The 144,179-nt window shown below is 32.6% G+C and overlaps 10 protein-coding genes across 14 annotated transcripts in view; 7 read left to right on the forward strand and 3 right to left on the reverse strand.

Annotated features, from left to right (window-relative positions):
• Positions 1-774, reverse strand: part of LOC107991489 (uncharacterized) — an 8,688-nt gene extending 7,914 nt beyond the window's left edge. The window contains exon 1 of the mRNA XM_051079123.1: positions 655-774. The gene's annotated coding sequence lies outside the window, so the exon portion shown is untranslated. The remainder of the gene's footprint in view (positions 1-654) is intronic.
• A 32,293-nt stretch (positions 775-33,067) lies between these two features.
• Positions 33,068-33,967, forward strand: LOC103496364 (transcription factor TCP4-like). The gene has a single exon (XM_008458194.2). It carries the CDS (start codon positions 33,068-33,070, stop codon positions 33,965-33,967), a length of 900 nt encoding a protein of 299 aa, XP_008456416.2.
• Positions 33,968-44,383: 10,416 nt separating this feature from the next.
• LOC103496363 (uncharacterized) lies at positions 44,384-47,173 on the forward strand. Its single transcript, XM_008458193.3, has one exon. The coding sequence runs from the start codon at positions 44,500-44,502 to the stop codon at positions 46,945-46,947; it is 2,448 nt and encodes an 815-aa protein (XP_008456415.2). The 5' UTR covers positions 44,384-44,499; the 3' UTR covers positions 46,948-47,173.
• A 7,405-nt stretch (positions 47,174-54,578) lies between these two features.
• Positions 54,579-61,236, forward strand: LOC103496362 (probable plastidic glucose transporter 1). 3 transcript variants are annotated; one of them, XM_051079654.1, is made up of 13 exons: positions 54,579-55,096; positions 55,178-55,301; positions 55,520-55,720; positions 55,803-55,902; positions 56,328-56,440; positions 56,888-56,981; positions 57,056-57,212; positions 57,450-57,596; positions 57,690-57,763; positions 58,135-58,223; positions 59,054-59,168; positions 59,412-59,638; positions 60,304-61,236. In XM_051079654.1, the coding sequence occupies exons 1-12, from the start codon at positions 54,886-54,888 to the stop codon at positions 59,607-59,609; spliced, it is 1,623 nt and encodes a 540-aa protein (XP_050935611.1). In that variant the 5' UTR covers positions 54,579-54,885; the 3' UTR covers positions 59,610-59,638; positions 60,304-61,236. The 3 variants fall into 3 exon arrangements, with proteins under 3 accessions (XP_050935611.1, XP_050935610.1, XP_008456414.1); XM_051079653.1 differs by having other exon boundaries at positions 60,331-61,236; XM_008458192.3 differs by lacking the exon at positions 60,304-61,236 and having other exon boundaries at positions 54,580-55,096; positions 59,412-59,908.
• A 3,179-nt stretch (positions 61,237-64,415) lies between these two features.
• Positions 64,416-68,937, forward strand: LOC103496361 (nucleobase-ascorbate transporter 1). 2 transcript variants are annotated; one of them, XM_008458191.3, is made up of 14 exons: positions 64,416-64,732; positions 65,624-65,721; positions 65,887-66,063; positions 66,475-66,575; positions 66,658-66,733; positions 66,952-67,011; positions 67,094-67,281; positions 67,368-67,464; positions 67,557-67,643; positions 67,716-67,774; positions 67,875-67,966; positions 68,051-68,128; positions 68,219-68,379; positions 68,521-68,937. In XM_008458191.3, exons 1-14 carry the CDS (start codon positions 64,657-64,659, stop codon positions 68,530-68,532), a joined length of 1,362 nt encoding a protein of 453 aa, XP_008456413.1. In that variant the 5' UTR covers positions 64,416-64,656; the 3' UTR covers positions 68,533-68,937. The 2 variants fall into 2 exon arrangements, with proteins under 2 accessions (XP_008456413.1, XP_008456412.1); XM_008458190.3 differs by having other exon boundaries at positions 64,418-64,732; positions 68,478-68,937.
• Positions 68,938-75,735: 6,798 nt separating this feature from the next.
• On the forward strand, positions 75,736-81,615 carry LOC103496360 (AUGMIN subunit 2). Its single transcript, XM_008458189.2, has 7 exons — positions 75,736-76,007; positions 76,300-76,535; positions 77,929-78,054; positions 78,218-78,322; positions 80,245-80,313; positions 80,734-80,847; positions 81,014-81,615. Exons 2-7 carry the CDS (start codon positions 76,413-76,415, stop codon positions 81,380-81,382), a joined length of 906 nt encoding a protein of 301 aa, XP_008456411.1. The 5' UTR covers positions 75,736-76,007; positions 76,300-76,412; the 3' UTR covers positions 81,383-81,615.
• Positions 81,616-84,094: 2,479 nt separating this feature from the next.
• On the forward strand, positions 84,095-88,615 carry LOC103496359 (uncharacterized). 2 transcript variants are annotated; one of them, XM_008458186.3, is made up of 9 exons: positions 84,095-84,721; positions 84,987-85,128; positions 85,213-85,503; positions 85,585-85,732; positions 86,246-87,235; positions 87,323-87,561; positions 87,647-87,720; positions 87,925-88,039; positions 88,178-88,615. In XM_008458186.3, exons 1-9 carry the CDS (start codon positions 84,666-84,668, stop codon positions 88,208-88,210), a joined length of 2,088 nt encoding a protein of 695 aa, XP_008456408.1. In that variant the 5' UTR covers positions 84,095-84,665; the 3' UTR covers positions 88,211-88,615. The 2 variants fall into 2 exon arrangements, with proteins under 2 accessions (XP_008456408.1, XP_050935118.1); XM_051079161.1 differs by having other exon boundaries at positions 84,096-84,721; positions 84,883-85,128.
• A 423-nt stretch (positions 88,616-89,038) lies between these two features.
• On the reverse strand, positions 89,039-91,289 carry LOC103496358 (small ubiquitin-related modifier 1). Its single transcript, XM_008458185.3, has 3 exons — positions 91,028-91,289; positions 89,522-89,671; positions 89,039-89,438 (listed from the first exon to the last, which is right to left on the reverse strand). Exons 1-3 carry the CDS (start codon positions 91,112-91,114, stop codon positions 89,373-89,375), a joined length of 303 nt encoding a protein of 100 aa, XP_008456407.1. The 5' UTR covers positions 91,115-91,289; the 3' UTR covers positions 89,039-89,372.
• A 14,784-nt stretch (positions 91,290-106,073) lies between these two features.
• Positions 106,074-107,743, reverse strand: LOC127143944 (cyclase-associated protein 1-like). Its single transcript, XM_051079249.1, has 6 exons — positions 107,528-107,743; positions 107,176-107,344; positions 107,030-107,094; positions 106,532-106,607; positions 106,415-106,489; positions 106,074-106,174 (listed from the first exon to the last, which is right to left on the reverse strand). The coding sequence occupies exons 1-6, from the start codon at positions 107,741-107,743 to the stop codon at positions 106,074-106,076; spliced, it is 702 nt and encodes a 233-aa protein (XP_050935206.1).
• A 26,199-nt stretch (positions 107,744-133,942) lies between these two features.
• On the forward strand, positions 133,943-135,332 carry LOC103496355 (1-aminocyclopropane-1-carboxylate oxidase). Its single transcript, XM_008458183.3, has 2 exons — positions 133,943-134,088; positions 134,222-135,332. Exons 1-2 carry the CDS (start codon positions 133,987-133,989, stop codon positions 135,062-135,064), a joined length of 945 nt encoding a protein of 314 aa, XP_008456405.1. The 5' UTR covers positions 133,943-133,986; the 3' UTR covers positions 135,065-135,332.
• Positions 135,333-144,179: the final 8,847 nt, after the last annotated feature.

A 144,179-nucleotide genomic window follows, 5' to 3' on the forward strand; every position in this document is an offset into this window, starting at 1 on the left:
GCCACAAAAAATTCATCTAATGAATTTTGTTAGGAAAAAATAAATTATAAAAAATATATTTACAAAAATAAGTACACATTGTTGGTATATATAGTAACTTTTAGTTCTTTTAAATCTTTTTTAGTCTTACTTTCATGTCCTTAGGATCCCTCTGAATCATATGTGATATCGGTTCATTCATGTCTCCCTCCTAAACTCAAGGCATTACACCAACATACTATTTGAACTTAACAGTGAAAGAAGGTTTGGGAGTATTTTCTTTTTTACTTCACTTATTTCAATATCTTTGTGTTTTACAACGATGGTAAAGTTCATCAAAATTTAAAGTGTTTAGAAATGATAGTTAGAGCGGTGATTTTAACAAAAAAAAAAAAAAAAAACCATTAAAGAAAAGTGATTTGATAGGAGAAAAAAAATGATTTTTGACCATCTCAAAATCACTATCAACACACCCTTAATAATATTTCAAAAATTTAAAACTAAACAAAGAAAATATAGATAAAACTCTAGATTATTGGTAAACAAAACAAACTTGAGATTATAAATAGGTTAATTTTCATAAATATAACAAAACATCATAATATTTACGACCCGTGTAACAAAATCAAAAAGCTTAGGAAGCGAGTAAAATAATTTCATAAATTTCAGAATTACCTTTAATATTGCGGATGATTTGTCATTTCTCTTTTTTGCAATTTATTCATCTTCTCTTCCAGTTTCTTCAGCTCCTCTTCCAGATTTTTTTTCTTTCTTCATCTTCTCTTTGTTTCTTCCAGTTGTAAGAAATTGTTGGAGTTAATAATAAGAACAATGAGTTGTAGGCAATGATAGTTATTTGATCTTCTTAGATAGACGTAGATAGTGACATATCACTTTCATCTATTGTTTTATTATCTTGTTTTTCATCTTCAGCTGCTTCTTCATCTTGTCCATATTTATATTCATCTGTTTGAATGTAACAAAAAAAATGTTGTCAAAATGATTGTACAAGAAAATGTAAACGAATGTGCAAAAAAATGTACACGATTGCGTAAAAGTTTAAACGATCGTTTACCATTGTCAACACGATCGTTTAGTATGGTCAACACAATCATTTAGATTTGAAAACTTTTTTCATCGTTTAAAAAGAACTACACAATCATGAGGATATGATCTAAACGATCGCTTACGAAGTCAACATGATCGTTTAGATTTGAAACCCTTTTCCCATCTTTTCAAACGAGATTTGCGGAGAAATTTGGTTCGTGGAGTTGAACTTGTGTTGATGTTGTATTTATGTTGATTTGATGTGATGTGGTTCGATCTTTAGAATTTGATCCTCTGCTTCTCTTTCGACTAGATGTTTATGCTATGCTTGATTTAAGGAAGCGGAGGACACGATGTTCTTAAAGTTAGAGTCTTGGAAGAAAGCTTGTATCTTCAAAGGAACTTCAATCTTCGAGGGTGGTCAACTTTAGGAGTTGAGGAGTCTTCTAGCTCTTTGGAGAATTCTCTCTGGACCTTATGGAGTTAAAAATGTCCAACCCCACAAATGAAAAAGAATTCTCTATTTATAGAGTTCCTTGTGACTTTTATGGACTTGGGTCTGGTCTAGTCCATGAACCATACGCATGGACTCAATCACATGATTTGGGTCATATTTAATTTTTGGGCTAAATTAAGTTTATTTTTTTTTGGCTCAATTGAATTTTAGGCAAAGTAAATAATATTTAATTGAACCAAAATAATTAATTTGATAAAATTGTCATAATAAAGACATGTGTTGTCCAATTTGTCTTTAAATTTAATTTGGGATACATGTCAACTTTAGTTAATCCCAAATACAATTAATTTAGTAAATTACATAGAAATTTGTAATTTGTTCCAAAATTTCTTATTCAACACCATCATTTAAAAAGAATTACACGATTGTGTGGATATGATCTACACGATCGCTTATCATAATCAAAGCAATCGTTTAGCATGGTCAACATGATCATTTAGATTTGAGGCTCTTTTCCCATCATGTAAAAGGTACACGATCGTGTGGATATGATCTAAACGATCGCTTAGCATAATCAACACTATCATTTTAGATGTGAAACATTTTTCTCATCGTTAAAAAGAATTACACAATTGTGTTGATACTACCTACACGATTATGTATCTTTTCCTACATGAACGCATATCATGATCGTTTAGAAGAAGAGTTACACGTGCGCGTGTGACAAATTAATCACATGTTGATTGGAAAAAATATTTTTGGTATTTTTCATTGTGAGTGTGGGCTTTTTCTATTTTCTAAGTTATTGTATACAGTAAAAATATTTTTTCAGTTTGTTACATTTTAAAAAAAATCCTTATAAATATTCAAAAATAGAAACATTTAAACAAAACCAGTTGTCTAATAGAGACTTCTTTTTCTAGTTACATATTATGTTGTAAATGTGGTTGTTTTTAAATATAATAAAATGAACGAAAATGTTTATAAAAAATTTGAAATCTATCCATAATAGATGATAAATGATGGGTAGATTTTAAAATATTATTATATTTTTGTAAATACTTTCATCAATTTTAATTTGAAACGATTTTTACGAAAATATTTAAATTTTATTTATTCTAATATAGTATTTATTAGTGATAGCAATAATGATGATGATCAATAATTTTTGGCCTCTTCAATGCCACATTTTCTTTGAATTATTCACCCTTTTCTTTCTTTTTGATCTTTTTCTTTTTCAACCATAGTCAAAGGAAGAATTAAATAGTCAGGTTGAAAATGATAATTAGCATTTTATTTACATAGTTATATTTAATTTAGTTGTATTACATGTGAATTGTATTGATGCTAAAATTTAGACAGCTGCAACAAATTTGTACTCAGTGGAAGAATACAATCTACAAATAAAAAGATCATGCTAGTGTAGTATTAGCCATACGCACGTTCTGATCTTCAGAAACTCAAAAAGTCAATAGGTGAGGCTTAAAATAAAAACTTTTGTAGTGGAGAGTTAAGTTTCTTGATCTTCTAAAGCTACCATCCTACAGTTATAGACATCATTTGTGCTTGAAAAGATTATAAAACTCTAATTCATGATTATTCTAAAATAAGTCTACATAATAATTAACATGCAAGATTTAATCATGGATATGAAAAACTAAAATCTATAGAGCATTAAAATTATGTAGAACGTAAGTAGCTTATAACATGCAAAAAATATATATATGGTTTGTGATCTTCCTCAAATGAGATTTTGGGCAAATCTTTACTATCAGCTGGCCAGTGAAGAATAGGAGAGGTTGAAGAGGTATAGTATTTTATAGATCATGACCTTCTATTTACTAGTTGATGATTCCCATAATTCCCTTGGATTAATAATATGTTGATTTCCTACTCGGCATATATACCACACACTTAGATATGGAAAGTAAGGGGCTTATCATCAAGATCATACATACGCCCATTAATTGGTTACTTGGCTAATCCAAACCAACCTTAATCTATTCATTAAAACATTGCATTATTGAAAACTTTATGTAAAACTATTAAATTAAATATTGGGTCGGTAATTTCTTTCATTTCGAGTACTGTGATAGTAATTAATGTGAAACATGCATGTGATTGATATTTGCATATTCACAACTGTGATGCTGTTGCCTACCTTAGCTTCTTCAAAGTGCAAGAGTGAAATTAAAATAAATATAGAAAACATCGTCAATTTATCAACAAAAACTTTATTTTATAGGAAGGAAGTAGGAAACTATAAAACAAATTTATGTACTTTGGATTCTGTCTACTTTGGTCTAAACATAAAATTCATAACACAATTAGTTAAAGTTTATGAATATTATTCTATCCCATGCCATCCCTCATATAATAAAACATTTTTCAATCTTCTTTTCAAGAATGTGTCCATGTTTTGTAAATGAAAGATCACAAGTCTACTTTTAAAAAAATAACTACAAAATTTGTAGTTACTAGTACTACATATTTAGACTTTGTTGACACACAATTTTTTTTATTATTATTTTGTTCATGCTCATGGCTGAAAACAGTCAATAAAACTTCAATTTATAACTTAAAATATATTTTAAAATTCGAAATACACATACTGACGGTTATAAAACCCTAAGTTGACACATTCAACAAAAGAATATGTAAGCTTTTGATTTTGAACCTTTTTAAGGAGTAGTCTGTCATTAATATCATTACTTAAATGTGAATAGAACACACTTAGTTTTTTTATGACAATCTAATTAATTTACTTGGTTATGACACAAGAGTAAAGTTTGCATGATATAATAAGGGAGAGAGAAAACACTACATATTTATTATATTTTTCTTTCCAATTTAACCATTGTTGTGCGAAAGGTTGAACTATTCAACCTTTGACGACAATCACAATTATATTTTATCCACTCAAATATACTTGAATTCATAATTTATGCCTTGGTAAACAAATTGAGTATGTAATACATATAGGCATACTGTATATTAAGCGGCCTATATATGTATTATGCTCCTATATATTATTCATGTATACGTATTATGTTCCTATATATTATTCATGCTCCTTGCACCAAATTATCACTTCATCGTTTTGTTCAACTATTAGGAACATAATTGAAACGTTGAGTTAACAAACCCGCTGTATAACTACAGATATAAATTTGTAACTTTTAGCCTAGTTACACTCTCGTTAATAGTCAGCCAAGTTCTTAACTTTCTTCTCTACTTGTAGTTTGTTTTTGTGTATTCTCTTAGAAAGAACTTTATGAATGTGTGATAATTATATTTGTTTGTAAGTAGTTGTCAATATTATAAATATACATGCTTTAGGTCTTTGTCATGTGATGATGCGGTTGGAGTAAGAGTACACAATGATCACTACAATTTTTGAATACAAAATTTGAAAATTATGTCTCTCTCTCTCTCTCTCTCTCTCTCTCTAGCTTTAGCTTCGTACCACGCTCAATCCCTATCATCAACTTGCTTTGCTTCCCCATGCTATGCCTCATTATAATTTCAACAAACAACACATAACCCTCTTTTCTTTTTCCCTTCAGTTACATATGCATTCACTTCATTGTCCTTATTTCTTAATATCAACTTGTTTTTAGTTATTTCTTCCTATTTATCTTTTCATAATTTGAGAAAGTAGGAGTTGAGTCAACTCTTTCTACTCTTAGTTCGAGTTGAGTGAACTCTCTCTAATAGTGTGTTAGCTACGTCCACGGGACAATAAGAGAAAGTACTAAGTTATTGATCATAACGCTACATTCCAAATATTACAACTCTCTCAACTTCATAATTGTACAAAGTTCACAAGTTCATTAATTCTTCACTCTAAACACCAATATTGTAGAGCTTAATCATCGAAAGGGTAGTTGAATTCTAAGAAGGAATTCTCGAGTTTAGTGTATATGTGGAGATGTTCGTGAGTCAACATGAAATGGACATAATATAGAAGAGACGTAAGAGTACTCTAATTGTTTTGTTGATTTTTGAATCTTATTGTCATTGTCCTTTCCTAAATACTAATATCTTATGATTTTTCCCAATTACTGATTAATAAATAAAATGTCCTCTGAAATTAGTTATCCTATTTTATTTGGGTTGACAAATTGCAAAAACCATCCCCTACAAAATATGGAGGGTAGCTGCATAATTACATTCTCAAATTTCTAATAACAACAATGGGACCCTTAAACTTCTAAAAATGTTAAAATTGGACCCTCAATCTTACAATACATGTAAAAATTGGACTCACACATGATAAAAGTTAAATCCTCTACGATTATGTAAGTTATTTTAAAATTTGGATAAGTTTGAGGGCTCAATTTTTAATTTTGAAAGTTTAAAAGTATAATTACGAAGAACGTAGATATCAAGCACTAGAAGCAATTGGATCATATATTATCCTAATTACACTAATTTAGAGGATTAAACATAATTTCAAATATGAACAAAAATAGAATTTGAGAAATTATACCTTACGTAGCTCAAATCTTTATTTGTTATTGTTGTAGTTGATCATGAATCTAAGGACAAAAACCTAAGTTTTCTCTACTAATCTTTGGACTTAGAACTCAGTTGTACGTGGGACCGGTGATCAACTTTGCACAATTTTTGAGTAAAAAAGAAGCTATGAACACTTATGGTACTTTTCCTCCAACAAAACTCACTAAAGTTTCGTCATACTTCACAATCAAATTGTGTAATTATATTGGGAAAAGACATGCAAATCTGATTTGCAATTTAATTTTACACTTGACCATCACAAAGTCTTAACAATGACTAAGTAAGTGGATTTGGTGGAGAGATTGCTTAATAAACTACAGAACAAGCACGTAGCTAATTATTTATCACATTTGAATTATTGGGTAATTATCCACTAACTCAACATCAAAGTTAAGCTTTGACTTCCAATCATTAAAACTCTAACATTCTAACTACTTTTGACTTTTTCCCATGATGTGTTAATTTGAAAGTAAATAGTTAATTAATTAAATTCTAGTTAAACCTGATCACTCCCATTCACAATAATTCAAATCCTTATTCGACTAAGCAAGACCCCTCGTCCTCCTTTGTTTTCGCCCTTTCTTTTCCATTTCCAATCCTTATTCGACTTTCTCATACTTAAATATCATTTCTTTCTCATTTGAAAATCCTTAATTATATCGAATATTATTATAATTTTACCTTTAATCAATTTGAACTATTCAAATTTCTCGTCACTGCTTTCTAATTTTACTTTCACAATGAACCAAGCTAATCAACATTCGTTAATTAATTAGGATTGTCTACTATAGCTTGTAGTTTTCACTTTCCTCATTGTAGATAATATATTTATGTCCATTTGATATAACCATGATTAGTAAGTTAACCCTTCACAAGTTTCGTAATATCGATTTGGTCAATTTATCATTTTACCCTCAAATTATATCTTGTTCTTTAAGCCTCAGTTGATCCTTTGATAAACAATTGGTTTACTGTTCAACCTATGAATCGAATCCCTCTCAAGTCAATGAAAATGTGAGGTCCCTTCGTTCAAGATCTGAAGTTAGCACTTAAAGGAACAACCTATCTGCTAACCCTAAAGCGAGCATGAGTGAACTCTATTTTGCACCTTACGTCCCTAGCACCTATAGTTTTACCCTTGAAATGGAAGGTCTATGGTGCATGCGTTGATGAGTTTCTCTCACCTATATAGATCAAAGGATGATCTTGAGTAAATAGGAATGCATAGTTAGATTAAGATTAAGGTCGAGTTACCTAGATCATCAAAGTTGAAATAACCAGTTTTAATTAGTTAACAACATTATAAAGTAAAAGTGAATATTTCATGGTTCACTCTTACACAATCTTATTGCATAGGACGCGCCCCCACTCGTATATTTCTAGATGAGCATCTCGAGATCGCTTTGCTTGTACCAAAAGCAAAGTGGGCCACTATATCCCAGAATAAAGCATCCAACCTTATTCCTATACTATATTAATCCTATATTATAGACCATTTAGATTATTACTCGAACTTTGATCCACATTTATATCACTGCATGCATAAAGTTCAAATACTCATACTAGTCAAGGAACCTTAATTACTTATTGGATTCTGAATTTATAATAAACAAATCTTTTATATAATAACAACTTATTGAACACTACTTCAATAACTACTAGATCTATTAAATAATAGAATAGTTTAACATTCATAGATCATGAATTTTAAAACATAAAACTCAACAAACTACAAATACCATTCTACTTTAGGAGCGGTTTTAGCAATTTGCCTTTTTTCTTTTTTTTTTCTTTTCTTTTGGTAAAATTACATTCATGATTCGTTTTCAACTGCAAAAAATGAGTAGATGTTGTTCTTGTGTAGTCAAGCCACTTTTTCCATTGTTTTATGGATGATGTACTGTGGCAGCTGATTGGGATCACTTGTAGTTAGGTTTTAGAGTTCGTTAAACTACAATAGCAATGGAAAATAACTAACAAGTTTGTGTACATTTGATTTATATATATAAAGGATTCAATAAGTTTATGTATTACTAACAAATCTTTTAACTTTTTTATATTAAAAGTTGGATTATCCATAAAATTCAATGTTTATCTTTTTCAATTAACAATACATAACATCATGAAAAAGTAGAAGACAGAGAAAATTCAAGCTTGCAAGGCTACTGCGATTCATAAGGAGCATTGAAGTACTAATAATGTGTATAACCTCCCAAATCATACGTTCAAAGTCAAGCTCTTAATAATAAAAATAATAATTGAATTTAATATTAATACTAATAATTTCTAATATATATCCATAACACAATTGTATTGGTCTGTTCAAGGTACAAGTAACTTAATTAAGTTAAAATTTCTCACCTTTTTGCCTCTTGTCCTTTCGAGTTTTCAATTTAAATCGTATTGAATTTAATTAATTAATATTAACATAATTATCACCAGATCTTAATTATAATTGAATAAGTCGTATTCAAAATATATATATATTAACTGAACTCGCTATTTATTTTATATAATTTCTAAAGATATAAATGTTATATAGTATAGCATGATTTAATTGGGTAGGCTCAAAACGGTGCTGGTTGCAAAATCACCAAATAATAATAATAATGACAATAATAATAAAAGTTTGATTATGTTGTGTTACCAAAAATTGTTGGTCACCATCTCATATTTAATAAGCTAGAATTTAATCCCTAACTACCAAGCACATTGACAAAATAAAAGGTACATAATTCATCCACATATATATAAATCAAGACAATCCTAAATTTATAACATACACTACTCTATTTTATAATTTAATGCAGTCATAATTCCATCCTTTATTTATATTCACCTAATTAATAATTAAACAAAGTTTTACATTTTTTTATTTCTGTATATCTCAATTGTTATACAAAAAATAGGGGTGCAACAAAAAAAAAAAAAAAAACACATCTTTATCTTTGTTAAAATCTTTTTTTTTTTGTTAAAAAAACCAATCAAAATGAAGTTAAGTCCATTGTTACGATACATATATATTTGTTATCTAAAAGAAAAAAAAAATACTCATTATTATGGTGCATGTATAATTTTTTTATTTAAAAAAGTAGGAAAAAACAAAAACATCAAATCTACATCTAGAACATAGAAAGAAAGAGATGGATGGAGTTCAACTAAAAATGGTAAAAGGAATTACAAACCAAATAAGAAATAAAAACTTTTTCAAGTAAAAAGAAGGGAATGGGAGATAGCACAAATATATATATATATATATATATATATATATAAATAAATAAAAAACATTATAGAAAGTTGGATGAATTTTACTATATTTGTGAATAATTTCAACCTTTTCCTACTATAAAAATCCTGTAAAAAAAATACTAAAAAACAAGATGCAAACAAATGAAAAGTTGAACTAAAATATAGAAACAAATGATCTATTAATTTTGTTGTTTAATAAACATGGAATTTAGTTTTTATTAGACAAATGTAAGTTTAATACTTCGCTCATTTTATTAGAGTGGTATTTATAAGAGATAAGTACATTGGTGGTTCTAACGATAAAAGAAATTGTTTATAACATCTTTCTAACAGACAAACTAATGATCTAACTAATGATAACTTCTCTGATTTATTTATAATACTCCCCTCAATATGGGAAAAAGATATTTTTAACTTTCATCATGCAAAATTGGTAGGAAAGCGTTGTTGCTGTGAGTGGTTTTGTGTGTGTGTCTACTAGTTGATTTGAAGAGTGAATGGGTAGTAGTTTTATGGAGCCTTCAATGATTCTGTCTTGGACAAAATGATAGTCAAAGTTCAATGTGTTTGGTTATCTCATGGGACATGGGATTGTTGGCTATGTAAATGGTAGCTTGGTTGTCGCAAGATATGATTGTAGGGCCCTGATAGCATACCACCAACACGATAAAGGACTGCAGTAGAGATGTTGTACGAAGAGATTTCTGTTAGTAGAACGTGTTTTGGAAAAGGGTTATGCGATGGAAAGCCTCTACGCGAAGAGAGTACACGACGAAAAACTGGACAAGCTAGGGATACTTCACTACTTGATTCTCATTCGACATCTTCTCACTGATGTTATTGAGATCAACTATAATCTTCTGAAATTCATTCTAGATTCTCTTATAAACCTTTACTTTGGTCCATCTTATATTCAAAGAATGTCTCCTTTCGATATAATTTAATTGGTAAGGATTTTGTCAAGTAAAGGCTTTTTAGCTTTTTCCTAAACCCTAAACCCTAACTCCCTTGTAGTAGTAGCCTCATCCACTAGCCTAAGCACTCCATTATCTAAAAGATACAAAAGGATCGTTGAATAGGTTAATTCATTCATATCCTTTTTCTCATCTTTTGTAATAGATTCTGAAAGGTTCTTTTCATCTAAGATTTTTGCTACTTTTTGTTGAACCAAAATAGCTCTAATCTTTTTCCTCCAAAGAGCAAAATCACCCTTTCCATCAAACTAAGCCACAAACCATGTTGAGGCCATCTTTACAAAAGCGATTCAACCAAGTATATGCCAACTGCAAACTACTACACAAACACAACTCTTTTTTGGATCAAATAGAGCAGTGATAACACTTGTTAGAAATTTCTATCCAAGCTCTGATACCATTTGTTAAATTTCTGCACCAAAGCCAGAGAACACAATGCCAAACCAGAACATAATAGCCAGATAACCACAAAGACATATAGTGGTTCGACCAATTTGGTCTACATCAACTTTAAGAACGAGCTTTGAGGGATTTTATTAAGAGCAATCAAGTTACAATTACTTATATCAACCAGATAACAACAATCTATAATTTATTATGTAGAACCCGACTATACCTTCGATCAAACACCAAGAAATTGATAGACCCACATGTCGGTTGCTGCCTCTGATACTAAGACTCAAAACCCACTGGAAACCACCTCCTCTGACAGGAGCTCAATGTGTCAAGCAACCACTGCACACCCAAGAAGAACCCACGCACAGCTGATAGTCACAAAAACTACCCCTGATGAACTATTGGAAGCCGCTATCAAAGAACCACAGAAAACGTCGGAAGAACGCATCCATCAAACCCCATCAGACACCGTCAACCGCTCTGGAAAAAAGTCAAAAGCTAAAACCTGCTGCCAAATTCGCAGCAAAATCACTCAAAAAACGTCGAAATTGTCACACCCTACCCCCCACGCATCCCAACTTGCCATGCGAGACATGGTATGACTTTAAGTATCTTGACGGATTAAGTGCCAAAACACCAAGCTTGAGGTCCTTAAGCTTTGCTTAATCGTCTAGCATTTTACCTTAAACTTTAAAACACAAACATAAGGTGATAAACAACTTAACAGAAGTAACAAACTCTTAAACTTTTATTACTTAGATCATTCGTTTACAACACTTTACAACTCTTAACAAAATTACAAAAGCGATACTTAAATTTAAGCTAAACACCTTGGCAACCTCTTCTCGCCTAGTAAGTCTCTCCCCTTTCCTTGCTTTGGCCTTAACACCTAATAACCTGAGGACTAAAACTTAAAAACATAAGTCAAAGGACTTAGTGAGGTTTTAAGAACCCTTTTTCGCGAAATACCTTTTGTCAACATCCTTTTTCACATCAAATCACTTAAACATATCTTTTACATAAACATATCTTTTACATAAACATATCAAATCGTAATAACATACATTTCACATAAACACATATTAGTCTACAATCATTTCTTTCATCATGATCTTGAATCATTCTCTAAGCAAAGATTTATCATCTCGCGTTTAGACTACTGAGATGACCTTTCCATCACCAGCATCGGAGATATCCTTATTTGTTTCTTGTTGCTCAGGCTAAAGCGCAATACACATCTTTTATGCATTGTCCCGCCTTATGTCACCATGCACATCTTTTATATATAGTTGTCTTTACTCTTTATGTGTACATAATAGTTAGATCATGATAGGAAGAAGACTAATGGTTTGAACACTATTTCACAAACATTGAAATCATTCAACACGTAAAACAATCTTTAAACAAAACATAAGCTTACAATCAACATCTTTTTGGAAACAGTTGTATTGAAACCATCACTTCAAAATAGTATAACTTTTAAAGAAAACGTTTATCATAAAAACACTTTGAAAGAAAACACTTACAATAACTTAAGCCTTAAGACTGATTACTCACACTCCTTCTTCTCGCTTAGTCCTTTCCATAGCACTTCAACACTTAGTTTCTTCTTCAAACTTTCAAAATCACAATCCTTAATAATCTGACTGAAAACTTCTATTTATACTAGTCTTAAAATAGATTAGTCATGCTTAAACTATTGTTATCACACCAGCTCCTACTCATACTGGTACACGTGTAAACTTCATGTTTAACTTAATCATGCTTAGCTTCATCTTTTACACATGTCACATTAAACATCCTTAGGAAATTTTTCTTACTCCTTCTCATCTAGTCTTTCAACTCGCGAAAAAACCTTAATTGCATACTAACACTTAACCTTCAAAAGTCTTTTCACTTAACCCTTCTTGCAAACTAACTGAGTCGCCAACTTCTTATTGTGTAGTCTTGTTTCATCACCTAATGTTACTTTTATCAAACCTTTCACTCAAAACACCTACTTCTTATAGCCTAGCTCATGCCAAAACGCATTTTCTTTAATACTTAGTCAAATTTTAGCCCTTCATAGGTATGAGTCTCATAGAAACTCCGCTAACTTCAATACTCTCTGTCAACTAACGTCTTCTGTCCATCAACTACCACTACAAGAAAATGGCCCATTCCCGACGCCGAAAATCACGTCGGCATAAAAAACGTCGGGAATAAGGGCTTTCCCCGACGCCATCAACAACGCGTCGGGAGATGCGTCGGGAAAACAATCTTTCCCGACGCACCACGAAAGCGTCGGCAACAATACGTCGGGAAAAGGGGCTTTTCCCGACGCCGTGCACAGTGCGTCGGGAGAGGCGTCGGGAATAGGGGTTTTTCCCGACGCCGCGTGAAACGTCGGGAAAAGGGGTTTAATGAGCGTCGGGAATTCCCCTTTTCCCGACGCATTTTGGGGGATTTCCCGACGCCTCGGGACTGCGTCGGGAAATCCCCTTTAAATTCATTTCAATTCTGTATTCACAGAACTGAAGCCGAGAGGAGAGGAGAAAAAGAAAGGAGAAGAAGAAGAAGTCGCCGCAGCCGTTCTTTCCTTTTGTTCCGCCGCCGTCCGTCGCCGACCGCCCTCGCCGTTGTTCCTCGTCGCCGTCTGCCACTTTAGGTAAGTGAAATATGTAAATTTATTTAGTTTAAGTTTATGTTTTAGGGTTTTTTTTTGATAAAAATTAGTTTAGGGTTATTTTTTATGAAAATTAGTTTAGGATTTTCTTTTGGAATAGATTTTTGTTTGTTAAATGTATTTTTGTATAGAGTGTGTGTAATTTGTAGTTGAATTGAAATTTGAAATTTGAATGGTTTAGGATTTTTGTTTTAGAAAATTGAATAAAATTGAATGGGGGTTGAATTGGGGGAGGGGTTTATTGTTAAATTGAAAATTGAATTGGGAGGGGGGTTTATATTTGAATTGAAAATTGAAAATTGAAAATTGAGATTGGGGGGGGGGGGGGGGAGGGGAATTTATAGTTGAATGGAAAATTGAAATTGGAGGGGGGGGGAGTGGAGTTAATAGTTAAATTTAAAATTGAATTGGAGAGATGGGGTTTAAGTTAAATTGAAAATTGAGATTGGGGGGGGGGGGGGGGGGGGGGGGGGAGTTAATAGTTAAATTGAATTGGGAATGTAATATGTGTGTTAAAATTTGTTTTTGCTATCCTGCAGTTATGGTAGCCTTTTTTGTTTTGAATTTGCTGGTATCAAGGGGTGGTAGTTAGGATAGCTTGAAGTATTTTGTTGTTAATAATTAGGTTGTGTTGGCTATCCTGCAGTTATGGTAGCCTTTGTAGTTTGGAGGGGTTTGTAGGATGTGAAGATATTTTGAAGTATTGTGTTGTTAATAATTAGGTTGTGTTGGAAAAGCCTCTCGCGATGCATTTCCCCCGACGTTCTTCCCGACGTCGTTTTGTACGTCGGGATATCCTTTCCCGACATTCTTTGCATTTCCGCCGACGTATTTGTGCGTCGGGAGTACCCACGTCTCTTGTAGTGTACCTCTCTCTTTTTCTTTTGTGTGTTCTTAACGGCTACTGCCCTATCTCACCCTCTCTTTTCTTTTATTTTTGATTGACCCTCACTCCCTCTCCTTCTTTTCTTTTCCCTAATTAAAAGACCTAAAGAAGAAGATGAAAGATTTATAAAAATGTCATTAAGACAAAATTACAACTCTACCTTCAATAATAAACCCATTTTAAAAACCTCTTGAATACTTGTCATTTTCTACGAGAATGACTCATTGAGGTCATCCCTTTAGACCAAATACTTCAAGTTGTATTTTTATCCACGATCCTTTTCATTTTTACCCTTACATAGGTCTTTTATTTTTAATTTTGAAATTTTGTTAAAAGGAGAAATATCTCATATGCTTTCAGAAAGTATAAAACATATTTATGAAATAAAATTGATCAGATTTGAAAGTAAGTTAACTTTGGTGCTATGTTTTTTCTAAAAGATTTATTTCGAAAAAGTTATTCAATGGTTTAATTGGTAGATTAGGCTTAAACTTACAAAGAAAAGAAACTCTATATTATAAAAATTAAACTATTCAGTTCACTGAGATTTCTTTCTTTCTTTATTGGTAAAAAGTGAGTGAGTAAGTTAGAATTTTGTTGATAAATAAACCATAAGTTTCTTAATTTCTAATTTTTAAAATTAAATTTATAATCAATATTTTCACAAATAAATATTGGGTTGTTTACTCATGTGTATATATACTTTTCAACGATGTTCGTAGAATTAAAGCCAGGTTTTAGAAAGGGGTTTTTCGAAAATATAAAAAATTTGCAAAATTTTTGGACGGTATAGAACAACTTCGAAAATGAAAAATTTACAGGCCCATAATGGGAAATATAAAAAACGTTCCAGTCAACACTTGATTAATCGACCACAAAAAACGTGCGCGTGTAATTCTTCTTCTACATGATCGTTTAGGAAATGATACACGATCATTTAGTAAATGATACACGATCGTATAGGTAGTATCACCACAAGCCACACACGCGTTTGTAATTCTTCTTCTAAACAATCGTGAACCAAGATCGTTTGAATATTGGTACACGATCACGTACCAAGAGCCTAAACAATCATGTACAAAATCTAAACGATATTGGTTCACGATCGTGTACCACGATCATTTAAATTTAGTACAAGATCGTGTACCAATATCGTTTAGATTTTGTACATGATCGTGTACCAAGAGCTAAACGATCGTATTCAAAGTTCTAAACAATTTTTGTTCAAGATCGTGTACCAAAGATCTTTTATATTTGGTACACAATCTTGAACCAAAATCATTTAGCTTCGGTACACGATTGTTTAGATCTGGAAGATGAAATATATGAGAGATGATGAAGATTGTTTACCAAATGGTAATTTGAAGAAGTGAAAAAAAAAATATATAAAAGAAAGAATAATAATAATCGTAGAACAATAATCATGACTTCAAAAAAAATATAAAAGAAAAAGTGCAGAAGAAGAAGAGAAGGAAAAAGATGGAAAGGAGAAAGGAAGAAAACGAAGCCGCATGAAATTTAATAGTAGCAAGAGCAAATCTGGAATATTTAAAAAAAAAATTGTAGGGTTCATAAGTTTTTCAATTTTGTTACACGGATTTTAAATATTTGTGTATTTTGTTATATCTATGAAAATCAACCTTTTAAAAATTATAATCGAAAATAATTTCAAAATCTTTGTTTTTGTGTTTGTTCCATTGATTTATTTAGGCTAAATAATAAAATATGTTTTTCAACTTTGTGGTGTAGGTCAAAAATCTCCCTGAGCTTACAAAAGTCTAAAAAAGGAATTTGCATTTGATAGCAAAAATTTTTAATAAAATTAAGCCCTTATCACCTCTATTTAGTAGATATGATAAAAATTATTATTAATAATATTGGACAATAAAAAAATCAAGTTAATTTATTTTTATAAATACCAAATTTTACCCTTTTTCTTTTCGCACACTTTTCTCTTGAACCCTAATTAAATATTAAACTTGTTGCTTTAAAATACTCTAAACAAATTAAGAGAGATTTAAATATTGATATTTTTTGAAAAAATTGCAGTAATTATGAGCATCGGAGTGTTGTCGGAGGATTGTGTTTTGTTAATTCTATAACTCACAACTCCCTCCGATGTCGGGAAATTGGCCCTGGTTTTGTCGGAATTTCATCGGCAGCGTATTCTGACATTGTTTGGGGAAGATTTTTGTCAGAAAAATACAAGAAAATTGGGGCGACTTCGAAAATCTCTCAGGTGAGCCTCCGTTGAGTTCGAACTTAGGATTCTGTTGTCTGATCCTTGTGGATGAGGGTAAAAGCGTACATTTCGTTATTTTTTTTATTAATGATCTGATCTCAAATAATAATAAAATGAAAACTAATTTATGTTTTCATTTATTTATTTATTTTGTAGTGTTTTTGGATTGGAAAGATTATGGAGGAAGATTATATATACATTATTGTAAAGAGAACTGGGTACATGGCGTTTTGATCTACTTTTTTTGAAAAAATTGGTGAAAAATAAAAGGTAATTAGATGACAATTAGAAGATAATTAAACGATGGTCAGAAGGTAATTAGATGAAAATCAGAAGATAACCAAATCAAATGATTATTTTAAAAGGTTAACTAAAGTGAAAAAAAATAAAGAGTAGAATGTGACAATTAGAAGGTAATCAAATTAAAATAATAATAATAATAATCAAATCACAATTAGAAAGTAATTTAATGACTATCTCAGTATTTTATCATTGTGATTAAACTTCCAATGGTCATTTTTCATAATGATAATAAGATGATCAACAATGTTATATAGATTATAAAAATGAAGAGTAATCAGAAACAGAAAAGCTTTTCACAAAAAAAGACAATTTAGGGTATTAATTTCCCTTTGATTTTCTCACTTGCATTGATAATACCCATTAGCTCTCTTTATACGGAAAAAATCCCAATTTTGGGATAATAACAAATAAAAAATAATTATTGCAGTATACAAATGACAGAATTGAATAGGAGGATAAATAACAACCTATTTAACATATACATTTCTCACATACACCTACAAATTTTCATTACCCTGATGATTCGGCTCCAACAAGGCAGAGGATGTTAACTCGATTGCTTGGTCACAATGGTTGTCTCTAACATCCCCCCCTCAAAGGAGTGGGTGGACTAACAACTCCAAGTTTGGAACGGAGAAGATGAAACTGAGAGTGTGTGAGAGGTTTGGTTAGACAGTCTGCCAATTGATCTTCTGAAGGAACATACTGAACATCTAGAACACCTTTAAGAACTTAATCTCGAACGAAGTGGACATCGATCTCTATATGTTTTGTGTGAGCGTGAAAAACTGGATTTAGTGGCAAGCGCTCTAGGACTAAAATTATCACACCAAATGACAAGTTTAAGAAAGGGAGAGACATCCAATTCGGTCAGTAATTATTTTAACCAGATGACTTCAAAGGCAGCTAAAGCTAGAGCCCGATACTTAGATTCGGCACTGAAGCGAGCGACAGCTGTTTGTTTCTTAGAGGACCAGGAAACCAAGTTGTTGCCAATAAATACACAATAGGCAACGACGGACTTTCAATCATCAATATTCAATGCCCAATCGACATCAGAGAAGGCAGAAATAGATAGATCTGAGCTGCGTTGAAATAGTAACCTAAACGATTTTGTGCCACTGAGATAATGAAGAATTCGTTTAACTTGCCAATGAAGATCTGTTGGCCATTGAAGAAACTGGCTTAGATGATTGACCATATATGCAATATCCAGTCTTGTGTTTGTGAAATATTGGAGTGCTCCAATAGTGTTGCGATATGTAAAAGGGTCATCAAGTGGGGTACCTTCAAAAACCGATAATGTCTTCCCCACTACACTAGGTAAGGAAGCTGCTTTTAAATCAGTTAGTTGAAGTCTGTGTAGTAAGTCATCAACATACGTTTCTTGGGAGAATATAAAACCATAGTCTAAATACTTCACTTGGAAGCCCAAAAAATAACTTGAGTTTCCCAAATCCTTTAATGCAAACTATTTATCTAGGAAATTAATCAGAATTTGCATTAAGGAATGATCATTTCCAGTAATAATTACATCATCCACATATACAAGTAGGAGAATAGTAGATTGTTTACGCCAAAATATAAACAGAGAGGAATCAGACTTTGAATTGGTAAATCTCCAGTTAAGTAATGCATTTGATAATGTGTTGTTCCAAGCACGTGGAGCTTGCTTCAGACCATATATTGCTTTGTTATGCTTACAAACATAATGAGGGTGAGAAGAATTAACTTACTTAGGTGGTTGCGCCATGTACACACTTTCTTCCAGTCGTCCATTCAAAAAAGCATTATTAAAGTCTAATTGGTGTAGTGTCCATCCTCAAGCTACAACAATGCTTAAAACAACCCAAATTGTGGAAGCCTTGACAACAGGACTAAATGTCTCAAAGAAATCCACCCTTGGATGTTGGTGAAATCCTTTAGCTACTAGTCGGGCTTTGTGTCAATGAATTGAACCGTCAAAATTCCTTTTGAGTTTTAAAACCTATTTGCTTCCCACTATATTCTGAGATGAGCAAGGGAGTACCAAACTCTAAGTATTCATGGCAAGTAATGCACAATATTATTCATCCATGGCATTTTTTCATTAAGGGGTGATCAATGCTTCCTTTATCCTTATTGGCTCGGTGAGTGCCCAATCAGTAGTAGATTTTGATACCCTCGCTTTGGGTTTGAAAATGCCGGTTTTGGCTCGAGTAATCATGGGATGGGTGAGAATATGAGGATTAGGTGGTTGGATAGTGTTATCAATGGTAGTCAGAGCAAGGGATGAAGAAGATTGAGAAGAAGACGAAGAGTATGGATGAATTTTGGGCGGATTAATTGTGGCAGAAGGAGATAAAGAATTAGGTGGCATAGTAGGATTAGAAGTTGTTGGGTGTCCGGTGGAGTGGGCCGAAGATGGGTCATTTAATGTAGTGTTGATTGAGCTTGAAGGTATTGAAGGCAAAGACTGTGTTGCAGATGGACTAGGCTATGCTATTTGTTTGATAGGTGTTAATTGGGGATTTTGTGGCTAGGAGTAATATTGGATTGGGCTTGGTTGGGGGAAGGCCAACTTTTGAAAATGACAATGGAGGGAGAGGCCGATTGACTTGGAGAATTGGGTTGGGCCGGGTAAAATAGATCTGCAAATGGGAATTCATTTTCATTGAACGTGACATATTTAGAAATAAAAATTCTTCCAAATTTAGACAAGCATTTGAATCCCTTGTGGGTTGAGTTTGGGCTAAGCTAAATACACTTTTCAAAATGATAATTGAATTTTGTAGGTTGATACGGTCTTAGGCACGGAAAGCAGGCACACCCATAAATCTTCAATTCTAAAAATTTTAATTTTGGATGAAATAGAAGTTGAGTTGGGGATAGCCCTTGAAGTATAGGTATGTGCATTTCGTTTATCAAGATGACTGCGATTAAGAAGGCATCCTACCAATAATTCAGGGTCATGTTGACTTGTGCAAGAAGCGTAAGCCCAGTTTCAACAATGTGTCGATGTTTCCTTTCTGCTTTACCATTTTGAGCTCAGGTATAGGGACAAGAAAACTGACAGCTGATCCCCAGATTTAAACATAAGTGTTTTATTTTTTTGTATTATCCACCATTGTCAGATTGAAACACTTTAATTGTTTTATTAAACTGGTTTTTAACATATGTAACAAAGTGTTGAAATGCCTCAACTGTCGCACTTTTTTGTTTGAGCGGATAAATCCATGTATATCTAATGTAATCATCCATAAACAATATATAGTATCGAAAACCATCATTGAAGCACTAAGGAGCTAGACCCCATAAATCAGAATATATAATAGCAAAGGGTTCCTTAGAATGAGATTGAGAATTAGAAAATGGAAGATTATGAGATTTTCCAAACTGACAGTAGTCACAAAATTCAGTTTTACCATTGTTGTTATTAACTATCAAATTACAACCTTTCAGTATAGAATTCAAAATTTTGGATGATGGATGTCCAAGTTTCCTATGCCAAACAGCTTTGGATACAACAACATTAATTTTGACAGGATATGTTCCTTCGATCAAGACAAAGGTTTATAGATCCTTATTTTTGTTCATAAGCTGCTAATTCGTAATATTACTGTAAACTGGTGATACTCCTTTCTTCACACTAACACTTTCTAGTTGGTAAAGCTCATCCTTAAGAGTTCCTTTAACAAAATGTCCATTGTAGCATTGTCCTTAATAAAACAATAGTAACCATGAAATTCAAGATAAATATGATTATATGTGCAAGTTTAGAAACACTGACTAGATTCTTAGTAATATCAGGAACACAGGATATTTTCAAGGGTTAAATCCTTTTTTCCATCGGTTAAAACAAAATCACCAATATAATAAATATATAAGTTACTTCCATTTCCTACTGTAACCTTTTCCATACCTGAGTATTCAATGGAATTGGACAGATTAGAGGATTTTGCCATGACATGGTTGGTGGCATCACTGGATACATACCAGTTGGGATCAATGACAGTTTCAGAGGTTGCAAACGGATTAGGGTTCAGGGTTGATATACATGCAACCGAGCTTGGATTAGAGGAGGTATTTCAACTTTGACATCCTTTATCTTGAGTAAAGGGACTAGTGAACTCTTTGTTGAATCTGTTATAACAAACCAAGGCAGAATGACCATACTTACCACAGAATTGACACATTGGTTTATTACTACGTCCTCGACCATAGACTCTACCATTGTTCGATTGTTTCCATGGAACTGTTGATTGTCGTAATTTTTGGGTTCATTTGGATTGAACCTTTGAGTCATATTCACAGCAGGACTCTAAATTAGCCACCGTTTTAGTGTTGCCGCCGCTGCCACCGTCGATGCTCGGATCAGTGCTACCATGGATGAATGGTTCCACAACCTTCAAACAACGTTGGCCAATGCATTCCCGTCAAATTTGTCGCCGTCCACACCACCAAACACATCTCATGCGCTGCCACCTGAGCTACACGCATCGGTCCATCCTCCTCAGACAATGCCGACCATCCCATCTGTTCAACCCTCTTTTTCATCTGCGGCCTATATTGCTCTCCATGCCTTGATACATGTATTGCCACCTAATTTCGGCCAGCCATCACCGCTTATGCCGTCAAATTTGTATGCCCTACCATCGACTAACCTAAGTTATCATCCCAATGATAAGAATCCTCAAATTCACTCAACATTTGAGTTTGGTGAATCTTCGTTACATTCCAACCTTAACGTGCAAGCTTCCTCAAGAATAGCTCAACAACAACCAAAAGGGTTTCGACAATAAATTGTAGCAATTGAGGCTACCTTAAGGACAACATCCAACACTCCTATACCAATGTATTATAAGAATCTAATATAACTATTTCTCATGGTCCTAGTCAGTGAAACGATCCTTGATCGATTGTTTCCATGGAACTGTTGATTGTCGTAATTTTTTGGTTCATTTGGATTGAACCTTTGAGTCATATTCACAGCAGGACTCTGAATGATATTCCCAGTATTTCTTTGATTGTTTTATGCTCTAAACGCTTCTCAAAGATGAGTAACTCAGATTGCATATCGAGCCAAGAAATGTCAGATTTACCTTGAATCACAATTATAACTGGGTTGTAATCTTCATCCAGACCCAATAGCACTTGAGATATAAGACCTCGTCTAGGAACCAAACTTTCGGCCTAACCAAGGTTATCGGCGTGAATTTTCATTAATCGTAATATAATCCTCCATTTTAGAGTTACCTTTTCTTATAGTTTGAAACATTTGACGAAGAAAATCTGCTTGGGCTCTAGATTGAATTCCAAAGAAATCTTGAATCGCCTCCTACAAATCTTTGGCATTTATAAAGCCCATCAGTTGGATGACCACATCTGGTGTCATTGAGTTGTAGAGCCATCTGAGCAACAATAGATCAGTTGTGATCCACTATTCAAAAGTGGGATTGATGATGATTCATGCGGATAAAGACGACACTTCTGGGTTTGTCCCATCTCTATTTTCGATGGTACTTGTTTCTCTGCCATTCATCAGAAACTTCTCAAGACATGTCGTTTCATTGGTTAGATGACCTTCAAGCTTGTATCCTTTGAGGATGGGGAGGGTGAGATTTTTTCACAAGAGATAGTTATTCAGGTCAAGCTTCACAGTGGTAAGTTGATTAAGAACTTGGTTGAGGGGTGGGTTAGAAAAGAATGGGGTGGAAGAGGACGGAATGGTCACAAATAGAGTAGTGTTTAGAAAGGCAGTGGGTAAGTCTGTAATATAGGCGGCATTTACCGTAGGAGCTCTAATGCCAATAAAAGCTTTTCACATAAAAGATAATTTAGGTTATTAAATTTCCCTTTGATTTTCTCACTTGCATTGATAATAGTCATTGGCTCTTTTTATACATAATAAATCTCAATTATGGGATAATAACAAATAAAAAATAATTATTACAGTGTAAAAATGGCAGAATTTAATAGGAGGATAAATAACAACCTATTTAATAGATTACATTTCTCACGCACACCTACAAATTTTGATTACCCAAATGATTCAGCTCCAACAAGGACGAGGATACTGATTGGATTGCTTGGTCATGATTGTTGTCTCTAAAAGAAACTACATGGTAATTAAAAAAATGTAAGATAATTAAATGACAATCATAATGTAATAGAAAAAATCCTTAACAATTGATAAAAAAAAAATGGAAGGTAATCATGTGACAATATAAAAGTAATTAGAAACTATTTAATAATTAACAAAAGATCGAAGATAATGAGATAGTTATCAATAAACTATTTAGTAATTATGAAAAAAATAAAAATAAGTTCAGTAGATAATAACTGGTATCATATTAAATTTAATAATAATGAGATGGTAAATCAGTATCATTAACAATTAGATACCAATGTACATCAAATATCAATCAAACAACAATCAAATAACAATCGATATCATTGGTAATTAGTGGTAATAAGATGACAATAAGATAACAATCAAACAATAGTCAAATGTAGTTCCACATTTTTAACTATGAGGGCATTTTGGCTATCCAAAAATTTCAATTGGGTTAGGCTTGGTAATTTTCCATTCCTGCAAAATTTGAAATGTTCGGTCATGAACTCAATTTTCATTTTATATTTTGCCATAAGTGAAAGTGGCCCTTTCAAAAATGTCCTCAAATTTTTTTAAAGAGTTTAAAAATACCTTATCGTTAGTTTTGGATGGAAACCATTAAAGTTTTGTTTCAAAAATATATTTGAACTATTAAAATGTTTCCTAAACACCCTTAAACTTTTAAAAAAATAATCAAAATACTCTAATTGAACCAAATTTTACACCAAACTTCTTATCAACCGAAATAAAAACCAAAATTTTAGGAAAACTTTCGTAAATGTAACAAAACATCAAACTATTTACGACCCGTGTAACAAATTCCATGAAATTAGTCATTTTTTAAACATTCCAGGTTTGCCTTTTCGCCTTTCTTCTTTTCCTCACTGTGATTCTTTCATCTATCTTCCTTCTCGCTATGATTCATTGTCTTTCTTCTTTTCCTCTTCTTTCTTTCTCCTACAATTTCGTCTTTCTTCTTTTCTGATTCTTTTTTAGGTCGTTTAATATTTCCATCATCTTTCTTCTTTTCCTCTTCTTTTTTTTCCACTGCGATTTGTTTGCATCATCTTTCTTCTTTTCTGATTCTTTTTTTATGTCGTTTAAATTTGGGTAACCAAATCTAAACGATCGTGTACAAAAAATAAATCATCGGGTAGACAAATCTAAACGATCGTGTACCAAAAGAATTAAAAAAAACGTTTAGCCAAAACTAAACGATCGTGTAAACAAATCTAAACGATCGTGTAGAAAAGAATAAATGATCGTATAGCAAAGAATAAACGATCGTGTAGCAAAAGAATTAAAAAAATCGTTTAGCCAAACCTAAACGATCGTTTAACCAAATTTTGAAAAAAAATCGTTTAGATTTTGGTCCAAAATCTAAATGATCGTGTAACCAAATTTAAACATAACCAAATTAAACGATCGTGTACCAGACAATAGACAAATCTAATCGATCGTGTATCAAATATATTACGCACGCATTGTTAACGGCGTGGTTGACGGGGCAATTTTTGGTATTTTACACGGTAGGTCTCTAGGCATTTTTTCGTTTTTGGAATTGTTTATACGGTGTAAATACTTTGCCGCTTTGTTATATTTTTTAAAAAAACCCCAAAATTTTAAGTTAAAACTAAATTTTTAAATTTTCATCGAATTGTCGATATTTATATCTATATTTTCATATTTCCATGCAGTTCGATTTCGATAAAAGAGTGAATTGATATTTCCTATACATTCTAAGAAAATCCACGAGTCACAAAAAATTAACATAAAAATTATATTAATATAATATAATATAAATAGTAGACATGTTTACTAATTTTAAAATAATAAAGTATTTATTAATTGATAGTTTAAATTTGTTTTTTGAATTATTTTATAATTTTTTTAGAAATATTGATCGAAATTGAAATTACCATAAAATTAAGACTTTGATATATCTCTCGATATCGATATTTTAAACGTTGGTTAAAATATAAAATCTCACAAAATGTCAAAAATTTCAAAACAAAATTTCTCCTTAAAGCAATAGATAGTCAAACAAAAAAATCTCAAATTGATCGATCTATCATACTATCATACTATCATGTATGTTAATAGTCAGATACATTTTCTATTTAACAATTAATATGTTTATTGCATCAACTATAAAGATTGATTGTGTTCATGGTCTATCACTATGTGTTAATAGTTAAATAGAATTAAGACTATGATTTTAACTTAAAATTTATGATTTTATTTTGGTCAGAGTAAAAATTGGTATAAAATTTAGATCAATCATAACTCCTTTTAAGCTCATGGGTATTTATGAAACTTTTTCTTAATTGAGCAACAATTTTTAAAGAAAACTTTACCACTTCCATCCAAAATTAACTTTAAACATATTTTTGAAGCATTTTTAATATTTTAAGAGCATTTTAAAAACCTTTTAAAGTTTAGAAGTGTTTTAGGGCTGTGTTTTAGGGCATTTTAAGTCCACCATAGAGTTCTAACATTTCATTAAGAATTTAACAGAAAACAAATAAAATATAATTAAATTAATTTTGAAAACAAAAAGCTATCTAACCACAAAAGATCAAATAGAACCTTAATAAATTAAATTGAAGGTAGATAGAAATTGTGATATTTAATTAAGTAGCCTCCAATTTTGAAGAAACATGACAAATTTAGGGCACAAATTATAATAGTTACAACAAACAATGGAAAACAAACTTAGTTGAATTATACTACAGATTTGGTTTGGTTTCTATGATTTGGAGAAAAGTTTATAATTTATTCTTATAGTTTAAAACTTATAAGTCAGTGGTTTAATAGAACTTTGTAATCTTCTCTATGCTTTATAGAATTTTTATAAATATTTTTCATCCAATTTTATTAAATTATAGAACTAAATACTAATATTTTTTTGACCAAATTTACAATTAAACTTAATTCACTAACATATCGATTCGTAAAGTTATATGTTTGATTCTTCTACTTTTTAATTGTTTAAGTGAGCTAAGAATACAAAGTTACAATTACGTGAACAAAAAATCAAACATTTAACATTATAAGAAAAAAATACGTCATTTACCGTTGAACTAGGTTTCATTCAACAATATTTCATCATTTAATTCATACTTTTTAAGTAAATCATATTATGAAAATAATGTGAATGGTATGTAGAATTATTATCACTACGGGTTTACAAATTATACACAGATATTGGAGAGTGTTTTATATAGTTTGCATGGTAAGTATTTTAAATGACAAAATTGTTGAACATATCTATAAATATATCGAAATTTTGTAGTCCGCCAATGATAATAGTTATTAATCATGGTTGATAATAATCTATTGATGTCTATCAATATCTATTGATGATAGATATTAACAACTTTTTTATATTTGTAAATATTTTGGTTTGTTTCGATATATTTAAAAATAATGTTATAGATATATATAGTTTAAGTTTATAACTAATAAATCAATTAATCTTTTAAAAATTTTGAATTTCCCAAGGACAATTAACACAAAAGTGAAAGAAAATAAGGTGTATTTCAATTTTCAAGTATATGTTTGACAATATATTCAAAAATTAAATGTCAGTTTAAACAACTTTTCAAAATATGTTTATGCATATTTTTAGATCATGCAACTAGTTGTAGTTACTCACTAACTATTAGGCATCTCACAAAATATATCCATCTTTACATATAAGAAAAAATTATCATTATACATATAAGAACAAATTGTAAATTTTAAAAAAAGATTAAGAATAAATTACCATGTGACAAATTACGATTAAACAATTTGGTAGCATGCATGAAGATAGATGCTACATATAACGATGCACTGTCATGTCCCACCTAAAAAGTCACTTCATGCAACCAGATGGAAGCGTGCCGCCTAGACACTCAATGTCTGTCACACTGCATGGTAAACGTTGAATGCCTAGTAAGCGGAGCAATACTTCTCATACTTGTCTTTCCGTAGAGCTTCACCTTGGAACTCCAAAGACCTTCTCAACTTATCGCAGCAGAAATAAAATAACTTAGATAGCTTAGCAGTTCACTTAACTTTTGTTTATCCATAAATATAGAACAATGCAACAGAATTACAAGGGTACAACATCTTTTGTTACTTAGATCCACACTTTACAGTTTACACTTTCCTTAATACAAATGAAAATCTTAAGCTTGAACATTTATCCTATCCTTCACAAAACTCTTTTGCAGCCCTCAACGTTCAAGGTGTTTAGGAGTATAATCACTCTCTTACTACAAAGAAATACAAAAGGAACACGACTTGCTCGCTTAGCTTATACGTGTAGCAACTCAACGCCTAAATACCTAAGGAAGAGAAAACTCAATACGTAAGTCAAATACTTACTGAGTTAAGCCTAAGAAATACCTTTTTGGGGAATACAATACAATCACATAAACTCTTTTCATTTCGCAAGTACGGGTTCGCATCACCTTATTTCATGAATCATATAAATCACACATTAGCTATTTATTTCTTCCACCAAGAACATGAATCGCTCCCTGTGCCAAACCTGTTGGGATTCACCCTTGCCAGCATCTTGCATAGAGACTACTGCGATGTTCCCTCCATATCCACAGTGTTCGGGAGTTTTCCTGATTCACTTCTCGTTGCACCAGTCGTCCACACAACGTCATTACACATTAAGTACACACCACATAGCGGCTGCTCACTTGATAAAAACATGATCGATGATTTGCTTGCATACAAGCACCACAATCATCACACAGAAAATAACAGCTTTCTCTTTTTCAAACACAATATCAACAACAATACAACAATACATAAATATACATGACTCGTTATGCATAATCATAGACTTGGAAGGAGATGATGTCAAATACATTTTTTTAAGAAAATCTTTCACAAAATAGCTCTTTGCCTTTATAAAGGTCATTTACACAAGAATACTATTTTACAAAGATCATTCATGTAATACTCGGCTTTCTTCTTTCTAGGACATCTAGCTCACTTTCTCTTCTCTCCTAGCTTCTTCGGCAAACACAACTTACTCTTAACTCTTCCTCAACAACTTCTCAGAACAACCGCTCCTTCTTCTCAAAACAATCACTCTTTCTTCATAGGACAACCACTCTTTCTTTTATCCTTGGAGTTCTATTTATACTAATCTTTTTCTCTAGTTAAACACCACCAAACTTCTATTTACTCGCCAGTTGTGAATTATACTTTACATGTGTCATCTTGTAGCTTGTCAAGCCATGCAACCAATCTAAACTCAACGCGTAGCCAACTATCAACTCGAGATTAGACACTCCCTTGAAATGCTAACATTATCGTCTCGGGAAGCCAAACTTCTTTCATGCTTTCTTCTTCTCACAACAAACAATAAACTTTAAATCCTTTTTTCCTGACTTTTCTTTGCATTACCTGTAACGCCCCAAAATTTTAAGGTAATTTATTTTGATTGTCTTAAGTTCAAATTTTTGTAATTTAGGTGTTACTTTGTTGATTTATTTGATTTATGAAGTTTGAATTTTACTAGATATTAGGAAAATATCTAATTGTTGTAGTGTTTGGAGTTCATGATTTATTTGGTTCTAGTTGAGAAAATTAGATTAATTATTTATCTTATTGTATAATTAATTAAATTTTGAAGCTAAGATAATTATATTATGTGGATAATATAATTAAGTAGGGATATTTATTTTATTTAAAGATAAAGATGATTGGTTTGGAGAGAGGGGGAAATTTGAGTAAAAAGAGAGATTTAATGGGTTTTAAATGAAGAGAGAGAAGAGATTTGTTTTATTTGGATGAGTTTGAGGAGAGAGGAAAAGAAAAAAGAAAAATAATAATTAATATTATTACTTTTATTAATAGGGCATTGAATTGCGTGTGAGTCTATTCACCTTCTTCTTCCTCAGGAAAAAAAACCCTAAAAGAAATCCTAGCCCTAAAAACCCTTGCGCCGCCACCCGCGCCATCCCTTTTCATTCGTCAGCGTCTCCGACGTCGATCGCAACCGAGCTGTCTCTGCCTCTGTCCATCTCCGTCTCCATTTACTGCATCGTCTGCCAAGTGCCATTATGCGCCAGCCAGCCGTTTCGGTCTCGTCACCCGTCAGCATTCGTCTGAACCGCACAGGTTGTCAGAGCAGCCGCATCTCCGTGGAAGAGGAGTCGCGCACCGTTCTTGAACCATCCGACTCGAGCCACCCTCCTCGGTCTGATCCATTGCCATAAACCCGAACTCGAGTCACGCGTGTGCAAGCCCCCACTCATGCGAGCCGCGCGCCTACCTTACCCGAGTCGAGCCACGTGCGTGTCCTTTAGTCGAGCCACGCCTGGAGCCTACCCTTACTCGAGCCGATTTTCCTCCTTCAGCCGAGTTGTTTCCCTACCGAACTGAGCTGCCTGTCTTCCTTCAGTTGAGCCACCAAGCTTATTTTTGGTTTTTTACCTAATTTTTGGTAAGTTTGAGTTGGGTTTTGGTTAGTGCCTAACAAATGTTGATTTTTGGACCCTAAATAATTTAATTATTGTTTAATTGAATTATTTCCATGGTAGATCGATTGGAAGTTGAACTGTGGAACCTTGTCCTAAATTAAGGTTGAGTTGGACCCGATCTCAACTTTGGGTAAGTTGAATTAACTAGATTTTTGGATCCTAAATTAATTGTAAATTGAGTTATTTTCTTAGCATTTTACCCTTAATGTTTAGGATCTTTCTTGGGAAGCTTGACCTAGCTGTCAGGATTTTAATTCTTTGGATTAAGCTAATCTCCAGGTAAGAAATTCTACTACTAGACTTTCGACTAAAATTAAGAGATCACATGTGTGTATGGTTATGCATGGACGATACTTAAATTGCATAACTCGATGTTATTTACGATGACTGACATTGTAATAATGATTGATGCTGATGACTGATGTTATGTTATGACTAGTAGTATGTTGATGAAAACGACTGCGTTATGCTTATGATTACGATGTTTGGTTAGTATGCTAGTTTGTTACGTTGTGTCATGCTTACGGTAATGTTATGTCATGTTACATGTTATGGATAGGGTTACTGTTAGCTTATTCTATTAGAGTTGTACCCACATGGGTGTCCCTTGGGATCACCACCTTTTTATGACTGTATAGTCCGACGGGATTACCATTCTATTATGATATTGACATTGACATAGACATGATTACGAGTGATTCGACGAGGTCACTCATAGCCCGATTGTCTTAGTGTTTCCTTCGGGTACACTAAAGACCAGTTGTCCTAGGTGTTCCCTTGGGTTCATCGAAGACTAGATATGTTCCTACGGGACCACAGATTGCACTTATTCGGGAACATGCCAGTTTAGGGGTACCACTTTACAAGACTCTAATATGAAGTTAACAGGCACCTAGTGGGACTAGTAGTGGGTCCCTTACTGAGTATATTTTTATACTCACTCTTTCTTATTTAAATTTTACAGGCAGAGGTAGAGGTAAGAGTAGAAGGAAGTCGGCGACTGATAAGAAGTGACCGTGGCGAGCCATAGGGATCACTTTGCTTCCGCGTTATGTCATTTGAATTGATGTACTTTTTATTTTATTTTATTTTATTTATTTATCTTTAAAACTAGATAGGACCCGAGTTAGGATTTTGTTTAATTTTATCTTTAAAACATTTGTTCATGAATTTAATAAGTATTTGAGGTTTTGTTTCATTTTTCATATTTGTTTTAAGAAATTTTATTATCTTTTTAATTAGTAATGACTTCAGTTTAGTATAAGGAGTTGGATCTTTACATTACCTCGACAAAACGCCTAACTTCTATTTTCAACAAAATACCTACTTCACTACCACAAACTTTCATCTGCGTTGTCTTTCTTTAAAATGCAACATTATTCTTCTGCAAAATGCCTCGAATTTAACTAAAATAACCATTTTATCAAGTTCTTTTTTATTGGGATTTTCCTTTTTGAACTTGCATGCAATAGACGTTTTCCACTAAAACATTACTAAGTCAGTTACAAATTGAATTTCTTTTGTAGAGTTATTATTTTAAAATAACATGTAATATAATACATATTTTAAATAACAAAAATAATGTAGTTAATATTGTGAAATATTATAGTTATTTTTTTTATCTTCTCTAATATAGTTTTGCATTCTGAACTTTTGAATTTCAAATTCAAAATCTAGAATAAGAAAAATAAAAAATTTATTTTCAAAATTTGAATAGTTTGAATTACAAAATCTAGTTTGCGAAAACAAAATTCAACGTACCCATGAAACATATTTATTGGATTCAATGAATATGAAAATATAAACAAAATCTATTTATCAAATCGCTTCTTAAAAGTTGAAAAGCTAAAATTATGCTCGATAATTATTTTATTTTTTATTTTTTATTTTTTATTCTTAGAAATTAAGCATTCCTTTTATTTCTAAATTTGCTGGTTTGTTATTAAAAAAAAATGATTCTTGGTTGAAATTTGACAACTAGTTTAACTCTTATACCCAAAAGTCTGTTTTAAAAAAAAAAAACAGAGAGAGAGTAAACAGAGTTAGTTTTAAAAAATGAAATAGTTAGGAAAATAAATACCAAAATGTGGTTCTAAACAAATGCATATAGGACAATAGCACTTGTTGATACATTGATATTTATGTGTGAAAATTGTAATCTACAAACGTCAGTTGATGTCAAGAATTTGACCACTTTTTGTGGCCAACATCGTAGGAAAGGAAAGGCTAATAGCTTCATTTCCCCCTAAGAATGGAAAAACATTAAATAGTTGATATGATATGATGAAGATGGTATTAAATAGTGGTTATATACTTTATTATTTATTTATTTCCTTTTGAAATAATTGGTTACGTTTTACTATTTTTTTTTACTTGTACAAATAAATTTATATAATTTTTCTACCTTTTCAATAATAGTGTAGCTTCAAAATTCCCTTGTTTGGATTGGGGCAATACTATGGTTTTTCTTTTTCATTTTCCCTTGACTAATATTATTGCTTTAATAATTTTTTAAAGGAAAAAAAAAATCATTTTTCTTATCCAAACAAAAACACAACAACATGAATAACCTCTCATTCTTAATGAAAAAAAACTCTACCTTCTTTCATTTCACCATTTCTCTCTGATATACCCTCTTACTAATAAAATCGTATTAGTAATCATTTTAAAATGAAATTGATGTGCTCTAAATATAAGAACCACATGATATATTTCTTTCAAATGAATGTGAGTTGTTAATGAAAATGTTGAGAAGAAACAATTAAACTACATTTACTAAAGAAAGAACCGTTAGGTTGAACATCATTCTAAACCATTCCACATATATTTTTGTCCAATAAACTAGAAAAAAATACTTAACTTGAACGTAACTCAACTAATTTAAAATTATATCATTGATGACTTTAGACAGTAAGAATCCAAATCAACTAATTTCTAGTTGTAGAACTCAAAAGAAAAGTCATCTTGAAAAACGATAGACTTATCTTATGAATATTGTAGTAAAAAAAAAAAAGAGGTGATTATTCAATTTACAACCACTCACCATAAACAACAAGGGAGATGAAGCATAATTAATCCATTTGTTTGGATAAATGTTGCTAAATATTTAAGGACTATTTAGAAACTAAAATTCAAACTTTATCTAAAACAAATCATGGATCAATTGTAATTAGAAAAATGTTATGCATGTTTGACTGCAACTTAATTAGAATTAGATTAGTGTACAACAAAATTTTGTAGATGGTATTACCTTATTGTAAAAGGAAAAAGAAGTGTTGGTGATGGACAGTGTCCAACCACTGATGTATGTTCCTACTTTTTGCCAAATATCATTCATTCAAAGGCACATTTTTCCTCTTACTTTCATTGGCCGAAATGCTACTTTCTCTCTCTCTCTCTCTCTCTCTCTCTCTCTGTTCTTTATTCTTCCTTTTCCATTCCAATGATACTTCTTCTTCAACAGAATTACACTTCTCAATTTCAAACTTCACCCATTTTTCACTTCTGAATTCTTCGCTTTTCCTTTTCATTTTTGGGATCTTCAAAAAACCCTAAACCCCAGAAAATATTTTTTTTTCCATTTTATTTATTAATTTTTTTTTTTTTAAAAAAAAAAGTAAGTTCCTTATTTCCACTACAATTCAGTACCTGCAGAATCTCCACTTGAATTTCAACTGCCTTTCATGGAGAACAACCCATGGATTCCAACAAACCCTTTCTCAATTCAACCCTAGAACAACATTCAACACCAACTACCACAATGGGAATCAACACCATCGCCGGTCAGATCTTACACGTCCCCGGCGGCGGCCTTGTCGTCCGATCCACTGCCCGCAAAGACCGCCACAGCAAAGTCTACACCTCCAGAGGCCTCCGCGACCGCCGTGTTCGTTTATCCGCTCATACCGCCATTCAATTCTACGACGTTCAAGACCGATTGGGTTACGACCGCCCTAGCAAAGCTGTGGATTGGCTAATCAAAAAGGCTAAATCCGCCATTGATAAGCTATCCGCCAATCTCCCCCCTTGTAATACTACTGCTCCTTCCTCTGTTCCTGTAGAAACAGAGACAAATGGAATTGATGTTGTTGTAGACCGATCTGAGTGTTGTAAAAATCATGATTTCTTGTTTCAAAGCCAATTTAGTGAGAATTTGATTCCTCCGCCGCCGCCTCCACCGGTTGAATCTGGAGTTGGTTTTCGGAGCTGTCGGAATTTAGGGTTATCTCTTCAAACCCAAAATTCTCCCCATAATGTTCATCATCAGACGGTTTTTTACACCGCTAATTCGGGAAATTCTGGTCCTGGATTTGACGATGGATTTGAGAAAATTGTGGCCTGGAACACTAATGTCTTCGGTTCAATTCCGATTGTTAACCAAAGCTCCACCGCGTTCCCGCAGAGGGGGCCCCTTCAGTCCAGCCTTGAATCTACAGTGCCGCATTACACTTGGAATGATCTCTCCATCGTCTCCGCCGGAAAACGGCATCCAAATCCGATTCAGGAAAACCCCTCGCCGTCGATTCCCCGCTTCATCTCGAACGAGTTGCCGCATCTTGACGTCCATGGACGGTTTCAGAACGACGGCGACGGCGACGACGACGGAAACGGCAACGGTGGAAAAGCCTCGTCTCGTTCTTCTTCATATTCCCGCCGTTGATTCGCCGGATGTTCGAACTCTGGTTTTTTCTGTAAACGGAATATTCCGGTGGGAAAGAATTGTGTATTTTCAGGTTTTGCTTTATCTCTCTTTTTTTTTCTCCGTTTGTGTGTGTGTTCTGTTTGGTTTTTCTATGAATTTGCTTTTGAGTTTTATTATAGTTTAAATCTTTATGTGTTTGATTTGTGAAACAATTTGGTATTAGTGTTGTATCTTAACGTTAATTAAGGACCTAATTCTCATTTATTCTCACTATCACTGTTTTGATTGAGGTGATTTATTATTTATATTTTTAGTCCAACAACATGAGTTGGTTTGAGAATTCCAATTTATCAACTCTATTAAATCTTAGTCAAAGTTGATGCACAATATTATTAAGGGTTCTTTGGTTATAAACTTAACTTTTATAAAACCAAGGGTTGAATTATCTGTGAGATGTCTAAACATGTTCTTATTCAAGGGTTTTGATCTCTAAACATGTTCTTATTCAAAGGTTTTGAAATGAGTAATACTCCCAAAACTAATTTAATTGTATGACAAAATTTTTAAAGAAGTACAAATATAATAAAGTTTATCGTTGATAAACTCTTATTAGCGATATGGTCCTATCACGAAAAGACATCGAGAGCTAAATCTAAATTTTATTATATATACAAATTCATTTACATTGTGTTGTATTTACAAATATTTGAAGTCCGTATGTTGTAGTTCAAAATTTCTCTTTTTTCTTTTTTTAACTATATGAATACCTATTAAGTTCAACTACTTCACGGACCCATGCCCCTAGCCCCTCTTTGGTTCTGTCTTATTGTGGGTATGTAAAATTATCTTACCTCTAAATTTCAAATGTTTGATACTAAATATATTTGGCTCTCATGTAACATTAACGGTTAAACTTACAATTTATAGAATACTAAATAAGTCAAAGTCTAAGCTAAAAGAAGTTATTAAAAGTTTATTTTGTAAGAGATTTGAGCTAGTTTTTATCTTTGACAAACCAAAATTCCAAGATATGAGATAGAACTTGATTAGTTTTAAAATAAAAATTCACTTTTGACATCCAATCAACATTCATTCAGACAATTTTTAAGTCCAATCAAATTTATGTTAGTATTTAAGGGATCGTTGGTGTCGAGAGAGACCCGTTTAGTCCCTTTTTTAAAACTCAAGGACCAAACGCACTTAATGATGAAAACTCAGGGACTAAAAAAATATTTTTTCCTTTAAAAGTTTAAACCATTGATCAAAAGTAGGTAACAAAATGAAGAAAGTTGGAGATGTAAGTTGTGTCTATAGACTTTTTTCAAAAACAAAACACAAAACAATTAGCAAATAGAGCCTTAATTATTCATCTAAATCGTTTTTATATTTTTTTTAAACTTACAAAAGCACCATATTATTGATTAGACATTATTTCGGTTCCTGTACTTTACGATCTATTCAACTTTTGTCTTTGCATTTTTTAGATATTCAATTTTTATATATATACTCTCGATAAATTTTAAATTTGAAAACATGTTCATATTTATACTTATTCATAAAAAAAAATATTGTTATTTTTTAATGAATTTTGGTAAGAAAAAACTAATTTCGAAGAACATACTTGTTTGGTAGGTAATTTAGAAAACATAATTTTGAAAACAAATAATTCAAACAAAGCGAAATTGTATTTCATGTTTTGAGATATTTATTTAGCCGTTCATTTAGAAATTAAATTTCGATTGGTTTTTTTTTAAATGTGTTTGGAAATATATTTATAAACCAGTGGTAGTTACCCAATATAAATGGTTACTAATTAGTTTATGAACTTACTTTTTATTTTAGTTTTTTTTTCAATAATTAGTATTTTGTTATTATATTTTTAATTTAACCAAAATAACCAAGTTTATAACTTGAAATACTATATTTTGTTTTTTTATCATTTTTAATAGGATAATTTTTGTAAATATAACAAAACTAAAAAATATTTACGGAAACAAAATCTAAAAACCCATGAAGCCAATAAAATATTTTTATAATTTCCAAATTTGCATTTGAATATTATGGATGATTCATCGTTTTTCTTCTTCTTCTTTTTGATTTCTTCTCTTTCAGATTTTATTCATTATTCTATTTTTAAACAATTTATTCTTCTGTTTAAAATCTTCCATTTTATCTTCATCATTTTCGGCAAGATTTTCTGAAGTTACTTCACAATTGTTTTAATATTCTTTTTCATATTCCTCATATTCTAGAATATCAAGATCGTTTAAGTATCATTTTAAAAGATCAACACGATCATTTATCATTGTCTACACGATTATTTAAATTTGAAGCATTTTCTCATCGTTTAAAACGAACTACACGATCGTGTCAATCGTGTTAACATATCAACACGATCGTTTAAATTTGAAACTTTTTCTCATCGTATAAGACGAACTACACAATCGTGTTGACATAATTACCACAATCGTTTACCATTTTCAACTCAATTATTTACCATGGTCAACACGATCGTTTAAATTTGAAGTATTTTCCCATTGTTTAAAACGAACTATATGATCGTGTTGACATGATTTAAACGGTCGCTTACCATAGTTAACATATTCGTTTAACATGATCAACACGATCGTTTAGCATAGTCAACATGATCATTAGATTTAAAGTTTTTAAGGATCATTTACATTGGACTGCACAATCGCTTACCATAATCAGCATGATCGTTTTTCATGATTTACACGATCGTTTGTCATAGCCAACACGATCGTTTAACTTGGTCAACACGTTCATTTAAATTTAAAGCTTTTTTCCACATTGTTAAAAGAGAAATACAAGATCGTGTATCATAACCTAAACGATGTAGATCATTCTTTTATATTGTAGTACACAATCGTTTAAAATAAGATTCTTGCACGATTTTTGGTATTTATCATTTATGGGATTTTTTCGTTTTCGAAATTGTTCTATACAGTGTAAATATTTTACCGGTTTGTTATATTTTTTACAAAAACCAATTTATGATATAATTATGCATTAAAAAACCCACTGAAAAAATTTAAAATAAATATTTTTTAGAATTTACATAATTTAGATCACAAAATTTGGAGAACACGAGTAAACAACATCAAATATAATCAAATTAACCTTTATGAAAATTAACCCTATTTTTAATATATCGACTTGGATGTGAACCCATGTACAAATGGAGAACACAACTGGTAAACAACATCAAATGTAATCAAATCCCACTTTTAAGTTACTATTGATTTATTACCATGGAACATGGATATAATGTAAATTAATTACCATAAAAATAAAGTTAATTTTCATAAATGTAAAAACAAAAATATTTACGGCCCTTATAACAAAAAAAAAAGTCCACGAAATTGGTACAATATTTTCATAAATTCTAAATTTCTCTTTAATGTTGCGGACAATTCGTCACTTCTCTCTTCTTCTTCTTCTTTACAATTTATTTATTTTCTCTTTGAGATTTCTTCATCATATCTTCCAAATTTTCTCTATAGGTTCATTAGGTTCCCCTACTAGCTTATAAAAAATAAACTTAGAACACTATATTGGAATAATTCAAATTGCTTGAATTAGGTAAGGAGAGAGAAACCGACAAATATATGTGATATAACTGTCGGTTATCAATTTGAGATAGAACTTTATACTTAAGTATGATTTAATTGTTAAAAATATGAATGTGGATTCATATTCGGAAGCTCGAAATTGATAGAATAGGTCAAAGTTGTAAAAAGTCAAAATGTTGACTTTTGACTTTGAAAAGTCAAACTTTGACCGTTATAGATCCAAATGTGATTTTAATTTCATGAAAATGAATACAGATTCATGCTCGGGTGGTTGAATTTAGTCAAGATAGTCAAAATGGTAAAAAAACCAAAATGTTGACTTTTGACTTGGAAAAGTCAAAGTTTGACTTTGACTTAAATTGTCAAATGACCATTTTACCCCTTGACTAAAGTTTGTGAGAAAATCCAACAAAATCCAACATTTTGTTGAATAATCTCAGTAACTCTAAGTGGGTTAGATGGAGGCTCATGGTGATGACACCAAACCCATTAAAAGTAACTGTTTTTTGAGGTGTTGAGCCATGGTGAAGTAATTACATGCATTTTGCATGAAAATTATTTATAAAATAGTTTTGAAATTTTTGTTTAAAAAGCTTTTAGAAATTTTGCTAAATTTTTTTCCTAATTTCTCTTTTGCTGAAATTTCGATAAATATCTTCACTTTTCTCTCACACCGAAGAAAGACAAAACCTTTCAATTCCATCATTTTCTCCTTAAAATCATTCTCTCAAATTTTTCATCCATCAGGTCCCACAACCCGGTTCTGAGTCCGGAGGATAGTAGGTGACTACTAGTGGTTGTCCAGTCAAGTTCTTGTAAAGATTATCAAGTAATCGGGAACTACGAAGGTAATTTATAATAAAACTCTAAATCAATTTAATTTAGGGTTGCATATTTATTAGGTGCAATTAGGTTAAAATTTCAATTCTTTGTCCACTACGCATGTTTAAATTCCATCATAATGGGCTTTTTTCGTTTTTAAAATTGTTCTATACAGTGTAAATATTTTATTGGTTTGTTATATTTCAAAAAAACTCCAAAAAATATTTACATTGTATAGAACAATTCTAAAAACGGAAAAAGTCTACAGGTCCACAATGGAAAATACAAAAAATGCCCTAGTCAATATGCAATTAATCAACCACATGCGCGCATGAGTAATCTTCTTCTAAACGATCATGTATTACAGTTTAAACGAATAATCTACTATCGTTTAATTCATGATACACAATCATGTAGTTCTTTTTAACAAAGAGAAAAAAAACTTCAAATTTAAAGATCATATTGACCATGACAAATGATTATGTTGATTATGAAAAATAATCGTGTTGATTATGGTAAGCGTTTGTGTAGTCCAATGTAAATAATCATTAAAAACTTCAAATCTAAAGATCATGTTGACCATGCGAAACGATTGTGTTAACTATGGTAAGCGATTGTTTAGATAATGTCTATACGATCGTTTAGATCATTCTAAACTAAACGATATGGGGAAAATGCTTCAATTTTAAACGATCATATTGATCATAGTAAATAATTGTGTTGACAAAGATAGACGATCGTGTTGACAATGGTAAACGATCATTTATATCATCTCAAAATGATATTTCGACGATCTTGATATTCTCGAATATGAGGAAGATGGAATAGCTTAAAAGAATCTTACTGAAAATGGTGAAAACGAGATGAAATAGGAGATTTAAACAGAAAAATGAATCATTTAAAACTAGAAGAAAGAAAATTTGGAAGATATGATGAAAATATGTTTTATGATATACGATTATTGAAAGATATAAAGGCCCAAAAATTAAGGTAATTTTAAATTTAATTATCTTAAGTTTGATTTAATTATGTTGGAATTATTGAGGTGTTAATTTGAGATTTTAGTTGAGAATTATTTGATTTTGGTGGGAATTGAAATTAATTAAATACTTATTGGAAGAATATTTAATTAATTTGAAGATTTTGAATTAAACTTCTGAAGGGATGAAAACCCTTTACAGCGAAAAATATACAGAAACTCAATTTTAATTAGAACCTTAAAAATACCAATACATTGGCAAAAAATATTGGTTAAACATGCTTTAAAAAATTACAGAGAATAAAACTTACGCTCGTTGACGACTCTGAATCTGCCAATCACCAAATTTTGGGGCACCACCACTTGAAAACCTTCCTATTCTCTGATTGAGATGGTTTGTGGGAACCAAAATTGGAATAAGGGAATGGAGAGATTTTTTTTAGAGAGAATGGATAGACTTCTTCGCAGAACTCTCTCCCGTTCGAACAAAAATTTGTTACGCAAAAAATTCCCTCTTCTTCAGTCGGAAGAAGAGGGAAGTTAGAGAGAATAATTGGGAACGTGGGAAAACCACCCACGTTCCTTATTAATTTAATAAATTAATATTAAATTAATATTAATTAATTAATTAATTATATTAATTATATTAATTAAATAAATAATTAAATAATTAAATCATATTTAATTAATATTTCATTTAAATCATATTTAAATGAATATCTCTCACATAACCTATAGTTTTAATTTAATTAATTTAATTAAATCAAATTTAATTAAATCAAATTAAACAAAACTATTAATTAATTCTCCAATTAATTAATTTCTAAATTAAATATCTTATATTTAATTTAATCCATAATTTGAATCATATTCAAATATAAATTTCTCTCATAACTTATAGTTTTAATATGTATCATATACACATTAAATTTTAACTTATAGTTTTAATATGAATCTAATTCACATTAAACTGATATTTGAACTTATTCAAATATTTTATTCTCTCATAATTTAATTTTGAATCATATCCAAAATTAAATTTATATAATAAAGTCTAATTAAAATATAAACTTTATATTATAATGTATCAATATACATTATATTAATTCCCAAAGTAAATTTGAACATTTCAAATTACAACCAATATAAATAAATCTCATTACTCTTTATGAGCTAGGAAGGGGACCTAATGGACCTACAGATCAGAAGCTACAACGATATGAGATTAATTGGCTAAACTCATTAACCACATTAATCAATATTCGTTAACTGTGTGTACACTCCACTAAAGACTCACAGCTGAACTCTTCTCACTGTAGATATATTTCTGTGTCCACGGATATAGACCAATACCAGTAAGTTAGTCTTTCACAAGTGTTCGTAACTCCAGCTGGGTCAAATTACCGTTTTACCCCTGGGTTACCTCTAGTCCTTAAATACCAGTGCTCCTCTAATGAACAACCTGTTTATGGTCCAACCACTAAACAGAAACCCCTCTCGTGCCATTGAGAGGGTAGGGCCCTTTGTTCAAGTCTCGGAGACACCATTTAAGGGAACACTTATCTACTTACCCTAAAGGTGGGAAGGAGTGAATTCCATCTTGTGTGATTATGTTCCCAGCTCTCCACTCGGTATTGTCCCCAAAATGATAAGAATATTGAGTCGGCAATCTGGCCACTCTCACTCGTATAAATCAAAGGACAATCCCTCGCAAACAGGAGTTCATAATACACTCAGGATTAAGACTAAGTTACCTAGGTCATCCTAATGAAATAGCAATCCGACTAGTTAACGGAGTTACATCTAGTGATTACTATTTCGTGGTCCAGTCTTATGCAAACTCATTGCATAGGATACCCTCACTCGCATGTCACATACATGAACGCATTTGATCAATGTGTCTGTATCAAATACAAAGTGAGCCGTATCCATAGTGTTAACAGGATAAGGTACCCAACCTTAACCCTATACTATAGACTCTTTAAGCTGATCTTGAACATTAATCCCTGTATGTCTCTACATACTGTTCAAGACTCATCAAACAGCTTAGGATGTTAGTTTATTGGATTTGGGTTATTAAGACAAAACTAATAAAATAATCAATAACACTTATTGAAATTAAATAATAAAATACTTTATTAATGACGGTCAATTGATTATATTTACTATCTACGAGTTTTAGGACATAAAACCCAACAACTTCAACTTTGGGTAAGTTGAATTAAAATAATTTTTTGGTCATTAATCATCCATGAAATTTATTATTTTTAATTATTGGGTTCCCTTGCTGTTTAGAACCTATTCCTTGGAAAGCTTTGACCATGACTATTAGGAAAAAATTGTTAGCTAATCTCAAGGTAAGATATTCCACTACTGAACCTTCGAACTGAATTTAAAAGACTGTATGTATTTATGGTTATGCATTGATGGTAGCTAAAATGCATAACGCGATGTTGTAGATGATAATGATGATACATGATATTATGTTGTTGATGATGCATGATATATTAATCACATGATAAAGATGTTATGATTGATATTTATGATAACTTTGTCTATTATGATATGCTACTTGCTATGGACAAATGTTCTGTTAACTTTGTCTATTAGGGTTGTACCTATATGAGTGTTCCTCGGGATCACCATCTTTTCACATATTTATGACTGTGTGAATTCGACGGGACCACTAATCTGTCATGATATGTTTTATGAGTGGTTTGATAGGTCACTTATACAGCCTGATTGTCTTAGGAGCTCGCTTTCGGGTTCACCGACAGACCAGATGTGTTTCGACGGGATCACTAAATTGTGTGTGTTTGGGAGCACAATAGTTTTAGGATAATTCCTTACGAGACCTTAATGGGAAATCAACATATACCTTAGTGGGACTAGTAGTGAGTCCCTGACTGAGTATATGTTTATATTTACTCTTTCTCGATGTTTAATTTTCAGGCAGAGATAGAGGTAGAAGAAAGTTGGTGAATGACAAGAAGTGATCGGGACTTGCCATAGGGAAACTTTTTATTGCTTTCACTTTTATGTTTACAATATTTGGATTTTTTATTGAATTTATCAAACTCATGATTTAAGTCTAAGTTATTTTTCTTTTAAAATTAGATAGGGCCCAAACTAGGATTTTATCCTCTAGCTGTTACTATTTATTTTTAATTATGATTTATAAACGAATACTTTAAAATTTCATGAAAATTTTAGTGTTCTCTTTCATTTTAATTGTTAAAGTCTTTATTTATTATAGTAATAATGACCTCAACTTAATATAAAGAGTTATGTCGTTACAAATGATTTCTCAAACTATGCTATGTTTGAATGTTTTACTGATGAACTATGAAAGCGAAGAAAATGTTTCAATGTTTTTCTATATGTTTTATCCTAGTCTGAATATTCTTTGTGACTTATTGTATACATGTGGTTAACTCCACCATGATGGTAGGGTTGACGAGCTTATAGTTTATAAGCCATCAGAAAGGGTATATCTTTATGCCTTAAAGGAGGAGGATTACAGTGAAACTTGTTTCCTATCAATTGCCCCGTCTTGGGATAAAGAGGTTTAATATTGCTTGTGGTTGTAGATCATGTCTTCCAAAAGCTATGCGAAAGTTCAACGTTTCAAATATCATGTGTTATGAAATGATTGTTTATTGATAAATTTTATTTAAGCTTCAATTTTATGTTAAACAGTTTATAAAAACTTATTTTATAAAACTATTGCTCACTAAGTATTTTGACTAACTCTTCCAAAATGTTTTCCTTCTTTCCAGGTACAGATTGTGAGTCTCCGTATGCTGAACATACTTCTGCCTGGCCAAATCAATTTTCAGTCATGAAAGCAAATGAATTTATTAAAAGTATCATCATGTCTCATACATTTTATATAGTATTTATAAAAGTTTCCAAATGGGTTATACTATGGTTTTAAGCTATTCTAAGTTTAAAAGACTTTCCCTTGCAAATGTTTTGTGCTTTCAAGTTAAGGGTCAACTAGAATTGTTTCAGAGGTAGATGATTTTAGTTAACATCACACCGCCTTTCGGGTTTAAGCAGGTGATCCGAGAGAGAGTGTTACATTATGTCTCTACATAAAGTTCAAGTTTACTCAAAATAGCCTTGGTACCTTAGTTTATTAGATTTAAGATTATAATATTCAATTTCACTAACAATTTCTCAATAACGACTTTATTGAATATAATATAATTACAAACTAGAGTTTTAGGACATAAATTCCAACACACAGGTCCACAATGGAAAATAACAAAAATGCCTCAGTCAACATATGATTAATCTGTCATACGCTTGCGTGCAATTCTTCTTCTAAACGATCATGATATATGCTCGTGTAGGAAAATGATACACAATACACGATTGTGTAGTTGTTTTTAACGATGAAAAAATGCTGCAAATCTAAACGATCGTGTTGACCACACTAAACGATCATGTTGACTATGGTATGCGATCGTTTACATCATATCCACATGATTGTGTAGTTCTTTCTAAACGATGGTGTTGATAATGCTAAACGATCGTGTTGACTATGCTAAACGATCGTGTTGACTAGGTAAGTAATCGTTTAGATCATATTCACATGATTGTGCAAGTCTTTTTAAATGATAGGAAAATGGCTTCAAATCTAAACGACCGTCTTAACTAGGTAAGCGATCATTTGAAAGTAATATTTAAACGATCTTGATATTGTGGAAGAGGAGTTGGAAGAAAGAAAGAGAAGATGAAGAAAGAAACAAAGAAAAAAAAAAGATGAGTAAAAATAGAAGAAAAAAAATATGGAAGAGGAGTTAAAGAAATCTGGAAGAGAAAATGTATAAATGGGTACTTTTTGATTTTATTATAGGGATCGTAAATATTTGGTTATTTTGTTATATTTACGAAAATTAAAGAAGAATTTTAGACGGTGATAGTTTTGTTTATTTAGGAATTTATCAAATTGAAAAAAACGAGAAAAAGTGTGGCCGTGATGGAACCAAAACTGGTTCGTCATTTAGAGCGGTAATATATTTTAGTTTAAGCATTATAATCAATCACTTGGTTTGTGTATTAGACTCTTGAGTGTATTGACCTCGACTTTCGTGTTCATCCCAAATTTTAACCTCCCCCTTTTTTTTTGTTTGTCCCTCGAAATTCCTATGGCGATTCCCGCTCTTTCTCCTTCCCAATCTCATTCTGAAGATCAAGAAGAAGAAGATCCAATCTCCCCTTTTCAAAACCCTAATTCCATGGACCACCAACAACCCGGAGAAGCAGCGGAAGCACCAGTTGATGTACAGCAGAACCACTTCGATCCTCCTCAATCTTCTCAAACCCTAACCCTAGATTTACCCGATCCCCAACAAAATTCCCCTCAACCTGACCCCCAAGATTCAGAACTTCAACTCAATGAAAATTTCATCAATGATCATGATCCTAGTGACCAAGGTGAGCCTACTGCTCTCTCTCCTCGAATCGCCGATATCAATGCCCTTGTTTCTCCCTCCTCTGTTTCTCGACGGGGTCCGAAGCGGAAAAAGTCTTGGATGAAACTGAGATCCTTTCAGGAGAAATCTCAAAAGAAGCTTGAGATTCTGATTGCTACTTTCAAACCTATTCCTTTTGTGCCTGCTAAAAGTCTTGATTTCTCCAGTCACGAGAAGCTTTTGAATCGATTAGGGTTGTGGGATTTTGTTCATACTAAGTTTGATACGCCTTTGCGACAAGATCTTCTTATGCAATTGGTTGCGAATTTTAACAACACCCAGAGGTGTAGTTATGTTAATGGGAATAGAATTATGGTCAATCGGGCTGATTTGGCTCGCGCGCTGCGGTTGCCAGTGAGGAGAACGACGTCAGTGGACAATGGTAAGAAAGAGCCTGTTGCATCTGAGGAATCGATTGCTTTTATTGAAGATTTTGTGTCCAACTGGTTGCTCTTACATGAAGATACTTGGATGATGCCCAATGAGATAATGCATTGGACAAAAGTGATCAAGGATGGGAAATTTGAGCGAGTTGATTGGGCAGGTTTGATTTGGTTTATGGTGGAAAAGGAGTTGATGCAATCTCCGCAATTGGTGAATTGTTACTATGCTTCACATTTGCAGTGCCTGATCCGGTCACAACGGGAAGATATATTGAAGGAAGAAGCGCCTAAGGTAGAAGAGAATGAACACAAGGAGAAGGTCGAGCAGGAACCTGAGCAGGGGCAGAGGCAGGAGCAGGAGCAAGAGCAAGAGCAAGAGCAGGAACAGGAGAGAGAACAGGATGATGAAGATGGGGTTTGTAACGAGAGTCCAAAGATAGTTGGGAACGATGACTCTATGGTTAAGGAATTGGAGGAACACAATATTGAATTGTGCCTTGGGCAAGACAATGTCGAGAAAGTTGATGATCATAAGGAGAAAGATAGTCTTGGGGATATGATGGATTTAATGGAAAACAAAGTAGAAGAAGATGATGAACATGAACAAGAAGAACAAGAACAAGGTCAGTGGCTTTTGGATGGAAAAGGTAGAGCCCCAGAGCTTCTGTTCAGGAGGTGTAATACAAATGAATTCAAGGAATTTGATCTTGGGGATGAGAAAAAAGTTGAATTAGAAGAAGGGGATGGTCAAGGAAAAGAAGAAGATGAGGAGGAGGAAGAGGAGGAGGAGGAGGAAGAAGAAGAGGAAGAAGAGGAGGAGGAGGAGGAGGAGGAGGAGGAAGAAGAAGAAGAGTTCCGCCTGTTGCCAAGGAGCAACGCCATTGATGGGTTTCCTCCAAGCCAATTTATTCAAGAAATGGAGACAGAGCCAATTAACTTTAACTCAGAATTTGACTTACAAGGTCATTCATCTGTTGAATTTCTTCCACCACCCAGAGATGATAACAGAATGAGTTCTGGCGGCTGTATACCTTTTGTTAGTAACAACAAGAGAGTGATCGACCCTGATATTGACAACCCAGCTCAGTCTCTTAATGGCGGGAACAAGAGGTTAAGGAGCGAAGGCCCTCTTGACTATGATAAGTGTATGGATAACGTACAACAGTGGCTTGATAAAGCAAGGATGATGTACGCTGAGAAAGAACAGGTTCATCAGCAGGCCACTATGAATCAGCAATACTTGCTTCACGAGCTGCAGCAGAGGGAGACCTTTATTGAACATTTGAGAAAGACAAAGTTTGAGGAGCAACAGAAGATGCAATCTGATATTTACCGGCTTGAGCGCGAGCTCTATGTTATGGGAAATCTATTGGACGGCTACAGAAAGGCATTGAGGGAAACAAACAAAGCATTTGCAGACTATAGAACTCGATGCCCACAATCCGATGAACCACTCTACAAAGATGTTGCTGGTTCTGGTGGTCTTGTTCTGAGTACCATGGAACTGGAAAGGATACGTCTAAAACAGGCAGAGGAAGATAGACTAAGCCGCTTAGTTATTGAGAAGAAGTTCAAAGCCCTGGAAGACAAGTTTGTTGACATATTTCATGCTCATCTGCAGCAGGTTAGTTCGTTGGATAGTAGGCTGCTTGAATTTGGAAATGAAGTGAAAACTCTGAGGGAATCACTTGCAAACAAGAAAGCTTCAGAAACTTCAGAACCCATTTCAAATGAATGATGCAATCCCCAGGACTCACTATGTCACTATGTATAGTTTAACTTTGACTCATGACTAGCTTGCTTCCATGGTGTTTACTCTTTAAGTTTTGTGTCTCTGTTTGTGCAGATTCAAACTGGAAAGGTAGTCCATTTTTATCTTTTCGGTATATTACGGTTATTCTAGAAGTTTTCGACGTAATATTATTCTTATTACATATATGATGATCGTTGAAAGCTTTCCTGTTGATTCTTCTTTAGATCTTTGAAAATCTGACCGATACTTAAAATTCTAAAGAATCCCTGATCGCAGGTCAAACCATCTAACTTTTGGAATGTTAATTGTTGTCTTGTCAATGTTATATATTGAGTTATTGTTCTACTTATAATTACTTATCTCCTGTAATACGTGATTAAGTATCTGCAAAGGAAAAAGTACTAATCGAAATATATTTTAAACAGCAAAAACATAAAGAGAAGGACAAATTTTAAAAAATTAATATCCTTTTCACCTGCGAGTAAAGTTGGTTGCTCTGTTTTGATTTTGCAAAGGAAGCATTTCTTAAGTCATATGGGGTCTAATTTTCTTTTATGTAATATATATGCAACGATTCAAATAATCCTTTTCTTTTTCCTTAATATATAAGAATAAAATGAAATGGTTATGAGGCAACTTTTGTGGCCAAAGGTACAAAGTAAACATGAAACGATTGTCATTCAATCATTCAATTAAGGATTTTTTTATTAGGATAATATTGTGCTATAATATTGTGCTTTATAGGAGGGAAAGATAAAAGATCTTTAAAGTTGATTACAAATGGGGTAAAAACGAAATTAATCTATATTACTCAATTACCTTGTGTTTGCATCAGCTCTTCTTAATTGTTTTTAAATTTTTCGTTAAATTTTTCTTCATGAACGAAAATTTTTTCCTGTCGTTTCTGTTTGCCCAAACTGAAAACTCTGAGACAAACGAAAAAAAAGGGAAAAAGAACAAGAACTAGAATAAGAGTAAGGAAAGAAATTAGAAAATTGAAAAAAAAAAAAGATAAAATGCACTTTTGGTCTCGAAGGTTTAAAGTCGATGTCTATTTGGTTCACATGTACATTAGTTTTGCTTGATAATGTGTTAATTATATTGAAATAAATAAATTAAAATATTTTAAACCATGTAATGGGTGATTGGCAGGTGAAATCGTATACTTTCTTTGACAAAATCACCTGGATTTGACAATTTCACGTCGCCACAAGTTGAGTTCATAGCCTGATACAAAGCATGCAAATCTCACATCCCTAACACTACAATCCGACAAATCGTGGTTCAAAACACGATCGAACTGAAGCTGATCCAGGGAAAAATCAAGCATGCAGTACATACGGGGAACAAAGATGGAATCCGACCGGCAAGAAAACATCCGCTAAGAGTGCCAAGGAGGTTGAAATGCAATAAGGGAAAATGAACTTGTTCCGAAAGGAAACACAAGAAGGGGAAGAGGCAGAAGAAGTAGTGGTTTAAAGGTGGCACTACCTGCATGGTTCTAATCATAAACACATAATGTGCATCGCAAAATTCTTATTATAATATATTTTTTAATTTTTTATTTAATTTAATTTTTATTTTTTTACAAATTGGAATCGAATTTTATTGAATTCATTCAAATACTAAAAGCAATCAATGTAAAAATAATAAAATACCAAATGAAATTTATGTTAAAAATAATTAAAAATACACGTTTGTGGTTAGAAATTACATACATAATGAAAACTAAAAACTTAAAACTAAAACAAAAAACTAAACACATAATCTAAGTGTCGGTGTCCCATGAAAATTTCTCGTCTTCGAACCTACAATGGCATGAAATTAAGTTTAAATATATATCACCAATAATATTAAATTAAAGAAGGTAAAAGTTGAAAATTACATACCTCAATGAAATCAAGGTCCTCCTCTCGAAGCCCGGGAGAGATCTTCAATCATTTTCCTCATTTCTTCCATCCACAGAGCCTGTGCTTCTATCAAGCAAGCACTTTCTTCATGCTTCCTGTTACTCTCTTCTTCTACTACCTCAAAATGAGTTTTTAACTCGTTAACCTCCCTGGCGTGGGCCAGCTCTCACTCGACAAATGTAGATGAAGAACGACCAGAAACGTGTCGAGACTTTGGCTTGGGACCCTAACCAAGACCTTTTGAGTAACCTGATCGTCTGTCCAAAACGGTCTCGCATATCTCATTTCTTGAGTGGTTGAGAACCCTCTAGGGGCTAAGACTAGAGTTTCAGCATTTGATTCTGCAAATAAATTTTTGTTAATTAAGTAAAACGTGTAAATTAATTGTTGTGTGAAACAAGACAAATGACAGCTTATAAACTTACATGCGCATCTACAGCCGCCTGCGAAACGAACTGGTCATCCAGAGCGTGTGTTTTCCTGAATAACTCTACAAGGTTGATCGGATGACCCCGCTGTACAGTGAGCTTGTGTTGTCGTTGTAGAAACAACTTGACGCCGCTACTGTGGTTGTAGGGTTGCTTCGCTCTAGCAGCCCTATTCATCAATGATTGCTTCTACATGTAAACAATCAAAATGTTACATAAAAAAAACAAATGAAGTGCCATTTGAGAACATTAAAAGTTATAAATCACTTCAAATTGTCAAGTGAGGTAGTGGTCGCAGAGGAACTACCAATCTTGTACCTGATTGCTCAATCTGAGGGGTGAGTTGGCACGAGCTTGTTCAGGATCATCGAACTTCTTAAGATGGTGGTGGTTCTGGCCCCTGAACTCCTTCCACACGGTGAGCATTTGATGCTCAACAAACTGAGTAAGTGTCGGATCAATGAAATCCAGCACGAACTACTGCTATAAAAGAAAAATACACACGGATTAGGATTGAGTCTATGTATATATGAATAGGTAACATATATGTACGAGTGATTTAAAAACGTACCTATAAACCGCCCTTAATGAGCTCGATGTACTCCGTTGTCACATCAGTCCACTTAAGAAAGCGGATTTGAAAAGTGTCTCGTGTTAACACGCCGATGGTATTGCTAAAGCGAACGACGTGTGGCGAGATAGGCTTGTCCTGGCCTGGAGCGATAGATATGGGGGATCTTCCCATTTTCTGCAACATATCTATCCAACTTCAGGTTCCTGGAGTGTTGTCGTCTTCTAGGAGTAGGAGCAGCAAGTTGAGAGACACCTAGTAAAACAGAATAATTTCATAAACATAACAAAAAGACTTATGCATAAATAATTGTTTATGTAACGGTAACTAACTAGATGTGTTGCCAACCAATGGCGTGTCTGGAATGGTATTGAATTCCTCAACATTAAAATCAAATAGATCATCGCTCTCATAAAAACCGGTGGGAAAATTAGACATAGTACCTATGGACATATAAACCAAAATTAATTAAACATATGAGAGTATGTGAAACTAAATATATAAAAAAATGAAAAAAAAAACTATGAATACGTGATTCGTCAGTTATTGTTCTTGGTCATCATTTGATCCACTTTAAATGGATAATTGTTCATCATCATTGTTTATAAAGTTGTTAACGACATGACGCACAATCGGTCTTTCCACCACTGTAGGATCAACATCGACTCTGCACAGGGTGTCGTTCTTAACGTGATGAGTGACATGATGATCGGTAACAATTTCAGGTACATTTGAACAAATAATTATTTATCGTCATCGTCTATAAAGTCGTCAACAATATGATGCACAATCGATCTTTCTACCACTATAGGATCAACATCGACTCTGCACAAGGTGTCATTTTTAACGTGATTAGCAACATGATAACCGACAACAATTTCGGGTACATTTAGGTGTTGATCCTCAACATCATCCATTTTGGATACGTCCCATATATGTTCATTTTGGACAACCTAAAAAACCTTTCAAAAGGTACCATTTTTTGGGTTGTCAATGTAAAAAACTTCATGTGCCTAGATTTCGAGAATGACTGGTTATTCAAGAAACCAAAAACGGGATGTGTTGATAAATTTGTACCCCAATTCCACGTGTGTTCTATGATTTTTGTTCTTGTTCGTGTCAGACCATCTACACTTCAATAGCCAAACACGATGTTCCATCAAATATGCCACATAAAGAACCTCATTTAATACACCATAAAAATTATTATCGTCGCTTTCACTTGCACTACTTTTAACGACTACTATGACCCCCCTATTTCGTATTGTGCGTCAGAAATCACGATCTATCGTGTGAAATTGTATCCCACCCATGATGAATCTAGAGCATAATTAAACGTCAAGTGAATGTCTCATCCCAAGTGAGAAGAAATCATGTGAAAGGTTGTCCCTCTCACGTGTTGCGATGACTTGAAATTGTTTTATTAATAAATATATAAGTTTATGAAATAAGCTTAGGGAAATCCAAAAGGATAAGTCACCATACGCCAAAAAGTCATTAATAGTCCATAACAAAGCAGCATACAACTAAAAAAACTTAACGGTAAAAGAATCATATGTACGAACACCAAGACTCCATAACTGTTCCAGTTCCTCAATCAATGGTTGGAGGTAAACATCAATTTTTCTATCGGGAGATCTTAGATCGGGTATTAGCAATGACATGAAGAAGTTTGATTCTTTCATGTATTTTCAAGTGAAATTTGTAAGGAATTAACACCATAGACCACATACTGTAGGCAGTACTCATATGCCCAAAAGGATTAAACTCATCAGAAGTTAATCCAAAACGAACGTTTCTTGGACCTGAAGCGAACTCAGGAAATTCAGAATCAAAATGCTTCCATCCCTCTGTATATGCCTCAACACGTCATCCGTTTCAACTCATTTATCCTTATGTCATCTCATTTCAAGCCCTCTTGCAATACAAACAATCTCTATAATTGGTATCAATAGAAAGTGCTACAATACCTTGTGCGGGATTTTTTTTTCCTCTGATAGGACTAGCCTTGTACCAAGACTCACCACAAGTTGGACATGTGTCAAACCGGCGAACTTCTTCCAATACAACATACAATCATATACTTACATGCATGAATAGTCTCGTATCCCAAGCCCAAGTCATACAACTTTCGTTTTGCTTTATAGAAAGAACTAGAGATAGTAGTACTACATATTGAAAACGCATATTTTAACAGTTTTAATAACATGTCGAACGACTTGTTACTCTAAGCGTAAGAACCTTGACATGCATCAACATAACCAAAAAGTTTAGGGATGAAAATTTTGAATAGTTAGGGTATAGCTCATGACGAGCTTGGTTTAATAACTCTTGAAATATATTCGTTGTCTCCTCTTCTACACCACTATTGAACGATATGTCATTCTCCAAACCTTCCTCTGCTGTTTCTTCTTCGTGTTCAATCGGAGCTTGTAAATCATGTAGCATTCCCAACATTTCATTATCTTCAGAAAAGGATTACTAATGGTTCCTTTAATATGGAAGGGGTCACTGCTAGTTTCTTCATGGAAAGGGTCACTACTAGTTCCTTCATCAAATCTTTCTATACTTCTATACAAGTTCACTAGCTCTCCATGATATGCCCATTCTATGTAGGAGGGGCACATTCCAACGGTTAATAAATGTCTCTCCACATTCCAACGGTTAATAAATGTCTCTCCACACCCCCTAATGAGTCTCAATTCAAGTTCTTAAATCTCTTGCATAGACACCTTTTTCGTTCGTACTCATCGACGTGAACTTCGCAGCGTCTAAGAATTTGAAAACTCCATCTCTATACTCACTCGGTAACTTATTTATAATGTTCATCCAACTTTTGTCCATCGTTGAAGACCTATAACATAAATACGTGTAATTATCTTTCACTAAGGGCAACCATAATTCTAACTAAATAAATGCACCCTTATTTTTAACAAATAACTCGTGTTCACAAATAATAAACTACGTACTACCATATTGCAGGATAATCACAACACATCACTAAAAAGTTTCAAATTCTTCAATTTCATCAATATCATAAATTTAAAATTTTCATCAATATCACAATTTCAATAATAATTATTCCCTAACATATTACGATTGTTAAAATTTCATTCACACGTATAATTTGGTTCTTAAACAATTAAATATACGTTATAACTAAAGAAACTCTAACATTTTCAATTTACACTTTAAATTATAAAAATATTTACTTATTCAATCTACAAAATTTTATATAATCTACAATATACATTATTCCCTAACGTACACATACAAAATTTTTACATACAATATACAATATACAATTTATACATACAATCTAATATATATTTTTTAGAAACGAAAAAAGAATAAAATACATTATTATTACTGGTAGAGACGAAGAACCAAATAGACGACGACATGAGGATGGTGGGCAGCGGACGGCGATGGCAGCGATGGACGACAGCTTCCTCTCCTCTCTTTTCTTTCTTTCTCTTTTCTCTTTTCTTCGTGTGCTTTTGTGTTTTGTGAATCACAGAACAAAAATTAGAGAGGATCACCCGACGCTGCTAAAAGAACGTCGTGAGAATGTCCTACTCGCAACACCGTTAATTCTCCAAGAACTACCAACGTAGTCACTTATGGCGTCGTGAGAACTTTGTCAAAAGCAGTCAAAACGTCACAAATCTCGCGATGTTACCTACTCCACGTCAATAGAGGTTTGGCCTCTTACGACGCCATGTAATCTGGCGTCGTGATATGGTTATCAGAATTTTTTAAATGTTCAACCTTTTGTCGACATTACCTTTGTCGACGCGGTCAAAGTAACGTCGGCAAAAGGTCGACCTCTCATGATGCCTTACATGCAATGTCGGTCGTTATTGGGGCAATAACGACGTGTACATGCATGACGTCGCGAAAAGTCTATATTATTATTTAAATTAAACGTTTTCGCAATATCTCCTTGTTCGACGACAAGGAAGCCTTACCCTCTGCCAATGTTATTTGTTCGATGTCTCCAGAGATCTACATTGCCAACGCCTTCTTCACGGTGTCGCGAAAAGGTTCTTCTTACGATGTTTCTTTTTTCGACGCCTATTTCGGTGTCGGTTGACCTTCGATTTTTTGAAGTGTGGTGATTGATGAAAGAAGAGAAATCTTTACGGTCATGGGGCAAACCGACAACATCAAAAGAAGGGGAAATTTTGTAGAGATCCACCATGATTGAGGATCAAAAGGGGTTGAAAGTAAGGATGAAAAATGAAGGATTACGTTGAGTATGTTGGCTTTGTGTGCAGAAACGGTTTGGAGTAGAAGGAATTATCTATTTGTATGGTATTGCTATGTGTTTGTTTGTACTTTTTCTTTTAAATTTCGTCTTATCTTTTTAACGTTGTATGATTAGTTTTGTTGGGTAGAAAGCAAAAACAAGGATTAAGGACTATCATTTGGTGTTTTTCTGAAGTAACTAACTTTTGGTCTCCATTTTAAATCATATAATGATAAAGACCAAATAGACCTAAGTGTAACTATCTGTAAAAAAAATGAAAATTTGGAAAAAACCAACCATATTCCAAGGTCCAAAAAAAAACGAAACCGAAGTGTAGAGAAAAAAAAAAAAAAAAAAAAAAAAAAAAAAAAAAAAAAAAAAAAAAAAAAAAAAAAAAAAAAAAGAGGCAAAGATAGTTAGTTAGTAGAGCCACAAAGTGGGATATAACTCAGAATTGGAACATGAGCGACAAAAAATCAATTTTATGTTCATTCGTACAAAAATCCCGCTACTTTCCGTCGTGTCATTGGGTCGGTCGGTGGTCGTGGATTGAATCGGAGTCGAAATCTGTAATCATCATCATCCCTATCAACCACGTGCACATAAATGGAGTCTTCTTTCAGTGGGTCCTTTTCTGGATTGCTTCATCTCCAACAAATATCATGAAAATAGGTGAATCCATCATTTTGCTCAAGTCCCTGATGTGGGTCTTTCTGTACTTCTAAACCAGAACTCCCTCACTTTCTTGGCTTTTTTCGTTTCATGAGGGTCATTCCCCTTCTTCATTTCCCGGTTCCACCGGCGCCGGCGATCACCATCGCTCGTCGGCACTCAATACCTCCATCCTACGACCTTTCCCGACATGGGTCATTTCCGTTACGTTCCGGTTTCCGTTATATGTTTCGTTCTATTAGAAAGTTTGAGGTATTGGCTACGAATAAACAGTTGCCGGAGCTGAGGAACGGAAAATCAGGTTCTACTTTTGTTCCATGGAGTTTCCATTAAGCTATTTGGTATGTTGTTACCGAGTTTTCAGCACATTGAATCTTTGCAGAGAGTGAAGAAGGTATTTCGTTGCGAGCGGAAGATGGCGATAGCTTCGATTTAGGATGGTTGCCTGCTTTTCCTCATGTTCTTGTTGCTTCCATGTCTAATTTTCTATTCGGTTACCACATAGGGTAAGACTATATTTGGGATGTCTGGTTTGTGTTTTGTAGATGGAAATGGCGATGGCTCTGCTGTCTGTTAATGTGTAGAGAGAATCATGTGGCTCAAAATCGAGTGTTTACCCTTACCCAAATTTTGCCTGAAGGCATTTGTGGATCGTGGGGAACTTGAATTCATGTTCACATTTATTTGTTTTGAGCTATTTACCCCTTTGATGAATATTTTGCAGAGTAATGAACGGTCCTATTATTTCTATTGCTCGTGAACTTGGTTTTGAGGGGAACTCAATACTTGAGGGACTTGTTGTGAGCATTTTTATTGTTGGTGCATTTCTTGGAAGTATAAGTTCTGGTTCGCTGCTTGATAAACTAGGCTTTAGGCGCACTTTTCAAATTGCAACAATACCCTTGATTCTTGGTGCGCTGTTGAGGTATTTAGTCTTGTGTAAATGTATACTGATTGTGTGTTTTTTTACCAGATTATCTCTGTTTGACCCGCCGTATTTGTGTCAGTGCTCAAGCCCATACCTTGGATGAAGTACTTTGGGGAAGATTTCTTGTTGGCCTTGGCATTGGAGTTAATACAGTGCTTGTTCCAATTTATATTTCTGAGGTAGTGCATTACTTCTAAGCTCTCTCTCTCCTTTTTCATTTAAATTTCTGTTTGTTAGCATTATTGCAGATGCTAGATATTTTGAAGAAAATGCTTTAGGGTAGCAATGGCGTTTCAACGTTTGCTTCCTACTGCTATAATTGAAGGGAGGTATAGACTCAAAAAATGGTCAGAGTCACAAATTTTGTAAACGTGACTGTCAAGGTTTTAGAGTCTGGTTAAACTCTTATTCCTTTTTAGTTCTATGATTTCATTATATTCATTTTTTCCCCTTTTCTTTTATCCTAATTTCCTTGGTGCTTCGTTGTTTTCTTTATCAATTGAAATAAATGGAAAAGATTGAACCATTCTTTTTTTGAGAAGTATTGTCAAAAGAAGGTTTTCTTTCTCTGTTTCTATTTTCTCATTTATAATTGTTGATGTAGGTTGCTCCAACAAAATATAGAGGAACACTTGGAGGCTTGTGCCAGATTGGAACATGCCTTGGAATTATTGCTTCACTCTTTCTAGGAATTCCATCAGAGAACGATCCACATTGGTGTGTGTGCTCCTCCCCTTTTGGTTTTGTTTACGAATAGTACTGAGGTAGACATCTTGAGTAACTTCATCATATAACAACTTCCTATTGCATAATTTCTGTAGCCATCTTCTTGAGGGATCTATTGGCAACATCTTCCATTTGGGTTCTAAATTTTTTAGGACAGGGAAGATAATCAACCCTCTTCAAACCCCCCCTCCCCCTCCCATTTGTGATTGTTTGTGCAAATAAATCATCTGCTCAAAAAATATTTTGTCCACATTTTGCTTAATGATGCCTTTTAGCTCAAGTCTTCACCTTATACTTTAGAGGCAAGGTTGCTCAAGTTATCCAGCATCATTGTACTTATGCATGTGAAGAAATTTCAAGTAGGAGAGCTAGAGCTTCTTACTCCAGTGGGCTTTCTTGCTGTAATTTGAGATAAATTTTAGCATGTCTTGCCTTCAGGTGGAGGACAATGCTCTATATTGCAAGTCTTCCTGGATTCTTTATTGCTTTTGGCATGCAGTTTGCAGTTGAAAGTCCACGCTGGCTAAGCAAGGTAAGACATTAAGTTTTTGAAAGACCACAGAATTTTATCAGTAGCTTCTTTAGTGGTTCCATATGCTGTTCTAGGCTGGGCGACTGGATGAAGCTAGAGTTGTTATCTGCAACCTATGGGGAGAATCTGAAGTTGAAAGAGCAGTTGAAGAGTTCCAGTCCGTAATAAGGAATGATGGAAGTGATTTGAACAGTGGATGGTCAGTGCTTCTTGAAGAACAAAACTTTAGAGGTACCAGAAGGATCCCTTTTAGTAGGGTTTAGTATTTCAGGTGATGAACCTTGTCTTATGTCTTTGTTTGAAAAAATATTGACAAGCGTATGCATTACCCTTTAAGAATGATAGTCTTCTTTATGGGAGCTTAACTTGGCTGGATTACTTTTAGTAGTTTAGTTAAAAGGTCTAATCATTCACTTTAACAATGCAAGGGTACTTTTATGACCTTCAATTTTCTTTGTTTAATTTCAGTTGCATTCATTGGAGGTGCCCTTTTCTTCCTTCAACAATTTGCTGGCATAAATGGAGTTCTCTATTTCTCGTCTTTGACCTTTGAAGACGTCGGAATCACAAATGTTGCTTTAGCAAGTTTAGTTATTGGAATTACCAATTTTGCTGGTAAGCAAAAATTTCATTTTTCGAGGAACTTTCTGTATGCAAATTATCTTTCCTTGGAAAATGTATTCATTCTGTTAATCAGGAAGTCAACAGGTGCTCTCTGTGCGTTGTACTTGATGGATAAGCAAGGGAGGCAGAGGCTTTTAATTGGAAGCTATTTGGGCATGGTGAGTTAATGACAGAGATATTTCAAGACATGACCACACACATATCCAAAAAGGTTGCTAAAACACATCATAAGTCACAAGATGCATAAGGGTCTTATGAGTGAAAATGCAATAACACAACTGTTGCATATTACCGAATGTAAATTGTATTGTTATGTCAAAGAAGATCAACTATACTGTTGAATGTTGATTTCTCGCTTTAGAAAGATGGAAGTTATTTTTTTCCTCTACCATCAATGATGAACTAGAGTTCTGGTTTTAGTTTTAGTATCACACATCATTGGCATAGATGACACCAATTTGAAGATAATGTTCCGGTCTGCTCTTATCACACGGGATCCTAATTCTCTTGAACTTTCATCTCTGTGCAGGCAGTTTCAATGTTGCTTATTGTCTCTACCATTAGTTTTCAGTTTGATGAAGAACTGAGTCGCAATTTATCGATAGTAGGAACTATTGCGTACGTATTTGCTTAATCTTTATTCACGATAGAGGCAGAACTCTGCACATTCTTAAATTCATTTTCTTTTGTCAGTTTGATATTGACTGAATTGGCTTTCTTTTTAGAAAATGATTGACTAGCTTGGTGAGACATGGAGGAGAACAGTTAAAAGAAAACATAGGCTATCATATTTTTTTAAAAAAAATAATAAATGAATAAAAATGATTTATGTCTTCAATTTTTTTTGTTTCTTCCAAGAAATTTTGAAAGAGAGAATATGGAGAATAAGAGGATTTTTCTTTTTATGAGTATCATTGTACTTTTGGTGGGGAAGGGAGATTATATGGACTGGGAATTTATGGTTTCTGTCTCTGGATTGCAGGGACATTTCTCTTGTTTCTAATCGAGTTAAAATAGAATTTCGCTTTACCATCTCTTTACGTTGGTGCACAAATAAATCCGTATTTTTCCTTGAATTTTTCTCACCTTAACTTGTTATTGTAATAAAATGCACCATTTTTGCTGCTTCAGAATATTTATTATTTTCCTAACATTTGATCTACTCGAATTAAGAGACAAGAAAAGAATTAAGTTCTTACTGGATGTCGTCGTATTTTGTTGAGGTCTTCTTTTGTGTTGGTGGATGTGTTGAAAATGTACTGGTTTCAGAGTATTTCTCGCTTGCTTTGTAAGGTTAAGCTATATGGACTGCAAAACTAATAACCTTTGATGGTGTCAAGGTTGAAATTTAAGCAATTCCTGATTGTTTATCAGCTCTTGCATTTATTGTTGTTGTATTGGTGTACTTTGTATAATTGGTGCTGTCTTTTGTTTGCTCATTTCCATAGTTATATCTTTTCCTTTGCAATTGGAGCCGGTCCAGTGACTGGTATTATTATACCTGAGCTTAGCAGCACCCGAGCACGAGGAAAGATCATGGGATTTAGCCTTGCAGTCCACTGGGTAAGCAAGTAGTACAACTGATTATTAGCAAAATCGGTGCACCTTTTTTGAAGTTTTGAAACACAAAATGTTCTTGCCTTGTTCTATAATTAGTAGGTGCACCTTCTTTGAAGTTTTGAAACACAAAATGTTCTTGCCTTGTTCTATCATTAGTTGTCTCTTTGAGGTAAACTTTCGTGAGTTCTTTCATGCTAATGCTACTTTATTTTCTTGTTATTTCTCCAACTTATACACTATCCCCAGGTATGCAATTTCACGGTGGGTCTATTCTTTCTCGACTTGGTCCAAACATTTGGCGTTGCTCCAGTTTATTCTGGCTTTGGTGCATTTTCCTTAGTGGCAGCCATATTTTCCAAGTACTTCTTAGTGGAAACGAAAGGGAGGTCTTTGGAGGAGATCGAAATGGCATTGAACCCCAACTTCAATGGCAGTGACAAGTAATACAGAGATTGACCTAATCACTTTGCTGGGTAACTGTTGCTCTGTTTTAACCATACGAAATAAAAATTGTACATGAATGCCTTGCTGTCGTCGCCTAACTATTTTAGCATATATTGGTTAAGGCATATGCCCTCAACAAAAAGATGAGAGGTTCAAATTTCTCCCACATCAACCGAAAGAAATGTTGTATAGTTAAACTTCTCATTTCTCTCAGTTTCTATATCTCTATGTAGAATTATGTATGGATAACACATAAAATACAGTGGGGTTATTTTACATACAAAATTCAAATTTGAAAACCTTCAAGTTTGGACACTGACAGTATTTTTAGGATTTAAATTGATGGGTTTTGTTTTGTTTAGTCCCCCCCGTCCTTGGACAAAAAAAGCTGTTACTATTGTGGTGTCCTTGAGGGCCATATACCGAAGAAAGATAGCCATAAAGTAAAGAAATAAGAAAGAGAGAAAGGCAATACACAAGGATAGAGGAATCCTTTATCCTCTTATTCTTCATCTGTCAACCCTGACTTTATTCCAAAAGATAATTAATGCCTGTACCAATATTCCCTTAAAAAATTTCTACTCCTAAAGTTAACACATTTTCTTAAATGCTTCATTACAGTCAAACTAGTACTTATTAATGTCCTTATCCATGACTCCACATGGTTGTTAATTACATCTAATTTCATTTACAGGCTCCTATTAATAGTTATTACTTACAGGAAAAAAAATGAAACTATTGAAGAAGGAGAAGAAGAAGGGCAATTTGGACATTAAAGTAAAGGTTAGCTAAAAGAAGTGAGATTCTCTCTCTTTTCTTTTTTATATCACAGGATTTTGGGAAATGCAAGCAAAGATGAACACAGTTCGAAGTGGGAGGCTTTTTGAAATGGTTTATTTGGGAAGGAATATGAGAAAGCAGGTGTTTGGATGCAGATTTGTGATTGAAACAACATAACATGAATTGAATAGGGTTTGTCCAAACCTGGATAAGGATGAGATTTGAATACTGATCTGTTATAAATGGGTTGAAAGTTTCAAAATTTGTTGGTGGGTTTTTAGAAAACAGAAATCACAGGTAAGAAAGAGCGACGGTTTTGGAAGCAGAAGAAGACGGGCACGTAGTTCAAGGTGAGAAAGAAGAAGAAGAAGAAACTGAAATAGAGCCATTGGAGTTGATATGATCAATGAAGAATATGATTGCTGTTTCGAGTTCTTTTTATCGGTGAATGCGAGTGATGAAACTTGCTCCATTTTGCATTCCTAAAGTTACCCTTTTAGGTCTTTTGGACCTAAACAAAGTGGACCCATATCCTGAACCCTTCAAATTAAGGTTAAACCATGATTAAACTTTAACTCAATTGGTTGTCTATCGAATTCAAAAAAAAAAAAAAAAAAAAATTGACTCAATTGGCTGAGACATGTCTGTCTTTTAGATCTATTCTCAAAGACGAGATCTTAGCTTGGAGTGAACGAGGTCTCGTAACTAAACTCACTAAGATTAAATTGTTTTCTTTATTATTACTAATTACCAAAAGTCGATACATATCAACTTTTATTTAACTTTTCTAAAATCTTCTACTTCTTAATTGTTTGCCAATCTTAAATAAAAATTTATTTATTATCCACCTTGATCTACTTTCTCACTTCTCTCATCAATTTTTGTTTGATTCAATACTATATTTGAAATAAACATTTATCAAATAATGCATCAATTTTACAATAATTATATTATAACAAATTCTAAATTAAATGTCAATAGGAAATAAATTACTTTTATTCATATAATTAAATTATACCAATTCATAATGATTATAAATAGCATAAAAAAGAAAATTATTTATAAAATGTAGCCAAATCTTCAAATGGAATATAGAGAATTAGATGAATTTTTATATATTTTGTAAATAGTTTCAATATTAGGGTCCTTTCAAAAATATAGAAAATGGTAAAGTATTTATACTACATAGAACAATTCCAAAAATAAAATACAAAAAATGTCCCGTCAACTGCGTTGTCACAACAATGGGTGCATATATTATGCTATGTACACAATCATTTAGATATAGCTATAATTTATTTTTCAATTCTATCGTTTAAATTGGTTACGTTTATATTTGGTTACACGCACCCAAATCTAAACGATCTTTTTTCTTTTCAAATGTACATGGTCGTTTAGACTTTGCTAAACGATTTTTTTTTTAATTCTTTTACTACACGATCGTTTATTTTTTTATTTTTTATTTTTTATTTTAATTCTTTTACTACACGATCGTTTATTTTTTTTATTTTTTATTTTAATTCTTTTACTACACGATCGTTTATTTTTTTATTTTTTTATACGATCGTTTAGATTTTTTTACAGGATCGTTTAGATTTGGCTAAATGATTTTTTAAATCTTTTTGGTACACGATCATTTAGATTTGGCTACTCCAATCTAAATTATTTTTTAAAGATTTTTTATACACGATTTTTTAGATTTGTTATTTTTTTGTACACGGTCGTTTAGATTTGGTTATCCAAATTCAAACGACGTAAAAAAGAAGAAAGATAATGGAAAGAAATCACAGTTAAAAAAAGGAAAATAAGAAAGACGATGGAAAGATTAAACCATGTAAAAAAGAATCAAAAAAGAAGAAAGACTAAGAAAATATTAAACGATGTAAAATAATAATAAAAAAAAAGGCATTGAAAGAAATCGCAAAATCAAGAAAGACGATGGAAAGATTTAAGTAAAAAAAATTGAAAAATAAGAAAGATTATGGAAAGAAAAAGCAGAAAAAGAACGATAAAAGAAACCACGCAAAAAAATAGTAAGAGGAAGAAAACGCTGTGAGGAGAAAAAGATGGAAGGGTAAACTTGAAATATTAAAAAAAATGACTAAGTTTATGAGTTTTGTTACACGTCTGTAAATAGTTTGTTATTTTGTTACATCTATGTAAGTTTCCCTTCGATATTCTACTATCTTTAAAATGCTCCTTTATATAACTCGAAAAATAACAAAATTGATAAAAATATTCAAAAAAAATATAATAAAATCTTAGATTCTATCAATATAGACATTGATAGACTTTTGTAAATGTGTATTAATTCATTAAAGTCTATAAGTAGCAACCGGTGTATATAATCTAAAGAATTTCCTATATTTTTAAATTGTTTGCTATATTTGAAAATATTCCCTACATATACATATACATACTATACACATACATACATGTACATACGTATACATACACACACGTACATATTGACAGTATATGTGATTGTAAAATAATCAGACTTCTATCAACAAGATTGATAGTAAAAAACTCTATGTCAATCCGTTTATACTCAATTTGGTAATAATTTAAGGAAAAAAGAAAAACAGGACCAAGTAAAAATATTTGATCTAGACATATGTTTTCAACTTAAAATTAAAAAGTTAAAATTATTGGAATGGAAAGGCTTAATTTGCATGATTAATTGAATGAATTGATTAAGGCAAGTGTGTTGGAGGAAGAGAATGAAGTGTTGGAATTGTGTAACATAGTATATGATATTAAAAGAAAAAATGATGGCCATTTGGTCATAGTAAGCATCAAATGAAAGAAGGGAGATTCTTATCTTGTGAGGAATGAAAATGAAAGATAGAAAGATACAAGTTACGTAAGATTAGCATTAGGTTTGGATTATTAAAAGAAAAAAAAAAGGGTTAAATTCCACTTTTGTTGTATTTTAGTTTTCCGTGGGAATCGGATATTGTGGAGATGCCATGCTCATGCTCATGCTCATGCTCGTAGTGGTACTGCCAGTCTCATGGAATATTTGTTTTTTTTTTTATATTTCCTTCTTCTTAGTCTTGAGAGGCCGTGTTTCAGTTCAGCCGAAAGCGCTTCTTTCTTCTTATTTTGACATTCCTATTTTCTTCAATTAGACAATTTTGCCCCTCTAAATAATTGCAATTTCCCGTTAAATTATTAACCTAAACCCTAAACTTATACTTCCTTCTTCTCTTCTTCCATTTGTTTCTCATTTTCCATCTCTATCTATATCTAAAATCCCCTTTCGTTAAATTACTCTTTTTATATTTGGTTATTGAATCCTAGCATCCACCCTCACTTCAAAATTAATATACTTCAAATATGTATTACCTTTTTCCTTTTTCTAAAAATGAATGCTCGATTTTATCTCATCTCCATTTGTTGTACTAAAAGAAAAGGAAAAGAAGAACGAGATTTAGTTTTTGATTACAATTGATGTCAAATTAAAAAAAAATAAAGAAAGAAAGAATTTGTTTGGTAAATAAAGAAATAAGCATGGAAAAACAGAAGAAATTTGAAACAAAGAATAGAAGAGTTTGTTAGAAGAGGCATCAGATTCTTTGAAAAGTAAATCTTAAAGTTGCAATTTTTACAAACAAAGCAATTAAAATATATTTTATTTATATAAAAAAGGAATTATAGTCACATAATTGTGATGAGATGTAAATTTTAAATTGAAGTTCAAATTAAAATTTAAAAACTAAATCCTCACTGCAACGACATTAGACCAAAACCATTTCTAACCTAAATACTTTGAATACATATTTTGTTTTATAGCATTTTATGTTGAATATGGAATTTTTTGAGTTGGTTTTTGGTGGTGACTGGTGAGGGTTTAAAGAAATTTATTTGTAGTAGGGTACACCATTTTGCAGGCCATTTATTACTTGTTTTATCCAATTATGTAAATGAAAATTTTGGATGGCTATTTCGTAGTTATGATCATAGGTGAGGGTTCTTTCTTCTCATCATGCTCCAATTGTAATTCATAGGAAAGGGAAAAAAAAAAGAAAATGAAAAAGAAAAAAACAAGCTTCTCAACTACAGCAAAGATAGAGGCTTGGCGTTGGAGGGTTTTTGCTTTGCATATTGTTCTTTTTCATTTTTTTCCTTCTTGCTTTTCCTCTTCACTTTATATCTCTACACTTTACCTTCTTCTTCTTCTTCCTCTTCTTCTCCTTCTGATCTTTTCCTTCATCAAAAACAGCTCTGACTGTGAGGAAGAAAGAGAAAAAACCCCATTACAATGGCTGACATTACTCACCCTCCCATGGAACAACTTCAAGACCTTGAGTACTGCATAGACTCTAATCCTCCTTGGGGTATAACCCTTCTCCCCTTTTTCATTTTTCTTTATAATTTTCTCTTTTCAGACAGTTTTCCATTTCCCTTCTCTCTGTTTCAACTTAGAATCGTTCTTGAAAACTACTCATTGCCTTTCATGTCCTGGAAATGGTTGGTTGGTTTTCACACTGATGATTAAAATGATGGGTTGTTGTTTTTTTTTTTTTTTTTGACGTGAACTGTAGTTGGGAATGGTGGATTTTGCTCTACTGTTATGAGTTTTCTCTCCATTTTTGTATTGGTCTCTGCATTTGCTTGTGTTTGATAAGTGAACGTATTGTGCAAGTTTCTTCTGTTTACGTTGTTCGGGAATTTCTTCTGAGGGGGAATGTGGACTTCAAATTTTGGTACATTCTTGTTTTGAAAAACAATTATTTTTCGTCGTTTTGTCGTTGCTGTCGCTGGGATTATTTTAAAAGAAATGGAATGGGAATCTGACAGTAGGGTAGGTGATGAGGAATGTCTTATAATTCCAAGTTTCTAAAGGTTCCTTCTTTGGATACTAAACTGTAATTCTGCTTTCATTTTTCAATTTGAGGATTTATGATATACTCTGTTAAATCTTTGCCAAAACTCAGCATTTTTTTTTGCCTTGAATGATCTCAATGATAATCGCTAGTTTGTTTTTGTCAGCATTCTGCATCGAAAAATTTGGGTGGCTATTACTTTTTTTCTTTTACTTTTCTTCTTCATTCCCTGTTAAACAAAGCATTGTTTGTGATGATATTGTAATTTACGTTAACAATTCATTTGTGAATGGCTATGGTCCCTGAAACTCAATTATCAGATTTTATATGTGTTTCTGATGGATTAAAGAAATGCCTGATTTACCTTTCTTTTTGAGTTTATGAAATGGTGATGTTTTGCAGCGGAAACCATTCTCCTAGCTTTCCAGAATTACATTCTGATGCTAGGCACCAATGTGATGATTCCATCCTTAATTGTCCCAGCAATGGGTGGAGACAACGTAAGTTTGTTTTCTTCCCCATTTCATTCTGAACTTGTTTTCGTATAAGTTCTCATTTTATACAACTGTTCTTTTTAATCTCACATTAGCAAAAATGTGTATAGAATTTGAAGTCATTATCTTCCTTCGTTTGCACTCCATTGATCTCATTTTATATTTGTTCAGGGAGACAAAGCACGAGTTATACAGACTCTTCTTTTTGTAGCTGGCTTAAATACACTTCTCCAAGCACTTTTTGGAACTAGATTACCAGCAGTAGTTGGAGGCTCCTTTGCCTATGTTATTCCTATAGCTTACATTGTTGGAGACTCTTCGTTGCAACGGATTAGCGATTCTCATGAAGTAAGTTTCTCATCGTCATTCTATCATAATTCATAGAGACTTAAAGGAAAATAATGTAGTTTGTGCATCCATCCTCATTTTTTCCTTCAGAACAAAGAAAATTATGCTAGCGATAAGGGTCATGATGTGACATGTGAAATCATTGTGCCTTAAAATTGTTTTGAAGGAGAAATTTATAAGAAAGGTGAGAACAGTGATTGTGTCTACACCCACCAAAAATTGAATGCTTTTCAACATTACATGCTTCTGAGTGTAATAGTTATGTGTCACAGCCAATGTGTTAATAGGCAGCCAAGGTTGCAGCAACAAAACTGCAACTTCAAATTTTCCTTGTTTTCAAACATTTTTCTTGATATTTTTCTTCACTTGATAGGGTATTGAAAGAGATCTTCCCATGTGATTCGTTTGCAGAGATTTTTACATACGATGCGTGCCATTCAAGGAGCTCTAATTGTAGCCTCAAGCATACAAATCATTCTTGGTTACAGCCAAGTTTGGGGTTTACTCTCACGGTACATTTTTCAAATGAAACAAATATGTGAATTTCTTTCACTTATCAATGTTGTTAATCATATCATTGCTTTATGTGTGTAGTTTCTTCAGTCCATTGGGCATGGCACCTGTTGTTGGATTGGTTGGCCTTGGGTTGTTTCAACGAGGATTTCCAGTGGTAGGTTAGATTCTATGAGAGGAATTTATTGTAAGCTTTGGTTTACCTCCGAGTTCTGCTTCCATTAGAATATGGAATCTTACTATCCAACTTCAGTTAGAAGTTATTTTGAAAATTCCCTAAACCTGAACGTGTGAGATAAAAATTTTATGTTTGCTTATTTGTAACCAATACAAGAAAGCGTTCTTAAGATTTAATGAAAAGTTTTTCTTTTTCAGCTGGGGGAGTGTGTGGAAATTGGTCTGCCCATGCTGATACTGATCATTGGACTATCACAAGTAAGCAACATTCGTCTCTTTTGCAGTCGGTACTCTTAGTATATATTACTTTCTTAACCCTACGGGTATCATGAAATTGCAGTATCTAAAGCATGTGAGACCCTTCAGAGATCTTCCAATTTTTGAGAGATTTCCTGTGTTGATCTGTGTCACAATTGTTTGGATCTATTCAGTTATCTTAACTGCAAGTGGGGCTTATCGAAACAAGCCAATGAAAACCCAAATAAGTTGTCGAACTGACAGAGCGAATCTTATTACTACTGCCCCGTGGTGAGCTGAAACTCATTCTCTTGATGTTGGATGTATAAAGTCGCTGGTAGTGAAAAAGAAAACATATGAATATGTTGCTGTTTCAGGTTCAAGTTTCCATATCCTTTGCAATGGGGGCCTCCTACATTTTCAGCAGGTCATTCATTTGCTATGATGGCCGCTGTTCTTGTTTCAATGGTTGAGGTATTTATCCTTCTCAAATTCTGAGAATAAATTTATAATTAAAACTTGATGCTCCTGAATCTTGTTCTTGACGCTAACACGTTCGATAACAGTCCACTGGTGCATACAAGGCAGCATCTCGCTTGGCAATTGCAACTCCTCCTCCTGCTTATGTACTTAGCCGAGGCATTGGTTGGCAGGTAAGCTGTGGTTTTCTGCTGTTTCGTGTATGAACGTGATTGGAATGAGAATTTGGTTTAATGTTTTGATAGGGGATTGGTGTCTTGCTGAATGGTCTCTTTGGAACAAGCACTGGTGCAACTGTTGCTGTGTAAGATGGACTTTTATAGTTGATGAGTGTTTTATTTGTCATCTCCTTCCCTTTTTGGGACAAGAATGAACTTATTCGACATTGCCAATGTGTATTGCAGGGAGAATGTGGGACTTCTCGGGCTTACCCGCGTAGGAAGTCGAAGGGTTGTCCAAATTTCTGCTGGTTTCATGATATTTTTCTCTACCTTGGGTACGTAATAACTGCATCATGAAACCCGAGTTAGCTTTTGCCTTTCGTCGTGAGCAATTTTACGACTTGATGGTTCTCTTTCAGGTAAATTTGGAGCAGTCTTTGCATCCATACCCATCCCCATCTTTGCTGCAATTTACTGTGTTCTCTTCGGCCTTGTCGGTATGCAATCAAAAACACGAACCAAAGTTCATTCATTCACATAATTAATTGAACTCCAAACTAACAAAACCCGTTTGTGCCATCTCTCAGCTTCAGTTGGACTATCATTTCTCCAGTTCACAAACATGAATTCAATGAGAAACCTCATGATCACAGGACTTTCACTATTTCTAGGATTATCCATTCCCCAGTTTTTCAATGAGTACTGGAACCCAGCCCGACGAGGACTCGTCCATACAAACGCCGAATGGGTAAATTATTACGCTACTAAAACATCCAATGAAATTGTGGGGATTGATTGTTTATTTGTCTATGTTGTAACATTGTGGGGCTTGATTCGGAACTGCAGTTCAATGCATTTCTTAACACGATATTCTCATCGCCGGTGACAGTGGCGTTGGTAGTGGCAGTGTTTCTTGACAACACATTGGAAGTAGAGAAATCAAAGAAAGACAGAGGAATGCCATGGTGGGTGAAGTTCAGAACCTTTAGAGGAGACAACAGAAATGAAGAGTTTTACACTTTGCCATTCAATCTCAACCGTTTTTTCCCGCCAACTTAGATTTTGAATTTAAATTTGAATTTGAATTTCAGTTTAGCTTTAATTTTTAATTTTTAATTTTTTTTGTTTCTCCTCTTCTCTTACCCAAATCAGATTTAAGAGAGAACCCTTGGGCCAAAGCTTCAGTCTATTTTGTCTTTACATTTTTTGTGGACCATTTGTAAATGGGTCCTTCATGATTCTAGAGAATTTGATCCATGCTTTTGTAGATGCAATAAAATAATATATCGCAAATTAGGGTTGTTCACTTCTTTCTTCTTCTTCTTCTTCTTCTTCTTTTTTTTTTTTCTTAAAGTAAAATGACATTATGGTTGTTTGAACTTATGTTCATTCAAGTTCTTCAAGTTCATTTTTAATATTAAACTGTCAACATTTTTTTAGCTCTTTATTTGTCGATGGTCATTTTGTCCACCGTAAAACTGATGAAACATAATCTAATCCTCGGTTGCAACACAAGCTCTTTCTAAGCTTATTAAAGAAGAATTTTTAATGTTGTTCAAGGTAAATGTTTATTCATTTCTATGATTAAATTGCAAATATTTTAATTTTGAAATATAGTTTTGGAAACAATCCTATATATTGCTTCTTAAACTTTTAAATGTCTCAAGTAGAGTTGGAAACTATTAGGGATGATTAAAATAAAAGAATAAAATAAGTACAAGTAGTGGCATATAATTTGAGAATGAAAATATCCTATCAAATGAGATTATCCTATCCCACAGTAAGTCATTTCGTTGATGAGCAACCAAAACATGCTCTTTAGAAAAAATTAAATATCAAACTTCAATGATTTTTACCATTAAAGAACTCTATTTTGCAAGTTCGTTTCTATCCACAATCCTAATTTGATACAAGAATTGCTAGTTTTTTTAAAAAATATCAAGTATTAAAATTTTCCTTTCCCATCAATATCTCTACGTTTTCATAGATTTTGATCACAACAAAGTTTATTACATCGTAAAAATTGGAAGTTTATTTCTTCCGGGATAGAAATTTGGAACCCTAAAACCATCAACTCTTAAACTGAAGCAACACGGCCGATAGATTCCGTCCAGAAAGCCAAATGGGCAAAGCATTCTTTCTATAAACTAATGGAAAATAATCCGTTGAAAGCCTACATTGTTAGTTCATAAAGAATTTGAATTCAAATAACAGAAGAAAGGTTTTTTTTCTTTTTTTTTTTTTTTTTTTGAAAAATATCAAATAAATGCAAGAGGAAATGAAGCAACGACATTTACGTACTATTTCCAGTAATCTCCGGTTTTCATCTAACGGCGGTGGAGAATCGACTAACCGAGCTCAAAAACCGAAGAAGAGGAGGAATCCCTCAGAGATCCATGTCAAATCATTCACAAAGCGTCATACGGCACTTGCAATTTCAAGGATTTCCTCATTGGGACAAAATCAAAAAGTAAAAAACATTAAAATAATAATGATAATAATAACAAAACGCCATGAATCTAGCTGGGAATCTGAAACTAAGAAAGAAGGTGGAATTAGAGAAGAAGACAAATGTGACAAATGAGAAGCAGTAGATTGAGTAGATATAGACGTCGAACAAAAACCCTAGTCGGAAACGCTTCCCATTTTCGGGCTTTTTTATGAAGATTTTAAGCCTTTCAGGGAGGCCCATTCTGAAGAGCCCCTCCTCCGGCCCCTAATATTTTCCGTTACATTTTTATAAATTTTGGTTTTTCTTTTTTTAATACATATTTTTAAAATTAAGAATATTTGAATATTTTGTTAAAAAAATATTATTTAATTGCTTAGGTTTAATTTTACACGTTATTATTCTTCTGTTTGAATATTTTTATTGACTAATTTTATTTTTGTGTGAATGCAATTAAATGGTTATGTTTACCTTGTGGGTCTTTTCAAAAATATAAAAAAACGACAAAATATATATACTGTATAGAATAATTCCAAAAACGAAAAAACTTAGAGGCCCACCATGTAAAATATCGAAAATATCCCGTCAACCACACCGTCAATAACGCGCACGTTCAATATATACGCGATCGTTTAGATATGGTTGAACATATACGTCATCGTTTAGATATGACTACAAGTTGATTGTTTAGATATGGTTACAAGCATATAATTTATACGCGATTGTTTAGATATGACTACAATTTATCTTTCTAATTCCATCGTTTAATTTTGTTACACGATCATTTAGATTTGGGGACTAAATGTTTTTTTTTAAAAAAAACTTGGTACGCAATTTTTTAAATTCTTTTGTACAGGATCGTTTACTTTTGGCTACTCCAATCCAAATGATTTTTTTTAAGATTCTTTATATACAATCTTTTATTTTTTGTAGACGATCGTTTACATTTGGCTATTCCAATCTAAATGATTTTTTTTTCAAGATTCTTTGTCTTATACACGGTCGTTTAGATTTGTTTACCTAAATGTAAAAGCGTAAAAAAAAAAATTAAACGACATAAAAAAGAATAAAAAAAAGAAGAAGATGTAAATATTAAACGATGTAAAAAAGAATAAAAAAAAGAAGAAAGACGGTTGAAAGAAATCACAAAATCAGAAAAGAAGAAATACGATGGAAAGAAATCGTAGTGAAAAAAAAATATGATGGAAAAATTAAAAAAAAAAAAACAATTGAAAAATAAGAAAGATGATGGAAAGAAATCGCAGAAAAAAAAAAGAAGATGAAAAGAAGAAAGACAATGAAAGAAATCGAAAAGGAAGACGATGAAAGAAATCGCAAAGAAATTACGAGGAAGAGAAGGGCAAACCTGAAATATTTAAAAAATGGTTAACTTTATGACTTTGTTACACAAGCCGGAAATAGTTTGGTGTTTTGTTATATTTATGTAAGTTTCCTTACTTATGTATTATTTCAAGTATTGCATTCTATAGAATCATCCTTTGTTGTTATACTGTTATGTAACGTCTAAGATAATATTAAATTTAATTATTTTAATTTTATTTAATTATATTGGAATTATTGGGCGGTAATTTGAAATATTTTATTTAGAAGTGATGGTTTTATGGAATTGTAATCGATTAATATCTGTTGGTTGAATATTTAATTAATTAGCAAAATTGGATTTTTGGTGTTGATGAAATTGAATTTAATTAAATAATTTGGATGTTTATTTAATAAAATTAAAGAGTTGAATTTTTTTGTTAGAGATTTGATAATTATATGTATATGTGGTTATATATATAATTATTATAGAAAAGAATAAATATAATTTTATTTGTGGAAAATTAATTATTGTAAAAGATAATTGATTGTTTTGGAAAAAAATAATATTGATTGGGGAGAGAAGATTATATGATTGGTTAAATAAGTAAAGATGAAGAATAAGATTTAGTTAAAAGGAAAATTGATAATTAAATATTGAAATATAATTATTGAAAAGAAAATGTAACATATCAAATTTTCAAGGAGTTTTTATTAATTATCTTAAATTATTTCAGTATTATATTAAGGATTTGAGTTAAAATTTAATTATTGGATTAAAATAATTAATGTGGAGAGAGATGATTGATTTGATTGAATGAAAGAGATGATGTATTTAATTAGGGAGAGAATAATGATTTAAATAAATATATATGTTTATTATATATTTTTGCGAGAGAATAATAATAATAATAAAGTGTTATTATTATTAATGATTATACCTAAGATTTTGAGCATATAAAAAATTTATTGAAAAAAATATATGAGAATAAAAAATATATGTATATATTGGTATCTTATATATATATATATATAACCTAGAAGGAAAAAGAAATAATAATGATAAATATTATCATTATTTGAGTTTATAAATTGAATCAGAATGCTGATTATATGAAAAAAAAAATTCTTCATCTATATCACTTCGATAACCCTTTGTCACCACCTCACCATTTTTTGTTTTTTTTTGTTAAGATTGGTAACTTAAGTGAGTGTTTTGGATTGTGGAATTTTAATATTAATTATTTATAAAGTTATTATTAGAATTGATTTTGGTTGCATGTCTTTGTAAGATCCCTTTGGCAAATCTTGAATATTTAAATGATAATTTTTTTCCATCAAGGTTGAATTGGTTTCACCCTCAAATTTGGGATCGAATTAATTGGAGAATTTTATTTATTCCTAGCTAAGGAGTATTTTGTTCAAACATGAATTTAAGAGCTTGCATGTATTTACTATTATGCATAATAGATGTTAATGATGACTGATATGCTTATATTAATGATTATGCATGATATATTGATTATATGATTAAGGACTTTATGATTGATATTCATGTCATATTTACGATGTTGCTACATGCTACGAACTGTGATACTTTGTTTGAAGGAATGGAATTCCCAAAGCGAAAGAAGCCTATGAACGTCGTGCAAATTGAATTCAATTTGTAGAACCACAAAATTAGGAGAAAAACAAAACTAAAACATAAACATGCTTCTAACGAGGAAAAGGAAAAATAAAACTAACCTTTGTAAAACCTTCCAAGAACTTTGAAATATTCTTGAAGTATTCTCAAAGGTGAGAATCAACAGAAAATTGTGGATTTATGTGATTTGGTAAAGGAAAAAATTTTGAGAGATGTTTTTTTCTTTTAATTTTTAGAACAGAGATCGTCAAAATTTCATAGAAGAGAGAGATTAGATCTATTATGTATACCTCAACCTTTTAAGAGAGATGGAGAGAAGTTATCAAATAACTCTGTCCCTTTGAGTTATTTTATTAATTTAATATACATTAATATAATAAAATAAAATTAATATCAATTTAATTCATATTATATGATATATGGTTTATTTATGAATCTTATTCATATTATTATTATTATTTGAATCATATTCAAATGTTAACTTCTCTCATGAAGACTTTATATTATAACGTATCAAATACATTATATTAATTGTATCATAAACATTATATTAATTTTATCATATACAATTTATTCATTTTAATCAATTTGAATAATTCAAATCAAACTAAAATAATTTTGATTCTAATTTATCCTTATTGAGCTAAAAGGAAACTTATGGACCTGTAGATTGAAGCTTTAATGATATGAGAATAATTAGTAAAAGAAATATATTTTAAAGTAAAGCAATAGAGCAAAATTGATTAGACAATCAAAAGTCATTATCTGGGATGAGACAACCATGACAAAAAAAAAAAAAAAAAAGAAGAAGAAGAAGAAGAGAGAAACCAGGATAGAAGTTGTTGACAAAACTTTTAGATATAATGGATAGTTTGGAGCCATTTGGTGAATGGTCATCTTTGGAAGAGTTTTTCAACAAGTGCTGCATGTTGTTCCATGAACAAGACAACAAATTGTCAATGAAAGTTTGGTGAAGTCATACCTTTGGTCCTAAATGCAAATATTACAGGTAACTACAAATATGAGAGCTCAAAATGACAATCAATTTGCAGATTATTTATTAAAGTTTGATAATGGAATAAAACCATTTATAGAAGTACATTATATTTGTCCTCCACATGATATTGTTGTGACAAATGAAAATGAAGATGTTGCGATGTTGATATTGTTTGTCCTTATCTTGAGCAAAATGCTACATCTTCTAAGTATATGACAAGTAGAACAATTCTTTCTACCACAAATGAATGAAAAAAATGATTAACCTATTTTTAAAATAGAACAATTCATGAGTTTTGATGAAACAATTGATGACACACATAATTATTATTTTAAAGAATTCCTCAATTTATTACTACCCAATAATGTTCCTCCTCACAAATTGATATTGAAAAAACATTATCCATTTACACTGCTGAGAAACATAGCCCATCCAATGGTACATCTCGAATTTCGCCAAAGTGTCATTTATGCAGAAACCACAAAGTGGCAACATGTAGAAACATAAGTCTTCCTCCCATGCATACCAACAAGTCCTGCAAATGATCAAATATCCATTCCAATTCAGAAGAAAACGAGTTTGTTCACAATGACAATTAATAAGACTTGAGCACAAACAACATAGATCTCTATGGAAACTACAAAGATATTGATAAAATCAAAAAACAAGTTGAGAAAAAATAGATTACAAAGAAGTTTTGACTTTGTAAATCAAATTTGCTACCACCCGTGTTTATGAACTTTGAATTATTTATGTGTAAGTTTTAGTTTATTATTAGGGGTCTTTTAAAAAATATAAAAAAGCGACCAAGTATTTACAAAAATGCGCCGTCAACCATGAGCGTAATATATTTGGTAACGCGATTTGATACACAATCATTTAGATTTGACTATTGTTTGGTACATGATCGTATAGATTTGTTTTTTCAATTCTATCGTTTAATTTGTTAGACGATCGTTTGAGTTACAAGTTCACCATTGTTTATCCTAAAATCGGGGTTCCAAATCTTAAAGATTTATTTTTTTCAAAATTTGGTATAAACGATTTTTTTCAATATTCTTTGTACACAATCTTTTATTTTTGGTTAACCTCGTTTAAATGCCTAACCATATTTGGTTACCTAATCTAAACGTAAAAAGAGAAAAAGAAAGACGATACTTTGCATGCAGTGAATGAAAAAAAAGAAAAAGAAGAAAAAGGAAGAAAGATGTGCATACATCTAAAAAGAAAAACAAAAAAGACGATAAGAAAGAAATAGATTTTATTACCCAAATCTAAAAATAAAAGAAAAATGGAAGAAATCACAAATAGTATAGAAGAAGACGATAAAAAAAATGCTAATTTTTTAAGTTTTGTTAAAGAGACCGTAAATATCTCATATATTTAGAAAAGTTTCCTGCATCATTATTATCAATTCATTGAAGGATAAAAGTTGTATGGCAATGTTAAATAAAATGGCATCAAAACTATATAATGTATGTAGGTCCATACCCAAACAAACACATACATGTAAATAGTAATTTACAAAAAAAGAAAAAAAACTTATAAAGCAATATCATATCATAATTTGACATCATTTAACATTTTAAAATAGTGTTAAAAAAAAAAATGATACTAATTTAATTACATTCAAATTAAAAGAAAAAACGCAAATACAAATAGGTAATTGATCCGTTATTTTATTATTTCATTCAAACTAGTTTTTCAAAACGGTATTACCCTCAAAGTTCTTCTTCCTAAAGTGAACAACGCGATTTTAAACCCAGAAATACCACTCTCCGCAACCACTCTCTCGTTTCCGCCAAATTCTACTACTCCGCTCCTTCCCATCGTCGCCGCCCCCGCCCCCGCTCCTGCAACCTTTCTTTCTCTTACCCTATCTCTTTCTGCTGCACCCGCGCCGGCACTCACCACTGCCTACTCTCCTCCCCCACCGCTTACTGTGTTGTTCTGCTCCTCGCCAAGGTCCTACAACCCACCATCTCTTTATAGTCGACTTCTCATGGATCAATTTTACTTTTTCTTTTTTCTTTTTATGTTTATTTTGATTTCTTCAACTCAATCCATTCGAAATTATGGTAAAACTGGAGTGAGTTCAAAAATTGATCTCAAGTCCTGCCGTATTCAGCGTTTTTTGGACGGAAATTTTTTCGGGACGAATTGGGATTCAAGCCCTACTTTTATTTATTTATTTATTTTGAGAAAACGTGGGAAACGTTTTCATATCCATTCTGATTTGAAATTCTTCCAAATTCAGGGTTTCAAACAGAAAATTATTCTCCGAGAATAAGAGACTGCAGGTCTTAACAATTCTGCAGTCTTAGCTGCTTTCTGCTTTGGTTCTGTCGACGATCGCGTCTGGGTGTTCGAATGTCGATGGGGAGCGATACCACTTGGGTTGGAAAGAAACCTCTGAGGCGAATCGGAGGAATGTCCGATGCCCTCTCAATTGCTGCCGATCTCGGTTTTTCTGTCTCTCCTCCGCCTTCACAGGTCCCCGATCGTTCTCTCTCTGTCTGTTTGTGCTTTTAAAATTATGTTCCATTGATATATCTTTCTTATCTTTCTTTTGAAAGATAGTTTCTTGAAATCCTCGAAGAAGTTGATAGGTTAATGTGGGTTGTGAATTAGTTTTGGTAAATGGTATTGAGCTTTCAATTGGAATTCGTGACACGCATACTGAATACGATTTGAATTCAGGTCCCTGAACTGGGTAAAACTATCTAGCAATGATTTAATGAAGGTACATTTTATAATTATCATCATTCGTTACATTCACAAATCAGGGTCAATTGCTTACTAGCCTTTGACTGACTGAGAGAGAATTGTGACTGTGCATATGGAATGAACTTAGGTAAACATTTAAAAGAAATTCCGCTTATCCTTTTCTTGGCTACCAAACCACCCATTTTAGTATAGTAAAAATATGCAGGGTGTTAAAAAAAAAGGAAAAGGAAAGGGCTTTTCTCTCTTTGAAGGACAATTCACCCTTCATGGACGAGCTTATAGATATCACAATTGTAGTATATATTCCCCAAAAGTTTGAATAGAATCACAAAAATCACGTACGGGTGGAAGGAAGGCCTCGATAGACCATTGGGCTACAGTTTCTTATCAGATTTGGGGAATCAAGGACTTGGCCATATTTTTTTTCACATTCAATTTTTGTTTTCAAGTGGTTCCATGAGACCAGTTGTTTTATCAAGCATTGTATTATCTTGTGTTTACCATGGAAAAATATTATAGTTTGGAATGATGATTGATATCGCTTGGATGGATATCCTCCTACCAGTAAGTTTTTGCTACTACTGGTCTGTGGCTCTTCTTGGTTTAAGAAAATTGAACCCCTCACCTCGAGCTTGATAGTACAAGCATTATGCTAATTGTGTTTGTTTAAGGGAAGACATACTTTCAATTGGTGAGGGTCTTACATAGCTATCTTGTGGATGATTTAGAGAGGAATATGGAGACTTTTTGGGACAGAAAAGAGAGACAAGGGAGTTATTTGAGATCATATGAATTATTTAGTGTCTGTTGGTGACATTACCAAGGTATTATGGTTGCTTCTATGTACTTAATTTTTGGGGTATGAGAGCTTCTTTATAATCTATTGTGTGCCTTATTATCTTTAATGCGTGTATTGTCTTTATACAAGTAATTCTTGGGGCAATGTTAATTCTTACTGATCTAAGATATGAGGTCACGGCACATTTTCTGATTGTCTGAGATCATGCGAATTATTTTGTATCTCCTCCCCTTTTCTCTTTTGACTGTACTCATGGTTTGTAGTGCATTGTTTGAGATCTTCGATTTAATAGTACATTGTTACTTAGAACTTGAAACTTTATAACTTGAAATTTCAAACGGGATAGTTTGTCTGCCTTAGGAAGAACTACAAAACATATCTTCTGCTATTGGTGAGAAGGGTGATGATCTAATCAGAGTTTTACGAGAACTTACTGCTGTTCAAAGGAAAATAGCAGATCTTCAAGTGGAACTCCAAGGCCGTAAAGTGAGTATCCTGGTTTTTGCTTTGTCAGTTTCAACTTTTAATGTGTAGGATGTTTTCACTATCAAAATAAGGTAAAATAATAGGGTGATTTTTAATTTGTATGTTATCTATATCTGTTTGGTGTTTACTATTATCCTGAATAAATTGAAATATCTGTCCTTAGGATGACAAGAATGTAGCTCATTTGACTCACGTGAGTGAAATGGAAAAGAAGATCGAGACTTTGTCAAGGATTACTGCCATATTGAAAGATGTCATCCAAAACAAGGTGCTTTCTTGGACTATGATGCTCAACGTTGTATATTCTGCCATATGGTCTTGGATATGTATCATAATATCTTGTGCTTTTAACCTCTTTCTCATATAAGCGACCTCAAAAATTGAGGTAACTAAATGGCATCACTAACTATATGGTTTATTTCTTTGCTTTTAGGGCTCATTCAGTTCTAATTCCATGATATTTTTCCATCACTTCTTTGCTCCAATTTGTCAGTTTTTTTACTTATAAGAAATGCCAATTGTTTCATCCTGCAAAATGTGTGTTTTGTATGACTATGAACATGAACATGTGAATTATGTAATTGGCCACCTTCAAATCTTTGAGAAATTTCTATGCATATGTGTTACAAGCTTTGTTGTTTGTTAATCAAACTTGTTCTTGGGAAAATCTGGCAGTAAATTTATTTACAACCCTTTTGGACCATCTTCGTAACCTTTGCTTTAACGAATATTGGATAGCTACGTCATATATTTACCGACCTTGTAACAAGTAAGAATTCTCTATCGAGGTTTATCTAGAGACTTTCTATATGTTTCTCTGTTGCTTCTTGTCATTACATTGAATTAATTTTCCAGATCTCGAAGGATATTTTGTAATTATTAGCTTAGCATTCTACCTTTTGATTGGGACCTCTTTTTTGTAATTGGACTTTTTTTTTTTTTGAGGGGGTGGGGGGTGGGGGTTGTGTTTGTATATCATTTCATCGTCAATGGAAGGATGGTTTCTTATAAAAAGGGTTATTGTGGTACTCCTTATGCATAATAATTACTTTATGTGTTTAGTGATTGTGAAAGTAAGTGCCACCTGCTTTGTAAAAAATGCATTTTGTGACATGTTAACTTCTTTGCAGTTTTGCGGGAAATTTGGCTTGGGAGGAATAATAGAATTGTTAGGGAGGCGGAGAGTTTAGAGGTGGCTAGGTTAAAAGCTTTTTGGTAACTAGAACTTTTTGTGATTATGCCCTTGAGCATGGCTTTATCCCCTTCCGCTTGTTGAGGATTTGACCATTATGACCAATACTGAAATCATTCCCTCATTTGCGCTAGCTTACTCGTTTCACCTTTTCTTCGTACCTTTTTGTCTTGCTATAAATAGTGTAATTACACCAGTGCAGATATAGAGCGACTCTTCATTTCCAATGAGTTACGGAGAGAGAGAGATCTGAGTTTTCATAATAGGATTATGTGAGAAATTTGTTGGACATTTTCAACTTCCGACTGCTTTGAACCTTTTTTCAACTTTGGTTAACTATTAAAGTAAAGTTTACCGTTACTCTCCTTGCTTACTAGTAAGATCATCACTAGAGAACTCGGTTGCCAACTTGGTCAAAATAATAGAAATTTCAGAATGATTTTTCTGTAAGAATGAAAAAATGTTTGGAAGGTATTTATTGTAGTTGTAGATTTTAAAACATGTCCTCAGTTAAGTGTGTGTGTTCACATATTGTATGATCTATCCGTGAAATGCTTTTGATTGTATTTTTGCGGAAGTTCAAACCCTAAAACTTTGTCCTTTGATATTCCATTGTAACTTGTCTCTTTTAAAAGATTCAACTTAAGAGACTAAAATGGAAATCAAGTTCAAAATCAGAACAAAAAATAAGTAACAATCTTTTCTTCTAAAAGTTCTCAAATATTTCCTTCCAATTTTATGAGCAAATTTAGCTCTTAAAAGTTTCCTGCCCCATACAAATCCCAATTAGTTTACAGCATTTTTTGGCCAATTCCTAACGTGTAAAATTAACAAATAGTTATTTTAAAAGAAAAACCAACAAATAAAAGGACAATCTGGACATTTGGTTTCTTGTATGTTTCAACTTGCGTTTAACAGCAATACCTTGACCTTGAGCATGCATGAGTCAAATGCAGTGATATCTCTTATATTCTCTTTTCCTCATTTCCAAATTGCAGGATCGTATAATTGCTCGTCTTCAGCAACCATATTCACTTGATTGCATTCCAGTGGAAGCAGAATATCAGGTTTTTACCTAAATGAAATGCTCACTTTTCCTTGAAAATTATTACTGAAAATTTCTAGTGTTTAGGGGAATTGGATTTAGGTAAAATACACCGACCCACTTCCCTGGGATTTAGACAAAATGGCATATAAAATGCAGCCAGTACGTGAACTCTAGTACTTTTCCTTTCTTTCCCAATAAAAGATTTAATTGATCGTCTAAAACAGCCAAAACTAGAACACCTCAGCATTCCATAAACTTTTGTCTGTTTCTGGGACAAAATGCTTAATCATGAACTGATCATGTGAACAAGTAGTGAAGTATGAGATCTGCGTGGCATTGTTTTGTATTTTCTGATTCTGATAAGATTTAGATTCTGTGAGAGTTGGCCAATCATATGATTGACTGACACACCACAATGCTTGATGGCAATGTTTTGCAGAAACAATTTTCTGAGTTATTGATGAAGGCTGCTAGTGATTATGGAGCTTTGACAGCTTCGGTTGCAGATTTCCAATGGAGTCAAAACTTTAAGGAGTCACCTTCAGTGTGGGGGGTAAACCTTAATTGTCTTTTTCTTCTCTATTTTGATGTGGACGAATACTAAAACCATGAATTCAAGTGTAGATAAAACGGAACCATCAAAGTCCGTTGTGTGTTTTAACTGGCTCATTTAGATTCAAAGAATTGGAAATGATCTCCATTCTGTTTCACTACTGTAGGAAATGCTTAGGCCCATCCCTGTAGCTTTAGCTTCTTGCACTAGATTCTTCGAAGCAATGAGTGCTATGAGGGAATCGTTTGCAACACTACAAAATCTCAGAGTAGGTAATCCCAATCCATCTTTGCCTACAACCCCACCTGTCGATCCATCTCTTCGAGTGGCTAGTGAATCCGACTGCATTACACCACCTCCATGGCGATCAGAGTCAAGCTTTGATGACTTGGCCATTAGAACCCTGCATAGGCAAGAAAATGGACAGCAACAAGCTGGAGATGAACACAGCGAATTAGATGACTCAAATCAGGTCGATGGCTCAAGCCAACGAAGATTGTCATGGCCTCCTTCCATTAAAAAGAGTGGCATTTGATCTGATCTGATCCCTTTTCCATTTATTGATATTGTACATTTTATTTGGTTCAATGATTGTTGGGTGCAATCGAACAGAACCATCTCATACCATTAGCTATGAGATGATAATTATTGTCTTTATCCACTAAACTATATTTGATTGGCTTTGATATTGTATTATGATGTAATAGTTCTCTAGTTGATTCAAACATTATCATTTTTTTTGTACATGTAAAAGATTGATTAAAGCGACTCAAGTAGCTCCGCTAGACTAGTATTAGTAATTAGTGTTATAAACAGATTTCAACTGCATTTGTTTGGACAGGTGATTTGTTAAATTATTATAACAATCAAATTAAAGGGAATTTTCAATTACAACCTTTCAATTTTAGACATTTAAATCTTGAAATCATAATCATATAATTGAGTCTTTAAACTATTAAACTTTTGTAGGTGTATTCATTTTCAATTCTATTATGTTTCGTGTGGGAAATATTTTGCTTGGGAAAAGTTTGTGGAAATTTTATAGTTGTAAAAGTTAAATGATTCAATTTAGATTCGATTTTTCCTCGAAAACCACTTTTGTATTTACATTTAGTATTGTCCATTTTCCATTTTGTTGATTGATATTTTGAGGAAGTCTACGTGGAGAGTTATCTTTGGTATTTTTTAAAAGAATTATAATAGAAGATTTAAATTAATTATGAAAAATTTAGGAGCTGAATTATAATAGAAGATTTAAATTAATTATGAAAAATTTAGGAGCTGGTAGTGGTTGAACAAAATAGAGTGTATATTGATAAATTCATAAAAATTTAGGAGAAAATAAAGAATTAAATGGAAACAAATTATTGTGTCATATTTTGATGTATGTGTTTAGTAACGTATTTAAAAAGAATTAAGATATATGTTTAGTATCCTATTAAAAAATTAGATTATTATGCATATAATTATGACAGTTTATGCTAATTACGAACTCAGTTTCAAATTGATACATATTTAGATTCAAATATGTTATTTTTAAAATTTAGACTATTTAAATGAGAAAATATAAATTGAATGACATAAGGTAGAAGTAGGATGATTAATGAAATTGGAATCCCTTAATTTACAAGCAAGAAAAGAAAAGAAAAGAAAAGAAAGGGAATAGAATAAAGAAAACAAGAAATTGAGTAATATGGAAGCTCCATAACTTTAATTACATTTTCAACATTGAATAATGAAGTGCTTTGTAGTATGTTGGTTATAAACTTTGGTGAGGAATATATCTCTGTCTTGTCTTATTTTCCATTACAAATCGAATATTATGCAATCCAAATTCCAAAGATATTTTGTATTAAATAGCATTAATTAAAACACTAATTATTAACTTAATTATAGCAATAATAAAGAAATAATAATAAAAAAAAGGACATTAAATTGGGCATGATTGGATTGGGAAATAATAATTAAGTGTTAAGAGAGGAGGGAGGGAGGGAGGGGTGTGTGTGTTTTGTGTATTAAAAGTAAAGTAAAGTAAAGCAAGTAAGTAAGTAGGTATTAAAAAATGTGGTTTAATTAAGAATAGAGGAGGGGGAATGTGGGGAGCACATGCACAGGGTGTCGCACAATAACAAAACCCAACACATCACACTTCATCACTCTTTAACCTTCCACGTGGAAGCCACGTCATTCTTACCCAACCCACCTCTTCAATTTAAATTGGGATCCGCACTCACCTTATCCATTCTATTATAAAATGACTTTTATTTTTATATCGTATTTTAAAGTTTTTGTCTTATTTATTTGATTAATAAAAATACAAACACAGAATGGTGTTAGTAGGGTGCAAAAGCAACCCAACCATCATTTTCTTTTCTACTTTCACAATTATGTTGCAACATCAAAACTTACTATTCCTTTTCTTAAACTATAAAATTAATTAATTACTTTCACACGCTTGTTGCCATAAATCTAATTGATTCGATTTTAGTAAATAGGTTACCACATGATGTGGTTTTACCATATTAATTGCGTTTATAAAATTACAAATACATGTTCAAATATTCAAAAAGTTCATACTTTCCAAATTTGAACCCAAAACATTTGGTTTGAATTTCAATATTAGTTTATTAAAAGTGCCTAATTTTTTAATTAGTCGTGGCACAATGAAAAGAAAATTAAAATAAGTCCTCAATTTTATTTAATATTGTGTTAGGTCTGTTTAATTAGTGTCGTCTATTGTCTATAAGTTCCCGATTTGGTAATTATATAATACTTCTTTTTTCTTTTCTTTTTTTCTAAAATAGAAACAAATAATTTCAACTATAATAATATTTAAAGATTTTGCAATTGCATGGCCACTTCATTTCATTTAACAGGATCTTAATTTGCGTAATACTCAACTTAATATTCATATTTATGTGTCGCGTTAAATATAAATTTTAAATTTTATTCATATACAAAAATTAATTTTAATTTACTATCATAGTTGGATTTCAAACAAATCTACGCTCGGCATGAAATCAAACTCACCAAAAATCTTTTATTATCCACGATTTTTCTTGGTTGATTTTAACTTTTTGATGGTAGCAAATGATTTTTTTTGCTAAATATAGCGTTGAAATTTCATAAAATAAATTGAAAAAGAAAAGGATCAAAGTGAATATATCTTAAAAAATCAAAACAAAACCATCATATAAAGGAAATATAATTTCCAAAATATTTTATCCAAAATGGCTTCACCCCTAAAAAAAGGAAAAAAAGAAAAATAGAATAGAATTAAGAAACGGATGTTGGTTGCAAGAAGCAACCGCTAGATTTGTTCGCACCCGATCCACGCGGTGAACTTCCATGGCCACTACTCTTCTTCTTCCTCCGAGATCTCTTCCCTCTGCTTCTTTCTTCTTCTTTTCTTCAATGGCGGGAACCCAAATAATAACCGGATCCCTATTTATCACCAACCCCCTTTCTCCTTCAAACCTCTTTTCCTTTGCCACGTTTCTTTCTCTCAGCTTCCACACGCTCGCCTTCTAACCCAAGCAATTCTTTCGATTTCATCAACCCTTTTCTTTCCCAATCCCCCTTCTTATTCGCTCAATTCCATTCCCTTTTCCCCTTTTCGGGAATGAAGTTTCTCGCTGTTTGTTTTCTTTCGTTATGGACTCTCTCTCCCCTGTTTTAGCTTCTTAATTTAATTCTCATGTGTTTCTCTTTCTTTCTATCATGCGTCCCTTGTGTTTATGCGCCTTCCCGATTTCGGTTTTGTTTCTTAATGTTGTAATTGGTCGTGATTTCGGATTTCGGATTCTAGCTCGGTGTTAATGGGGAATGCCGATGATGCTCGTTCTGTATTTCCTTTGACCAATTTGCAAATCGGGTATGTTCTTCCTTTTCCTTTGGATTAATTCCTGTTTCCCTTTGTTGTTTTTCATCGTTGTTTGGTTTTTCTGACTGTTTAAATGAATTTTCGTTCAACCTGTTTGATGATATTCTAATGGATTGATCATTGTTTTAATAACCCTGTTGATGAATTCTTAGATGGGTTTCTGTGTCCAGCTGATTTCGATGTTTGGTGAATGTTGTATTTCTTCAATGTTGTAACTGTTTCCCCCCTTTTCTGGTTGACCCTTTCATCAATTCAGCGACCTGCAGTCTTATCTCTCTGATCTTAGCCTCTTCTTGGCACCTGAAAGTAAAAGGTTTTATATCTTGGTGGACAATCGGCCATGGTTGAGAGAATTTGGTTCACGGCCTGCTCGCTTATGGCAGCTGATGGTTACGAAGGTTTATATTGAATTTATTTTATCTTTTTGTACTTTGTTTGTCAATTTTCTGATGTTCAAACCTAATTACTGTTCTAAATTGCAGTCGAGGCTCTCTCCTTTTGCAATTAGGAAAGTGCGAAAGGATAGAAATAGTGAACGGGCGGCTTATCAGAGACCCAAAATTACTAAACCAAAGAAGTTTTTGCGATGGTTCCCATTGATCAATGCAGTAACATTGTCTAGAAAGAAACTTCTACTTCCTATGCCGCCGGTGAAGAACCTTAGAAAATCTTTTGTCCTTAACAATGAACTGCATAGAACATTATATGGTTTTATTGTTTTTGGAGTTTCATGGGACAATGTTAGAGGTATAAACTACTTGAATGAGCTTCAGGTACCAAGCCCCTTCCAAATGCTTCGTCTGTTTGTTGTCTTGTAGTTGAGACGTGTTTAATGATTTACATCTCACCTGCAGACGGATACCTCGCTTGCCATAGAGTCTAAATATATGCAACGATGGGAGTTTGATTCCATATCTCAAGCTGCAGCAAGCATGTCTACTTGGTTCTTGGGTTCACCCACCGATGGGAAACTGTTGAAGAATTATTTGGAGTCAGTCACAGGTAGTTCTTAATGTTTCTGATTAAATTTGACCTAGCTGATACTAGGATTGCAAGTATGTTCATTTTTTTCATGTAGCGGAGGCTTAGAACAGTGCACTGATTTGCATTGACTTTTAGTTATTTTTGGTTCTTACTATATCAAAGATGATTTACGTAGAGCTTTGTTTGGTAGCATTCTTAGAATGCTTAGTGTCTAGTGTTTTCCTAGCCTTCATAACAATTGACGTAGTTTCAGGCAACGGTGAGCTGTAGTGTGCTCAAACAAATTCTTTTTATTTGAGTGTTTAGAATACAATATATTGGCTGCAAACTTTCATTTGCTAATGTACCATGGCTATTATTCTGTTTTTATGTTAAACTGCATATTACAGTTCGGTTTAGTCTTTTTATATCATCTAAGCATGACTTTGGCTGTAACTATTGAGTAGCAGATGGCTTGCTTGCTTGAGGTAGCACCTGCAACGGCCTAGAAAGTGTCCACTTAACCATTTAATTTTCAATTACCCTTTTCAGGAGAAGTTTTTTACGATGCATTAGATGATTTCCACGATGTTGAAGACAGTTACCTCAATAGCATTCCCATTATGGAGGATGGAATTATCTCTTACAAAAACTTGTACATGAATAATGACTTTCTGGAGTGCCCTGATGGTGAGCTAGACCTAGATTCTACCACTGCAGAAGACAGCAAGAATACACTACAGACACCTCCTCCTACTGGTCCTAACAAGAGAAGAAAAGTAACAAAGTTTATTGTCTCAAAGAATGAAGATGACACCTATCTGGAAGAGAGGAAAAACCGAGTTATTGATTTGGCTAGTGTCCCGGAGAGTCATGATACTAATTGTCTGGATGTAGTTGAGGCCACACAATACAAAGATGTATTAATTTTGTTTAGGTTCAATGATCGGGACCTTCCATTCAAGTTAAGGCAAGTAATAATGCCGGATCTACGGTTGCTCACCTTGTTAGAAGCTGGTCTACCATCCTGGGTCATTTTCCTTCAATCTTACCCCGTGTTTTGTCATCTCTATCGTCCTTGGATGTGCCCTCTTGCTAGGGCTTTATACGTGCTGGTATCAGTTATCACAGTTCTCATAGGATTCTATGATTTATACAAAAATGTCCCACTTTTGAAGGCAGCGGCTTCTCGTTTGTGTGGACCCCTTTTTGATTGGATAGAGACTTGGGAGATGGTATCAAGGATAAAATACTTGGGAACAATGCTGTTCTTACATAATTTTGAGAAAGCTGTTACCTGGTTTCTTACTATTTCACGTACTACACGTTCTTTTATTTCAATTATGGCTCAACCATTGGCAGGTCCTGTCATGGAACTTATAGGATTCCTACTTCCTGTTGGTAGTACTTTTATCGAAGTTGTTGGGAACTTCTTTTCAGTGATCTGGGATGTCATTGAATTTTGTTGCACTATGGTTGTTGACTCAATTGAGTTGTTGTTGATGCCTGTATGGTTCATTTTCTCAACCGTCTGGAGCTGTGGTAGGTTAACAATGCGCCCTATTTATTCTTGATCTTCAGTGAAGTCAGTCTTTCACTAGATTTCTAATGCCTTTCTTTTCTTTGCAGTAACAATGGTTTTGCTTCCTATATTGTGGATCATTTCCGAAATCCTGTATGCTCCAATTAGAGCCGTCCTTTCATTAGCTAGTTTCATCACTTACATATGCACCGGCATTTATGATATGTTCGGAGACATACAACTTTTTCTCAGTAGTGTCTTTCAAGTTGCTTCTGTTTCGGAGGCAACAGTTTCTGCTTCTGAGGTTTCTGTTTGGCGTACACTTTGGAATGATCTTTTCTCTCAGGTACTACACCTTAAACAATAACTACTCGTGTATATATACATCATATGGCAATCCTCCAATTATGCTGTAAATGTCTTTGCTTCAGGTTTTTCGAGCTGTTCGAAGTATATTAAATGGATTTGTTGCCTTCTTCACTGCTTGCAACAGACATCGGCTCAGGTAGGCTTTTTGTTAGTTTTATGCCAAAATTATCTTCTCAGTTTGTAGGATAACCTGGCATTGACAAGACTGGGAAAAACTAACAAGAGTTTGCTAAGTAAAGCATATAATTAACAGAAATATATTCTCTTTTGAAACTTAATTCATCCATGATATATCCAATAAAACATGCCACTAATTATGACTTCTTCTATGATGCAATAGCATCTATAATCATGTACATGAATGTTTCGAAAGATTATCGGGACGAATGAGACAGGAAGCAAGCAGCACTAGACACATATATATGCCACATCGCCTGACTAGTATATATGAACAGGTTATTTTTTTTTCTCATTCCTTCAAATAAGCAAATGATTCCCATAGTTTATGTAATTTGTAGACAAATTTTGAAGCCTTTGGGCACATCCAAAGATCTAACGCCTGAAATTTTGCAACCGCTTTGTGGTGTGTACAGTCGGTGGAAAAGCGCAAAGCTCACACGGATTAGAAATCTGTTGGTTTAAGCAGATGAATAGGACACATGAGATACATATCCCCTTGTGCATATTTAGTGCGTCTTAGTCAAAGGACGCATGTCACAAGCAGCATGTCTTAGCAGCGGACAAAGCAGTCTATAATTGATACTGTACAAAGTAGCATGAGTTTTTTCTTTTCCTACAACAACATGGAGTTGGGGGATTCAAACTTCTTACTGAACTCTTTGTATGCCTAACCTAGTTGAGCTTAGGTTGACAGAATAGAGTTTGTAAATCTTTATACCTTTGGTCCTTCTCATTACCTTTCCTCAAAATCGACATCATTTATACTCTCCCTTGGGGATGACATACAGTTGTAAATCTCGGGATGTAAATAGAGTGTAAAATTAGTGTACAAAATTTCCTTTTATTTCAAATATATGTTGGATATACCATACTACTATCAGCACAGAAATTTCTCCTACCAGTCGAAAATTCAAATTCTGGTATGCGTTTGGTTGGTTCTCATGTTTGGAAAATTTGGGTTGGATTAGACAAAACTATTTCCAAAATCTTCCTGGTTCTGTACCTCTATGATAATTATTTTCTATAATACCATCCATGATTACTTACGGTTTTTGAAGATTATTCAGATTTGAAAATACACGAGGAAAATTTCCGAGATTTTTTTAATAGTCATTAATGTTTCTTTAAACAGGCTGATATGACATCTAAAAACCACTTTTATCTAGTACTATTTTCATTTTAACATCCTATGAACTACATCCACGTATAAATCATAAAGGATGAATCAACTTTCTGTTGGTGGTTCAGATGAGCTATGGTTCCAAATTCGATCATAACTATAAAACTGGAAGATCGACGAATATATTCCAAATTTTAAGATGGTCTTAGCATTTTGTTATCAGAAAGCTCACAACGTGAAGAAAAAACGAGACTGCTTACAAAATATTCGACTATGCTACTAACAGCTTCCATCCATACAAAGAGCCAAGCAAATAACTGAGACCAGAAGATAGCCATTGACCTCACAATATAAAGCTTAAAACGTAGGGAAGTCTTCTTAAGGGAATCTACACTTAATAATAAACCTGCAAGAACCTCTAAATGACCCACATTTCCCGATTCAATGAAAATGCTTGCACTAATGGAGCAGAACCAACGCCACCAATTTCAACGAGACGATCCACCAGTCTGGTGCAACATTGCATCAATCTCATCCCCATCCTCCATCTCTAGCTGGTAAAAATACATGTTTTGTAAGAGAAAATGCATGGCCTTTTGAATCGGGGCATTTATGGGCGAAATCCTAAAAGGGTTACCTCATCGGGAGTTTGCTCTGCTCGAAGGCGACGACCATCAAATAGAAAAGCAATGGAGTTCAAATCCACAGATTGTCTATCACAGTAAGCATTCATTAGTTTCTTCAGCTGAGTGCTCCTTTTAATCCTGAAGAACACCTCATTCCCATCCTATAGAAAAATCAAAATTGAGGTCTAAAGGGTTAGTCTTACATAAATACGAACTTATACTATTCTCTGAGTGAAAAACTAAACTTTTACTCGGAAAATGAAGAATTTACTGAGGCATACAGAAAAAATAAGCCAACTCTCACAAACTCAAGCTAGATCAAGAAAGAATTTACACCCGTGAACAATATGTTTAATATACTAATTGGTGTAATTAAAAAAAAGCGAATAAGGAGTATGATTGATTGCAGAAAGAACGTGACGAAGAAGAAAAGGTTCGAAGGATACGTTAAAACTAAAAGAAGAAGAGAAAACATGTCAGAGGAAGACAGAGTAAATAGACAGATTGACAAAGGAAAGTTGATTCAGTCCCTGAAAGTTTGCAAGGAGACAAGAAAAAGATTCGATGAAATATCCATTCTAAGGCTCGGTTTAAAACAAATATAATTGAATCTTTGAAATACATCAACACCACTCCATTGGAAGTAATATTTAAAAATAACAAAAAGAGAAGTAGGAAGAAGATTATTTCCCAATGTATTCCAACAAAATGAACAAAAGAATACTCCCAAAATTCCGAGAAACCACACAAATGATTTAGTGTTCATGCTAAATAAACACACCAAAGGCGCTATTTAAAAAATAAAAAAGGAAAATCTGTAGTCAATAGACTCGGTACTCAACAAAGCTATATCCCAGCAGGTACTCAGATAAACCTATCTCAATGAAAAGTTTGGATATCAAAGAACACTAGCTTATCTGGGACACGGCAGAAGGACCAACACTCAATCTTAGATAGTAGTTTACAACACCATGGCAGCTTCAAAATCTTTTCAAAAGACAAAAACAAAACTACGGCATGATTTTGTTCCCAAGGTGAGTATAACAAACAGAAAGAAAAAAATGGAACAGTCTGAACGCCAAATCTGCAAAAATTACACAAAGAAATGGAAACTAGAATTCCACCCGTCAGTTAATTGGATTTGCTAGATCCTGAGAGGAAAAATTATAGAACGATCATGATAATTGAAAAATATAGCTATCGCACGTATCACATATAACTTCGATTAACCATATTTTCCCCTATTTCGCGAACAACCAAAACCCAATTCAACAATAGAACCTCAGAACCTATAATTTTATATTTCTCACAACCTATAATTTTATACTTCTACTTGGGTGTCTCACAACCTATAATTTATACTTCTACTCGGGTTTCCAGTGTGGAACCGAGGTATCCGAAAGAGGAAGAAAAGATGAGACGGCAAAGAGACGTGAATGGATCAAAGGCAAATGAAAGGAAAAAACAGGATCGAAAGGGTTGAGCATGAAGTTAAATTGTGAAGAATAGAAAGCAACCTGGCCTTTGACCTTGAGGTTTATATGCGCGGACTGGTCGTTGGGCTTCTTGTCTTCCTCCTGCTGCGTGTTTGTGACCCCCGACATTCTTCAATCTTCGCCGATATACCAGAGATTAGGGCTCCAATTCTCCCGATTTCCGCCCCGTCAAAAAGAGGGAATAAGTTTTTGAAAAACTAATTGCTATATTTATTCATTTATATATTATATATGTGTGTGTGAGTGATAATTCATGATATTGGGCCGGTGGGCTTAGACTATCGGCCTGAACCATAATAACAAGGGATAGCCGAAGGCATGGTAATTATAATATATTGCAATTTTAGGAATAATAATAACTAACTATATACCAATATTTTTAAAAATTATAAATATAGCAACGTCTATATGATATATTTCTATTGTTATAGATTCTTATTATTTATCATTGATAGACTATGTTATTAATCATTGATACACTTTGATAAATTTTGTTATATTTGTAATTTTTTAAATATGTTGTTATATACTTAATTATTTGTTGTAACTAAGGGGTCATTTTGGAAAAATACCAAAACTATTTTTTCTATATAGCAACCTCTATCATAACCTCATCTTAATATCCGGATTCAATCAATTGGTTGAACATTTTAACAACCTTATTCCATTTTACTAATTTCACACTAACAAAATTATTATTTTTTAGTAACTCAATCAAAACCCTAGATTTTATTTCAAAATAACCTTGATTGGTTGAATCTCTAACCCTTATTAACTGAATCATATTATATCTTACTTTATTTTTGAAATTTGACTTTTTAAAAAATAGTCGATATATCTTCATCTTGACAATTGAACTATTTTCTATCATGAACCCTAAACTTGTTAGAGTATTGTTCAATGCTAGATGGGATGAAAACAACCGTTACCATAACTTCCATTTGCCTGAAGTGCATGCATGTCTGTTAAACACATTTTTCAACCAACTTGTTTATCTAATTCAATCTAATTTTTTTCCATCTTTTGAATATTTAATTTCTCGAATTATATTGTATCATGATGGTTGCAACAATTCTAATGTCATTATTATTGTTGTCGACTATGTTCCATCTTGTTTATCAAATTTTCTTATTCCGGGTTCCTCATTAAGAACTTCCAATTGCACATCTAACATCGTTGACTTAGTATATTTGGATTCGTGTATTGTAGACTTCTACATAAAAGAAGGTTCAATTTTTACCAGTAAAGATGCCTTAAAGAAACATGGGCTTAATGTCAATTATGATAAAGCTTGGAGAGCCCATGAGCTTGCATTAGACTCAGTGCATGGGTCTCCAAATTCATCATAAGCTATGTTGCCTGCATTTTCTAATACATTAATTTAAAATAATCTAGGTATGTCTTACATTATAATTAGAATGTCATTAAATCAAAACTATACAGTCTATCAACCGTTTATTGACCTATGGATACTTTTTTATTTAACTTTTGACAGATACATATACAACACAAGAAACCAATGATGATGACATATTCAAATATTATTTTATGGCTCTTAAGGCTTCAATTCGTACATGAGAGTGTTTTTTGTTTAGAATATTTATGAATTTTATTTGGCAAGTACTTATAAAATAAATTTGTTTCCTTAATTATGAAATTTTTTAGGTTCATTGTATATATATACTTGAAATTTATTTACTTATATATTTGTAGTAATAGTTACGCTGTAATGAAATAATCAAATCATAATGTTTCCGTGTGTTTACCTTTGTGTAATTTTGAGTAATAATGGTTGTTTAAATGTAAATTATTTTATCAATCTTCTTTTTTCATGTCCTTTTTGTTGCTCTGAGAATTCGCTTAATTTGTTTCTCAATGTTTTTTATTAAATTCAAATTAACTTATTCTAAAAATATACATTATCTATATATAAAGAGTTCAATACCATTAATTCATACAATGGTGGAAAGAAATTAAAATTAAAAAATTGTTGCATTAATTTGTTTAGAAAGACTTTTAAACCAAAATATGTTCATTTGATTGAATAACATTAATTCAATTATAATTTCTATCAACATTGATTTGACCTCTATAATTAGATGTTCATCTGATTGTAGAAATAAAATACCAACTAACATGATTTTGGGAGTGCCACACGTGGATGATATTTTATACAATATCAAAATATTTAAATTCTCGAATAATTAATTTGTGATATGCATTATGAGTCTTTAATTAATTTCGACATGTTAATAGTGTATCCGACCCCATTATAACCTCTTCCTAATATCTTAGGGGGCGTTTGGGGGGCGTTTTAGGATAGTGGGGTTACTAACCCTAACCCGTGTTTGGGACTCGGGTTATGAAAACCCTAGTTTTAGGGTTTCCATTAACCCGATTTCACCATCTCTACTCCCTCCATTCTGTCGTTTCGTGCTTTGTCGATTTCTCTCCCTCAACCCGTGTTCTTCAACCCGTGTTCACGCCCCTCTTCAATCCGTCTTCATGAATCTCTTCAATCCGTCTTGCATGTCCATTCATCTTTTCCCTTCCATCACCGATTTCTTGTTCGTTGTTCTTGCTTTGCCTTCGTTCTTCTTCTTTTCCGGAAAACCCCCTTTCGACATCTCTCATCACTGTCTCTGTGTTTCACTGTTCGAAGATCGAACGCTTTGTTGAAGGCTTGGCCGAAAGGTCTTGCCTCCAAAATGTTTCGATTTTACGGTTTTGGGGTTTCGTTGACCGGCGAGGACTATTCCTTGCCTCCGGAATCCCCACTTACATCTTCGATCGGACTTCTCCGTGGTAATCCATGTTTGGTCCGAACTGAAGGGGACCCCTTGCCGCTCCACTTGCCGATTTGCCGCTTGGTGTTACCCTTGTCGATTCGTTTTCCTGTCCTGATTTCGGATGGATGCTACACCCCACACCGTTTTCCGGCCAATGGGTGCGGGTGGAGCATGGTAGGGAGGTAACTGTTGTTGTTGTTGTTGTATTTTATTTATTCAATTTGAATAGCCGATGATGAGTACTGACATTGCTCATTCGATTTTCCTTTGTTTGCTAACATGGATTTGCCGCTTGGTGTTGCCCTTGCCGCTCCACTTGCCGATTTGCCGATTGGTGTTGCCCTTGCCGATTTGTTTCCCTGTCCTGATTTGGGATGGATGCTACACATACACCATTTTCTGGCCAATCTGTGTGGGTGGAGCATGGTAGGGAGGTAACATTGTTGTTGTTGTATTTTGTTCATTCATTTTCAATAGCCGATGATGAGTGCTGTTGTTGCTGATTCGATTTTTCTTTTCTGCTAACTTGAATTTGCTTTATTTACTTCATTTTATATAATTTTGTTTGATAATTCCCTTCAATTTTGTTTGGTATTTCATTTCGGTTGAATTACACTCATATTTGATATCTGTTTCTATTCATGTATTTCGGTTCTTCATTAGACTCATATTTGATGTCTGTTTCTATTCATGTATTTCGATTCTTCATTCCTTCTTTGTTCTGCCTCTGTGATAGTTTACTTTGTTCTTTATTTTCTTATTGTGTTCATGTTATGTGGTCAAATATTGACCACCCAAACCTACCATTTCCAAAGTGTTGTCCCTTCAATCTATATGACAATGTACTTTGTGTAGTAAATAGGTTACTGCCAATGTTAGGCTTTGACCAAATTTCTTACTTTTCATTGCTTTTACACTGTCATTTGCAAAGATTCCCTGGTTCTTTTTTTGGGTCTGGTCATTTATATTAATTTCTCTCATCCACCCCTATATATTCACCTTTGCTCTTATCTTTCACCACGCATCTTGGCTATTGTTTTTCCTCTCTTGTTCTGTCTTCTGCTCCTTTATTTTGGGTATGTAATTTTCTTCTTTGCATACTTCTATCATTCTCCATTCTGTCTTCTGTAATTATTTTGTTCCTTATCTTCTCATGTATGTTTACTTGAACAAGAGTTTGGGGGAATAGTTCCATATTCTATTTTTTGCTTCTTTGTATTGGTATGTAATTTTTTTGTTTCCATATTCGCATCATTGTCCATCCCTGCACATATGTCCTCCTTTTCTTTGTATTGGTATGTAATTTTTTTTTTGCTTTTTTGTATTGGTATGTCCTGCTTTGACTCTCTTATGTCTCTTATGGTTTTTTTTATACATTACTTATTTTTCTCTGTTTGCTGATTGTTGATTAGTGTTAGCATATATGTTCTCCTTTTCTTTTAGGTTGCTGTCCTCCTTCTATGTTGTGTTTTTGTGATCTTTTTCCTATACCTTTCTGTCCTTTACTTTTTTATTTGTAAATATGATGGAATTCCATTCATCATTTTGAATGGAATGAAAACTCTGAGGCTATTAATTTCAAAATAAACTTCTCCTTTTGGTTGCCCCATTCAATGTTCATTTCGAGTAACATTTGTCGTCATAAAAGGTATGTATATGTAATATTTTTTTTCATACCTTCTATATTGTGTGTTATGTACAAATAATAATCATCTTGTTGTCTTATGTAGGATGTTGCGACGAACGAGTTGAAAAATATTTCAAGAGGTACTCTTGTAATGGCCGTTTGTAGGCTTTTTATAAACTGTATTTTTTTTCGGTTTTGTATAATTTTATAATTAACATTTTGTTTCGGTTTATAATATGTAAATTACATATTGTATCCTATTAATTTTCTCTTTTTTAACTATTTTTTTCTATATAGTAAGAACAATTTGCATTAACAAAATATGCAATTAATTCGGTAAAATATGATAATAAAGGGGATTTCAATATCATAATTTGGTAAAAATTTGAGTAATGCATATCAAAAACTCCATATGACAACCCTTCCCTAATAGTGGTTTTTTAATATCATCATAAATTGAAATATGAACTTTTTAGTAATAGTGTTTTTTCAATATAATCACAACTTTTGATATTAATTAAATTATATTAAGGGAATACACATTTCATAAACTTCTTCGATATGTTTTTAATAAACTTCTTCAAACTTCTTCAATAAGTACTTCTTCAAACTTCTTCATAAACTTCTTCAAACTTCTTCAATAAGTACTATTGTTCGGTTTTTTAAAAAAAGAAACTTCTTCAATAAGTAATTCTTCAAACTTCTTCATAAACTTCTTAAAAAATTGAAATATGTTCAATAAGTACTATTGTTCAATAAGTACTTGTTGTCTTTATTGGAATTTTTTTTCTTTTTTCTTATATTTTTCTTTTCTTTTAACCTTTTCTATGTTTTGTTTAATTTTTTTTTTATTTTCAACCAATTTTATCTATTTTTAAAATACTTAATTTAGAACTAAAATACATTGTAAAATTTGTTCAAAATAAAATAAAATTATAAGTAAAAATTCCAAATTCCAAATTCCAAACTATTGTTCGGTTTTCAAAAAAAAAAAAGATGCCTAAAAATTAGGGGTGTTTTAAGAAAAAAAAACACAAAGGAAAATTAGTTAAAAGGAATTGAGTTGAAAAATATTAGGAAAATAGGATAAACTTCCATTTGCAACTTCTTTAATTTTATGTATCATTTTCAATGTTCTCGTCACTCATAATGTATTTTTATTGTTCTATGTTTATGGTTTTACTAAATACGGATATTACTAAGTTTACAGATCTTTTCACAATATATCGATATTGTACTAATTTAATTAGTACATGTTTTTTAGGGAACTTTACATACATTGTAATGGATGAACAAACACTTATTGGAGTCCTAACTGCATTCACGTTGGCCTAACGTCAGATTTTACTAACGTTGGAGCTATTAATGAACAACAATAAGCGTCTCCCACATACACTGCCCGATACACGCCATAGAATTAGGGAGCTTGCTTACTCGCATGATACACAAGTCAGATCTTGTGTGTCGGCAAAGCACGCAGATGGATAGGCGAACATTCGCAATTCTATGCCATTTACTTAGAAATGTGGATGGTCTTTCTTCAACTGAAATTTTCGATGTTGAGGAAATGGTAGCAATGTTCTTGCACGTCCTCGCTCATGACGTGAAGAACCGCGTCATCCAACGGGAATTTGTACGATCCGGTGAGACAGTATCTCGACATTTCAACATCGTATTGTTGGCTGTTCTTTGACCGTACGAGGAGTTGATAAAGAGACCTGTTCCGGTAACAAGTAACTGCAATGATCAACGTTGGAAGTGTTTCGAGGTGGGCATCATAGAAGTTCACTATATTTCACCTTTACGTACATCGCACTTAATTCAACGTGTTTATTTCAACCTGCAGAACTGCCTTGGCGCGTTAGACGGGACGTACATAAAGGTCAACGTTCTCGCAGGAGATCGACCTACATTCAGAACGCGTAAGGGGGATATTACCACAAACGTTCTGGGGGTCTGTGACACGAAAGGGGATTTCGTTTATGTCCTCGCTAGTTGGGAAGGATCCGCAGCAGACTCGCAGATCCTACGTGACGCGATTTCACGAGAAAATGGACTATAAGTGCCAAACGATATATCTTCTTTATAATAAAACACCGCCACTTCCTACTTACCTATTTGAAGCACTCCTCGGCAATGAATGTTATTGAGCGCGCGTTCCGTGTTCTCAAGGGTCGTTGGGCCATTCTTCGTGGAAAGTCGTACTATCCCCTGCAAGTTCAGTGTCGCACCATTCTAGCATGTGCCTTGCTTCACAATTTGATCAACAGGGAAATGACATATTGCGACGACGTTGACGACGAGGACGAGGGAGACTCCACGTACGCGACGACCACCGCTTCAGAAGACATTCAGTACATTGAGACAACAAACGAGTGGTCTCAGTGGCGCGACGACCTAACCGAATTGATGTTCACCGAATGACAGTTGCGTAACGCTTAGCTAAGACAATTTTACATTACAAGTTTTCGATTGGAAGGTCGCAATTCTATCATGTCTAACATGTACTGTAAAAAGTAATATGGGCTGTTGCATATGAAATGTACGCGTGCCATGAATTTGTATCATGCTTATTTTATTTTGGAGTTTAATTGTGAAATTACTTACGTACGCCATGTATTTTTTTCCAATTTCTCATTCTCAGTATGTCAACCTCAAATCGTGCCCCGAGACATGTTTGGACGAAGGAGGAGGAGGGGACTCTTGTGGAATGTTTAATGGAGCTGGTGTCAATGGGGGGATAGAAATCAGATAATGGTACGTTCCGTCCAGGATACCTTGCGCAGTTGGCACGCATGATGGCGGAGAAACTACTTGGATGTCAGGTACGAGCAACAACTGTAATTGATTGTAGGATCAAGACACTGAAGCGAACGTTCCAGGCCATTATCGAAATGCGGGGCCCAGCGTGCAATGGCTTTGGGTGGAACGATGAAGAGAAATGTATCATTGCGGAGAAGGAATTATTTGATAATTGGGTTAGGGTATGGAATATAATTTAAACGTCACACAACGTTCACAATGTACATTTAGTTAACAATTTTTCAATCAGTACTCATACGTGATTTTTTTTTGCCCGCAGTCGCATCCTGCAGCGAAGGGACTCTTGAACAAACCATTCCCGTATTACGACGAACTTACATATGTATTCGGTCGCGATAGGGCGATCGGTTGGTTCGCTGAGACATTCGCGGACGTGGGGTCTAACGAGCCTGGTGGCGGATATGACAGATTTGATATGGGGGATGGAAACGAGAACTTCCCGCCTGTGTACAGCCAAGGAATTGACCTCTCACAGGACGATGTACGTGCATCCCGACCTTCTCGCGCTTCAAAGGGTAGGACCGGATCAAGTGGATCAAAGAGGAAGAGGGGAAGTCAACGAGACTTCGATGTTGAAGCGATACATCTGGCGCTCGACCAAACAAACGAGCAACTCAGGCAGATTGCGGAGTGGCCAGCACGTAACCTTGCAAATGACAACCACGTGCGCACAGAATTTTTCCGCATATTGCATGAGATGCCAGAACTTACGAGTTTGGATAGGGTGTTATTGCAAAGGCATCTTTTTGTCTCGTATGGACGACCTTCGGGGTTTCGTACTCATGCCTGAGGATGAGAGGGAGGGATTTTGTAGAGTCCTCCTACGAGACATAGAGAGATAGTTTATGTTTCTACTGTCCTAGGTTGCTTATTATTTCCTTACGTTTTTTTGTCTATGATGTTGACTATTTATGCATTTCCTATTGTGAAGAACTTATTTTCGTCCTTGGTAATGTTTATTTTAAATTAAGGAAAATAGTCACAATTTTCCAAAAGCGTTATAACGACTATTTATATAGGTTTAAAATTGGATGACTTCGCTATCGCCGATTAGAAATATTCAATAATTTTTTTCTCTTTCTAAAAAATTAATTGTAATAAATTTCTCACAATATGTTCACAAATTTATTTTAATTTGGGCAACTGTATGTACTAATTTAATAACATTACACATACAACAAATAAAATAGGAGAATAAGACGGATTTGAGGGTTTTGTAAAAAAGTATGCAATAATTTTTTATGATATTTACAATTTAATTTAAAAATATTATACCACATAAAAAAGTTATTAACCCAACCCATTTAACAATTTCCCCAAATAAAATTTATCACAAAATCCACATAAACCTACCCGCCTAACCCTTCCCCCAAACACATTTTATCATAAAATTCCCATAAAACTACCCACCTAACCCTTCCCCCAAACACATCTTATCATAAAATCCCTATTAATCCTCCCCACCTAACCCTTCCCCCAAACACATTTTATCATAAAATCCCCATTAACTCTTCCCACCTAACCTTTCCCCCAAACACATATTATCATAAAACTACATTTTTAAACCCTTCCACCAAACAAGGGTTATGATAAAACTAGGTTTAACTTAACACTAGTTTTATCTTAACACTAACCCTTCCCTAAATCAACCCTTCCTCCAAACGCACCCTTAGTATTTAACAATTTTGTTGAAGATTTTAATAACTTTATCCATTTTTTTTATTTCAAAGTAACAATATTATTAATTTTTATTGGTTAAATCTTAACCACTATTTTTATTTAAAAATAACCTTTAATTCGCTAAATTTCAACTCTCAATAATTTACAATTAAGATTAGTTTTTGGTTTAGATCTTACTTTATTTTTTAAATTTAAATTTTTAATTTGGAAATTAAAATTAGTTTTCGTATTAGATCTTAAGTTACTTTTTAAATTTGATTTTTTAAATCATAGTCAATCTCTTCATTAATTTAGTTTTCCTCATTCTTTTGTGTATCATCTTCGGTCTCTTATTCTTTTTTACTATAATCTTGCATTTGAAGTAATTACCTTTTTTTTAAAGGGAATACCTCTCTTCTTCACTACTTAAAGTTTCGTTTGTTTGAGATTTTTTAGTCCCTTTTCCAATCACTCATGTAGCTTTCAATTGACCATTGCTTATTGCATTCGTTATGGTCTTCTTATCTTTCCTCCCTTTTAATTATACGAAAAAATGGTTTTAAAATGATTTACTATTCTTTTTTTTCTTCAACAAATAGACTAAGATATTGTGTTTTTTTAGATAAAATCTCCCCAAATCCTGTCTACATTTTATTAATTAAATAATATAAATAATTTTGAAAAAAATCGGCTAAAATTTCCTAGACAAAGAAGATGCAACTTTTATACCTTTTTACTTGTGAGTGAAAGTTTTTGTTTAACTCCAAGTTTTTGAAATTGTAGGTTCTAGACTTTGAAGATCAAAGATGGAAGATGGAAAACGAAGATAATGTTTGTGTGCTTCAAATGAGACTATATTTTGTTAATACTTTTTTTTCTCGAAAATGCATTATGAAGTTTCAGTTCCATCTTCAACTTCAAATGGAACAGTAACGTGCAAAAGGGAGGGTGGAGATTAGGGTTTACCCGCTTCAAGGTGGAAAGATTAAGTTTGTCTGCTTCAAGTGGAAAGATTATATAGAGTTTGCCCTCTTGAAGAAGATGGAATCGAAAAATAAAAATGGCAAATGGAGACAAAAGAAGATGGAGAATCGAAAAACATAAATGAAAAATGAAGATCACAGCAAAAAGGTCCGAAAAATGGAGATGAAGGGTTTTGATTTTTATTAGACAACTATATAGATGTAATTATGTTTCAACGTTTATTAAAGTGTAATTATGTTTTATTTTAACTTAATAAAGTAGCTTGCACTCTATGTATCTAGGGCTATTTTGAGTTTTTGCAAATTCTTAGTTATTATATTGTTTTTATTTTGCCATTTTTGAAAAAAAAAAACGGTTTTGTTATTTTTTAAAATGACAACTTTAAAAATAGGGGTTTCAACTAGAATAGCTTAAATTAATATATTATTTTACATAATTGACATTTTTCACTAAGAAATTTCATAAAAATCCTAAATGGGCTATAAAATTTCATAAATGTATGTCCTAATTTATCTTATTACCCATTTTCATTAAAAATACGAAATAAAACAAAATAATAAAAAATGAGTGTGCAGGAGCGTTATAGGTGTGAAGTATAAAGTGATTAATTCTATTATGATAAGTGATTTATTATATATCCTATATAAATATGATAAAGTGATTAATTCTATTATGGTAATATTATGATCAAAATTACTCCTTAACTATTTTTCTTTTGGTGATTTTGTTAAAAAATTATTCCCCCCCCCCCCCCCCCCCCCCCGATCTCTCTCTCCGTGCATTCTTTCTTTATTTTTGCATTATTTTTCATATATTCCACATAATTATAATATATATTTAATCTTTTCTGGTATATGTACTGTTGAGAAAAACTGAATATGTTTACGATATAGAGATTTTGAAGTTTGAATTGAATATCCAGATAAATGTATGAAAAATATGTTAAATTGATTTATGAATAGTATATATGAAATAATACATTGTATATTTTATGAATGAAAAATTGTGTTTTCAATTTGTTAAATTGGTTTATGTATTTTATTTCAAATATTCATATTATATGTAAAAAATAATAAGTCATGTTCGAAACAATAATGATTATGTATGAAAGGTAGTATATTAAATATAATAAATTGAGAAACTTTGATTAGTACGCTAGAAATTTATGAAAAAAACATGGAAATAACATAATCGAACTAAAACTGGAATATGAATATTTCACATAAAAATTTGAAAGAACAAACCAAAAGTCTAATAATAAGAAGGAAAAACTAATTCAATAAGAAAAACTTGCGTCTCTTTCGATTATGGAAAACACGTTCACAACGGCCACATTTAACGTGTCTCTTAAACTTCATTTTAGAAGGAATTCTAATATTCTTTGGTCGACCAACTGAATGTTTTACATACGGTGGGAAGACAACTTCAATTTATGTATTATTGAATATAAATAGTAGTATATTTGTAACAAATCACAAAACATAAACAAATAATGCAGTTGTATATATGTAAGAAATCAAAGAAAATATTGATTGAATCGAGAAAAAAAATGAAGAAAACGATACGAAACATGAAGGAAAAAAACTGAACTATATGTGTCCCTAAATACCTATTATTGTATATATACAGATGTATATACTGATAACATCATCTATGTATGCAGTGATATATAATGAAATTCAACTACAATTTATGTATTATTGAATATATGCAATAGTATATATGTAACAAATCATAGAACAAAAATATAAATAAGATGTATATATCTGATAAATCATATAATAGAAGTAGATTAAAGAGTGGTAGATAAATCTATATATTGTTCATGAAAACTTTACTAACACAAAAATATGGATAAGACGATTGGAACATGTCATAATTATTGAATATATGCAGTAGTATATAAATTGAGTAAGAAAAAATTAGAAAACATGAGAAAACAACCTGAGTATGTATTATCGAATTTATGCAGTAGTATATATGTAACAAATCACAAAACATAAATGAATTATTCAGTAGCATATGTGCAAAAAATCAAAATAGGAGGAACATCACCGGAATATATGCTACAAAATGGAAGAATAAATAATATACGAAACGAAAAGAAAAGACTAATCGTATCACAAGAAGCAAATCAGAAGGAAGGAAGAAAGAACAATTTTTTTTGTAATAGAAATCGGAGAAGAATGTCGACGCCGGAATTGATGATCGTAAGAAAATAAATTTTGGTTGGGCATGAAATTGAAAATATTTATTTTATCTGATAATTAAAAATAGTATTACCATATAAAATTACAATTTATACCACATTTAAATCGTTAAAAGTAATAAATATTACATTAGTGAATACAAATATATATGTATTAATAATTAAGGAAGTTACAATTAATATAATAAATATGGTTGTTGATAATAAAAAAATATTGTTTAAGATTTTTAAAAATCATTTTTTAATAAAATACCACGAATTTTTAAGATAATAATTAAAAATTTAGGACATTTATCAAATATCATAGAAAAATTAAATGATTTCTCTAAATATTTCTTAAAAATATATTATTTTAGTTAACCCTTAATATCAACAGATGTTGGACGAGCCCAAAATAGATGTCCAGTCAAAGTACCGATTTAAAAGAAAAAAGAAAAACCATTTGGTAACAATTTGGTATTTAAAAAATATAAAATTAATAATAGCATTTATTTTTTACTGGTAATTATTTTTCATACCTTAAAAATGTTGCTTTTCGTATAATTATATGATTGATTAAAAGAGTTAACATCACATCATATTTTTTTTTACTTTTATTTAGAATTAATATTTGATTGTTAATCATAATCAATGATATAAATGTTTCAAAATTAATTTCTATGAAATAAATAATTACCAAGATTGATGGTATTTTAAAATGGTTCTTTCAATTTTATTTTTTTAATTCGTTTCTTTATTTAAAGTTTAATTATGTATCAAAATGTGTATTTACATTCTTAGAAACTGATATTACATCTCTAAATTGAAGATTATGAGAGAAGTAAGGGTTATAAAGAAAAAAAAAAAAGAAAAAAGAAAAAGAGAGTTAAGGTAATAAATAAAAACATGATAACAATGAATATTGGAGAAGTGGGTAGAAAATATGGCTATAAATAAAATGCTAATTTTTCAGGTGATTAAATAATTATGTTATGAAATATTTAGAGAAATTACCTATTTTAGACATGATTTTACATAAATGTCTCAAATTTTTACCACATTTATTATCTATTTTATAACTTACTAAATTAATGTAATAAATAATCAGATTTATTTGCATTGAATAGTAGGATATCATTTATTGGCACTAGTAGAAAAATGGCCTACAATGATAGTTAAACGCTGTCATTAAAAGCTTTCGTGACAGTTTTTTGCAGTCATTGATGTAGCATCATGGAAAGTATTTTATGACAGTTCTCCAAAACTGTCACGAAATGTGGTTTTTCATGACATAGAATAAATGTCACGAATTCAATATCTTATGACAGAGTATAACTGTCATTATTTATTTTCTATGACAGTTAATAACTATCATTGTTTATATTTTATGACATCGGATAACTGTCATTGTTTACATTTAATGACAACAAATAACTGTCATTGTTAATATTGTATGACAGATATTAAATGTCATTATTTATCTTTTATGACACTTATTAATTGTCATCATTTCACTTTCCATGACATTAATTAACTGTCAATATTACTTTTTCGATGACATTTTTTTTTACATTTAAATGTCATAATTTTGTTTTTAGTCATTGTTTTTCTTGCACTATTTTTTATTGAATCCTGTTTTTCATGTTGCCCTGCCATTACACATACCATTACACAGACCAATACAATCACATATGGAAAGAAACGGTGGACGTTTTAATATAAAGAAACATACACTTTATAATATCGCTTTAAGTGTTGGTACATATATGGTTTGTTACGAACAAGCTATTTAAATAACTACATTTAAACCAGAAATTTTCCTATCAAACCTACAAAAATGCCTATACATCAATGAATTGCTGCAAATATGACTTCACTGCTCCAATGGATTCTGGTAAAACCTAATAAGAAAATAAAAGGAAACAAAATTGATTCAATAATACAACACATTCACTTCAACAATACAATACACATTCACTTCAACAACACAACACAACACATATACACTTCAACAATAGTAACTTCTAAGCTTGGCAGTAAATTATTCTTTTCTATAACTTCTAAGCTTGGTATTGGAAATGTAGAGGGTATTCAAATGGAAAGCCTTACATATACACATCTTAAATATGATTTTTCTCTCTTTGTAAGACGCCAGGAGATACAAAAAGTGGAAAATAACAAGACAAAGAAACGATAATATACATCCCCTACATTTAGTCATCAGATCATATTCTATTGAGTATACTATCTATGAGCTCTCCATTATATTATCAGTACAAAGCACAAAAACGCCAACAATGATCGGTTTAAAATCCATTTAAAGCCAACCCTTTGATGTAAAACAGCAGAAAATCAGTACTGCAGTAAATCAGCACAACAGTTGGACACTTTTAACTATTAGTCACATCGATAAAATATTTTACTTGTGTAAATGAAATATTTTACAGCTCAAATATTTCCAGCTTAAATACGACCAGAAGACAAGCTTTTCGACCAGAATTCAACAGTTTTATCGACTAGCTAGTGCATTGAAAACAAAAGAATCTCACTATTGAAATGGGTAGTAAATCTTAGGGTTGCTGTCATTCACCTTTAAATTGTGCAATAGAAAAGTTTAAAACAATGAACAAATATTCAGTTTAAATTTCACCTAGAAAATTTATGTAGAAGCTATTAGGTACAAATATTCATTAAATAAAAATAAAAGAAACTTTGAAAAGAAGAAATAAAGAAAATCCGAAGCAGCAGTAGAATAAATTACCTTGGAAAAATAGCTCAAGTGACAATTACGCTCCTGGAACGTCGTTCAACATGAAAAGATGAATATGATACACTATAACAGACATGTGCAAAAAGATGCTAAATCTACAATGCAAAAAAATGCCCAAAGAGTAACTTTGAAATATTTGCCCAAATCATTAAATCAACTTGAAAAAAAAAAAACAATTACGATACCTAAATTTGAATGTGAAAAAATAAAGAACGACTTACATAGTATCAAGGAGAGGTTGTAGGACCACGTTTCTCACTAGAACCCACAATGCCAACTTTATCTGCACGGTTCTTGGTTTTCATGTCATCTGTGATTTTCTTCAGACCTAGTGCAAAGAAAGTGCTCAGAGATGTACAAATAATAGTGAAGGGGAGAGTTTTGGAAACACGAGAGAGCAGTGAATGTTTCTAAAATTAGAGACAACAATAGCTAAAGTCACGGGCTTCCCATAATTGATTTCTTGGAAAACAGTGGCCATTCCTTCTTTTGGCTTAGAAGATAGAAGCCTGAGAAGGTTCAGAGCTGAATAGTGAAGCTGGAGGGGGTGGAGGTGGGGCCGGTGCACCTGGTGCTGATGTTTTAGGAGGAGGAGAAGCCTTAGGAGCAGCAGAAGTAGTTGTTTTCCCCGTAACACTCCATACTAGACCCAAAGGATAGAAACTTTTGACATAGTCCGTTTAACCTGTCAAATAGAGTTCCTTTATAACTTTGGCCCACTCAACATGATTTGGATCTTTGTTTCTGTACTCTACAAGAACCTAAATGAAGAAGTAAACATGTCGGCTGTATACCATTTTAATTTTTGTTATGAATGAAATAACTATACAAAGCCAAAATAAGATATATCAAAATGGACTCAAGAACAGCTGATTTCAAAAGCACTTAGGAATTGTGGTTGCATATAGCATGCTAGATTAAAGCTCTGACAAGTACCTACTATAAGTAATCAAAATATGAAATTCATTTATTCCAATAATGACAAGATCAATGCATTCCAGTTTCCAGTAACAAAATACTAGCTGTGTTAATAGAAAAGATAGACTCTATAGATGGCCTAGATGCTTTCTGCTAATGTTAAGTAGTTTCTACACTCTATTTTGCCATGCGTTTGTTTTTTGAGAAAGGGGGACTAAATAGATTCTACCAATAAACTACAAGTTCCAAGGAAATATTAGCTTACTTTGTTGTTGTAAAATTTAGCCATTTGCCAACTTTCTTGAACATGGGCAATGGGCATGCTCATACCTAGAACAATCAAGAACCAATTAGATGGAATGAATGGGAATTACACATTCCAATGTGGACATACTCAACTACATTTCATACCACAGTCTTTTCCTATGAATGCAAACCAAGCCAGTGTAGATAGACTATCAGCTGTAGCTTTCAAATGGTTGAAGAAATCAGACCTCCTTCCCCCTGTGAGTGCATTTGCTTTCATAGTAACTTCGTTCAATGGCTTAAAAAATTCAGCTAAGCCTGCCAAGTCAGGTTTCTGAAACAAAAAAACAAATAAATTAACTTAAAAGCAACAAATCGTGATCTATCACTTCGATTTTCCATTTGTTCAATCCAAAATTTCTCACTTGACTAATTAAGAAAAAAAATCCAAAAAAACAGTTATTAGCCTAGTTATGAAAAATCAAACACCACAAATGAATTAATCAATTAACCTAACCTTACTTATATTCGGAACAACCGATCTGAGTGCAAAAAGCCTCTCGTTAAGCTTCCTCCTTCTATTCCTTTCTGATAATATGTTCTTCGAAGTCGTCGATCCATCCAGCAAACTCGAATCATAATAACTAGGAAGTGGTCTTCGAATCCCTAACTTTCTTAAGCAAAAACACCGACGTAAAATTCCAGTTAAAGAAAAAATCCCTAAATGCCTCATTAAATAACACACATCATCAACATTTTCAAAAGAGAGAAAAATAGAGAAATTTTATGTATTCCGTGAGGAATTCAAAGTAGTGGTCTACGATGCTATCCATACCCTGACGACATTATGCTTGAAATTTTAGACATATGAGTGCTGGAATTTCAGAGACACACCATTACGCTTCATCCATGGACAACCGACTTCAACGGGAACAAAAACTAGCAAGCGAGATGAAAACAAAAACAAGAGAGACTGGAGACTTTAGTTTGAATGATTTGAACGAAAATCAAATGAGGAATTTTTCTGACCTTGAGTGTGAATGAAATCGAAGAGCGAATGGATGTGAATGAAATCGAAGAGTGAATGGGCGTGAACAAACAAAATCGAATAGTGAATGTGAGGAGAGATCGAATTGAAGAAAGAATCGAATGAGGGTAGGGAGTGAAGGAACGAAAACAAAATTGATAAAAATGAAAAGGACCATTTGGGGGGAAGCGTAAGCAAAACCTTAAAGAAAAGTAAAAAAATTATTTTATTATTTATATTCAATGACAGTTAAAATTTGTCATTGATTTATAAATTCTTCAAATCCGAAAGATTCCGCCTTTTCCCACAAAAAATGCGCATTTTGACCTTTTATGACAGTTTTTTCTTCCCTCCTTTTAATTTTGGATGGAATAAACTATCATAGTAGATACCTTTTCTTGTAGCGTGGAGATTTAATTTTGATGTGGTATAAAGTTGAATCTAGTTAATATGGTAATAGTATATTAAATAATTTCTACAAATTGGCTTTATTCAATTTCATACGCAACACAAAATCAAAATATTTTTCTACTTTCCAACGCCGTCCACCATTTCACCAATCAGTTTTGTCGTTTGGTCTTTCCGAACTTGTTCTTCCAACTTTCCATCACCTTCAAGTATATCTAGTAAGTGTATAAATTTTTCGTTCATATTTCTTTCTCCTTCATAGTTATGTAAATTTTGCCATATGTAATTCCTCTTTAATTTTTCGTTGAATTGTCTGGTGAACAAAAAGTACAGTAAATGCATATTCCGTCATCATATTCAAATAATTTTTTTCATGTTATTAATTTTGTTTCTTTAATGTGCCGTCAACAATATATACTATTTCATATATAGAATATTATAATGGCAGTGACACATATTTTGATTATTTTTTATCATATATGGACAAAATTGCAGTATATTCTGATTGCATTTTAAATAATTCCTTTAAGTTTATATTAGTTTCGTTACTATTATATACCACCTCATATTATAAATCCGTTATGTGATTTATTGGATAGATACACCTGCCAGTTTACAATAATACATAAGTTGTGACACATATAGCTCTATTATTTTTTGTCAGTGCATATTTGTTTCATTACTATTATTTACCATTGTGCATATTTCAAATATGTTATGTGATTTTACCAATATATACACCTGCATATTTACAATAATACGTAAATAATGACACATATTGTTATATTATTTCTTGTAAATTGATGTATATTTTGATGGTTTTTCAATGTATTTCCAAAACATTAATGAATGAATTTAAGTCTTTTAGAAACTTATACAATATCATTCGATCCAAATTAGGCAGCTATATTGATATGAATTATTTTTTCATGTTATTAATTTTTTTTCTTAAATTGTGAAGTATAGTATACAATATATAATTAACGTATTTTCTCTTTCTTATTTAAATAGTATTGTGCAATTATTATTATACACTATTGCATATCTAATATAATTTTGTGCCTTGATCAATTTGTACTATTTCATATATAGAATATTACATTAGTATTGACACATATATTTATATTATTTATTATCATGCATGGACAGAATTCAATTCTAGTATATTTTGATTGTATTTTCAACGATTCCTTCCAATGCATATTTGTTTCATTATTATTACATACTACTACATATTTAAAACAATTTTGTGCCATGACCTATATATACACCTGTATATTTAAAATAATACGTAAGCAGTAACACATATAGTTATATTATTTATTGTCAGGTACAACCAACATTGATATATATTATGATGGTCATCTCCTTCGATTAATTGTTTCATGTTATTAATTTTCTTTCTTAAATTATGTAATATAGTATACAATATATAATAAACTCATTTTCCCTTTCTTATTTAATACTATTGTGCGGTTGATGAACTTTTTTAAGGTTATGGACTCTGGACCATTTATTCATTTCTAGGATCAATGATGCACCTTGTACAACATAAAAAAAAATATCATATACCATATATCATTAAACATTAAGCATCACACACTTAATATTTAAATAAGCAACATACACATAATATTTAAAAAACGTTATAGTATATATTAAATATTATTAAGCATTAAACATCACACACATAATATATCATTAAGTAGCAGCCACATAATATATCATATATTATACAATATATATAAAATATCATTAGCAATTCCTTTTCGTAATTGTATTGATATAAATTTGTACTTTCACATTAGGTAAAATTTGTTATAAAATTAAAATAATATGTAAAATATGCACAAGTACATTGTTATCTAATATTATGTTAAATATACAGAAGTATATTAAATCGAAAACAATTTCAGTCACGGTAAGATTTTACAAATTAACGTCCAATATATGAAAATCAATGCAGATTTGATGAAATATAATAAGTATATATCATAAATTATTAAATTATGTTAAATATATGAAAAATAATGCAAAACGTAACAAAAGAAAATGACGTGGTATATAAATTTGACTAACTGAAAATAAGGGTACTATAATTACGTGGCATATATACTCCATTCACTATAAATTTCTTTATTGGAAAAATTTATCATCAAATTTCACTGACATATTATATTTCACAATTTCATACACATAGTTAATAATATGAAACGAATATGCACTCATCGAAAAAATTTGAAGGAGATGAACGGAATAAGAAAGAATGGACGGAGAGAGAGATTGGAAAGTGAGAGAGAAATTGTAGCGAAACGAAAAGGTGACACATGTAAAGCAGATAAATGATCCTTGGATGTGAAAGGCTACTATAAATAGGACCGAAGACTGGATGAAAAAGAGGGAGACATTTTGCTAAACATTTTACTAAGTTGTTAAAAGTGGATTTTGGAGTCTTGAAAAGTTGGTTAAAGGAAACCACGGGGCAAGAAGAGGAAGTCGGAAGAAAGAGTTGAGGCTAAGTATTGTTGTGAGTGATCCTTATACAACAAATGTTTGTTGGAAATGATTTCATATTCTTCTTATGAATGTTGCATGATAATGTTCTTTTGTCATCCTTCCGTTGATGCTTGTTGTATCATATCTGTGTTGTGTGTTGAAAGTGATATGTTGCTTATTGTATCATTCTTTTAACATAAGACGCTGGTGAACAAGAATCCCGGGCCTAGACGGGTAAATGGTGATGAAAGTGAACCCCAAGTTTGAGCGAGTATGAGTTGAGTTCTTGAAATGCTAGATGTTGGTGAGTGTGCATCTCAGATCTGAGTGAGAATTGATATGTGAAGAAGCTGGTGAGAGCAAATCTCAAATCTGAGATGAGATTGAGATTGTTACGAGACGCTGATAGAAATCTCGATTCAATCGTGTGATGCTGGTGAAAGTGAATCCCATATCTATCATGTGATGTTGGTGAAAGTGAATCCCAAGTCTAAGTGATGAGATGCTGATGAAAGCAAATCCCAGGTTTAGGCGATTAGATGTGAATGTGAGAGAATTTCAAGTCTGGTGATGAGTAGCGATTGCTCTGATGGCTTGAATCACCTGGAATCATTGTAATTGTCGTGGCTGTGTTTTATGTGATAAAAAGCTCGTGTTTATAAAGCTTAATATTGTGGTTGTTGTGGTTATTGTTGTTGAATCTGTTGTATTCCCAAAAAAGTTTTTCTAAACTCATCACTCACTAAGTCTTCGACTTACGTTTTAAGTTTTTCCTCTTCAGATTGTCAAGGGTTGAGGCCAAGTAAGGAATGGAGGTCAGGCATAGAAGCCAAGTAATTGAGGGAAAGGAGGGTTGCTATGTAAACTTGTGCGGCATCCAAGTTGTGTCATCCTACCTTGCATTGAAGGAGTTAGTGGGTAAAAACTTCACTTCTTAACACTAGGGACTTCAGCTCAGATCGAAGGAAGGCCATTCAACTCGTTAAGGTTGGAGAGGCCAAAGATGATGAGTGTGAAGCAACTAAGCTAGGGAAAGGAAGCCCTGAAGGTTGTCCCTGAAATAGTTGTTAGGCGACCGAGGAGAAGGATGAAATTAAGGTCTTTACACCTCTAAATATTCTGCCCCAAGGAGTAGCGTTGGGTGGTGGAAGAAGAAAAGTGGATCACAACTCAGTTTTAAATTTTGTGCCTAGCGAGAAAAGGAATGTAACTGTTGAGCTTGAACCTTGTGTAAAATGTCAAGTTAATGAAATAAAAAGTTATGTCTATTTCGCTACTTATTGTTTGTACTTACCGCTTAGTAATGAATTTCTTTGTTGTAACAAAAGTGCTAAGCGATGGAGTAAGTTTAAAGGTTGTAGATTTTTCCACTGCGTTGAGTTAAATTTCTAAGGTTCGAGGTGAAGACCTTGTAATTAAACAAGTTGGAGTAAGTTGTTTCGCTTACTAAGCTTTCATCGCGTTATCTCACGGTGAGATAGTCTAGGCAGGACGTCCTCTACCTGGACCCGAAAAGTGGCATTTGGGATGGGCGTGACATTCAAACATACATAAATTCAAAGAACTACAAGATCACGTGGATATGATTTAAACGATCGCTATCAACACGATCGTTTAGATTTGAAGCCCCTTTTCCATCATTTAAAAATAACTACACGATCGTGTGGATATGATCTAAATGATCGTTTACCTAGTCAACACGATCGTTTAAATTTGGAGCCCTTTTTCTATTGTTTAAAAAGAACTACATGATCATGTGGATATTATGTAAATGATCCTTTGCCATAGTCAATACGATCGTTGAAATTTGAAGCATTTTTTTCTATCGTTAAAAAGAACTACACGATGATTTTGATACTACCTACACGATCGACGATATATATCATTTCCTACAAGATCCTGTATTTTCCCTAATATATATATGTATATATATATGTATATGTATATATATATGTATATATATATATGTATATGTATATATATATGTATATATATATGTAATCTAGGTTGGGATGGGTTGAACTGAACTTTTTAACCTCCAACTTGAAAAAATCAAAATTTTCAATCTAACCCAACTCACATTTTCAACTCACATTTTAAACTAACTCAATCCAACCCATATAATATGAGTTGGGTAGTTGGAGTTATCGGGTTAATCAGATTATTTTTAAACTCCAACTTCTTAGATATTTGATAATTTGTTTGAAATATGCAAAGTAAGGTAATAAAATGCCTCTCCCTGCCATAAAATCAAAGAAATAAACATAGATTCTAATAACTTAACGTAAGTCTTTACCTATAGTTGGAGTAAAGCGTAGGATTTCCGTATATTAGAAAAAGTCTTCACAACTTTTTTTTTTTTTTTTTTTTGTCTCTTTTTAAATATTTATCAATGAAATTGTCCAACTATCTAGCATAAGAAGAATGAGAATGAGAATGAGAATGAGAATGAGAATGAGAATAATAAAAAAAAGAGACATTTTAGTGTAGCACAATCATTCAATCGTCAACTTGTGTGTTTGGCATTTTATCAAAATTTAATTGAATGATGTGGAAGGTGGTGGTGGTCCTTGAAAATTATTTAGAGAAACATGAGTTAAGGAGAGAAAGCAAAGGGGTGTGGTCCTTAGCTTGTATTTTCCATTTTGGCTTTGTAACCAAATAGAATGAATCTCAAACCCATTATCCCATGCATCCTAATTAACCCATTTTCTTTCATTTCTCCACCCTCCTCTTCCTCTTCCTCTTCCTCTTCCTTTTTCCATCTCCTTTTCATGCTTCCCTACAATCCAATCAAATTTAAAGTACCCAAATCTCATTTTCTTTATATTACATGGACTATAAATATAATTAACTTTATGAGGTCCATGGACTTTAATATAAAATTAAAGAAATAGTGAGTGTGACATTTAAGAAGTTTGGAGGAAAGGGATCCTTTTTCTTGTTTGACAAGTCCAAACTTTAATTTGGACTTCATTTTCATTTTGACTTCAAATCTTTTTTGTTACCAAAATTTTGACTATGAAAAATATATAGTGAACGGAAAATTAGCAAAATATTGCGCCCCGACCGCCATAATTCAATTCCATACCATTTGATGAAGACTTGTCCCTAACACCCATTTCACCTTAATTTCCCTTTTTGTTTTCCATTAATATAATGTTTAATACATTAGCTTATAAAGTTTTATAATTAATAATTATCTTTGGAAAACATTTCAAAAATATAAAAAAGTAGCTTATCAACAAAAATATAATTCAACCAATTTAGTACTATTAAAAATATATCATCAAAATCATTGACATGATTTTACCATCCTAAAGTGGAAGGTTGATTTCAATCTCCACAATTGTTTTACTAAAAAACTAATTAAAATCATCATAGATTGACCTAGTGGTAAAAAGTGTAATATCTAACTAAGAGGTCATAGGTTTGATCATCCATACACTCACGCCTATATAAAAAAAAGAATTTGAAGTAGTAAATATATGGTTCTCTTTCTTTTTCTTTTTTGCAATTTATTTATTTTTCTTCTAGATTTCTCTGGCTCCCCTGCCATATTTTTTTTCTTATATTTTTATTCATCTTCTTTTTCATTCTTTCTTTTTTTCTTCATCTTCTCTTTTCTTTTTTCTTTTTTTTTTCCCTTTCTTCATCTTTTCTTTCTTTATTCCAACTCATCTTCTAGAATATTAAAATTGTTTAAATATCACTTTGATATGATTCCAACGATCGTCGCTTACCTATTCAACACGATCGTTTAACATGATCAACAAGATTTGAAGCAATTTTTCCACCGTTTAAAAAGAACTATATGTCATGTAGATATGATTTAAAAATGATCACTTACCTAGTCAACACGATCGTTCATATGGTCAACACGACCGTTTAGATTTGAACCCATTTTTCCATCGTTAAAAAGAACTACACGATTATGTGGATATGATCTAAACGATAGCTTACCTAGTCAACACTTTCATTTAGCATGGTCAACAAAATCGTTTAGAATTGAAGATATTTTTCGGTCATTTAAAAAGAGCTATACGATCGTGTGGATATGATCTAAGCAATTGCTTACCTCATCAACACGATCGTTTAGTATGGTCAACAGATCGTTTAGATTTGAAGCCCTTTTCTCATCGTTTAAAAAAAACTATACGATCGTGTGGATGTAGACAATCGCGTAGTAGTCAACCTGATCATTTATCATGGTCAATACGATCATTTAGATTTGAAGTATTTTTTTCCCATCATTAAAAGGAACTACATGATAGTGTTGATACTACCTACACGATTGTGTATCATTTCCTACACGAGCGCGTATCATCATTATTTAGAAGAAGAATTACACGTGCCCGTGTGGCCGATTAATCGCATGTTGATTGGGGCATTTGTGTATTTTCCATTGTGGGTTTGTTGGCTTTTTTCGTTTCAAAATTATTCTATACAATGTAAATATTTTGCCAATTTGTTATATTTTTTAAAAAATCCATAAAATATATGGTTTCGAAAAAGAAGTTAGATTAAAGAATTTGAATTGTGTAGTTAGATTTTTCTTTAAATCAATTAAAGACCTATTTGTTAAAACATAGATTAAATGAAAATAGAGCTTTATTTTTTTTCTTTTTTTGAAAAGGTCTTATCAAGTACAACCTGGGACCTTTTGTCCTTGGAAATATAGAAATGTCAGTTGAGTTGAACTCTTGTTAGTAATAGGACTTTATTTACGTTTACTTGTTATGTTTAACAACAAATTATAGAATTGGATTCTAATTGGAACCATTGTATTAGGATATGTAATTAGTTGAGGTAGAATCACTTAGTTAACAGTCAGTTTATTTGTTTACATGGAAGTTATTATCTTTCTGTCTTTGGTGCTTGGTGTACAAATACCTTTTTTACTAAATTAATAAAGTGAGGCAAGATAACTTTTATTTACATGATATGGGATATGAGAGAAATTAGCTTCGATTTGTGCTTTTTTTTCACACATTTCCTCTTCTTCCTCCTCATCTTCAACCTAATTTTCATGGTGGATACAGTTGAAACTGAAGGATATTGCTTCAGTGGAGAATCACACCAGTAGGAATGGAAGTCCAAAAGATCTGACTACTATTATGACTTCTCATATTGATGTTAAACTCGATCCATATTTTCTTCATCATTCCCTTAGTCTGACTATTAGTCTATTACGATTGTTACGCAACCTCTGATCGAAGCAATCAACTATACTTCATGGAGTTGTGCGATATTAATGGCGATTTTAGGAAAAAATAAGGCTAGATTATTAGTTCTTACTTGAAATATCAAGAAGTAATTGACATATGAAATTTTATTTGATGTTTGAATATGCAACAACAATATTATTGTCTCATGGATTCTCAACTTTGTTTCGAAGGAATTGCGGCAAGTATCGTTTATATAGGATCAGTCAAGGAAATTCTGAATGAATTATGCCAATGATCCAATCAATCAAATGACCTTAATTAACAATTACCAACTTTAAAAAGAATTTGTTACTCTATGACAAGATCAAAATATGACTATCGAAGCATACTACACGAAACTTAAAACCATATGGCATGATTTGAATGAATTCCAACGGGTGAATGAATGCACCTATAGAGGTTTGAAGCATTTTCTTATACCCATCTTGAATTAAAGTACATTATAGTTTTATTATAGTTTTTTAATGAGTTTGTTCACACCATTTCCTAGATTTTTTCCTTCCATATCTAAGAGAGAATGTGAGCTAGGCAAGGCCAACACTTTGAAGTGGAATACCATTAACATCTTAACTTAAACTTGCTTAAACTTAACATGTGCTGTAACAATATTCGAAATGATCATAGCAAACAAAACTCAACTTTATTGAAAATATTGTCATTACAACACACATATGCTTTACAAAGTTTACACATTATCTAATTATACATAAGCATGGTATTATAAGAACTTAAGAACACTATGTGGCAAGGGCAACAACAACTTTGTTCGCATGCTGCTGTAACACACCAGTATAGGAGAACACATACTTAACGCCTGACATGTCTTACACTCACATATGCACATAGAGCTAACTTAGAATTAGGAACTACACTAATGGTTGGAACACAACACATCAAATAACTTATAAAAACAAACAACATGCATAAACATTTAAACATATTTTGTAACTCATAGATATGCACTTTGCTTATTATGTAATGCATAACTTAAAGAAGAATAGTTTTTCAAGAACATTTTTTTAAAGAAAGGTCCCTCGCAGTATAAATGCTTAAGTTTTTCTTCTCCTATCAACTTCTCGTCACCAAACCAACTCTCATAACACCTAACTCTTTAGTTGTACTTCTTCTCTCTTAATGCATCCTAACTTTGCTGATTCTTATCTTACACTCTCTTTACTTAATTTGTTTTCTTCCAAATTATAAATATTTCTCCCTTACTTATATTGCTTTCAAAATCTTAAAACTTCCCAAATTCGGCCAATACGTACTTCGTCCATTACACATGTCTTCTTACTACGAGAAAATTGGCTTACCACAATTGTTAAAATCTGTCATTTTTTAAATTCTTGACAGCTTTTTATAGTCATTGTATCGCTTATAAAGGTATAATTATCTATGATAGATTAAAAAAACTGTCACAATAAGTATTTTCATGACACAAAATAAATGCCATATATCCAATATTATTGACAAATAATGAATGTCATTATTTTATATTTTATGACAATAACTAACTGTCATCAGTTCCCACATATTAGAGTATTTATATGTCTTTCTTTGCATATTGGCAACTGTTATAAAATGTCACGAGTTATTTTTTTCCTGTCAAGAACATATTAATCATGACTTCCTTGTCGAATGTCAAGAACATGCATAACATGGCAATCATTAATGTTAATAACACGTCTAGCATGACTATAATTAAATGTCAAGAATATCTTTACCTTGACAGTTTTTTTTTTAAATCAAATGTTATATAATTCTATATTATTACATTTTTTTTACATGAAAATACATTAAATGACAGTCCTTAATTTTCTTGTCATCCTGCCATTCAATTACAAAGTACTTCTAATACAACACACCTACATGAAGAAAAACAGTCAACACACCCATATGATAACATGTGTATGTATATATATATATATATATATATATATATATATACATACACACACACACACGCTATCAATACATTTTATAATATTTGTACAAAAAGATTAACTAATAACCCTTTTTGGTAAATGGTTTACAATGAAAGAATAAACATAGACGTCTTTTACTATGAAGAAGCTTAAAATAAGTACATTGCAACCAAAATTTTGCTAGCAACCCTACAAAAAGTCTTATAAATCAACCAATTGTTTCAATATGGCTTCACTGCTTCAATGGATTCTTGTAAGACCTAGTAAGAAAACAAAAACTCATTTTAGAGTAAGACTCTACACATCCATATAAGAATAGAAGAAGGTTTTACCCTTTGTAATGCCAACACAAAGTACCAATTCCAGTCCGACCTAGTTAAAAGGAGAGAGAAATCGAATCTACTTCAACCCATTATTAGTTCATAATATATTTCAATATATCCACCCCCACCCCCGAAGTATAACTTTGAAATCATTTAAACTAATATAAAAAAAAAAAACTCTTAAGAGTAACATTAAACATAAGAATAACTTGTTGCAAAAAGATACTCATAATTATCGTGTAAATGTAAATCACTTACTTGGTAGCTTCACCACTATAGTAGATCGGATTCATGCAAGATTCAATAAAAACACATAAGTTACACACTTTAAATCAACACTATCAATCCGTTGTAAACTATAACAGGGAGTTTTGAACTACAATAGCATACAACAAATATGTTTTTTTAGCATTATGACATTTTTTTCACCCTCCAACCTCAATTTGGCTATACCAAACTGTCATTAGAAGTCATATTTTTTGTAGTGTCGTGAACCTCTTTAGCTCAAACTAATTCTCATTATGTCATATCAAATCTCAATTAACTTCCTAATTGCCACATGTTGCTTCCATATAACCGTAACATCACCACCAACATATTGAGCACCTTACAGTTGATCGTTTGATTCCAACTTCATTCCATCATATCCTTTCAATGTGTGAGTTCTTGTTGCCTAATAGTTGCTAACTTATCCCCAACTTCGTAAAGTCTCTATAAAAATATTTAAAAGTTATTACTCAGAACACCTAACACTACTTCACGTCTCAGCTTTAGAACATATAATCACTATGCGACACCCGTTTCCTTGGCGTCAATTCTTCCGAGGGCGAGTGTCACAGTTTAAATAACTCTTTTGTTGATGTAAGAGCACAAATTATTTTTATGCAATCTCTGCCATTAATTACCATTGTGTTCTCCCTCTTAATTCAAGAAAAACAACAAAGATCTGCTAACATCTTACCAACTCTTGTTGATCCGATAGCCTTAATTGGTACTAAAAATAATGCTTCGACAATGACCATTTTCAACGATCGAACTCGTAAAAGCAAGGGTCTTACTTGTTCTCACTAAAATTTAAAGGGACATGTGATAGGTAAATGTTATAAGCATGAAATAAAAGGACATGTGGCAGATAAATGATGTAGATTAATTGCAAAATCCAACTTTAATTCTAGCCTTACAAATTCAAATGCCCCAAGACTATGAGTAAAGTTGCTAATGCTAACTTAGCTACTACCAACTCTTCTCCAAATATTTAATTTTCTCAAGTTTGAGTTCAAAATTGATGAGTTTGCTTAACACTCATCTTCAAGCAGAATACAAATCCTATTACAACAACAACAGTTGCTACCCATACTTTAGGTGTTTGCTCCCTAACTTCATCATTTGTTGCATTACTTAAAGGGTAAAACATGATAAGGTGTAATGATTTGGGTTTCTAAAGACCTCAATATTAAAGCTTTTGTTGATTCCGATTAGGGATCTTGTTTAGACACTTGTCAATCTATTTAGACTTCAATTTTTGCAGAAAATAGTCTCATGAGCAGGTCGGAGCTGAGAAGTGGCAAGAGCGACGTCAGATGGCAGATAGAAGACAATGCTAAGTCTTTTCTCCTCAAATAGGATTTTCTGAATCGCAGCGTCAAAAGATGGTAGAGGGTTGCGATGTAGCAGAGCAGCACGAACTGATTCATATTCAGGTCGAAGACCCATTAAGACTTTTAGAAGACGAATATGGTCAGGACTGATTTTGGCCTGCTCCAATTGAGTCTAGATGGGCTAAAGGGTAGCTAGATATTCATTCACAGATTGTCCCACTTCCTGATTTAGACTAACAAGTGTAGAATGTAGCTGGTAATAATGAGCAAGCCCTATAGACTGAAAACGTGTGTACAGAAAATCTCAAAGTTCTTTCGCAGTACCAAAAGCATCAAATTGAGTATAGATGGCTGGAATAGAGGTATTAACTAATCAGGTGATGATTTGATGGTTTTTGCTATCTCAGTCTTCAAGTTTTTCAATGTACTTAATATCCTCTGCAGTTGTGTCATGATCAATGATATTGTTATGTTCAGTGCTGTTCTGACCGGTACTTTACACTAGAGGAGTAGGTTTGACAGGCTTGGTGATATCTCCCGTAACAATACGCCATAACTTACAACCTATCACAAAACTCCTCATTTGGCGAGCCCAAGTGATGTAATTGGACCCATCTAGTATGGTGCTAATAGGGCGAGCAATGTCACTTTTCTCCATTACAGCGGATCTAATATTGGAGGAGATGATGGCTGCAGATTTATTTTTAAAGGAGACGATGGCGGCTGATATGGTGCACGGTATATCTGTTGCCAATGGAGTAAAATTAGGGTGCTAGAACGGAGACGTCAAGTTTCCCGATAGTATGCTTTGCGAACTGGGAAGACAGGCCAGGGACGGATGCTAACGAAGAAGGTAGGCTTTGCGGCGGCATGCTTGGGTTTCACAGACGAGGAGGTCGTCGGGTATGCTACAAAAGTGCAAATCTGAGAGGTGGCAGCGACTGAAGATGTGGTTACTCAAGGTGGTGGCTGTAATCGGCTACGGACGACGGTCCGAAGAGCGCGGAAGCTCTGGTACAGGTGTGGAGATTTGGAACGGGGACGGGTACGGGTCGAGGGGCGTGGAGCGGGTACGAGGCGGGCGGGTACGGTTTTGTGTAGCGGGTATGGTACAGGGCGAGCGGATCTGGTACAGAGAGGGTACGGCGAGCGAATCTGGGCGAGCGGGTATTCGTGTATTCATCGGAAAACTGAGAGGTTGTCGGATGAGCAGAGGACAGTGGTAGAGAAAAATTAGGGCTCTGATACCATATAGTTTTATTGAATTTCTATATGTTTTTCTTGATAATAATCTCAGCATACCAGTACATTTATACACAAAAAGAAGACTAAATAAGGAAATAATCTGTGTTAATTACAAAGGTAAATTACTCCATGATTGTAGCTGGTGATTTGCTCCATAATTGAAGCTGATGATTTGCTGATTACAGTAATAACTATGAGTAAAGTTGCTAATGCTAACTTAGCTACTACCAACTCTTATCCAAATATTTAATTTTCTCAAGTTTGAGTTCAAAATTGATGAATTTGCTTAACACTCATCTTCAAGCAGAATACAAATCCTATTACAACAACAACAGTTGTTACTCATACTCTAGGGTAAAACATGATAAGGTGTAATGATTTGGGTTTCTAAAGACTTCAATATTAAAGCTTTTGTTGATTCCGATTAGGGATCTTGTTTAGACACTTGTCAATCTATTATTGGCTTTTGTGTTTTCCTCGAATTGTCTCTTTGTCTCATGGAAAACCAAAAAGCAAGCAAGTTAGAGTTTCAAGGTCATTAGCGGAGGTAGAATATAGGGGCCTTTACATAGTGAGATTACTCGGTTAACTCATCTCCTCCAAGACTCAATTGGTCTCCAAGCCCCAGTTGTGATAATCATGCTGCAATTTCAATTACCTCTAATATGACATTCCACGAGTAATTATTAATCTAATTACATCTTGTATTAGCCTTTTTTATTTATGGATAATATTCTGTTGAGGGAGAAATAAGTTTTAATTTTGTCAAATTAAATGCCCCAAAATTATTAATGGATTGACAGATGTTAGAAGGTAAGGTCGATCAGAATTATTGCTGTGCCGTGACGAACCACTGCCCTAAAAGCAATTTCGGCTGACCGTGGTGCTAATCGTTTTGCCGTTTGCTCCCCAAGGTTAACACAGCTTCCCTGGTACAAACGTGCACTCGTAAGTACAGGGAATAGAAACAAAGGGCTTATAAAAGCTCAGAACACAGGGCGAATGAAAGGAAGAGAGGAAGAGAGGATTGAAGTGAATTGTGTGATTTGATGAATGGGTGCTAGTCTTTAACGGGAAGAAGAGTTCGCAAAAGTCTGGCAGAGAGAACCGCGTAAAAGTGCGCCACGTACGTAAATGCCTTGACTGTCCCTTAGCTCCCAAAGAATAAAAAATAAAATTATATTCCTATCTTTCGTGCAAGCGCGGTTGCCCGAGCCCGCCCGTCCGGACGAACGTCGGCGGCGGCGTGCGTGTGGGACAGGGTTATGCTATCACCACTAACTTGGTTTGTAGTCCTCTTCAAAGATAGGAGTTTATATTTCCTCATCCCACTTCAAGATTTATCCATGTGGGACAAAGTTTGATGGTTTTGCTATTTGGGCCAAGCCCAATAAGTCATTTCCAATAATCCCCCACAAATGACTACTATAGCAAAGTTTTCGGGTAAGTGAAAAGAATGAGATTTGTTCTGAGCATAGAGGAGATATTAAGCTTAGGCACCAATATCCGAAGATTTGAATTGATGCGTAGTGAAGTAAGGCAACAACCTTGTTTAGAGGGAGTGGATTATATTTTGAACTCCTTGTAACACTTGGTTGAGACCCTTACGACACGCTTTATCTCTAGGAAAAAGCCTTTGTTTCTGCAACATAAACTTGTGCCTTTTTGGCCATGCACATAGATCGAACCTCGGGTCGTCGTGAGAGCTCTAGAAAGAGACCTTTAAACTCTTTCATAGAAGGCGGCCCCACCTTCACTGTCACGTTATATGCTCCATCAAGTTTGTCAAGTCAAACCACTCAAAAGAGCTATGTAGACTTCATTGTCCATATTGATTATGAACTCACAGGTTTTGGATTATCCATCTAGTCCATTTAAGGACTGTCCACACGATGGGCTATGAACCATCAAGTCTATCGCAACAGACCATCCAATAAGGGGCTATGGACCATCAAGTCTATCGCAATAGACCACCCATTTATCAAGTGCTATGGATCTCCGAAGGGCTTCAGGCCCATGTTCACAGAGGAATCTAATACCATTTTCCTTGTTAGTCCTTTGGTTAAAGGATCAACCAAGTTCTTCTCAGATCGAACAAATTCCAAGGAGATGGTTCCTTCCTTTAGCAGTTATTTTACTACTGCATGCCTAAGACGTATGTGTCTACTTTTACCATTATAAACACTGTTCTTGGCAGTACATATCGCGACTTGCGAATCACACTGTATGGACACCGGTACAGATGTCCCCCACAATGGTACATCTCCTAGTAGATTTTTTATCCACTCAGCCTCTTGTCGTGCCAACTCTAGTGCTATGAACTCGGATTCCATCGTGGATCTGGCTATACAAGTCTGTTTTGTAGACTTCCAAGATATAGCTTCACCTCCGAGTAAAAATACATACCCACTAGTAGAGTTAACCTCATCATTATCTGTGACCCAGTTTATATCACAATATCCTTCTAGTACGGCAGGAAATTTGTTGAAGTGTAGACAGTAATCTATCGTCCCTTTAAGATATCTCAACAGATGGCGTAAGGCATCCCAGTGGTATCTATTAGGATTGTGTGTATATCTACTTAATCTACTGACAGCATATGCAATATCTGGTCTAGTGTAATTCATTAAATACATCACACTACCTATGATCTTTGCATATTCGGGTTGAGACACACTATCTCCTTTATTCTTCTTAAGATGTTTACTAGCGTCAAAGGGAGTTCTCACAGGAGAAACATCAAAGGAATCAAACTTCTTTAGTATTTTCTCTACGTAATGAGATTGACATAGAGACAAACTGATTTTGTTTTTCCTGATTTTAACACCTAGGATTACGTCTGCTTCTCCCAGGTCTTTCATTTCAAAGTGTGACGAGAGGAAAAACTTAGTATCAGTTATTAACTCCATGTTTGTTCCAAAGATTAACATGTCGTCAACATATAGACATATTAATATGCAATCAGCTCCAACCATCTTTGAATAGACACACGTGTCAGAGGAATTTATTTTAAATCCATTGTTTATCAACGTATTGTTAAATTTTTCGTACCACTGTTTGGGAGCTTGCTTGAGACCGTATATGGACTTTCTCAGTTTACACACTTTGTTTTCTTGCCCAGTGATTTTAAAGCCTTCTGGTTGTGTCATATAAATTTCTTCTTCTAAGTCACCATTTAAAAAGGCTGTTTTTACGTCCATTTGATGAATAAGAAGATTATGTATTGCGGCCAAAGCAATCAAGGCCCTAATTGTGGTTATCTTAGTTACAGGGGAATATGTGTCGAAATAGTCAACACCTTGTTTCTGGGTATATCCTACTACCACTAATCTAGCCTTGTATCTTTCTATTGATCCATTTGGTTTTGTTTTTCTTTTAAAGATCCACTTACATCTAATTGGCTTGTTTCCCATAGGAAGATCCACCAGTTCCCATGTATGATTCATGACCAGTGAGTCCAATTCACTTTTAATGACCTCTTTCCACATACTTGAATCTACAGAGTTTAGCGCTTCTTGGTAAGTTTTAGGATCCTCATCTATTAAGTACAAGTTTGTGAAGTTACAGTCAATTTCATCACGCCTTTCCACTATGAAGGTGCTTAGGAAATCTGGGCCAAAATTTTTCTCAATTCTCTGTCTTTTACTTCTCCTAAGTTCTAATTCACAACTTAGGTTTGGAGTATCAACAGTTTCAAAAACAGGTGTTTCACTAACGATTTCAGGATCATGCATTCTGTTAGATAGGCTAGGAGCATACAATGATTGTTTTAACGGAAAAACATGCTCAAAGAATTCTGCATCTCTAGATTCGTTTATAGTTTTGTCATTTAAACACATAAACCTATATGCAACACTATTTTGAGCATACCCGATAAAAATGCAGTCAAAGGTTTTAGATCCTACCGTAGTTTTCTTCAATGCAGGAAATGGTACCTTAGCCAAGTATCCCCAAACCTTTAGGTAGGAAAGATTTGGTGCATGTCCTTTCCAGAGTTCGTATGGAGTTTTGTCTAGCCTTTTGTTGGGAATCCTGTTAAGAATAAACATGCAGACAACACGGCTTCCCCCCATATATTATCAGATAGACCGGAGCTTAATAACATGGCATTCATCATTTCTTTAAGAGTTCTATTTTTTCGTTCTGCTATGCCATTTTGTTGTGGTGAGTAAGGAGTAGTAAATTCATGGATGATACCATTTGATTCACAAAATTCTTTAAGAGTTTTATCGGAATACTCACCACCTCTATCTGATCTTAATCTTTTTATCTTTTTTCCTAACTGATTCTCAGATTCTGCCTTGAATTTTAAGAACATACCGACAGCTTCATTTTTTGTTTTTATCAGGTATATCTTAGTGAATCTAGAGTAATCATCAACAAAGGAAACATAGTAGTTTTTACCACCTCTACTAGTAGTGGTTCTAAAGTCGGCTAGATCCGAGTGAATTAATTCTAACAGCTCAGTAGTTCTATATTCAACTGGTTTGAAAGGCTTCTTATGGAATTTACTTTCTACGCAAATAGGGCATTTACCAGTTTCATGCGTCTCAGAGGTATTAATGAGTCTCAAGTCTTTAAGTTTTCTAATTGATGCAAAGTTCACATGTCCTAGTCTACCATGCCATAAGTTAGCAGATTCAATCAAGTAAGCAGAACTGGAAGCATTTGCATTCATAGAAATCGTGTTTAGTACAAATAGACCATTAGACAGATACCCCTTACCGACAAATTCTCCATTTTTGGTGAGGACAACTTTGTCACCTTCTAGCACAATTATAAGCCCGGCCCGATTCAACAGACTCCTAGACACCAGGTTCCTACGTAGGGAAGGGACATATAGAACATTACTTAAAGATAAAGTTTTGCCAGAAGTTAACTTTAAAATAACCTTCCCTTTCCCGATTACTCCTGCAGTGGTTGAGTTTCCCATGAACACGCATTCTCCATCGGCAGTGTCTTCGTAGTCATGGAGAAGTTCATGATTGGTGCAGAAGTGACTCGAAGCTCTAGTGTCGAGAATCCAGTTCGTCTTGTTTTCTATCAGATTGGCCTCTACTATGGCTGCTATGATCTCACTGTCTTGCTCTACTAGATTGGCTTGAGGTGTTGGTTTCTGACTTGGCCTCCCTTTCCTCTAGTTGCATTGGTATGATTTGTGCCCTTCCTTTCCGCACACGTAGCAGACCAGCTTTTTCTTCTTAATTTGTTCCCCAGTAGTCTTGAATTGTCTCTTCTCTGACTTTTTCCCTTTATGCCATTTTTCCTGCTTTGTTCTGTCTCTGTTTACAAAGGATGATTCGACTAAGTTAGCATTAACTGAATTTAAATTTTGGGAGGCTAACTTATCTTTCAGTCTGTTGGCTTCTTCCGTGCGCATATGACTGATGAGTTCCTGGAGCTTTAGATCCTTCTTCTTGTGCTTGAGATGATTACGGTAGTCATTCCAGGATGGAGGAAAATTTTCCAATAGGACATTTGCTTGAAGTATTTCGCACATCTTCATGTCTTCAGACAGGACGTTTGCCACCAAGTTCTCGTACTCATGTATTTGTTCCACGACTGGTTTGTCGTCAGTCATCTGGAATTGTAGCCATTTTCCAACTACATATTTTTTCCGTCCAGCATCATCTCCTCCATACCGTGATTCCAGGGTGCTCCAAATGTCCTTGGCAGATTTTTGGACTACGAAGAGGTCAAACATCGGATCCGACATATGGTTTAACAGGTGTCCTCGAACGGTCTTGTTATCCTTTGCATATTTTTCAGGATCAATCACTTGGTCCTTCTTTACTTGATCAGTGACAGCGACAGTTGTAAGAGGCCCCGTAGATGATTCTGGATTAGAGGATGTTGACGTGGTAGTTGGGGGGTCAGATGACGGGAGATCTGTAGTGAGGACATAATCAACTTCTAGTTGCTCAAAGAAGATTAGCAACTTTTGGGACCAACGGCGGTAGTTTGTTCCGTCGAGTGGCTCAAGTTTAGACAGGTCCGGTAGGATTTTGTTGGAGGTCTTGATCGACATAATTGCTTTCAGATTGTTAGAAGGTAAGGTCGATCAGAATTATTGCTGTGTCATGACGAACCACTGCCCTGAAAGCAATTTCGGCTGACCGTGGTGCTAATCGTTATATCGTTTGCTCCCCAAGGTTAACACAGCTTCCCTGGTACGAATGTGCACTCGTAAGTACAGGGAATAGAAACAAAGGGCTTATAAAAGCTTAGAACACAGGGCGAATGAGAGGAAGAGAGGATTAAAGTGAATTGTGTGATTTGATGAATGGGTGCTCTCCAATTTATAGAGGGGGTGAGGGAGGAAGTGCATGGAGGAGAGTCTTTAACGGGAAGAAGAGGACGAGAGCGAACTTCGCAAAAGTCTGGCAGAGAGAATGTTGGACACGTTTCACGTACGTGAATGTCTTGACTGTCTAAAAAGGTTACACGTGTCCCTTGGCTCCTAAAGATAAAAAATAAAATTATATTCCTATCTTTCGCACAAGCCCAAACCCGGACGATCGGCGGCGTGCGTGTGGGACAGGGTTTTGCTATCACCACTAACTTGGTTTGTAGTCCTCTTCAAAGATAGGAGTTTATATTTCCTCATCCCACTTCAAGATTTATCCATGTGGGACAAAGTTTGATGGTTTTGCTATTTGGGCCAAGCCCAATAAGTCATTTCCAATAATAGAAACAAATGGGTAAGTGTTAGTATCTTTCGATTAAATGTGTTGGAATCATATTTAGTGGTAATTAAATATTTCATAAATACGTGTGTTTTATTTGTACTTGGGTGATTAGGGGGTTGGTTGGAGAAGGTCTAAGTGTAGGCAAGGAGATAAGATGAATACGTGTTGAGGTGGACATGGTTGAAGAGAAGCAGAAATACATGTACACTATTGACGTAGTTACGTGGTGAGTTAAATGTAGGATAGAGTGAAGTAGTGGAGGAGGGAATTGATTATATTTGAGAAGACAATATAGGAAGCGGAAGGAAGGAAGAAAGGAGGAAAAGCAAAGTAGTGAAATAAAATAGTTTAGTTGGAAGAAAAACAAAAAGGAGAGGAAGTGATAAAAGAAGTAAAGATGAAAATAGAATAAAAATATTCAATACGGAACTAACAAAATAACTAACTTTACTTTACACACACACACACATCTTTTGCACGTTGCTTGTCTTTCTCTTATCAATTATCTCAAACCAATAACCAAAAGTATACCCCCTCCTTTCACTTTTAAATCATTAAGTGGTTATGTTGAATCCATAAGAGCTTATTTCCAAACAGGAAAAGCAAAGAAAAAGAAAAAAAAAAATTGAAAAATGAATTGAGTTGAGTGTGGTGTTTGTGTTAGTCCACTTCGTACACTGCACATGCGAAGCTTTATGATCGAATATGTCAAAATCAAAGGCTTATTATAAACCATGCTGATGCCTCTTCTCCCAATTCCAACCCATACCATTCTATTACTATTATTTAATTCCATCAAACGCTTTTTAAAAACTTTCCTTTCCTTTCCTTTTTACACTCTATACACATTTTACATATATATATATTCTTATTGTTAACCCATTAATTAATTATCCTAAACTCATTTCTTTTCATAATAAAATTATCATAAACTAAATTAAGTTTGGAACTCTATATGCTTACTTTTACCTTATTTATTTTTTACGCTCTTTTTTCTTTACATCTCTTTCTTCCTGTTATATTCTTCCTGTATATATACAATTATCAATCATTTACTTTTATCTTCTTCTTTTTTTTGTCTTTGTTTTAAATTCAAATCCTTTTCTAATCATTATAGATCTTGTTTCCTCCAATTTTGTCATTGTTTCTTGTTTTCTTGTAGCAAAGGTGACACAACATCTCATTTTTATTCTTAATTTAATTAATTTGGATCTCTCTTTTCTATTTTTAAGTTTCAAATTTTTTTTTTTTTTTTTTTTTTTGTATTGAGAGGTTGGAAATTCCACTTTAGAAAAATTAAATTAACAAGACTCACACACTCCTTATAAAATAGATAAGTTACTCATCTTATTGACAATCGGTTCTCCTATCAAATATCCTATCATAATTCTCAAGGATCAAGAACTTCACATCCCTTGTAAGATAGATAAACTATTTCTCTCCTTATCAATTAGTTGGTTGGATTCAAAACTTCATCTTTTTAAAATAACTTATTTTCAAAATTTAAGTGATGGAAAAGTTAAACTAAATAAATCATTTTATTTTATTTTTAGTAAATTTTAAATCTAGTCGATTTTTTTATATTAAAAATTGTTAATTATTTGCAGTCTTGCGATAAGCTTTAAAAATGAACTCCCATATTTTATTTCCGTACCTAAAAACTATCAATATTATTTTATTAGTTTCGATAGAAGTTAAGGTTTATTTAAGGTACAAATACTAAAAATTGGATACCTCGAAAGTATATTGATTAAAATATTTAGGAACTAATATTATAATTTTTATTTTAATAATTAATTTAATTCACTTTTATTTTTTTAAAAAAATATCTTGGCCAAAATATAAAGAAAAAAATAAGAGTGTTTCGTGTGAAAATAAAAAAGCATGTGTTTATAAAAGGTGAAAAATAAACGCGACAATCTTCGGTAGCACTAAATTAAACAAGAATAACAATGTGTTTGGGGTTAGCTATGTTTTGCAATTATTTTAAAAATGTTGTTATATATATTATTAGTGTGATTTAAGTTTGGAATCTTCTAAAATGAAAAAAAGAAAAAAGAAAAAAGAAAAAAGAATTGAGATTATAAAAATGGTTAAAAGAGAATTAATAGAGAATGTTAATACCTTAGAATGGAGGGTGTTCAATTTTTATACAAAATGAAAGATTATATTTGATGTGTACGTGATGAATAAAGTAGAAAAAAATAAAAGTAAAAAATAATTAAGGTTAGTTAAGATTAAAAACAAAGTAGATAAGGAAACATATGACATGTAGTAATAATATGTATACAGTTGTAAGAATTGAATGGAAGCTAGAAAAACAAAATTAATTCAACGATATTAGATCTCCAACACTGTCAATTAGTTTTGTTTTCGGTAAATAACTTAAAATGGAAGAGTTAAGCACCCTAAAAAAAGGTTTAAATAGTTCATAATTAATATGGTGGGGATGAAATGAAATGCATGCCTTATCTTTGGATAAACTAATTAGGGGAAAAATGTATGTTTAAGTTGCAAACTAATTAATCAAAAGAAAAAACATATTATTTATTTTATCTCCGCGGTTCATAGGGTCTCTCATGGTTTGCTTTAGTTGGTTTTCTCTCTTTTATATTGGTTTTGTGGTTTGTTTGAGTTTGTGAGTGTTCTCCTTCACTGTTCTCATACTCTACTTTGACGCCTTCCTTCATTCAACCACACACATTCCTTATATAAATATTTTTTTAAACACTTACAATAACTTTTTTTTTAATTTTTTTATATATATATATATATTTAAAAATTATGTTTATATAATTGATTAAATGTTAAAAAAAATTTCACAATTATATTTCTAAATTTTAGATTTTGTATCTATTTAAACTCAGATTGAAGAAAAAAAAAATCAAACTATAGATGTGTTAGCTACTATGATCAGATTGGATACTATGTAGACTAGACTATGTGTATATATTTTAATTATATTCAATTTGTAAACCATTTAAGGACATACGATGTATCTAAATCAATCTACATCTCTCTCTTTGCCCCACTTACTGTATTATATTGTTAGTGTGTCACTATTCATATTAATGCCTTTTTTCTTTCTTTCTTTCTTTCTTTCCATTTCCTTTACCATATTGGTTTTTGAGTGAAAAAAGAAAAAGAAAATGTGATGCATTCAATTGTTCATGAATATGGCCCCTATCATAAACCCCCAAGCTTATCTCCTTTTTTCTTTCTTTCTTTCTTGGCTTTTTTGAACCATAAACTCAAATAGCAAAAACTCACGATCAATATGCCACTATATATATACACTTTTTCTTTTTGGAGAGGTACACACTGTAATAATATGCTTTATATTAATCAACTAACTAACTAACACATTCATGTACTCCACTTTAATTAAGGACATGATTTTCTATCTAAAATGATTGCTTAATGAATAAACAACTTTATTATTTGAACTATTTTTGTTTGGCATTTAAAAACAGAAACAAGCTCAACATCTATATGTTATTGTTTTCGAGGACAAGGTTGACCTAAAGACGATCATATGAAACTAATATATATATATATATATATATATATATATATCGATTATTGATTATTATGGTATTGAAATCAAATGAATTTGAGTGGAAACAAATTCTAAAATGTAGATAGACAGGATATTACCCTCTTTTGGGGAAGACCTAACATAATATAATTGATGTGTTAACCTACTCCAATTGTTATTGAGATTTAGTTGTTAAGAAAAATAGAATAATAAATTTAATAAAGTAATGGAAGAAGAGTCTTTTAGTCTTAAAGTGGAAGAATGTATTATAATAAATAAAGAAAGCAATAAGTCTTTATTGTGTTGTGCAAAAGCAGCCACATTGATCCATCTTTTTTCTTTAATACTTTTTTCTGCAACTCTTTTAGGAAATTAAAAATATATATATACTTTGGAGAAACTGAAGTTAGTTAGATAAAGAACCAATCTTTCTAAATATAGACAAATTGAATTAGATCAAAGTCCTAAATTACTATACTTTGACTAACTACATTTCAAAACTAAACAAACCTTGACTCTAAAAGGACAAATATATATAAAACCATCCAAATATTTACACCTTATATACCAATTTCAAAATCAAAAACAGTCCACAAACCAAAAATATTTCAATAACTACACACCATGATTTTGCTATTGTTTGGTACATGATTGTTTAAAATTTGGCTCTTCATTTGACTTCAATTCTAAATAATTTTTTCCTATTTAGATTGGACTAATGATTTTTGTTCAATATTTTTTGCTACACAATGGTTTAGATGAGGATTTTTTTAAAGATTATTTGGTACGTTAAATGATCACTTAAATTTGGAGCCAAATCTAAACTTTTTTTTTTATATATATATTTTGGTATAATATGTCAAAGAACCAAATAACCGTCTGAAAAAAATTTTAAAATAAAAGAAAAATTGTAGAAGAAGAAAATGGAAAGACGGTGGAAAGAAGAAAAAATACCACAATAGAGAAAGAGAAGAAAGGTAATGAAAAGGAATGACAAACTTAGAATATTTAAAAAATGGCTATATTCGTTGATAAATAAATATTTTAACGGTTTGTTATATTAATAAAAGTTAAAAGAAGAAGAAAAGGGAAGGGAATTAAAAGAAAAGGGAAAGAAATAATTATTTTGATGAGTTGAATGGAAAGAAAAATAGTAATAATATAGGGTGAAATATAGAAACAAAAATGAAAGATATAATGAGATAGAGAGTAGTATTTGTAAGATTAATATTTAGAATCCGTTTGAAAGGTGATTTTCGTAGAAATAAAAGAATGGTTCAGAAAACAAGTTGATTTAGATTTAGATTTAGATTTAGATTTAGATTTAGATTTAGGTAGGGATAGGGATAGGGATAGGGATACATTGCTTCATAACATTTTACTATTATTTTTATTTTATATCTTATTACTATTTTAATTATATTTTCTAAAAATCCATATTAGTTATATATTTAAAATATTAATAGATGCAAAAGAGAGGTCCCAATGAAAAGGGGAAGAGTTATTCCAAGTCGTTGGGGGAGGGGGGGGGGATAGGAAATGGTATGGGCACCTTCCTTACCTTGCGCGGGGTCACTTTCTTAACAAATTCCCAATTTGTGGTGAACCAAACTCTATGCCTTATACTTATACTTATACTTATGCCCTTTTGCCTTTGGCAGCGCAGCCATGCCTTTGCTTGCCTTTGCTTTGCTTTGCTTTCTTTCTTTCTTTCTTAAAGAAAAAAACACAACTTTGACGCTAAATTTGTCATCTTCCATACTAATTTTGGACCATACATGTTTTAATTTAATCATAACTACACCCTATTTTCTTCCAATCTTATTCTTAACTTTTAAATTATATATTGTTTTATAAATGTTTTTTTTTTTCATGCATTTTAATTAATTCTATAAGATAGGTAGGACGTGAAATTGCACTAATTTATTCAAAGAAAAATTGGCAAAACAGGCCTTTTTTTCTTTCTTTCTTTCTTTCTTTTTTGGGAAAAAAATAGTGAACTTTAGCAAAAGTATTCGATATTAATTTATGCAAAACTTTATGTAATTAGTATTAGCGAAAAAAAAAGAAAGAAAGTGATTAATCAAATGGATAGAAGAGTGTGAAAATTTACACTAAAAAATTAGTTGTGTTTGTGTTTGTGTTTGTGTTTGTTTTATTGAGTAGTGAAAGGTTTCGGAAATGTTAGAGAAAGTGGGTCCCATTCCATAAACTCCAAGCTTGTGGATATTGTTCATCCAACCAAAGCCAACCCATTACCCATTACCCATTACCCATCATCTTCAATTTTAATTTCCCTTTGCCTTTTCTTAATTTTTGTTTTTGTTTTTGTTTTTCTTTCTTTCTTTCTTTCTTTCTTTTAAATCCAAAATTTCCACTAGTGTGCATAAATTCCTTATGTTCCTCTCCCTTCAAAATCCCCTATAAATACCCCCAACAAATGCCCCAAGAGAGACAATAATAAAACATACACAAAACACACACAAAAGAAAAAAAAAAATGGAGTTCCCAATCATCAACTTGGAGAAGCTTAATGGTGAAGAGCGACCGACCATCTTAGCCAAAATCAAAGATGCTTGTGAAAACTGGGGTTTCTTTGAGGTAAATCTATCTTACGTTTCTTTTTATATACATACATATATATATATATAAATAATTTTATATTATTTAACGAGTGTGTGACAATATATATGTGGATTAAAGTTGATTAACCTTTTGAATTTGATTAATAAAGGTACTAAACCATGGAATAGAGCCAGAATTTCTAGACAAAGTAGAGAAATTAACAAAAGAACATTACAAGAAATGTATGGAAGAGAGATTCAAAGAACACATAGCCAGCAAAGGACTAAACGACGTCGTAACAGAAGTCAAAGATGTTGACTGGGAAAGCACTTTCTTCCTCCGTCATCTCCCGGTCTCCAACATCGCCGATCTCCCAGAACTATCCGACGATTACAAATCCGTAATGAAACAATTCGCCTCAAAATTAGAAACACTGGCGGAACTCCTCCTGGATTTACTCTGCGAAAATCTCAACCTTCCAAAATCATATCTGAAAAACGCTTTCCACGGATCCAACGGCCCAACTTTCGGCACAAAAGTCAGCAATTACCCACCTTGTCCAAACCCAGATCTAATAAAAGGCCTCCGAGCACACACCGACGCGGGGGGGATAATCCTTCTGTTTCAAGACGACAAAGTGAGTGGTTTACAACTGTTGAAGGACGGGGAGTGGGTGGACGTGCCTCCGGTACGGCACTCGATGGTGGTGAATATCGGGGATCAACTGGAAGTGATTACAAACGGGAAATATAAAAGTGTTTTGCACAGAGTAATTGCGCAGCCGGAAGGGGAAGGGAGAATGTCGTTGGCGTCGTTTTACAATCCGGGAAGTGACGCGGTGATATTTCCGGCGCCGAGTCTGGTGGCGGAGGAGAAAAATGAAATATACCCAAAATTTGTATTCGAGGATTATATGAAGCTTTATGCAGGGCTGAAGTTTGAAGCGAAGGAGCCGAGGTTTGAAGCGATGAAGGGTAATAACGTAAAATTGGACCCAATTGCAACGGTTTGAATTTTCCTTTATTATTAATATTAATCATTGTTATTCCATTCCAGGGCATTTTTATTTTTATTTTTATTTTTATTTTTATTTTTGTATGTGTGTGTGTTATGAGTTATGAGTTATGAGTTATGAGTTATGAGTTATGAGTTATGAGTTATGAGTTATGATGATTGTTGTGTGTGTATTTTAAAATATTATTGTGATGTTTTTATTAATTATGAAATGAGGGATTGATATGTAATGTAAATTGGTTATCATATACCCAATTTAACTTTAACGAAGGACTCAATGGTATCTCCTCATAATCATAATTTAATTTCAAGTTTAAACCAACCTTCCTTCTTAAGAAAATACCCAAATTATTTTACCATCTATCTTTCATATTAATTATAAAAATTAAATCCAAACACAAATATTGATGTTTTTGTTTTTATTTTTATTTTTATTTATTTTATTCGTTTTAGGAAAATACCAATCTCTTAACATTTTGTTTGGTATCCCATCCGAAAGACCTTCTTCTTTGGTATTTTATTTAGTGTTTTTAAATAGGGTTTTAAAAAAAATAATACAAAAAAAACCTTATTTACACTTTCTACAAAAAAAAAAAAAAAAAAAACTTAAATATTTTTTCTATTTTGACACTTTTTCTTTTAAATATATGTTTGATAACAAATTAAAAAATGAGAAAGTGTCATAAATAGCATGAAAAAATGAAACTATTTACAAAATATAACAAAATTTTCAAATGGACCGTAGAGAATTTGATGAATTTTGGTATATTTTGTAAATAGTTTCAATATTTTGTTATTTTTGAAAATATCTCTTTAAAAATTTGATTTTAATTTAAATAATCTTTCAAAATATATTCAACCTTTTCAAATACAGCAAAATAATAGAAATTGTTTAAGAAAAAGATAACAAAATTCATAAAAAATTTATATAATCCATTCCAAGTTTTTTTTGCGTTTTAATATTTTTAAATATTCATTAAAAAAAATATAGAATTAAATGCAGTAATTATATAACTATGCTTTTATAAAAAAAACTCAGTTACTAAGTTTAATTATAAATTATTATCAATTAATTTAGAGGGACATTTTTAATTATAATAATAAGATCAAAATATTTACAAAATATAACTAATTTTTAAATTTGGTCAATGACAAACATATATAAACATCCATACAAATCTTTCTGTGTTTATAATTGATAAAATCTAAAAATTTGTTATATTGTTTTAAATATCGTGAAAAATTTAACATGTTATTTTTTATTATTTTTTTTTGTAAAAGTATATATTATTTTGCAATATAACATATTTTTAATATATTATTATATTTTATATGTTTAAATTTAATAAAAATAATCTAAGTTTATAACCTAAATATTACAATTATATAAACATTTTTATCATTTTAATATAAGTTTTCTTTTTCTTATTTTCAAAATTGAAATTTGGTACGATAAAAGATATAATAAATATTGTTTTCAAAACTTTGCATTATTTGCAGTCATAAAATACAAATGCTATTTTCATAAACACAATATTCAAATTACTTATCAAATACAAATTATTCACTAAATTTAACAAACAAGTCCTTTATCTTTTTAAAAATGTGCAGTAGATTTAATTTTCAGTAATCATGTTCACACTTAATTTCTCTATTTTGAATAAATTTAAATCTTAAAAATTACATAATCTATAGAGCAACAATTGATTAAATTCAATTTTATAACAATTTTACTCTTTAAACTTCAAATTTGGTGATAGTTTAGTTTCTTTCGTATAAATTAATGATAAAATTTAATGATACTTTTTTTTTGCATAAATAAACCAAGAAAGTAATTGAAAACTCAAATTTTAATTTTTGAAAAATATAAAGTATACATTATAAAATAATAAAAATTGACATCTTAGTTTGATGGTCTTTTTTTATATTTCAGGAACTTAAATTATTATAAATTTAAAAATAAAAGATTAAATTACTATTGACTAAAATTTATTAACTAACATATTTATTTATTTGAGAAAACTAAAAAAAAAAAATTGTTACAACATTAAAAATACAAATACAGTGATCACTACCATGTTATAAAACTAATGTTTAGTGATTAATATATAAGTAGGGGCCATAGGTATTTTTTTAACCTAATTTAAAGTTAAGGGACTAAATTTAGAAAAATAGTTAATGAGATCATCTCATCATTATTATTGTTGATTTATTGAAAAGAACAAAAAAAAAAGAAAAAAAGAAGAAAAGAAAAAATCTAGAGAGTTGTGTGTATATAGACAATGAGAATCTTTTGATTAATATTGGGAGTTGGATTAATGGGTGGGGTTATGTATACAAACCATATGCTATTTTTTGTTTTTCTTTTTTCTTTTTTCTTTTTTCTTTTTTCTTTCTTCAGTGCCATCAACTTTCCTAATCTTTTAAATTTCCAAATATCTTTTGTCCCCTAAATTAACTCTTTTTTTTTCCCCCTTTTAATCTTACATTCCAAAAAGAAAAAAAGAAAATGTGTCTAATGGATAGAATTTAGTTGATTTGAGTTTTGTATTTAAAAAGTTTGTTTTGTTTTTATTTATTAATGAAAGTGAGTGGACGTCAAGAAATTCATTTCAAATTGGATATTCCTTTTACAAAGTGTACAGACAAAGAAAGTTGTCCTAAAATTGTCCAATATTTTTAATAACATCAAATTATAATTAATTATGAGTGCTCATTAATATACAAACTTTGCAAATCAAGAAAATAAAATTTGGTGTAAGTAATGGTTTGTTCTTAAATTATTGAATGCAAGAGTGTTGAATATGAGTTCCAACACCACCTCCTCCGGTACTTAACCTTAAATACAGTCTTTTATTACTTAAAAACTTAAATAAATAAGTGAAGGTAAGTTTAATACTACATCACTCAACAATTGTGGTATTGAATTTGATGAATTGATGTGTAGGTTGTTTATCACCTTTATCACCCTTCAAGGTTATTTTAGGTTACACTCCCATCTAGATGTGGTAATATATATACTTTTAATTTGTTGTAATATACAACTTTTTTTACACAAAAATCAATTGGGTAATAAAAATGATTCACAAACTAATTCCAATAAACAAAGGTAATTAAAAGAATTTTAGAGTAATAAAAATCAGAATAAAGAGGGAAAAGTATAGAATAAAACGTGTAGAGAAAAGGAGAGAAAAACTTGGTGAGAAAGATGGTATATATATTCCTCTCTGATAATGATTATTGAGAAACGACGTAAATATAAAGAAGAAATTGGTATTACGTGTAGTGTAGACCACATATTGGCTATAAAACCACAATAATAAAAAATAAACATAATACCATTAATACATAATAAAATGACAACATTTTTCAAGGGAGATACAATTTTTTTTTATTCAAATACTCATCATTGAACAAAAAATTTTGGCCAATTAAATTGTGTCACGTTATCATAATAAAATTGTGATGACTATAATTTGATTGGATTAGGGTAGTCAAGTTCTCATATCTAACTAAATCCAAGCACTTAATGGAAAATTGAGCCAAAGAAATAATGAGTCCGAACTTGCCAAATAAGTGGGCTCGAGCCCGAGCCCACCAAACAAATGGGCCCAAGCCTAAACCGTCAAAAAAATGAGCTCATGCCGCCAGCCAAATAAACTCAAGCCCAAACCCAACAAGCAAATAGACCAAAGTCCAAACCTAATAAGCAACTGAGCTCAAGCCCACCTAAAGCCCATAGAAATTATCTACAAATAGAGACCTTTGTCATTCATTTGAGGATCTTTGGTTGAAGGAAGAATTGAAGATTCAAATTTCAAAAAGCTCTCAAGACGTGCAAGTTATTATCAACATCGAGATCATCGTCTTCTGAAAGATTGAAGACTTGGAAGATCAAACCTTCCTTGAATTCCAAAAGTTGAAGCTCAAATAGACTTGCAACCACAACTTCCTTTAGATCGAAGATAAAAAAGTTCTAAGTCTTAATTTGTATTTGAGAGAAAGCATCAAAGGAGTAAATATTATTGTTTTATCCACAACTCATATAAGTCGATATACAAAGTCCAATTCCACAAATTACATTTAGATCTTGTGTGAACGGTTTAGCACGCCTAGTGAGAACGTCTCTACCTTTCATTTCTTCTATTTTTGAAGAACATCTAAAGAAATCATGACATCTCAAGGCAACACTTCCAAAGCTCTAAGTGATATCAGCAAACAGCCAAATACTCGCAACCACTCAAGGGAGACTTAATCATATGGGGATATGCTACCCTTTGAGATTGCAAAGAATATCTCTGGGAACAAATCTCCAAGCCACCAAAAGGTGGAATTGTAATTAAAGAAAATCTTATTGACGAACACAACTCGTCCTCTAAACACTCAAGTGAGAAAACACCTCACCATATATGAAGTCAATTATGATAACTGATGTGGATACAGGTAAAGATAGAATGGTCGAGCTTGAAAAGAAGGTAAACATGCTCATGAAGGTGGTTAAAGAAAGAGATTATGAGATTGCATCTTTGAAGAATCACATTGAAAGTTGTGATGCTGCTGAATCAAGCCATACATATATTGTTAAGAATACTGACAAAGGGAAGACAGTTATGCAAAAAAGTCAACCACAAAATTCGAGCTCAATTGCATTGTTGTCTGTTCATCAACTGTAGAAGATGATTGCAAAGTCCATCAAAACTCAATAAGATTGACCTGCTCAAACTTTCTCTTTGTATTCCAAGTCATATACAAAGAGGATCAACAATCTCAGAATGCCGAATGGACACCAACCATCCATGTTCCAATCGTTTGATGGAAAGGGAAACCCAAAACAACATGTTGCTCATTTCATTGAAACATGTGAAACTACTGGTACACGAGGGGATTTGTTGGTAAACACGAGGGGATTTGTTGGTAAAACATTTCATGCGAACTCTCAAGGAAAACGCCTTCAACTGGTACACCAACCTGGAGCCTGAATCCATTGATAGTTAGAAGCACCTTGAGAGGAACTTTCTTAATCGCTTTTACAACACCCATTGTACCATTAGGATGATAGAGTTGACAAACACAAGACAACAAAAGGAAGATCCAGTCATCGACTACATCAACTGATAGAGAGCTCTAAGTCTTGACTCACCCGAACTGTCTGCAATGGAGATGCGCACCCAAGCATGTATTAGGGATTTCTCTATATTCTGCAGGGAATAAAACCCCGCACGTTTGAAGAGTTGGCTACTCGTGCCCTTGATATGGAATTGAGTATTGCCAACAGGGGAGTAAAAGATTTTTTAGTCCAAAAAATGAGGAGCAAGAATGAAATTGATGAAACTGAAAAGATCCAAAATAGTGTCATAAAAGAGTTTATGGTTGTTCATGCAACTCCTTTAAAATCTTTCTCTAAAAGAAAAGAAACAAAAATTGAAAGAAAACATGATGGTGACTAAAAGGGACGTCCAACTCTTAAAGAAAGACAGGAAAAAGTTTATCCATTTCCTGAATTTGATGTTGCAGACATCCTATAGCAGTTGCTAGAGAACCAACTATTTAGCTGCCAGAATGCAAACGACCAAAAAAATAGGAAAAGTAGATGATCCTAACTACTGCAAGTATCATCTAGTCATTGGTCACCTTGTTGAAAAGTGTTTCGTGTTAAAGGAGTTGATTCTAAAGTTTGCTCGTGAAAAGAAGATTGAGCTAGATATTGATGAAGTAGCTCAGACGAATCATGTTGTGGTCGAGATAATTTCAAGTGTTCCACCATCAACATCAATAAAGTTTTATGATCAAAGAACAAGCTTAATTCAGTTTAGGACTTTTGAACCATAGCTGTCCAATTCCAATAAAGGATCGTGACTATAGACTACCAAAAGAAAGAAGAGCATGTTAAGGATGGATAGTCGTGACTCATCGAAAAGGGAGACAACCAAATTCCATTCCAAAGGAGTTTTCATTCCATCAAAAGTATGCAAAAGAAAGCATCTCCCATAAAAAGAAGAATATAAAGGAACGAGAAGATGTGGAAGCCCAAGCCTATTAAAGAAAAAGACGAGCACTTCTTCCAACCTCAACAGTTGATAACTTTGACAAAATTCCTCCTAAGAAAAATTTCCTTGATGATTGTTTAGAAGAAGTATTAGAAGTCACTGCATGTCATGTTGTCAGCATTGTAGAAGTTGACAACAATTATGCTTCTCTTGAAGAAGTCGACAATTCAAATGAAATTAAGCAAAGGACTTCTGTCTTTGATTGTATAAAGCCTTCAATTACTCGATCTTCAATCTTTCAAAGATTGAGTGTGGCCATGAAAGAAGAAGAAAACCAATGTCCAACGTCTACTTCCACTCGAAGAACTTTAGCTTTCAAAAGGCTAAGTATCTTCACATCGAAGAAAGATCGACCTTCAACATTTGCTTTTGATCGTCTAAAGATGGCAAACGATCAACATCAAAGAGAGTTGAAAACTTTGAAGGCAAAACCATTTCATGAAGAAAACAATGGCAATAAGATTCACAAATGTAACCATCACGCATGAAGAGGAAGTTGTCTGTTGACATAAATACAAAAGGTTTCTTGACCGTGAAGCCAAGAATGATTATATTCATCAATTCTACAAATGAAGAAGATGAACAAATCCTTGATAAGAATATGAGCTGCTAAATATCCAAAGTTGCTAAATATACAAAGCTCCTTATCGCAAGAGCCTAAACTGCATGGTGCTCATAGACCCCAAGAGATTAAAAGGTGAATGGCAAAAAAAAAAAAAAAAGTTGAATTACATTATGACTTGATCCCTTTGTAATAAAAATAGTACGTGGGCAGTTTAAATTTTACTTTAAATTCAGTCGCACACAAAAAAATATGCCTCATTGTGATGATGTAATCTCATAGTAAAGGATGTGTAAACAACACAAAATGAAATTCAAGAGCGATCACACTAGAATAAAAAGAAATTGCATTATCATTCAACAAAAATCTTGCATTTACAAGAATTGCAATAAAAAAAGGAAAGGGGAGCAAAGGGGAAAAAGTCAAAGCTTCCACTTGAAATTCTTAAATTCTTCACGTGCAACCTCCGTACTCTTTTATGAACCGTAGTTAGAGCCTTGATGGCTTATTCGGTGATAGTAGGGATGTTTAATTGTTAACCATCTTAAGGTAGCTAGCTTTGTCTTCCTCGAGAAACTTCATTGTTGCTTCTTTAAGTTCAAGTTCAAAGGCTTTAAACTTCATCGGTACAATTGCAGCTTTGCCTCCTTTCCAAAATTTTGATTAGCGAACTCTACTCCTCTCCGATATGTTGCAGGCGAGGATCTTCATCATCTTCCATGTGTTGCAGTCGAGAGGATCATCATTTTCATCTTCGATGCGGCGCAGCAGAGATGATCATCATCTTCATCTTCAATGCGGCGCAGCAGAGGCGGTCGTCATCTTGATCTTCAATGCGACGCAGTAGAGACGATTATCATCTTCCTCTTAAATGCAGTCGTCATCTTCATCTTCGATGCGGTGCAGCCGAGATGATCATCATCTTCATCTTCAATGCGACACAGCCGAGACGATCATCATCTTCATCTTCAATGCAACACAACTAAGACAATCATCATCTTCAACTTCAATGCGGCGCAACCATCGATCATCATTTTCATCTTCAATGTGGCGCATCCGAGACGATCATCATCTTCATCTTCAGTGTGGCGTAGCCTAGACGATCATCATCTTCATCTTCAATGCGTTGCAGCCGATAGGATCATCATCTTCATTTTTGATGCGATCGCAGTCGATAGGATCATCATATTCATCTTCAATGCAGTCGTCGTCGATAGGATCATCATCTTCATCTACAATGCAGTTGAAGTCGATAGGATCATCGTCGATAGGATCATCCTCTCTATGTGCTACAGCTGATACGTTGGATCTTCCTCTCTATGTGCTATAGCCAATACATTGGACCATCCTCTCTATGTGCTATAGCCAATATATTGGATCATCCTCTCTATGTGCTATGGTCAATATGTTGGATCACTCTCTACGTGCTACAACCGATACGTTGGGGTAGTGTCGCTTCTCCTTCAATCAAGCAGTGTACTCCATCTTCAAATTTGTAAGCGCTCCATCTGAAAAAAAATGGGATAAGTTATTATTAGAAAAAGAAAAAAAATTGGTAAGTAAGAAAAATTATTATAGAAAAAAATTGCAAAAAAAAAAAGAGGAAATAAAATTAAAAAGAAAAAAGAAAAAAAAATGAAAAGAAAGATAAAAAGAAATGAAAAATGGAAAAGAAACAAAAGTAATTATATATATAAAAAAAGATAAAAAAGAAAAAAGAAAAGAGAAGAAAAATGAGAAAAGAAAAAAAATAAAAAACAAAAATAATAAGATGAAGAATTAGAAGAGATGGTTTTTTTAAGGAAGTATTGATTTTGTTTTCACAAATTCTTAGAAATTTCACCCAACCTTCTCAACAAACTTGTTGAGATTGAGTTAGAAGTAGAGATTGAGTTTGATTAATTTTTAAGTTTTTTCTTTATGCCAAATTGGTAAAAAAATTAACTAATTAATTGAGAAAAGTATATTTCTATTAGAAAAAATCTCTACTGATTAAATAAGCAATAAAAATTAGAGAATTAAAAAAAATGTCCTCAAATTATTTTGGTTTTTTTTTGTTAGAAATTCTTAAACTTACTCTAAATCATAAATTCATTTCAAATTCGAATTAAGTAAAAAGGAATGACAAACTTTTCAAATTTTACGTTTTGAGACAATTGAAGTAGCATATTTTGCTAAAAATACAAATTAAGAGATCATGCAAAAAAAAAAAATTTAATTAAATACATATTTTGATGAATTGACAATATTCTAATTTTATCAATTTCAAGTTTGAATTCTCAAAATAAATTCAAAAAAAATCAAATGTCCAATTTCATTCAAATTTATTTCTTGATCATATTTTAAGTGATTTAAATTTTAAAAAAATTGAATTAAATTCAAAATTCTCTACAAAATTGACATTTGGTCAAATTCACAAACTCCATATAATATTTTAATCAAACTTATGTTCAAATGCATAGGGTGATTCGATTTGACATATTAACTGGAGCCAAAGTCAAGAA

This window comes from Cucumis melo, chromosome 11, assembly GCF_025177605.1.
Source record: "Cucumis melo cultivar AY chromosome 11, USDA_Cmelo_AY_1.0, whole genome shotgun sequence".
Taxonomy (NCBI): Eukaryota; Viridiplantae; Streptophyta; class Magnoliopsida; order Cucurbitales; family Cucurbitaceae; genus Cucumis; species Cucumis melo.

Excerpts from the sequence above, each read along its gene's own strand:
- LOC103496359 (XM_008458186.3), top strand. The coding sequence starts at position 84,666 with ATGGGGAATGCCGATGATGCTCGTTCTGTATTTCCTTTGACCAATTTG. Across the intron at positions 84,722-84,986 it reads TTGACCAATTTGCAAATCGG|CGACCTGCAGTCTTATCTCT; the intron begins GTATGTTCTTCC and ends TCATCAATTCAG. Across the intron at positions 85,504-85,584 it reads ACTACTTGAATGAGCTTCAG|ACGGATACCTCGCTTGCCAT; the intron begins GTACCAAGCCCC and ends TCTCACCTGCAG.
- LOC103496361 (XM_008458190.3), top strand. The coding sequence starts at position 64,657 with ATGGCTGACATTACTCACCCTCCCATGGAACAACTTCAAGACCTTGAG. Across the intron at positions 67,012-67,093 it reads TGATCATTGGACTATCACAA|TATCTAAAGCATGTGAGACC; the intron begins GTAAGCAACATT and ends ATGAAATTGCAG. Across the intron at positions 67,465-67,556 it reads TTCTTGTTTCAATGGTTGAG|TCCACTGGTGCATACAAGGC; the intron begins GTATTTATCCTT and ends GTTCGATAACAG.
- LOC103496362 (XM_051079654.1), top strand. The coding sequence starts at position 54,886 with ATGAGGGTCATTCCCCTTCTTCATTTCCCGGTTCCACCGGCGCCGGCG. Across the intron at positions 55,903-56,327 it reads TTCCAATTTATATTTCTGAG|GTTGCTCCAACAAAATATAG; the intron begins GTAGTGCATTAC and ends TTGTTGATGTAG. Across the intron at positions 57,213-57,449 it reads TGAAGAACAAAACTTTAGAG|TTGCATTCATTGGAGGTGCC; the intron begins GTACCAGAAGGA and ends GTTTAATTTCAG.
- LOC127143944 (XM_051079249.1), bottom strand. The coding sequence starts at position 107,743 with ATGAGGCATTTAGGGATTTTTTCTTTAACTGGAATTTTACGTCGGTGT. Across the intron at positions 107,345-107,527 it reads TTGTTCCGAATATAAGTAAG|AAACCTGACTTGGCAGGCTT; the intron begins GTTAGGTTAATT and ends TTTTTGTTTCAG. Across the intron at positions 107,095-107,175 it reads ATTCATAGGAAAAGACTGTG|GTATGAGCATGCCCATTGCC; the intron begins GTATGAAATGTA and ends TGATTGTTCTAG.
- LOC103496364 (XM_008458194.2), top strand. The coding sequence starts at position 33,068 with ATGGGAATCAACACCATCGCCGGTCAGATCTTACACGTCCCCGGCGGC.
- LOC103496355 (XM_008458183.3), top strand. The coding sequence starts at position 133,987 with ATGGAGTTCCCAATCATCAACTTGGAGAAGCTTAATGGTGAAGAGCGA. Across the intron at positions 134,089-134,221 it reads AAAACTGGGGTTTCTTTGAG|GTACTAAACCATGGAATAGA; the intron begins GTAAATCTATCT and ends TGATTAATAAAG.
- LOC103496358 (XM_008458185.3), bottom strand. The coding sequence starts at position 91,114 with ATGTCGGGGGTCACAAACACGCAGCAGGAGGAAGACAAGAAGCCCAAC. Across the intron at positions 89,672-91,027 it reads ACCTCAAGGTCAAAGGCCAG|GATGGGAATGAGGTGTTCTT; the intron begins GTTGCTTTCTAT and ends ATTTTTCTATAG. Across the intron at positions 89,439-89,521 it reads CAGAGCAAACTCCCGATGAG|CTAGAGATGGAGGATGGGGA; the intron begins GTAACCCTTTTA and ends TATTTTTACCAG.
- LOC103496360 (XM_008458189.2), top strand. The coding sequence starts at position 76,413 with ATGTCGATGGGGAGCGATACCACTTGGGTTGGAAAGAAACCTCTGAGG. Across the intron at positions 76,536-77,928 it reads TCTCTCCTCCGCCTTCACAG|GAAGAACTACAAAACATATC; the intron begins GTCCCCGATCGT and ends TGTCTGCCTTAG. Across the intron at positions 80,314-80,733 it reads CAGTGGAAGCAGAATATCAG|AAACAATTTTCTGAGTTATT; the intron begins GTTTTTACCTAA and ends AATGTTTTGCAG.
- LOC103496363 (XM_008458193.3), top strand. The coding sequence starts at position 44,500 with ATGGCGATTCCCGCTCTTTCTCCTTCCCAATCTCATTCTGAAGATCAA.